The sequence below is a fragment of the Eptesicus fuscus genome, chromosome 8, assembly GCF_027574615.1.
Source record: "Eptesicus fuscus isolate TK198812 chromosome 8, DD_ASM_mEF_20220401, whole genome shotgun sequence".
NCBI classification, from domain to species: domain Eukaryota; kingdom Metazoa; phylum Chordata; class Mammalia; order Chiroptera; family Vespertilionidae; genus Eptesicus; species Eptesicus fuscus.
This window is the reverse complement of record NC_072480.1, coordinates 10,270,001-10,381,313: the sequence shown is the minus strand read 5'-3', so window position 1 is coordinate 10,381,313 and position 111,313 is coordinate 10,270,001. Positions and strand designations below refer to the sequence as shown.

The window sequence follows — 111,313 nt, the reverse complement described above, 5'->3', positions numbered from 1 at the left end:
AGTCTTCAGTTCCTTTTCACTGAAGCTCCTCTGACCCCCAATGCCTCTCAAAACTATCTTTCGACCTTGGACTCCTTCTTGAATCTATGCGCAGCCCCTTTCTCCAGAATGCGGAACCCTTTGTAAGGCTGGGAAAAGAACCCCGGCACTGCTACATTTCCAAGTCTTGGTAGTGTGTCCTTTGGGGCCCAGTGTCACAATCTCCATGTTCACCTGAGCTGGATGTTTTCAGGTGTGACTCTTGTATGAGTTGTCTGTACCCTTCTGTCGTAGTTCAGCTTTGATTTCTGTTGACTATGCAGTGGGTTGGATTGACCATGAGGACTGGCTGTAATTACAGGGGATGAGCTGTTGGGGTGGGAGGATCCCACAGAGTGGATTTGCTGTAGTGGGCCTCTAGTGCCGGCTGTGTCCACCCCTTAGGTGTGTTGTTTGTAGACCTAATTTGGTGGTTATCTGGTGTGATCTAAAGCTGGTTACTGGGTATGCTGGTCCTGGAGCCTCTTGGGAGGGGCACCAGTGCACATCCAGGTCAACCCTTGCCTGTGCTTGGCCTGGGGCCACCAGGTAGGAGCTACAAAGATCTGCTATTGGTAGTTGCCTGTGCTGGGCTTGGATGTGCTTTGGGAGAAGATACTCTGCAAGCCAAGGCTGGCTACCACTAGTGTCAGGATGTGGGTTGATTAGCAAGAGGTTGAGGGCATGCCAAGATCAGCTGCTGGTTTGTTTGGGGTTTGTAGGCCTTTCAGAGATTTTCCGGAAGTTCATAGCATGGGCTGAGGCCATCAGCTTGTGAGTAACAGTTGCTGAAAGAGGTTCTGGCCTATGTGTGAGTTGTATAGTGCCAGTTCTCAGATATCCACAGGGTGGAGCAAGTTTAATAGAAACTCAGATTTGGTGCCTGCCTGTGCCTGTAGGCTGGGTTTGGGTAGGGCTTAACAAAGGACTTATTGTACTAGCCTGTTGGCTCTGTGGGGGTAAGGCTCAACAAAAACACAGTGGTGCCTGCCAGCACTTTAGAGCTGCCCCTCCAGCCCTCACCCTAAAGCCAGACATTTCAGTTTATAGTTGTATGTCTCTAGTGCTTTTCGTGTTGCCGCCCCAAAACGGAGCTCAGAGAAAGTAAGTATAGGCCTTTTAAAGGAAATGCCTGGGACTCCAGCAGCCCTTCATCTCACCCAGATAGAAACCCCTCTGATTTCCATGGTCAGATGTTGTGAGGACTCCTCTTCCAGGCACTGGTACTCCAGCCTCGGGAGACTGGTATGGATCTGAGACCCCTTGCTCCTCATGGGGGACCTCAACAGCCAAGATATCCCTCTCAATTCTTAACTGTCACACATAGGTGTGGGACCAGCCTGTTTCACATCTCCACCCTTCTTACCTGTCTGTATGCAGCTTCTTCTTTATATCCTTAGTCATAGGAGTTTTGTTCAGCTAGTCTTCAGCTGACTCTCAAGGGTGGTTGTTCTATAATTTAGTTGTAATTTTGATGTAGTTGGTGGGAAGAGGCAAGCACCATTTTTCTCATCATACTTTTAGTATCTTCAATATTGTTAAAAGGTTTCTATGTTTGGAGAATGTGTTCAGTAGTAGCTCTATTATCCCACTATCCTCCAGCTATGCCCCAGTCTTTCTAGCCTTCTGATCAACCATTGTCACTACAGTTATTTGTCATTCTCCTTGGGAACTCCAGTCCACTGACATCCTTCCCCTTTTTCCAATCCGTCAAACTTCTCCTTTTGGATTTCATGCTCCTTTATTTCAACAAAATTCTTATCAATTATCCTAAACTTCCCTTGACACACTGGCACTTCCTTATCACAATTTGGCTAAACCCCATCCCTGAATGAAACCAATTGTATACTTTTCCCCTGAACCTCCAAGCCTGTAAAAGAAAAATCATACAATAGACAGATTGTTGTCAGTATATAGTCACCATCACCAGCCAGATATAACTTCTTAACACAATAATCCTGCTACATTTCTCAGTTCACTTGCTTTCTGCACTCTGTAATGAAAACTTCAAACCCTCTCAGTCTCTTCAAATCTCTGGTTCTCTTACCTTTGGCCTTATTTCCAAAAGACAACTTTGATTCCTCTCCCTCAAAGTAAATACAGTCTTTCATACAGGACCTCATTTAATTGTCTAGTACAAAATCTACCACCTACCAACTGCTGCATCAACTCTCAATTTTCCTCTTGTAGTTCCAGAAGACGTCCTCTTTCTCTTACCCAACGCCAGTTTCTCTACCTGTCCCCTCCAGAACTGTGCTTTATTTCATCCTCTTGTCTCTCGTGTATATTATTCAACTTCTCCCACTTATTTTGTTTTAATCCTTCCCATCATTTATAAACCATGTTTAGTTCTCTTCCATCTACACCTATAAAATAAACAAACAAAACCAGAAAACAAAAGGGATAAGCCGTCTAGGTCATGGTCTTTTTAAACTGCTCTCAGTGAACTGTGCTATTCATCTGTAGAGCACATATTTTAATTTCAGTATTTATTCATTAATAAAGGTATTTTACTCACGTATGTTCCCCCAACAGTGTGTAAGTCACATGAGTGGTGATGCTGTGTGTATTTTTGCTTGCCATGGTATCTCCAAGTGCCTACCTAGCTCCACAGCTCCTAGATCAGAGTTGACATGAAATAATAGTTACTTTTGCCGAAACCGGTTTGGCTCAGTGGATAGAGCGTCGGCCTGCGGACTCAAGGGTCCCAGGTTCGATTCCGGTCGGGGGCATGTGCCTTGGTTGCGGGCACATCCCCAGTGGGGGGTGTGCAGGAGGCAGCTGATGGATGTTTCTCTCTCATCGATGTTTCTGGCTCTCTATTCCTCTCTCTTCCTCTCTGTAAAAAATCAATAAAATATATATATAAAAAAATCTTTAAAAAAGTACTAATAAATAATAGTTATTTTTGTTGAATTCTTTCACTTATTCAACTCTTCATTTCCTGCCGGCTGCCAGGCACTGAATTAATCACCAATGATCAAGAATATGTAGTCCTTACTTTTGAAACTCAAGTTCAGTAAGGAAAAGAAATTAAACATCCCAGTGATTTCAATACAATATGGTATGTGCTATGAAAAGACTACACATCACAGCAACTTCTGCCTCAGCCAGCATGGGAGTGGGGCGTGATGAGAGGCAGGAAGAAGCAGTGGGAAAGGATCCCAAGAAGAGTCTCCCATTGTACTGAGTCCAAAAAGCCAACTAGGAAACTGTTGCCCAGTGAGTGATGGGTAAGAGAGAGAATAGCGTGTTCACTGGCCTGGTGCCAGAACCTTAAATTGCAATAGACCTTTTAAACCTTGTATTGATATCAGCACTTAGGATCAAAAGCAAGTACTTCAGTGAGTCTCCAGAGCATGTAAGGATGTGGAGCGAGCTGAAAGGTGAAGAGGTTTTGTATGCTTAGGAACCACTGAAGCCTTTATACTTGGAAACACTACTGTGCCCCTGAAGCTACAGTAATGCTGCATTTACGTTGGTAAACTGGTCACACTGTGAAGATGGACTGAACGGTGGCTTAAAGAGTCTGGAGACAACCTTTGGGTTCCCCTTTCACTTTAATGTTTCCTTTGCAACTTTGGAGAAATACCAAGTAAGTGAGGGAGGAAGGGTCAGACCGAGGGCCTACCTAAGGTGACTGCACTTCTTGTTACTGCCCGGATAGTCTTAGAAACACTAACAGTCTTTGTGCAATTTCTACCCCAGCTTATCTATTTAAGACATGATGTTCCTCTTTCTCTATTTTCTAAAGAAACAGTGTTCTAAGGAAAAACAAGGCATGTCCAGAACAGGAATGAGATGGCCTATTTAAGCATAGAGTCTACCTGATCCTTAACAAGTCTAGTTGATTCTAACTGGCAACATTAGAGTAGCTTCTCTCCAGGCCAGACAGTTAAATGTTCAGCTTGTAGTCTTTAAAATTTTATTCAAATCTCATATAAGAGATAATGATATTTCAGGTTAACAGGTTAAAAGACCTACATTCAGTTCACCTGCTAATCCAGACTCCAAAATATATCCCTGCACTGGCCTGGGTTCTTGGATTATTTATGTATTAATATGCCACACCTTTATTTTTTGTTTTTGTTTTATAAACTGAATTGATCTTTGAGTTGAGGGCTGTAAGAAATAGTTCTACGTTTTGGTTGGGAAATGTGGAGAAACCAATAAAGGAGATGCCAGAGAAATGGGAGAAAAACCAGGGGAGTGTATTGTTCCGGAAAACAAGTGCAAAAGGTGTTTCAAATACTGTCAATAGGTCCAGTACAAAGAGTACCGAGAAGTGACACTTTGATTTAGAAATGTGGAGGTCAAGGTGATCTTGCTAAGTGCACTTTCAATGAAATGTATAGGGGTTGGAAGGATCACCTTTGTGGGCATTAAGATCCTAGAGAATTATCACTGGATTAGGATTGGGGAGAGGAACAGTGAACCAGGAGCTAAAATCTTGAAGAAATGAGGGCATATTAAATCAGGGCCAAACTAAGCTGTTGTAACAGTGAAGTAGCTTGAAGAACAGACGGGTTTCTTTCTTTCTCAAATAACATGCCAACGTAAAATGTCTGTGTCGGTGGGGTAGCTCCAATGCCTGGGTCATTTATGTATTCAAGTTGCTTACAGCAGTTGCTCTGTCAGCTCCTAGGACATCGTCATGGCCTCTGTAGAACAGCATCAATTAAACAGCCTGTTGAGATGCCCTCTGCTTACCATTTACCATCTTCATGTGACAGGTGTTATATACTCCGTTCCCTCTGGAAAATATCTCTCAAATTTTCAGTTCCTTTCATGGGCCAGTGTCTGCAGTTCCTTATCCTATCCACTATATGAAGGTTCCTGTTAAATTCAGCATGGTGAGGGTTGTAGGTGGGATCAACAGAGGCTAGGCTACAGACATATTAATGGGGGTGGGGGAAGAGAAGCAGATATCTATCTCATGGAAGGGCAAAGATGAAATGGGGTATTGTGGGGCAAATTCTGCACTTGAGTCAGAAAGTCTGGTTTTGAATGTTAACTCCATTACTTCCTAGCTAGGATGATAAGCACATCATTTCAATTTAAAGGATGTTACCTTAAGTGTGTGAAAATACCAGCTTTATCTACCACCTCAAGAGGGCATTATGAGGATCAAATGAGGTCATGCATAAGGAATTACATTGTAGGTTACTACATAAAACCCAATTCTTTATTTTTAGTCATTATCACTTGTCTTGACTACGTTTCTTTCTTTCTGCAAAGTTCAGTCTAGTGGTTCTCAAATTTGGTCAAAAGGCCCCTGGGAGTCACAAGACCCTTTCAGAGGATCTGTGATGCCAAGACAATTTTCATAATACAAAGACTTTTCTTTTAAACCTTGTGTTGATACCAGCACTTAGGATCAAAAGCAATGGTGGGTAAACTGCTAGAACTTAGCAAGAATCAAGGCTGTGGCACCAAACCATAAGGATAATCATTGAATTATTCACCAACACACACACACACACACACACACACACAAGCTCAAGCCAACTTTATTTAAGAACTGGAGGCCCAGTGCACGAAATTCATGCACGGGGGAGGGGGGGCGTGGTGCAAGGAGGGTGTCCCTCAGCCTGGCCTGCACCCTCTCCAATCTGGGACCACTTGGGGGATGTCCGACTGACCAGAAGTCAGACATTCCTCTCACAATCCGAGATTGCTGGTTCCTAACCGCTCACCTGCCTGCCTGTCTGCTAGATTGCCTCTAACTGCTTCTACCTGCCAGCCTGATCGCCTCCTAACCTCTCTCCTGACAGCCTGATTGATGCCTAACTGCTTCCCTGCTGGCCCGATCACCCCCAACTGCCCTCCCCTGCCAGCCATCTTGTGGTGACCATCTTGTGATAACGTGGGGGCAGCCATCTTGTGGTGGCCATCTTGTGACAATGTGGGGGTGGCCATATTGTGGTGGCCATCTTTTGACGATGTCACGCAACACCATCTAGGCTTTTATTATATAGGATGTTCTTGATGAATCAGTATAAATTATTAATTTCATAAAACTCAACCCACAAGTACCTCTTTTTAATATTCTGTGTGATGAAATGGGATGTGTTCATAAAGTACTTTGTACTGCAGTTGAAGGAGGTTGGTTGTCTTGAGGAAAACAATTTGATTGCGTTGTGAGCTGAACTAGCTGCTTTTTTTTTTCATGAGTCACCAGTTTTTTACTTCCAATGACTAATAGACAAGTTATGGTTTTCTGACTTGGATATTTGATAGACATTGTCCCAAAAAATGAACAAAGCAAGCTTGTCTTATCAAGGTAAACAATTTACACTATTTATTGCTAAAATGATACAAGTTAAGCTTTTAATTGGAAGTAAGAATTATGGAAAACTTATCTGCCACCCTGAACTGGACAGCTTCCCAGTACTCAAAAGTTTTCCTGATGAAATAAGTGGTGATATTAAGAAATGTCATTGTAAAAGTGTTTTATAATAATTATGTCAACATTTAAATTGCTACATAACTCAGAGAACCAGTAACTTTTTCTTTCAAATGAACAACACATGCCAGTACAAAATTATTCCTGGGTAAAGACTCATTCAACATTCACAGTAGACCAATGGATTTCAAAGTAACAGGATGAAAAGTTCATTGATATGGTTTCAGATTCAACATTGCGGCACATCTTTTTTAGAAAATATATTTTTATTGATTTCAGAGAGGAAGGGAGAGGGAGAGAGAGATAGAAACATCAATAATGAGATTCATCCATCAGCTGTCTCCTGCACAACCCCTACTGAGGATTGAGCCCCCAACCTGGGCATGCACCCTGACCAGGAATCGAACCATTACCTCCTGGTTCATAGGTTGATGCTCAACCACTAGCCACACTGGCCGGACTGCAGCAAATCTTTAAGAAACTACCACCTGTTGAGTTTTGGTACAGTATCAAAGACAAATATCTATAAATGGTGGCCTGGTGCTCAGATTTGTGCACATTGAAAGGAAATTAATTAAAAGAAATATTCCACCCATGGCCAAAGGTGGAAATCGCGGGGCCTCATGAGGAATCAGGCTCATTCCTCTCTGGTTCCGGGGTGCATCACCCAAGAACCACTGCTGCCAAGTCACTGCAGCTCGGCAGTTCCTGCATTGAGCGTCTGCCCCCTGGTGGTCAGTGCACATCATACCTATTGGCCGGTCAGATGGTCAGATGGTCAGATGGTTGCTTAGCCTTTTATATATATAGACTAGAGGCCGATGCACAAAGATTCGTGCAAGAATGGGCCCTCCTTCCCCTGGCTGCCAGCACCACCTTCGCTCCAGCCCAGAGCTGCCTTTCTGCCTTTGCTCTGGCCTGGAGCCGCCTTTCCGCCTTCCCACGCTGCCCAGGCGTCCCGCCTCAACCCCGGCCGCTCAGCGCCTGCATATGCATATTAACCCGCCATCTTTGTTGGGTTAATTTGCATGCTCACTCCTGACTGGCTGGTGGGCATCGCGAAGGTATGGTCAATTTGCCTCTTACTCTTTTATTAGTGTAGATTATCTGAAAGGGCTAATAAAACACTCCCCTCTTTCCTAACTATGTATCCGCACATATTTTCCTCAACAAAAACACATATTCCAACAGATTCAATGTGGAAACAGATATGACAATCTTGCTGTCTTCTATTAAGCCAGACATTAAACAGATTTGCAAAAATGTAAAACAATGCCACTCATCTCACTAATGTTTTTTTGTTTTGTTTTTATGAAAAAGTATATTTACACTAACATGTAATATGTTATTGTTATGTTTTTACTCATTTTCATAAAAACATAAAAAGTATATTTATGTTATCATGTAATATGTTATTATTACTTTTATATGTTTTTATTGATTTTAGAGGGAGAGAGAAAGAGAGAAACATTGATCAGTTGCCTCCTGTACGTGCCCTGCCTGGGGACTGAACCTGCAACCTGGGCATGTGCCCTGACCGGGAATCAAACTAGAGACCTTTCACTGCACAGGATGATGCTCAACCAACCACACCAGCCAGGGCATATTATATTATTTTTAAAATAAGTAGTTAAATCTAAATTTTCTCAGGTTAAATGAAAATTAAGATGGTATATTGATAGATATAACCACATAAACCAAAGCTTTTGGGGGTCCTCAACAACTTTAAGGGTGTAAAAACATCCTGAGATAAAAAAAGTTTGAGAATTGCTGGTGTAGCCTGTTTTGTATAAGTAACCTAGATTCTTTTAAGGATTGTAACCTTATCTCATTTGGAACTCTTAGTGCTTACCAGGACCTGGGCAAAGGAGTTACAGCTCACACCAGCTGACAGTTACTATTCTTAGAAGATAGAGTGGATATTGAAGGATACATCACTTTTGTATCTTTCTCTTAGGGTGCTATGGGCCAAAGAGTACAACAGCCAGTCACCATGGCCCATAAGCCAAAGGGAAGCCATTCTCCACATTAACAAGATAGATTACAAGTCATAAACCCAGCTGGAACTGTCCTATGGAACTATTTTAGATGAGCCTTTCTAAACAAAGGAAGAATTTAAAGGCTTACTTAGAGCTAGAATTTAGGATAGTTTTGACATCCATATTACAGTGACGGTTAAATAAACCTCATTTGGTCCTTTTGTGATTGTTGTTTGGGTTGTTTGCCTTTTTATTTCCTTTTGGTGAACCTATCCTATATAATAATAGAGGAATATGAAAATTGTCCGGGATGCCATAACATCATGACCGCTCAGCAGGAGGCATGCACAGCAGGAGCGGGTGGGCAGGGACTGCCATCACCAGGAGGGCCCCCACGTGGCCCAGCCCGGAGGCCGCCTGGCCCAGGGGTGGCCCCCCCCGATGGAGGCAGCCCCTGCACAGCCTGGCCTGGAGGCTGCCTAACCCGGAGGCCACCCAACCGGGGGGCGGCCCCCGGTGGAGATGGCCCCCAGCAGAGGCGTGCACAGGCCTGCCCAGCACTAATGTGACACTGCCTCCGTGCGTCCCCGCCCAGCGCTGACGTGACGCTGCCTGTGTGCGTCCCTGATCAGGGACATGACGCTGCCTGCCTGGGTCCCTGACCTGGTACGTGGCGCTGCCTGCATGCGTGTCCCCGCCCAGCGCTGACGTGACGCTGCCTGCCTGCATCCCTGACCTGAGACGTCACACTGACTGCCTGTGTCCCCAGCCTGGGATGTGACCCCTGCCCAGTTTATTAATAAATTTATATATTATTTTCATACACATTTTACTAATTTCCTTTCATCTCTGACACTTCTATTATAGAGAAAGGGCAAATAGCAATATTAAAATATTTCCTCTAATTCTGTTTTAATGTGCATGAATTTCGTGCACCAGGCCACTAGTAATATGTATAATTAATATTTATAACAAAAAGCACCTTTATAGTTTATTATTGAAAATTTTGTAAGATTTCGCCCTGGCCAGTGTCGCTCAATTGGTTGGACATCATCCTGTGCACCAAAAGGTTGCTGTTTTGATTCCCAGTCAGGGCATATGTCCAGGTTGCAGGCTCGATTCCCAGCAGGAGGCATGCAGGAGGCAGCCGATTGACATGTCACTATCACATTGATGTTTCTCCCTCTTCCTTCCTTTCTCTCTAAAAATAACAACAAGGGTTAGATTTCTACACATTAGTCTATAATAATTAAATCAAATTTAAAGTTTGAATGGATTTATTTTAATTGTTCAGGAAACAAAATTATTTCATTTATCAAGTAAGCTACAACCTCTGGAAAAAATAAAGAAAAGAAACACAGAAGAAGCCCAATTAATTCAGGCATATGTTATCCCCTAGATCTGTTATAGATATGATACTTCTCTTTTATTTGATGCATACATTTTATATATAACTAGAGGCCTGGTGCATGAAATTCATGCACAGGGGCTCCCCTCAGCCCAGCTTGCACCCTCTCCAATCCGGGACTCCTTGGGGGATGTCCGACTGCTGGTTTAGGCCCAATCCTGGGGATCGGGCCTAAACCAGCAGTCGGACATCCCTCTCACAATCCTGGACTGCTGACTCCTAATTGCTCACCTGCCTGCCTGCCTGGTCACCACTAACTGTCCCCCCCGCCAGCCTGATTGCGCCTCACTGCCTCTGCGAGCAGGCCTGATCACCTCTAACTGCCCCCCTGCTGGCCTGGTCACCCCTAACTGCCCCCTGCTGCCAGCCAGATCGCCCCCAATTGCCCCCTCCCTGCTGACATGGTCGCTCCTAACTCCCCCCTCCCGCTGGCCTGGATACCCCTTACTGCCCCCACTGCTGGCCTGGTCACCCCCAACTTCCCCCCTCTGCTGGCCTAGTCGCCCCTCGCTGCCCCCCTGCCAGCCTAATCACCCCCAACTGCCCTCCCTGCGAGCCTGGTCGGTTGCCCCCAACTGCACCTCCCCGCTGGCCTGGTTGCCCCTCACTGCCCCCCTGCCAGCCTAATCGCCCCCAATTGCCACCCCTGCCAGCCTGGTCATCCCCAACTGCACCTCTTCCGCCAGCCTGGTCACCTCTTCCTGCCCCCCCTGCCAGCCTGGTTGCCCCCAACTGCCACCCCTGCTGGCCTGGTTGCCCCCAACTGCTCCCCCTGCCGGTCTGGTTGCCCCTCATGGCCCCCCTCCTCCCCCACCGACCTAGTTGCCCCACGCAGCCTGCTGTTCAGTCATTTGGTCATCCCTCACTAACCCCCCTGCTGGCCTGGTTGCCCCATGCAGTCTGCTTGTTGAGTTGTTTGGTCGTCCCTCACTAACCCCCCTGCCAGCCAGGTCATAGGCAGCCATCTTGTGAGGGTGTGGGGGTTAATTTGCATATTACCTCTTTATTATATAGGATTCCTGAGCAATATTTAAGATGGCTGTAAACTATTTCTTTTTTTAAAAAAATGTTTTATTAATATTTTTAGAGAGAGAGGGAGAGATAGAAACATCGATAAGAGAGCGGTTGGCTGCCTCTTGCAGGCCCCTACCAGAGATTGAGCCCACAACCTGGGCATATGCCAGACCAGGAATTGAACCGGTGACCTCTCAGTTCCTGGGTTGACGTGACGTTCAACCGCTGAGCCACATAAGCTGGGGTGCAAACCCTTTCTTGAAAATTTTCACAATACTTGAATCAAACACACTTTGGTTATAATGCATACACCCAAGGTTTTGTAATGCCATGATGAAATATTCTGATATTTATCAAAATAAACTTTATAAAATTCTTGCTCAGTTAACAAAAAGACAAGAAATAAAAACCAAAAGTTTTCTTTACCAATTAGTTTTAAGGTAAAATTTTTAAACCAAAATTTTATACATTCAAATCAACAATCTGGAAATTATCTATGTGCCTGGATAACTTGCTGACTAGTTTTAGATTAATTTCATTAATTAATTCATTAAATTATTTAGTGAACATTTACTGAATGTCCAAAATATGTAATTGACTGTTAAAGGTCTTGGTGATGACAAAGGCAAAAATGTTTGCACTTTTTGTTTTATATTCTAAGCATAATCATGTAATTCCTAAGTAGCTTATTTATTTGGAAACTTAGTACCTAGCAAATAAGAATAATGACAACGAGAGGTATGTTCCAGGCACTGTTCTAAATGCTACATATTTATGGACTCATTTGATCCTCACAACACTCTAAAGTAAAGTTATTTATCAATTACCCTCAGTTTGCCAATGAAGCACAGAGAAATTAAGTAATTTGCCTAATGTCACATGGATTTCATGTGGTAGAGTTGAGATTGCTGCCGAAGTTGTCTGGCTTTGTAGCCCATGTATTTACCACTATATTGCACTGTTTGCTTTGGTGGGCATTGAATAGAATGAATGGATGAATGAATGAATGAATGAATGAATATCTAGTTTAGCTCTGGTGCATAGCCACAGACTGTATACTTAAAACTGGCTGGCAATCTTTCAAATGTATACCTCAAGTAATAAGGGCCTCAAGGTGTCATAGAGACTAGCATCACCACCAGAGATATGCTCTATTTTCATTAGGCAATGTCATGTTTGCATAGGAAAGAGAACTCATTTTCTGTAAGCAACTACTTCACTTAGATATGCCATTCTCCCCAAACATTGTCTCCTAGAAAGGGGACATTTTTCTCTCTGCCAGATCACGGGATAGGCTAGTCAGGAAAGAAATGGTCAGTTGTAACATGTAATATTCTGGTGTAGCTTTTCTGAATTTGTTACAGAAACAAATGAGAGGAGTTTGGAAAACCTTGGATTTGAGGAAACAATTGTAGTTTATCCTGTGCTGATTGTTGAGGGAATAGGAAATAATTTATGGGGGTTTATAGATTGACAGCACTTTAGCATGGAAAGAGACCCCAGATTAGAATTACAGATTAAAATCTGAACAGAAATTGACCCATGCCATTATGGTCAATTACTATTTGACAAAGGAGGCAAGAGCATATACTAGTAATGGAATAAAGACAGTCACTTCAACAAAAGATGTTGGGAAAATTGGACAGCCACATGCAAAAAAATGAAACTAGACCACCAATTAACACCATACATAAGAACAAACTCAAAATGGATGAAAGACTTAAATGTAAGTAGTGAAGCCATAAAAATCTTAGCCGAAAACATAAGCAGAAAAATCTCAGACATCTCTCATAGCAATATGTTTGCCACTACATCTCCTAGAGCAAGAGAAATAAAAGAAAAATAAACAAATGGGAATACACCAAACTAAAAAGCTTCTGCACAGCAAAAGAAACCATCATCAAAATGAAAAAGAAACCCACTGTAGGAGGAAGATATTTACCAATGATACTTCTCAGAAAGGGTTCATTTCCAAAATATATAAAGAACTTATACAATTTAACAAAAGGAAGACAAACAATCCAATTAAAAAATGGTCAAAGGATCTGAATAGACAGTTCTCCAAAAAGGACACACTAATGACCAATAGACATAGGAAAAAAATGTTCAATGTTACTTATCATCAGAGAGATGCAAATTAAAACTACAGTGAGGTATCACCTCACACCAGACAGATGGCTACCATCAAAAAGTCAACAAATAACAAGTGCTAGTGAGAATATGGAGAAAAGGGAACCTTACTACATGGCTGGTGGGAATGCAGACTTGTGCAGCTACTATGGAAAACAGTGTGGTTTCCTCAAAAAATTAAAAATAGCCCTGGCCTGTTTGGCTCAGTAGATAGAGCATCGGCCTGTGGACTGAAGGTTCTGGGGTTCGATTCCGGCCAAGGGCACATGCCCAGGTTGCAGGGGGTGTGCAGGAGGCAGCCAGTCAATGATTCTCTCTCATCATTGATGTTTCTACCTCTCTCTCTCCCGCTTCCTTCCTTTCTGAAATCTTGGAACTGCCATTTGACCCAGTGATCCCACTTCTAGGAATATATACTAAGAATATCAAAACACCAATCAGAAAGACTATATGATCCCCTATGCTCATAGCAGCGTTATTTACAATAGCTAAAATTTGGAAACAGCCAAGTGCCCATCAGTAGATGAGTGAATAAAAAAAGCTGTGAAACATTTACACTATGAAATACTATGCAGCTGTAAAAAAGAAGGACCACTTATCCTTTAAGACAGCATGGAGGGACCTGGAAAATACTATGCTAAGCAGAAAAAGACAAATATCACACGATCTTACTTATTTGTGGAATCTAAGGAACAAAGTAAACTGACCAACAAAAAAGGTTCAGAGGCATAGATAGAAGCATGGAAGAGACTGAGCGATCTCATAGAGAAGGGGGACCGGGAAGGGGAAGAGGTTAACCAAAGAACTTGTATACTTACATGCATAGCCCACGGACACAGACAGTGTGGTGAAGGCCTGGAGTGGAGTAGGGGCTGGGTGGAGGGGACATTTGTAATACTGTCAACAATAAAAAAATATATTTTAAAAAGAATCTGAAGCATAAAGTGGTTATTTGACTGCTCGATGGTTATATTGCTAGATAATAGAAAAAAATGTGTTAGCGTTGCCAGCCCTCCCATCCCCTGAATCTTAAAAAAATTACTATTTCCTCTTTAGACTCCTGGTATAATTTAACAGAAGACAAAGATCAACATGGAAGGAGATCTCCTGGAAGATTTCATTTTCCTATAGTCAAAGAACATGAAAAAGAGCCATTCTGGATAGCTGAGCTGGTTTCAAATGTATGTATTTGTGGCAAACACATTCAGCTCACAAGGAAACCCTTCTCCTAACACATCACTGTATACTGTTCTAGTTTCAGCCGCCTCCTAATGCCATGCCCTCATTGTATCAGGGTAGGGGGTGGAGGAAAGACCTTAACCCTTCTTGCTGTGACTTTTAGCCTTTAGTGTGTGTGTGTGTGTGTGTGTGTGTGTGTGTGTGTGTGTGTGTGTGTGAATTTTTGCCATTGTATTCTCTTCATTACTAATTCACATATCTGGTTTTACCAATCATCTTGCTTCTTGGGTTTCTCTACTACGTTCCATGTAAATCCCCAAATTAACTTGCTCTTAACATTGCCTAGGACAGCAATTTCAACCAGTGTGCCACTGTACATTGATGTGCTGCAAGAATTTTTAAAACTTGCAAGACCCATTAAGTCAGGGGCATTGACCCCTTTTTCCTTAGATTGTCAAGTTTTTTAAAAAAATGATAACAGCCAACACAACAATCATCATTTGGTGTGAATGAGTCAAAATTATACCTTTGTTGGGGGTCAGATTGGCAAAAACTTTACTTTTTGATGTGCCACAGAATTTTAGTAATTAGTTTGTGGGCCATGAGATGAAAAAGGCTGAAAATTGGTGGCTTAGGAGAAGGACAAAGAGTGAGGAAGACAATGAGAGTGGAGTTATTTATAACAGGCAGCTCTGTTTAATAACTAAACATGATTTTGTGACTAATTTGTACTTTTTAATTCCTTCACCTTTTTCAACCAGCCTCCTTCTCTCTAGCAACCATCAATTTGATTTCTATATCTATGAGACTGTTTCTATTTTGTTTGTTCATTTATTTTACCCTTTAGATTCCGTATTTAAGTGCGATCATATGGTATTTGTCTTCCTCTGACTTATTTCACTTAGTATAATATCCTCTAGGTTCATTCAGCTGTCATAAGTGGTAAGATTTTATTTTTATGGCTGAGTAATATTCCATTAGATATCTGTACCACTACTGGTCTAGTGATGGGCATGTGGGTTGCTTCCATATCTTGGCTATTGTAAACAATGCTCCAATAAACATAGAGATGCATATATCCTTTCAAATTACTGTTTTGGGTTATTTCCCCACTATTTTGAATTGGTTTTATTTAATTTTACAAGAGCCTGGTTGGAGTTTAGTATGTAATTATAAGTCTAGTAACAATTCTACAAAAATGAACATACAATGCCAGAATTTCTTCAAAGCAACTAATACTTTTGCATGAAACATGCATTAACTGCCACATGTTGGCCAAAATCAGTCTCTACAAGAAGAGATAGCCCAACACAGTCAATAAGAAAACTAGTTGTGAACAAAAGGTTTTAAAAAGAGAGATTTTCTGGTTAACATAAAAGAAGGAAGAGTACCTTTCACCAAACTAGCCCTTGAGCACTGGATGATTTGTATTATTGTGTTGCACAGGATTGCGTCACCTCTGAGACCTGATCCTGACCTATCATAAGAAGTAAGTAACTTTCTGGTAGTTAAATAAAACATTTGAGAGGTTATAAACTTTCAAGACACAAAGGTCCACTACTTGTGTAACCTTGTAAATGGGGTGCAGACATCTTGACTTGGAAGGGTTTCCAAGCTGGAGATTGTAAACATCCTCTAAGATACCCTGAGCTTTCCAACTTAGCCTGTTTACCATTTTTCTACATGGCCAGTCCAGGCCACACAAGCATCTCCTGTGACCATAAGACCTTCCAGCTCCATACATCACTCTTCAGGAGGATCTATAATTAGGTGTGATGCAGAAAAACACTGGATGGACCGTTTCTTTGAGGCCTTGACTTCCTGTAGTTCTCATTCATCTCATCCAGGAATCAGTGGACACTTGTCTAAGTGGTGGCCTGTATGAGAAAGCTCCATACTCCACTCTGGCTGCAATAATATTGCATACCATCCACTTTTCTCTTTTTTTTTTACTGAAATTCTTCAAAAAACTGCAGGATATTCTTTCTCTTTACAACCATGCCTTCATCAGCAAATCTCTTTAGATAGTCCTTAAGTTTAGTCTTAAGTCATTATAGTGACAAATAAGTTCCACTTGTTGAATTCTCTTAATGCTATTAAGGGTACCCATTAAAGGATTTGCCTTGTCAGCTGCCTGGTCAACCTTGCCCTTGTTTTCATAAGCGAGAACTGTTATCATATTCAGGAATAGGACATCTAGATCTCCATACATTTTCATACATCTTTGCAGGAACATAACTTGCTATGCCGGTTCAGAGGCCAATAGGTGGCAGTGTCTCTCTTTATAAATCACAGGTATTTTTGCACATTTAACCTAATTTTATTCATGCTTGCCTTGGGATGGGGAATAAAATAATTCAGTAAAAATATATAGCAAAAATAAAATATGTCTTATCATATACAACTTTTAAAGTACAATAATGGAAAAAGTCCCCAAAGACAGAAACCAAGATGGCAGCATAGGTAAACACCTGAACTTGCTGCCTTGCACAACCACTTCAAAACTACAACCAAAAGACAAAATGGACATCATCCAGAACCACAGGAAGGCTGAGTGGAAATTCTACAACTAGAAGGAAAGAGAAAAGCACACTGAGACTCAGAGGAGGTGCGGAAGTAAAGTGTGGAGGTACGGAGGCACTCGTACGCGGAAAGGGCTGGCAACTGAGTACGGGGCTGTCTTTTTCAATCGGGAGGGAGATACAAGCTCCCGACTGCTCTGAACTTCAGTTCCAGGTGAGACTCTGGGGACCCAGACTCATACGGGGCGGGGGGAAACTGGACTGTCTGGCAGCAGGTGGAACTCGAGGGTGGCTTTCTCTCAGAGGTGCTTGCAGCGATTACTGCGGGACACTGAGACCCCAGGGCCTCTTTGGGCAAGGCTGATGGGAAGCCATTGCTGTTTGCTCTACGCTATTGATTCCCTGAGACCCCGCCACACCCAATTTACAACCCCACCCCACCTGTGCACAGAGGCTTTTGCATATGATTGGCCTGACCCTTTGAAATCTAAAATTACCCAACAAACTGCAGCTGGGTCAGAGAGCCCCAGAACTTCCAAAAGAAGGCTTAAGGCTCCACAGCAGCTTGCATTGCTTCACAGCTGGGCCTCATCTGGGCACCTTCAAACCCCAAACAAAGAAGAGGAATCTGCAGATCTCTCCGTAGATCCTGCTGGGTGGCCTCAGGCAGAGGCCAAATTAGCACCTCCTTAGAGATCCAAGAGCCAGTGTACTCAGTGGTCAGAGTGGGACCATCCAGATTACAACTCCTCAGATTCATAAGGGACATACTCCGGGGGCAGACTCAGTGAGCACCAAAGCCCCACTGAAGCAAGTCTTGCCCCATAAGGGTGTCTCCAGCACAGAAGTTCTCCCATCGTAGACACAACTGATCCTCACAGCCAACTGGCCTGGAGGTCAATTCCTCCCAGGGATACCAACAACCATCAAGGATTAATCACAACAAGACTGTGCACACAGCCCACAAAGGGGTGCACCAAGAGTGTCCACCTTAGGTAATTGGGGAGGCTGAGCCACTGGGCCCTATAGGATACCTAGCACACAAAGCCACTCTATCAACACAGGGAAGCAGCCAAAATGTGGAGACAAAGAAACAGGTCACAAAGGACAGAAATGGAGGAAAGCAAACTACCAGATACAGAGTTCAAAACCACGGTTATAAGGTTATTCAAGAATCTTCTAGAAACCACCGATAAATTTAGTGAGACCCTCAAGGATAGGAAAAAGGACCCACTAGAAATTAAGCATACACTGACTGAAATAAAGAAGTATATACAGAGATCCAACAGCAGATTAGAGCCATGGTCGGCAAACTGAGGCTTGCGAGATACATGCGGCTCTTTGGCCCCTTGAGTGTGGCTCTTCCACAAAATACCATGGCCTGGGCAAGTCTATTTTGAAGAAGTGGTGTTAGAAGAAGTTTAAGTTTAAAAAATTTGGCTCTCAAAAGAAATTTCAATCGTTGTACTGTTGATATTTGGCTCTGTTGACTAATGAGTTTGCCAACCACTGGACTAGAGGGTCGCAAGAATCAAGTCAAAGATTTGAAATATAAAGAAGCAAATAACACCCAACTGGAAAAGCAAAAAAAAAAAAAAAAAAAAAAAAAATCCAAAAATATGAAGTTAGTGTAAGGAGCCTCTGGGACAATTTCAAGCATACCAACATGTGAATTATGGGGGTGCCAGGAGAAGAAAAGAGCAAGATATTGAAAACATATTTGAAGAAATAGTGACTGAAAACTTCCCCCACCTGGTGAAAGAAATAGACTTACAAGTCCAGGAGGCGCAGAGAACCCCAAACAAAAGGAATCCAAAGAGGACCACACCAAGACACATCATAATTAAAATGCCAAGAGCAAAAGATAAAGAGAGATTATTAAAAGCAGCAAGAGAAAAACAGTTAGTTACCTACAAGGGAGCACCCATACGATTGTCAGCTGATTTCTCAACAGAAACTGTGCACAATGGCTTTGGCAAGTGCACGGCACAGGGACCATCCTCCAGGAACCACCAGTTTCCACTCTCCTCTCTCTGCTTTCTCTAGGGGCATCAGAATGTGGAGGATAGAGAAACTTTAATGATTTGAAAGAAAAAAAAAGTAGTGTTCTCCTCAGGAAATGTCTTTTCCCATTTTCCCTGCATACAACGTCTCTTAGTAGAAGGCAGAGATAGGCAAAGTGGGAGACTAAAGATCAAGGGCAGGAATGCCACTGTACTGGACGAACAATAACTCAATTCTTCAATGAAGTATCAAGAGGTACAGCGATCTGAACAGTCAAGAAGCACTGTGGGAAAAGTGCCCCTCCCCCTTGCTTAGGCCACTGAAGGAACGGGCCCCATGGACCAGCAGACTCTCTTTCTCATTCTTGCTCTTGTCCATATTTCTGCTGCTCTTGTGCCTGTTTTTAAGCCAGTATCACAGGGACATAGCTGTGGAGATGTGATGTGAATCTGAAGCAAAGTTAACCCAGTTAGACTCCTAATGGGATATAGTCTTGCATTTTTAGTACATGGACTTATTCAGTGTTTATCCATGTGCCTTTAAGTAATCGGCCTTAGAATCAGATAGTTGGCTGTACTGGTAACTCAACTACTGTGTTTACTGTCAATTTAAACGAGCTGGCTTGAGAATAAGTACACCGTATTCATATTTGATTGGATATGTGCTCCTAATAGAAACTGTCAGGTCCCAGCCCCAGCTTTTTGGACACATTATCCAGATTTTATTTGGCTATGATGGGCGGTAGAAGGGTGGAGCAAGAGATATATGAACTACCTATGTTTGCTTCCCCTCACCCTGTTTCTAACTGTGTGGAATATCTATTAGGGATGAATGGGGCCTTGCGGTTAGTCCCCCATGAGTGCAAGTAGAACAAAAAAGTCCTGCTTTTAAGAATAGAGATTTTTGTCCTGGCTGGTTAGCTCAGTTGGTTAGAGCATCATCCGGATACACTAAGGTTGCAGGCTTGGTCCCCAGTCAGGACACATACAAGAATCAACCAATGAATGCATGAATAAGTGGAACAACAACTTGATCTCTCTCTCCCTCTCTCTCCCCCGCTCTCTCTCTCATCAATAAATAGGGGAAAGAATTTAAAAGGAAAAAGAGGGAGAAAAAGAGTTAGAACTTTATTAAAAAAAGAAAAGAACAGATTTTTGTGGCTGCAAAAACAAAACAAAAAACCCTTTCTATTCCCTAAGTCGATAAGCTGCTTGTATTAGATTCATTTTTTCTTTTTACAGTGTTGTTCTGTGAATCCTGTCACTGCATCAGAAGTGAGTCCCAGAGCCTGGCTTAATGCTTGTCAGCAACGCCCACCTCTTCCTAGATTAAGATCTTGCCCACTGACACATTTTGAAGCCCCATGTCCAGGGCAGAATAGTCATTTGTCCAGAGGTCAGTTCCTTGGTGGGGCACACGTCATATCAGGGTTTTCAACGCACAATGTGTGCGCCTGATTAATCTGCAGAACTCTAAGAAATACAGACGTCCTGACTCCCCTCCTCAGACAGAGTCTGGTAAAGGAACGTTTTAGAGAAGCTACCCAGTAACTCCGGTGTGCGCTCTGCAGTGACAGCTGGTAGCGACCCTCTTTCCTTCAAGCCCAGGAATCGCTGTTTGTGCGAGTTTTCCCCCTCACCCGAGGATATGTTTTTATTGATGTGAGAAAGAGAGGGAAGGAGAGAGAGGAGAGACATCGATCTGAGAAACATCCATCCGTGGCCCCTAGTTCCCGCCTAAGGAGGAAGAGCCCGCCACCTAGGTCTGTGCCCACCGGAATGGAAACCTCAGCCTTTTGGGCGTGGAGGACGACGCCGGGACCAACTGCGAATCGCTCTGTTAGATTCACCATTGTATCCCAAGGGCTCAACTGAGTGTTTGCCTCAAAGCTGAGATTCAGCACTTATTCTTGAATGCAGCTCACCTTACATATGAGACAAATGAGGCTCAGAGGAGTGAAGACCACACAGGTGGAGGCGCTGGTGGTCCTTCCATGACACTTCACTAGGAAATACACAGCTGCTTTCAGGCCGCAAGTCGGATCTGGAGGCTGCGGTGCCCGGTTCCAAGGACCAAAGTGTGCTTTCCACCCGCCTGGTGCCGCTCCGGCCCAGCCAGAGCGGTTCCCGCTTTTGCCCTCTGCAGGCCGGGCGGCCCCCGGCCGGTCCACGCCGGGCCCCGCCCCGAGGGTGGGCCGCGGGCGGAGACGCGTCCCGAGCGGCTGCGTCGCCGGCGACCTCGCCTAGCTGCGCCTGCGCAGGCGCCGAGGGGTCGGGGCTGGACGCAGAAATGGCGGCCTCCATCTTCTCCAGCCGGCTGTTGGCCGCCGCCACCCTTAGGAGCCACCCGCCCCGGACGGCGCTGCGGGCCGCCGCCCAGGTACCGAGCCCAGCCTGCTCTTGCTGTGAGGGTCGGTAGGAGAAAGGGCGAGGCGTGCAGGGACCCGAGGCCGGACTCGGGGTCACTTCTCCGTCAGTGACATTGGTTGACACGGGGCGCCCGCCGGGGAGTGCCGGCGGCCGGGGCGACGAGCTGGCTCTGGTTGGCGTCGCCTTGCCCCGGCCCTCAGCCGGCGAGGAGCCCGGCGACCCGGCGGCAGCCGCTGCCCCGGTTTCCGAGGGGGCTGCCGCCGTGTCTACCGCCGCCTCGACTCGCGCGGGGGCCCACGGCGGTCGGGCCCACCCCGGGGAGGGGGCATGCCCTTCAGACGAACTTTGTGTTCCTTGGGAGCCGCCGTGGTGGATGACGGTGCCAGGGCCGGCGGTGCTAGCTGACTGGGCTTTCCTGGGCCGAGGCAGCGAAGTTTCTTCCCTCCCCCTCTCCGTAGTCGTGTTCCTTTCTGCTTGTTAATGGTGGTGATAAGATGGTGTGTACGGGGTTTCTAATTGGGGAAGTAATCTTTTGGATCACTTCAGTTTTGAATAGATTATCGCATAATGGCCTCGGGTTTTTGTTTTTCTTTTTGAGTGTTTACCGTGGGCCAGGCCGTCTAACTAGGCTTTTCAGCCACACAATAAGGGAGTCAGCTACATGTGCATCATTGATGAAGAAAGTGTTGCCCAGAGAACAAGTAATTTGGGTAGGTAAGGTCAGAGCTTAGGTTGAATTCCAGAACCGAATGGCTCCAGAGCTTGTGTGCTTGAATCTGCTCTACAATGTTTTCCAGAACATAAGAATTGTCCACCATTTGTCCACCATCCAGAGCTGAGGGGTCAGTGCTGACATGTACACATAAGGAACTGATGGACATTGAAATTGGGTCTCAAAAGAACTTTTGGTCCAGAAAGAAACTCACTACAGACTGATTCATTTGCCTGTCAGCATAACTATTATTGCTCGTCTCACATTCAGTTCTTATAAGTAAATCTCTAGTGACACATGATCTCGCTCATCTAGGGGAAATGATGAACAACATAGACTGAGGAACAAGAACAGAACCAGAAACAAGGAGGCATCGATCGGACTATCGGGCCTCAGAGGGAGGATAGGGGAGGGTGGGGGGAGTGGGGAGAGATCAACCGAAGGACTTGTGTGCATGCATATGAGCCTGTCTAACGGTTAAGTTCAACAGGGGGGTGGGGGCATCCGTGGGGAGGGGTGTGGGATGGGAATGGGGGGATGAGGACAAATATGTGACACCTTAATCAATAAAGAAATTAAAAAAAAAAAAGAAGAAGAAAAGGAGGAAAGGTCATTTGAACTTTTTCCACTTCTCTTTTGGAAGCCATGAGGTCTCTGTTGGCATGTTAGTATGTTCACTGTGTCTATATAAGTGTTATATTTTCTACCTCTGATGGTTTGCTAATTTGTAAAAAAATAAAATAAAAAACAGCTCTAATTGGCCTTAAAAGAAAAAAAAAAGAATTGTCCGATTCTTTTCAAGGATAAAACTTGTGGAAGGGCATAATTGGCTTTGTAAGCCAGTTATGTTATGAAGTAACTCAGACGCTCCATACATTAATTGATTTTAACTATTATTTTTTCTTTTAAAAGCTAATCACACTTTCAACTTACAGATAGTGAATCCCATGAGTTTGCTTCCTAATAAAAGTGTTGTTTTTTTGGTCTTGAACTTCCTTATGAGTCGTAAAGGGTGCTGTCTAGTTTTTAGAATGTTTTCATCCTAATCATAATCTTCAGCCTTTTGGAAATTCCTTTGTAAGCCTTTATGTCTCCATATGGAGATGCCTAATGTATTGTCTTAATAACATCTCTTCTACTCTCACATTAAGTAATGTAGCTTTAGAGTTTGGAAGGACCTCAGAGAGCTGCCACAACCATCACTCCCAGCAGCTGGGGCAGTGAATGCTTTCGTGCCGAAGGGAGGATCTGGACAATACACCACAATATCCAATATAGGCTTTGACTCTTAAAAACAAAACAAAACACATTTTTTTTTATTGATTTCAGAGAGGAAGGGAGAGAGAGAGAGAAACATCAATGATGAGAGAGAATCATGGATCAACTGCCTCCTGCACACCCCACACTGGGGATCAAGCCTGCAACCTGGGCATGTGCCCTGACCAGGAATCGAACTGTGGCCTCCTGGTTCATAGGTCGATGCTCAACCACTGAGCCATGCTGGCCGGGAGGCTTTGACTCTGGATTGTATGAAAGAGTAATGGTACCAAGTCATGCAATTAATCACATATCTAGTGCCAGGCAATTTGTTAGGTGCTGGAGGAATCCTACCTAACGAAAAGGTAATATGCAAATTACCATCGACACACCCACAAACCACGCCCACAAGCCAATCAGAGCGAGTATGCAAATTAACCCAACCAAGATGGCTATAGCTGCAGAAGCAAGGTTTCCCAGATAACAGAGCAAGCCAAGCTTTCCTTCCGAGAGCTGTTGCAGGCCTAAGCCTCCACTCAAGCTACAAAGTTTGAATTATAGAAGGTAAACAAATTCAAACAGAAATGGCGGCAGAACCAAACAGAAATGGTGGCAGAACGGAGCTTGAGAGAGTAAGCCAGGGTTGCCGGCGGCAACAGGGGAAGCAAAGCTTTCCGCACACCCTGTCCGGGGCCCAGCCTCCTCTTAAGGCTACAAAGTTTCAATTATAGAAGGTGAATTAACTGCCACAGAAATGGCTGCCGGCCGTGGAGGGAGCAGCAGGCTTGGCTCCGCTCCAGGCTACAAAGTTTCAATTGTAGAAGAAAAATAAAATTCCAAATACCAGGGCCTCCGCTTGGGTTGCCAGGGGGCGTGGCTGGCCTGCAAACCACCACAGGCCCCTCACTCAGGCCGCCTCACGCCCCAAGGGAACCCCCACCCTGATCTGGGACACCCTTCAGGGCAAACCAGCTGGCCCCCACTCCTGCACCAGGCCTCTATCCTGTCTAATAAAAGAGGAATATGCAGATTGACCATCACTCAAACACACATTATGTCTGCCCCCATGTGGTCAAAGATCCTGCCCCCATGTGGACACAAGATGGCCAGCAGGAGAGGGCAGTTGGGAGGCACCCGGCCTGCAAGGGAGGGCAGTTGAGAGGGACCAGGCCTGCAAGGGAGGGCAGTTGAGAGGGACCAGGCTTGCAAGGGAGGGCAGTTGGAGGTGATCAACCCTGCAGGAGAGGGCAGTTAGGGGTGACCAGGCTGGCAGAGGAGGGAAGTTGGGGGCAAACAGGCTGGCAGGGGAGCAGTTAAGCATCAACCAGGCTGGCAGCAGAGTGGTTAGGGGGTGATCAGGCTGGCAGGCAGAAGCGGTTAGGGTCAATCAGGAAGGCAGGCAGGCAAGCAGTTGGGAGCCAGCAGTCCTGGATTGTGAGTCGGACATCCCTCCAGGGGTCCCAGATTGGAGAGGGTACAGGCTGGGCTAAGGGACGACCCCCCTCCGTGCACGAATTTCGTGCACCGGGCTTCTAGTGGTGGAGAGAAGAAAGTTGGGAAGGATTTTTGATTTGTTGGGCAAATAAGATTGGTTTTACATCTGCTGAATTTGGCCTTGAGGCAGAAATGCTTTGAATATTATTAGAGATATGGTAGTAAAGTTCAAATGAAAGATAAGGACTAGAGATGATGAGGAAATAGTTAAAACCACTAGGGTAACATTTGACATTTAGCTGGCAGATTAGCTTTTAATTTTAAATTGTAAATTAGGTACTGTGAATGTTATATTTTATTTAGTGTAATAGGTTTATTAGCGGCTATGAAGAACCAAGTACTATATAGAGACAAATAATTTTGAGAAGGTGTTTTTAATAAGAATAACTGCCAATTTAGTATATATAATTATATCCCCAATTTCTTTAGGTTCTGGGAAGTTCTGGATTGTTTAACAACCATGGATTCCAAGTACAACAACAACAACAAAGGAATCTCTCACTACATGAATACATGAGTATGGAATTGTTGCAAGAAGCTGGAGTCGCCATTCCCAAAGGACACGTGGCTAAGTCACCAGATGAAGCTTATGCAATTGCCAAAAAATTAGGTACTAAACTTAAAAAATTCATGCTACCTTGACATGGCAGCTCTGATAAGATATGAACTGTACTTTTGATTTAATAACTTCTAGTTTTTATTTTATTAGTAAAATAAGCAATAAATTTTATTTACTTAAAAGAGAAAGCAAAACTTTATGATTGTTGATATTCTAAAATTATTATGAACTCCCATAGTGCTAGTGACTTAAGAATCACTTATGTTGGCATTAGGAAGCTGAAGTGCTACTTTTAGTTGGAATATAATGTATTGAGAAGAAAATTATACTACTCCATAGTTTAAAAGTATTGTGGCTGTGGTGATTCTTCAGGGAATTGGTGAAGTATAATCTTAGCTGTTTATGTGAGAGTAAAGAGAGGTCCAATATCCTCCCTCCCCTTTTTGACATTAAAAAAGAAGGAAGCTCAAGGGGAAAAAAGAAAGTCAAGCCCTAGAATGTAAACTCTATGAGGGCTTCTTTGTCTAATTTTGTTTACTGATATCTCCCAAACTCAGAAGAGTAAGAGTATCTGACACTTAGGTAATCAGTAAATATTGTTTGTTAAATGAATTAAGCAATTACCTATGTTTATTAGTAGGCCCTTTTATTGATAATAGAAATCTTAATAGCTTATATTATTTGAATTTAATCTCTGAATTAAAAAATAAGTTTTGATTAGAAAATATGCTTCAGTTTACATTTTTTATAATTTAATATGAGAACTTAAGTAATATACTAGCTATATAATGCATTTTCTTTTTAGAAGTATTTAAAATTCCACCAATATCTTAGTGGGTTAACACAATTGATTGCTCTTGTATGTACCTTTGATTAATATGGCTTTAAATGTGCTTTGGTGAAGACTTTGTTTTTATTAATGTTTTAAGATGTGGAACATTAAAAAAATTTTTTTAAAGTTAAAGTTTTATCTAGGTTTGTACTTATTTGTTTCTGGAATGGGTTTTGTTTTTTTCAAAAGTGAGGGCATATACAAGTTTATAATGTATATTATAAACTTTTTTTAATGTGATTTCTTTGACTTGAAAAACATCATTTTTCATTTACAGTATTTTTTTTGTTAATGTGAAAAAAATTCTTTATATTCATATTACAAGCAAACTTCTTTTTATTTAGCAAAAGCCTTGTAAAAGTTCATACTGATTTTGGTGAAATTTTTATTAATTAATGGTGACCTGCAGTTTGAACTTACACATGGTAAGTGATGTACCTCATTTTTACCTTTGAAACAATCTATACTAATAAAAGGGTAATATGCTAATTAGACCGGAGTCTTCCGGATGTCCTTCCAGACAAAGCCACAGCGGCTGCTGTGAGGGCCGGGCCGAGGCTCAGGCAGCCGCTGTGGCTGCGAGGGCTGAGGCTCAGGCAGCTGTGGTGGCTGGCAGTGGCAGCAGCAACAGTGTGATGGGGGCATTGCCTTCCCCAGATCGGCCCAGTCGCCTCCCACAGAGGGAGGACAGACAGTAGGACATCCCCTGAGGGCTCCTGGACTGTGAGAAGGGGGCAGGCCGGGCTGAGGGACCTCCCCTCCCCCGCAGTGCACGAATTTTCGTGCACTGGGCCTCTAGTGTATATATGAGTCTCTTAAGGGTCAAGGCTTAAAAAAAACTAATGATTGTACTTCATATATCTATAGTATTTCTTTTTTTTTTGAAATCATTTTATTTATTTCTTTTTTTGTTTAAATTTTTTTATTGATTAAGGTATCACATATTTGTCCTCATTCCCCCATTCCCATCCCACTCCCCTCCCCATGCTTGCCCCCACCCCCCTGTTGTCCTTAACCACTGGTTAGGCTCATATGCATGCACACAAGTCCTTTGGTTGGTCTCTCCCCTTTATCCCCACCCTCTCCTCCCCTCCCTCTGAGGCCCGACAGTCTGATCCATGCCTCCTTGTTTCTGGGTCTGTTCTTGTTCATCAGTCTATGTTGTTTATCATTTCCCCTAGATGAGTGAGATCATGTGCTATTAGAAGTACACTTATAAGAACCAAAAATGAGACAAGCAATAATGGTTATGCTGAAAGGCAAATGAATCAGTCTGTAGTGAGTTTCTTTCTGGGCCAACAGTTCTTTTGAGACCCAATTTCAATGTCAAACAGTTCCTTATGTGTACATGTCAGCAATGATATTTCAGTTCTGGATGGTGGACAAATGGTGGTAATGCAGGTCCGACCCTCTCTGGTTTGGTCCTGGGCAACCTGCAGTGATGCACAGCTGCTAACTGCTAGTATGGGAAGGCCACGTCAGCGTCTTCCATCTCTGGACTGCTTCTCTTCTGTCTTCATGGCTGGAGTAGTCCTGTCGATTCCTCTCTGTTGCCGGAATCCACGTGGTCTCAGAGTTGTTTTTTGAAAATATACAAACATATTCTCGACCAAAAGTTAATAAAGGGATATTTTCTATAAAATTGACTTGAGATCCTTTTTCATTTTTTGCCCAAATGATTTTCCTCTGGCTTGTTTTGACACCATGTGTGTTTTTCATGGGTGTCTTGCTTTTAGCCTTACAATTAATTTTCTAAAGTACAAATTTTCTAGATGTAATTTACTTACAGGATATTTTTCCTTACATGATATTCTTCTACTATTCCCCCCTTTTTTTATTTAAATATTAGGAGGCTTTTGGAAATTTTATAATGTAGTCTTGATAGCTTTTAAATTTTAAATTTTTTTTTTTTGCACTATAATATTACTGCTTTAGGTTCATTACATGTTACGCAATTTTATCATGAGATGAACTACCAATAAAAATTTACTTAACACTTTAGGAACTGCTTTTTGTCCAGTACAATTAATTTTTCTAGAATATTCGCTTGTTTCAATTAGCCAATTTAAATTAGCCTGAAAACTTGACTACTTTTTTACTGTCAAATTTATTACTCTAACAAAAATCTTATTTTACCCTGTAAATATTAGTGGAAAGGATTATTTGCCTTCTTGAGTAGGCCCTGAGCATTCCTGGTGGTAGGCTGGATTTAGATATCAAAAACCCACTTCCCCACACCATGGGTACAAGACAACTCAAACAATTCTTGTTGGAGTGAGAGGGCAGCTGCTGTTGGCCAAGTCTCTGTCTGTTACCAGAGTCCCGTTTTGAGCTGGGCATGGGAAGTTAAGCAGCCATGGGGGCAGGAGACTTCCTTCAGAAGGGTTGAGTGTCCAGGCCCCTGCAAAATTGGGAGGGTGAGGTTCTGTGCCCCACCTCTGTTGACCCCCAAGTTCTCTCCTGATGGCCCCTCTGCGACTGTGCCTGTCTTAGGTTGTTCCTTCCCTGAGGAATCTTACCCACCTCTGGCTAACCAGCCATCCTCCGGGGCCAAGCAGGGTGATGTGAGGTTCAGTTCTGTCTCCTTGGTAGCTTATGCCCCCCGTGGCCTCCACTCCCAGCACCTGCCTTGGGATCCCCTCGCCTGCTGGCGGGGCCCCAGCACTGATCACATATCTTGGGGAACTCAGGTTTCTTCTCCAGGGAGGGTCCAGATCGCCCCACTGGGCAAGAGACAGATCCATGGTACCAGCCATCACGAGGCTTCAACCTCGACATGAACAGAAAGCTCAGGCAACAGTTGTGAGCAATTGGATTGTAAGAAGAGTGTCCCTCTTGGCCAATATCTATAGTATTTCTTGCAAAGGTTACTTTTTAATAACTATTTTGAGATTCAATATTATGTATGACCTAAATGTTAATTTTTAAAGAAGACCTAGCTAAGAAAGAAGGAAAACCTGGAAATGTAATTGAAAAAGGATAAGTTTTTCTAATTCTATCCTGTTTCCCTAAGGATGAATTTCCAATCATTTGACTTTCTTTTTCTATTTTTGTTAGTCTAATTTCTTGAGTGATTTTGTTGTTGTTGTTTCTTTGTTTGTTTTACCAATGTTTACCTTCATAATGCTGAATGTTTTCCATACCAATATTATTAGAGCCTGATTTATATACAGTGAAGTCAGTAAAAGTTATTTCTTTTTCTATTTCCAAATTATTATAATTGGTTTTCTGTAGTTTTCCATATACTTTCTCATTTAGTCTAATTTCACTATTTTGTTGAAATAATTTGTAGAAACTTTCACAAAATGAATAGGATTTATTTAAATGCCAATCTTTTTATTTCTTTATTCTTTGTAAACATCTTTAATGATTCTTAGCTATGGAAAAAAGAATAGTTATATTTAAGATATAATAAAACTATGATTATTTCTTGCAAGTTCTCTGGGACTAGGATTTGCAAGTAGTAAGGAGTAGGTAAGCTGCTCTGATTTTGATCCCCCCTTGCTACAAAAAGCATCTTGTTCATCTAGAGAGTGCTTTTTGTTGTTAATTTTCACCCAAGGATATGTTTTCCATTGATTTTTCAGGAAGAGTAGAAAGGAAGGAGAGAGGGAGGGAGAAAGAGAGTGAGAAAAACAATTGTTGTGAGAGACGTATCAATTGGTGGCTTCCCGCATGGGCCCCAACTGGGCCCAGAGATCGGTGTGTGGGTCGACACTCTAACCAATGAGCCATGCCAACTAGGGCTAGAAAGTGAGTTCTTCTTAAAGAACACTACAAATGAAGATTATAGTGGGATTAGTAACTAATAAGGACTTTTAAATGTAGAAGAACAGAAACTACTTTTTTGTAATCCTCACCTGAGGATGTTTTTATTGATTTGAGAGAGAGAGGAAAGGAAGAGAGAGTGAGAGAGAGAAACATCGATCAGTTGCCTCCCGTATGCACCCTGATGGGGTCGAACCTGAAACCTAGGTGAATCGAATTGAACCCACCACCTTTCTGTGTATGGGGTGACACTCCAACCAACTGAGCCACACTGGCCAGGGCTAAGGATAGAGATTTTTAAGAGCATACAATAGGACTTTGCCTTCTTTTTTCTTGTTTTTAAAATAATTTTTAATTTTTCAATTACAGTTGACATACAATAGTATATTAGTTTCAGCTTTATAGCATAGTAATTGTGCATTTTTATAACTTACAAAGTGATCTTCCTGTTAAGTTTAGCACCCATCTGACGCTATACTTAGTTGTTACAAAATTGACTATATTCCCTGTACATTCCCATGACTTGTTTTTATAACTGGCAATATGCACATCTTAATGCCTTCCCCCTTTTCACCCATACTACACCCCCCTCCCATATGGCAACTGTCAAAATGTCCTCTATGAGTTCATTTCTATTTTGTTTTTAGTTTCCATATGTAAATGAAATTATATAGCATTTGTCTCTGACTTATTTCACTTAGTATAATACCATCTAGGTCGATCCGCATTGAAAATGGCAAAATGTCATTAGTTTTTTATGGCTGAGTAATACTTCATTGTGTATATGTACCACATCTTCTTTGCCTATTTATCTATTGATGGACATTGAGATTGCTTCCATACCTTGCCTATTATAAATAACTAGAGGTCCGGTGCATGAAATCGTGCATGGGTGGGATCCCTACACCTGGTCAGTGATCAGGGCTGATTGGGGCCATCTTGCCCAGTCCCGATTGGGGCCGGGCTGATTGGAGCCTGCTGGCCAGGGGGAGGGACTGCGGGAGGTTGGCCAGCCCTGATCAGGGTGAATCAGGGCCGGCCAGCCGGGGGGAGGGACTGGCTGAGGGGAAGGTTGGCTGGCCAGGGGGAGAGACCATGGGAGGTTGGCCAGCTGGCCGGGGGGAGGGACCAGGGAGGTTGGCCGGCTTCAGGGGGTTGGCTGTGGGAGCGCACTGACCACCAGCGAGCAGCTCCTGCATTGAGCGTCTGCCCTCTGGTGGTCAATGTGTGTCATAGTGACTGGTTGACCGGTCGTTCGGTCATAACAGTTGCTTAGGCTTTTATATATATACTAGAGGCCCAATGCATGAAATTCGTACATGGGGGGGGGGGGAGGTCCCTGAGCCCAGCCTGCACCCTCTCCAATCCAGGACCCCTTGGGGGATGTCTGACTGCCTCTCACAATCCGGGACCAGTGGCTCCTAACCGCTTGCCTGCCTAATCACCCCTAACCCCTCTGCTTGCCTGCCTGATCGCCCCTAACCACCTTTGCCTGCCTGCCTGATCACCCCAACCACCTATGTCTGCCTGCCTGATTGCCCCTAACTGCTCCCCTACTGGCCTGATCGTCCCTAATTCCTCCCCTGCTGGCCTGATCGCCCCTAACTGCCTCTGCCTTGCCCTGCACCCGGGACCCAGGATTCCCTCCTATGGTTGGTCGCAGTCACCTGGGACCCGGGCTTCCCTCCCTCTGGCCAGCCTCAGGCACCCAGGACCTGGGCCAGCTTTGCCCGGGCTGGCTGCAGCCACAGGGGACCGCAGGGCGGGCGGCTTGTCCGTCTTCTGGGCCACAGGCATAGCCGTTGGCACCCGGGACCACGGGGCGGGCGGCTTGACCCTCTCCCGGGCCGCAGGCTGGCTGGTCCCCATTCCTCTCTTGCGAGCTCCTTTGTGCCTGGCTGCTCCACATTCCTCTCTCGTGTGCTCATTTGTACCTGGCTGGTCCCCATTCCTCTCTCCCCAGTGTTGAGTGTCTGAGCAGTTCCAGCTCAAGGGTGTGAGGGTGTGATGACCATTTGCATATTAGCTCTTTATTATATAGGACTAGAGGCCCAGTGCACGAATTCGTGCACGGGTGGGGTCTGGCCAGCCCGGCCCTAATCGGGGCGGATCAGGGCCCAGCCAGTTGGGAGGAGATGGCGGGAGGTTGGCTGGCCGCCGCTCCCCCATCGATCAGGGCCCAATCAGGGCTGGGCTGCCCGGGGAGGAGGGTCCACGGGTGATTGGCCATGGGGAGAGGCTGTGGGCAGTGGGCCGGCTGGCTCCACCCGTGATTGGTGTGTGTGGGGGCGGTCGGGGGCAGAGCTGGCTGGGGGTAGGAGGTCACAGGCCAATCGGGGTGGTGGGGGCTGATTGGGGGTGGGGCCAGCCAGGGGGAGGGGTCGCAGGTGGTTGGCTGGCCAGCCCTGCTCCTGATTGGAGTGGGGGGGCCGAGTGGGGGCAGAGCTGGCTGGTGGGAGGGGCCGTGGGCCTATTAGGGTGGTGGGGGCCCATTGGGGGCAGGCTAGGTGGAGGGGCCACAGGTGGTTGGCTGGCTGGCCTTTCCCCCTGTTGGAGTAAGGGGGCGATTGGGAGTGGGACCGGCCAGGGGGAGGAGCTGTGGGCCAGTCGTGGTGGTGGGGGCCATTTGGGGGCAGGGCCTGTTGGGGGGTGGGGCTGCAGGAAGTTGGCTGGCCGGCCCCGTCCCCTGTTGGGGTAGGCAGGGTGATTGGGGGCAGGGCTGGCTGGAGGGAGTGGCCGCGGGAGGTTGGTCCCCGGCCCCACCCACAATTGAGCTGGTTCGCTGACCGCAGTGGGCATCATAGTGACTGGTCATTCTGGTTGTTACAGTGTTCTGGTTGCTGGCTTTTTATATATATAGATAGATGCTGCAGTGAACATAGGGATGTATATATCTTTTTTTTTTTTAAATATATTTTTTTATTGATTTGAGAGAGGAAGGGAGAGGGAGATAGAAACATCAATGATGAGAGAGAATCATCGATTGGCTGCCCCCTACTGGGGCTTGAGCCCACAACCCGGGCATGTGCCCTTGACTGGAATTGAACCTGGGACCCTTCAGTCCCTAGGCTGATGCTCTATCCACTGAGCCAAACCAGGTAGGATTATATATCTTTTTGAATCAGTGTTTTTGGTTTCTTTGGATACATATCCAGAAGTGGAATTGCTGAGTCCTTCTTTGTCTCTTGCTGTAGCCTGTTTTGTAGTCTTAATTTTTTCTGATATAAATATTGCTATTCCAGCTTTTATTCCATTTTCATTTGCATGAAATACCTTTTTCCATCTTTTTACTTCTAGTCAGTGTGCTTTTCTTAAATTTGAAGTGGGTCTCTTATAGGCAGAATGTGCATGGGTCTTGTTTTCTTATCCATTCAGACACCCCATGTCTTTTGATTAGAGCATTTAACCCATTTACATTTAAAGTAATTGTTAATAGACATGTAGAAATTGCCATTTTAATATTCATATTTTGTCATCTTTTTTTTTTCTTCTTAAAGAAGTTCCTTTAACATTTCTTGTACTAAAGGTTTAGTGGTGGTAAACTCCTTTAGCTTTTTCTTGTCTGGGAAGCTCTTTATTTGTCCTTTCATTCTAAATGATAGATTTGCTGGGTAGAGTAATCTTGGTTGCAGGTCCTTACTTCATCACTTTGAATATTTCATGCCAATCCCTTCTGGCCTGCAAATTTTCTGATGAGAAATCAGTTGACAGTCTTATGGGAACTCCCTTGTAGATAATAACTAAGTTATTTTCTCTTGCTGTTTTTGAGATTCACTCTTAGTATTTAACCTTTGGCATTTAAATTATGTTGTGTCTTGGTGTGGACCTCTTTAGGTTCATCTTGTTTGGGACTCTGCTTCCTGGGCTTGTATGTCTATTGACTTTGCCAGGTTAGGGAAGTTTTCTTTTTTTTTTTTTTTTAAGTTTTCTGTCATTATTACTTTAAATACATTTTCAACATTTAGCTCTCTCCTCCTTCTGATATGCCTATGACATGAATGTTGTTACACTTAATGTTGTCCCAGAGGCACCTTAAACTAGTGGTCGCCAACCTTTTGGACTTCACGACCACCAGTGGTCCACGGACCACTGGTTGGTGACCGCTGCTCCCAGGGTTTCCTTAACCCAGCAGTTGCCAACCTTTCGGACCTCACGGACCACCAGTTGGCGACTGCTGCCTTAAACTATTCTTATCTTTTTTGGATTTTCTTTTTCCTATTCTGATTGGGTGTTTTCTGTAACCTTGTCTTCCAAATCACTGATTTGATTCTGTGCTTCATATAATCTGTTGATTCTCTCTAATATATTCTTCATTTCAATTATTGTATTCTTAATTTCTGACTGGCTCTTTTTTTTATGTTCATCTCCATTTTTACGTTTTCTGTCTCCTTGTTAAAGTTCTCATTGGGTTCATCTGTTCTTCTCCTAAGGTCATTGAGCATCCTTATGACCACTGATTTGAACTCTGCATCTGGTAGATTGCTTGTTTTGGTTTTGTTTAGTTCTTTTTCTGGAATTTTGTTCTATTCTTTCATTTGTCTCCTCATTTTAACTCCTTCCCTGTGTTTGTTTCTATGTATTAGGTAGATCTGCATGTCTCCTCATTTGGGCAGGTTGGCCTTATGTAGTAGGTGTCCTATGTGGCCCAGTGGCGCCATATCCCTGGTCACCTGGGCTGGGTGCTCTGGGGTGTCCCTTATGTGGGTTTTTGGGCCCTCTTGTTGTTGAGCCTTGATTGCTATTGTCATGTCAGTGGATTGGATTGACCCTCAGGCTAACTTGCTGTGAGGACTGGCCATGAGTATAATGGACAAGCTGTTGTTTGGGACTTTGGTGTCTACTGAGTCCACCCTTTTGGAGTGTTGTTTGTAGAGCCAATTGGGAGGAGGGTGGTGCTCTGGACACTTGAGTTTGCTCTGGGGCCTCTTGGAAGGGGCTCTGATGCAATCTAAGGTTAGCCACTGCCTGTGCCTGGCTCAGGGCCACCTGGTCTGAGCTACAAAATGATCTGTAGATAATTGCCTTGTACTTGAAGGTGCCTGGAAGAGGTTAAGCTGCCAACTGAGGCCAGCTGCCATTAGTGCTGGTCTTTGGGCTGCTTAGCAAGAGGTATGGGGCATGCCATGGCCAGTTGCTGCTTGTTTGGAGTTGGGAACATTTGAGAGGTTTTGGGAAAGTTTGCTGCAGAATGGAAACAGACCATTTGTATGGAAAAGTTGCTGGAAGTTACTTGGTTGGGCCTGCAAGTTGGGTTGGATGGAGTCTCTTGAGAATCAGCAGGGTAGAGCGAGTGGTGTTAGCCAGTTTAGTGTAGACTCAGATTTGGTGCCTGTCTGTGCCTGCAGGCTAGGTGGATGAAGGACTTACCTAGGAACAATGGTGTCTGTCAGCGTTTCTGTCTGGGAGAAAGCTGTTAATCCAATCCTCACCTTGAAGCCAGACAATTCATTTCTTACCTGGATGTCCCTGGCACTTTTTGAGCTGCTGCCCCATTGCTGGAGTTCAGTATGAGCGAGTCTGTCAGCAAATAATCCTTGTGCCTGGGACTTCAGCAGCCCTCTGTGGAGCCCTGGGCTGGGGAGCCTTGTGGGGGGCATGGGAACTCCTCAACGGGGATGTGGGTGGTGAGGAGACTATGCAGCCAAGATATCCCTCCTGATTTTTAACTACCACACCATGGATGTCGGGCCTTCCTGATCTATCTTTTTGCCCTTCCTACCAGTCTCCATGTGGCTTCTTCTGTACTTCTTCCCCCTTCCCTTCCCTTCCCTTCCCTTCCCTTCCCTTCCCTTCCCTTCCCTTCCCTTCCCTTCCCTTCCCTTCCCTTCATTATTTATTTATTTGATTGATTGATTTTAGAGAGAGAGAGAGAAACATGGATTTTGTTGTTCCACTCACTTATGTATTTACTGGAGGCCCAGTGCACGAATTCGTGCATGGGTGGGGTCCCTCTGGGTGGCCTGCAGGGATCAAACCGAAACCCGCAGTCCAACGCTGCCTGCAGGCTTGCGCCCAATCAGTCCCGATCAGGAGAGGCTCGCGCTGCCACAGCAGCACTCATTAGCCATGAGCCCTGCGTCTGGTGCCCTCCCAAGGGGAGTGGCCTGTGGGATCTGGCTGAAACCGGCTCTCTGACATCCCCCAAGGGGTCCCGGATTGCAAGAGGGCACAGGCCAGGCTGAAGGACCACACTGGTGCATGATCGGGCCGGGGAGGGACCGCGGGAGGGCTCCAGGGCATGTCCAGCCCATCTCGCTCAGTCCCGATTGGCCAGACCCCAGCAGCAAGTTAACCTACCGGTCGGAGCATCTACTCCCTGGTGGTCAATGCACATCATAGTGAGCTGCTGAGCAGCCTTAGCATGTCATTAGCATATTACACTTTGATTGGTTGTTCGGTTGGTCTGCCGTTCTGTCTATTCTCATATTATCCTTTTATTATATAGGATTGGTTGCTTCTTGATGTGTCCTGACAGACTGGAGATCAAACCCACAACATTGGTGTATGGAGACAATGCTCTAACCAACTGATCTACCTGATCAGGGTCTGCATATCATTAGTTATAGGACTTCTGTTCAGCTAAGAGTTAGGCATTCTCATACATGGAATGCCTATTTTTTTTACATTGTGGATAAATGACTTTACTGCATTTAATAATACCACTTAATACGTATGCTTAAATAACAAAATATTCCGTCTTGCATGCTTCCCCATGCTTTTTATCTAATAGAAGTGTTTTTTTTCTAGGTTCAAAAGATGTTGTGATAAAGGCACAGGTTTTAGCTGGTGGTAGAGGAAAAGGAACATTTGAAAGTGGTCTCAAAGGAGGAGTGAAGATCGTTTTCTCGTAAGTCATGTTTTTTGAAGAAAAACCATTAATGAAAAAATCATTGTAAAAAATTCTCCTATTTATTGAATTGATGAAATACTGAGATTTCAGTATTAGATGAGATGAGATTTTGTCTATCATATGCTTTTGTTTTACTCATTTGGAGGAAAAAAGAATTTGAGTTGTTTTTCTTATTTCAGTCCAGAAGAAGCAAAAGCTGTTTCCTCACAAATGATTGGGAAAAAGTTGTTTACCAAGCAAACAGGAGAAAAGGGCAGAATTTGCAATCAAGTGTTGGTTTGTGAGCGAAGATATCCCAGGAGAGAATATTACTTTGCAATAACAATGGAAAGGTCATTTCAAGTGAGTAACTGTAGTCATGATATATTTAGGATTTTAATACATTCAGTTTCAGAAGTTGATTATTCTGTTTATATGTGTCAAAGCACAATACTTATTTAATGTCATTTTTTTTTTAAATAGCATGATTAATGCTATAAAGTTTCATGTATATTATCATGGCAAAAGAAGTTATAGGCAAAACCCTTCTGAAATAAAATCCACAGGATTTTAAAATTGTTAACTTGCTAAGAGCAACTTAAATCATCTCTAGATTTTATAGACTGAGAAAATAATTTCTAGCAGAGTAAAATATTCTAACCAAAGAGAAAAGTCTCTGAACCCAGTAAAAGTATGTGTATCCCTGGCTTCATCTTTTTCTTTTTCATCCTGTTGGTATTTTTTATAGTTTGGGGTTTCTTTCACTAGATAATTTGGTACTTGGCAAGTTGGAAGTTAACATTCAATAACAAACGATATTCTAAGCGATATGATTCTAAGGAGCATAACCCTAGTTATGCTTCCCTCTCTTAATGGAACCTAAAATGTTAGTTGTGAACTTAAGTCATCAGGTGAAGAGAAAGCTTTTCATAGACCTGCTGTTTAGAGAGAACATTGGTAATCATTTTGTACTGTAAATATTTGGCTTTTTGCATGCATTGGTTAAGTTTTATGAGCTGAGTCTGTGTAACTAGCTTGTCTTCTGGAATAAGCTAGATATGTATTTGGAAGCCCTGGTAAGGATTTGTTGTAATCAGAATTTTAAGTCATGAAAATATTTTTCTTATATAAAACAGCTTTTTAAAAATAGTTATTTTCTATATTGTGATTTTTGTTCCTATAGTTAATTAAATATTAATGCTTCAATGATATTTTCAAGTATTTTTGTAACTTTTAAGTTTTATAAGAAAGTATTTCTTAAGGTAACATTAGATGGTAGTAAAAACTACTCAGGTTTCGGTATAATAAAAGGCTAATATGCAAGTGGAACAACAGGTCGCTATGACACGCAGTGACCTCCAGGGGTCAGATGCTCAATGCAGGAGCTGCCCCCTGGTGGTCAGTGCACTCAGGCAGAAGCCCTGAGCTGGCTCACAGTTGGCGAGTGCAGGGGCAATGGTGGGAGCCTCTCCTGCCTCTGCAGCACCACTAAGCCATCAATCAGACATCCCCCGAGGGCTCCCGGACTGCAAGAGTGCGCAGGCCAGGCTGAGGGCCCTCCCCCCGAGTGAATGAATTTCGTGCACCGGGCCTCTAATCCTACATAATAAAAAGGTAATATGTAAATTACCATCACTCCGCTACGCTCACGATTGGGCCAGCAGGAGACACAGGGGGCGGGACTTGGGGTGGCTGGGGTGGTGATTGGGCCGGCAGGACGCTGAGCTCGCGTTGCCAGCAGCGGCGCAAGCTCAGCGTCTGCGCCATGGCTGTGCTGCAGCACAATCAGGCCTGGGCGTTTGGAGGTTTGGAGGCGGCGCAGCTCCGGGGGAGGAGTCTGGCGGCAGTTGGGCCGCAGGAACGCGCGGCAGTGTCTGCAGAGGACGCGGGTTTCCACGAAGGCAGAGGAGGGTGTTGGATTTTGTCAAATGCTTTTTCTGCATCAATTGATATGACTACGTGGTTTTTATCTCTCAATTTGTTTACGTGAAGTATCACATTTATTGATTTGCGGATATTGTACCATCCTTTCATCCCTGGGATACATCCTACTTAGTCATGGTGTATGATCTTTCTGATGTACTGCTGGATCCGATTTGCTAGAATTTTGTTGAGGATTTTGGCATCTATGTTCATGAGGGATATTGGCCTGTAATTCTCTTTTATTGTGTTGTCTTTATCTGATTTTGGTATTAGGGTGATGCTGGCTTCATAGAAGGAGCTTGGAAGTGTTCCTTCCTCTTGAATTTTTTTAAATAGTCTGAGGAGGATAGATTTTAGTTCTTCCTTGAATGTTTGGTAAAACTCCCCTTTGAAGTTGTCTGGCCCTGGGCTTTTGTTTGCTGAAAGCTTTTTAATGACTGCTTCAATTTCTTTCATAGTTATTGGCCTATTGACATGTTTAGATTCTTCCTGATAGAGTTTTGGAAGATTGTATTTTTCTAGGAATATGTCCATTTCCTCCAGGTTGTCCAGTTTGTTGGAATAGAGTTATTCATAGTATTTTTTAACAATCCTTTGTATTTCGGTGGGGTTTGTTGTTATTTCACCTCTTTCATTTCTGATTTTGTTTATTTGGGTCCTCTCTCTTTGCTTCTTGGTGAGCGTGGCTAGAGATTCATCAATCTTGTTTAGCCTTTCAAAGAACCAGCTCTTGGTTTTGTTGATCTTTTGTATTGTTTTTTGGTCTCTATGTCGTTTATCTCCGCTCTGATCTTTATTATTTTCTTCCTTCTGCTTACACTGGGCTTTTCTTGTTGATCTCTTTCTAACTCTTTGAGTTGTAGGCTTAGGTAGTTTTGTAGCATTGTTTCTTGTTTTTTGCAGTAGGCTTGTAGAGCTATGAACTTTCCTCTCAAGACTGCTTTCGCTGTGTCCCATAGGTTTTGGATTGTTGGGTTTTCATTGTCATTTGTTGCCATGATGTTTTTTATTTCTTCTTTGATCTCTCTGGTATCCCAGTCATTGTTTAATAGTATGCTATTTAGTCTCCATGTGTTTGATTTTTTTGGATTGTTTTCATTGTAGTTGATTTCCAGTTTTCTGCCATTGTGATCTGAGAAGATGTTTGATATGATTTCTGTCTTCTTGAATTTGGGGAGACTTTGCTGTGTCCCAATATATGGTCTGTCTTTGAAAATGACCCATGTGCACTTGAGAAGAATGTATATTCTGTGGCTTTGGGGTGAAATGTTCTGAAGATGTCAATTAATTCCATTTGGTCTAGAGAGTCATTTAGAATTGATGTTTCTTTGCTGATTTTTTGTTTAGAGGATTTGTCCAATGATGATAGTGGGGTATTAAAGTCTCCTATTATGAGTGTATTGCTGTCAATCTCTCCCTTGATATTCTCCAGGAGTTTTTTTATGTATTGGGTGCATATATGTTTACCAGAGTTATTTCTTCTTGTTTGATTGCTCTGGTCCCTTTAGTATTATGAAGTGGCCTTCTTTATCTCTTTTTATATCCTTCACTTTGAGATCTATTTTGTCAGATATAAGTATTGCTACCCCAGCTTTTTTTCCCCTTTTCCATTCACCCTTTTTCCATCCTTTCACCCCCAGTCTGTGTGCATTTTATTTTCTGAGGTGGATTTCCTGTAGACAGCAGATATATGGGTCATGTTTTCTTATCCAATCAGTTACCCTATGTCTTTTGATTGGGGCATTTAATCCATTTACATTTAAAGTTATTATTGATAGGTACTTGTTTGTCGCCATTTTTGTTCTTTACCCCTGTGTTCCTTCTTTGCTTCCTATTTCTTCTTTTTACAGCAGACCCTTTAGCATTTCTTGCATTGCTGGTTTGGTGGTGATAAACTCCCTTAGTCCTTTTTTTCTGTGAAGCTCCTGATTTCACCTTCAATTTTGATTGATAGCCTTGCTGGGTACAGTATTTTTGGATTCAGACCCTTCCTTTGCATGACTTTGTATATTTCATTCCATTCCCTTCTGGCCTGATGTGTTTCTGTTGAGAAAGCACTCGCTAGTCTGATGGGGCATCCTTTGTAGGTAACTTTCTGTCTCTGGCTGCTTTTTAGATTGTTACTTTGTTGTTGGCGTTTGCCAATTTGATTATAATGTGGCTTGGTGTCGGTCTTTGGGGTTCATTTTGTTTGAGACTCTGTGAGCTTCTTGGATTTGTGTGGGTTTTCCCCCCCTATATCAGGGAAGTTTTCTGTCATTATTTCTTCAAACAGGTTTTCTAATCCTTGCTCAGTTTCCTCTCCTTCTGTCACCCCTATTATGCTGATGTTATTTTGTTTCGTGTTGTCCCAAAGTTCCTTTAGCCTCTCCTCCTGCTTTTTAATTTTTTTTCTAGAAGCTTCTCTACTTGGGTATTTTTTCCTACCTTGTCTTCTAGCTCACTGATGAGGTCCTCTGCTTCTAGTCTACTGTTGATGCTTTCTGTTGAGTTCTTTATATCAGCGATGTCATTTTTCTTTTCTTCTAGGTTCTTCTTCATTTCCTCTTGGTTTTTACTCATATTGTCGAATTTGTCTTCCATTCTTTTCAGCGACCTTATGACCATTTCTCTGAATTCTTTCTCTGACAGGTTGCTTGCCTCCATTTCGTTTACTTCCTTTTCTGGTGATGCCTGCTTTTCTTTCATATGCAGGCTGTTTTTTTGTCTCCCCATGATCTTTCTTCTCCAGGTGTCTGGTTATGTAGTTCTCTCTTTCCTGCATTGATTTAAAGGCACAAATTACAATACAACAAGGCACAACGCACAAGGCACTGAACATAAATGTATTCACGATATTAATAACCCCAAATAAAGGTGATCACCAGAGAAAGGCAAATTAGAGGATAAGAAAGAAAGAAGAGAAAAAAAAAGGAGTGCAAAAATGAAATTGGGAAAAGGGAGAAAAAAAGGTAAGAGAGAAAAGAAAGAAGAGGGGAAAAAACTATATGGGGCGAAAACTCCAATAGAACAGCCACTAATCCCAACAAATGCCAGCAACAAATACCTAGAGATGAATGCAAACTACAAACAACAACTGATATCAAGCGAGGCGAGGGAAAACAGAAGCAAAAAACAAAACAAAAAGAAAAAGCAAAACAATCTCATAAACAAGCATAAAAAAACCAATATAATTAACAATCTAGCAAACAAAAACAAAAGGACAGAGGGGGGACAAATTTTGGATAGTGAAGAAAGAGAAGAGAGAGGTGTGTATGGGCTTGGAGCAGGGGATTGGAAATTAGATATATAAGTAGGGTGAAATTTTAACCCGGGTAAAAAGAAGGAATAGGGAAAATATAAAGCAGGAATAGGGTAAGAGAAACAGGACAACAAAAGGGGAAAAGTGCCGAAACCGGTTTGGCTCAGTGGATAGAGCGTTGGCCTGCGGACTGAAGGGTCCCAGGTTCGATTCCGGTCAAGGGCATGTACCGCGGTTGCGGGCACATCCCCAGTAGGGGGTGTGCAAGAGGCAGCTGATCGATGTTTCTCTCTCATCGATGTTTCTAACTCTCTATCCCTCTCCCTTCCTCTCTGTAAAAAATCAATAAAATATATTTTAAAAAAAAATCAATAAAACATTTAAAAAAAAAAAGGGGAAAAGTGATGGAGAGAGTGTTGGCATAAAGGTAAAGTTGAGATACAGTAAAATGGTGCTAAAGGAAAGATGAAAATAAAATGTGGAACACTAATCACAAAGTAAAATAAAGATAAAATAAAATGACACTTTTTAAAAAGAGGTAAAATAGTAGTTGTAATAATACTGATTGAAAATAAAAATGTAATAATTAAAAAGGTAAAATCAAGTGAGCAAAAAAGAAAAAAAATTTAGTTTCTTAAATAAAAGATGAAAAAAAAAAAGTGCCATAGTGAAGGTCATTCACTTCCTCTGCTGTTCTGTTTGGCTCGCCTGTTTCCTAGTCAGGACAGTATTGAAGTTCCCTGCGTTCCACTGCTCCTCAGTGTTGTAGGCCACAGTCCTGATTTTCAAGCAGGCAGTACGTTTTTATTTCTTATACTCCTTTATTTGTGTTTACACAAGAGTAAATTTGTGATTCAACCCCTGGGTGGCATTGTTTCTGGATTGACCTCCGGGTCTTAGGTCCTCTCTAGCTAGTGTTTAGATTTTGTTTTCCTTGTGGCACTTAATACCGGTTTGGGGGAAAGGGCCGCCCCGAGCTGGTTCTCTGATCGCCACTCCCCCCTCTGATCCCCAAGTTCCACAAAAACAACTTTCCCCTACAGTCTCCTAGAGTGTCCCCAATTGGGTGATCCTGTGCACTGGGCTCAGCAATCAGAAGCAAGGATCCAAACAGAAAAAGAGAGAGAGAGAAGAACCAGAGGAAGCACGTGAACCTTGGTGCTGCGCGCAAATCTGTGCAGTCTCCTATCCCCTTGCATCCAAGCAGCCGGCACACCCTCCAGATCTCTAGGCTGTCCTTCTGCGCCCAGTTCAGCAATGGGTTGCTTTTTAGAGTTCCCTTCTGTTAGCTGCTGTGCCAGACTATAGCTGGTTGAAACTAATGTGTGACCAAAATATATTAGATGATTAACACTAATACAGGCCATAAGGAAATATTAACGGTCTCAGCCAGGTTTTCCCATGATGCACAACCTGTCCAAAAGCACATCCCCTCTCTGTTCATTCCTATTCTGGTCAGAAACACAGAACAAACTTTGGTCACTACAAAAAATAAAAGAATAATATGTTCATTGTAAACAAAATTTGGGTGGAGGGGGCGTAGCTGGTGTGGCTCAGTTTGTTAAGCACCAGGAGTTTGAAGTTCAATTCTCAGGTCAGAGCACATGCCCAGGTTGCAGGTTGCAGGCTTAATCCCCAGTAGGGGACATGCAGGAGGCAGTGATCAATGTTTTTCTCCCCCTCTCCCTTCTTCTCTCTGTCTCCCTTCTCTCTGATATTAATAAAAAACATTTTTAAAAAATTGTTGGGGGAGAAACCAAGATGGCGGCATAGGTGAAACACCTAACCTGCAGCCGGGCACAACAATTTCAAAGGCACAACTAGAGGTCAGAACGGACATCGTCCAGAACCACAGGAGAGCTGGCGGACTGAAATGCCCACAGATGGGGGGAAGGAGAAGGCCACGGGGACAATTGGGGGAGCCGTAAAAGCCTGAGGTATGGAGAAACTGGCGGAGACACGAGCACGCGCGCCTGCGGGGAGGATGGAGCCAGAGAGGAAGGGGCGGCTGACGGCCTGGCCGGCGTTCACTGGCAGGAAGGAGATAAAGGCTCCGGAGTGCGCTAAGCGCTGGCTCCGACTGCACTGAGCGCCAGTTCCGGGCGAAACCCTGGGAAGCCAGGCGCAGGCTGGGGGAATGAATCTGGGCTGTGGGGCGCAGGCACAGAGGAGCGGGGGAAGGCAGAGCACCAGAGGCGCGCACGGGAAGGGGCGCAAAGGACGGACTGTTGCCTGCACCACTGAACTGCCCTAGCGGGAAGGAGACATAAGCTCAGGACCGTGCTGAACCCCAGTTCCGACTGCACTGAACCCCAGTTCCGGGCGAATCCCTGGGAAGCCAGGCGCACGCTGGGGGAATGAATTTGGGCTGTGGTGGCGGAGGCACAGAGAAGCGGCGGCTCCAGACGTGCGCACTGGAAGGTGCGCAGAGGACGAACTTTTGCCTGCGCCACTGGGTGGCCCTGCTGGGAAGGAGACAGGGACGCCAGACTGCACTGAGACCCAGTTCCAACTGCACTGAAGCCCAGTTCCAGGCGAGAATCTGGGAGTCCAGATTCATTAGGGGAGGGACTGGACTGTTTGGCAGTGGGCGAAACTCCAGGGCGCGTTTCTCTCAGAGGTGTTTGCAAGGAATACAGAGGGACACAGACACAGGAGCCTCATAGGGCGGGGCTGACAGGAAGCCAAGGTTGTAGGCTCCACCCTGTAGCTCCGCCCCAGCCAAGCTGAGCAGAAGCTTTTTCCTGCTGAGTGCCTCAGGTAGTGGCTGACCCACACTGCATTGGAGACCCAGAAACGAGGGCATCTAGTGGTTGGTGGGAGATGACACCAGATTTCAATCACTTGCATAAGGGAGGCATTCTAGAGGCAGACTCAGTGAGCGCCAAGGCATTGCTGCATCAAGAACCGGCCCACAAACATGTCTCCTGCACAGCAACTCTTCCTATATGGACAAAGAGGGTCCTCACGGCCAATTGGCCTGGAGGACAATTCCTCCCAGTGACACCAACAACAATCAAGACTTAACTGTACAAAGGAGGACCAAGATGGAGACATAGGGCGGCAGCCTGATCGTTGCCTACCACAACAATATTGAGACTACGACGGGAGAGCAGAGCAGACACCAACCAGAAAGACCGGGGGGCTGGCTGAGCAGATGCTCTACAACTAGAATAAAAGAGAGGGGTACGCAGGATGATGCTGATGCCGGTGACCCAAAGTCCACACTTTAAGAACTATGGCTCAGGCGACACAATGGTGGCCAGGAACGTGCTCGGCGCAGTTCCCCCGGCGGTCTCCGGCTGAGGGGACGGCTCCACTCGCTGCCGAGCACGGACAGACGAGCCCCTGGGAGACATGGGGTGGGAGACTCCGTGCTTGCTGACCTCCGAGTCCTTCAAGAATCTCAATGCCCCGAAGTGGCCAGGTGCGCACGCTCAGCGACTGGCCACCGTTGCAGACCCAAGGGCCGACGCAGCGACACCGGACCAGCCCAACGCCGGGTACCGGGCACACCGGAGCCTTGCCGAGCCCGCCGCCCAACGAGTTCTGTGGCAGCCGCCCTGGAGCTCTGAGAAAATGACCGAAGGAATTGCTGAGAGGGAATTGACCAACAGGAATTGGGATCAAGAAGACAAAACCCCGCTGAGACCCGAGTCCAGGCGAGCCTGCGAGCCTCTGGGCTCAGATGTGGTCACACGCCTCTGGGTCTAGGTGAGGCCTCACGCCCCTGGGTTTGGGTGAGGCCACGCGCCCCTGGGTCCAGGTGAAGCTGGATTCCGGGTTCGGGTGAGGCCATGTGCCCCTGGGTCCGGGCGAATCTGAACCCTGGGTCCGGGTGAGGCCGTGGGCCCCTGGATCCGGGTAAGGCTGGGTCCCGAGTACGGGTGAGGCCGTGAGCCCCTGGATCCGGGTGAGACCACGCGACCAGGGGTCTGAGAGAGGTAACGCGCCCCTGGGTCCGGGTGGCTTCGTGCACCTAGGTCCAGGTGAGGCCACGTGCCCCTGGGTCTGAGAGAGGCCACGCACCCCTAGGTCCGGGCGAGACCATGTGTCCCTGGATCCGGGTGGGGCCTCGTGCACCTAGGTCCGGGTGGGGCCGCGTGCCCCTGGGTCTGGGGGAGGCCAGGCGTCCCTGGGTCCGGGTGAGACCGTGTGTCCCTGGATCCGGGTGAGGCCGCGTGCACCTAGGCCCGGGTGAGCCCAAGTGGCCCTGGGTCTGGGAGAGGCCAAGCGTCCCTGGGTCCGGGTGAGACCATGTGTCCCAGGATCCGGGTGAGGCCTCGTGCACCTAGGCCCGGGTGAGCCCAAGTGGCCCTGGGTCTGGGAGAGGCCAAGCGTCCCTCGGTCCGGGTGAGACCATGTGTCCCTGGATCCGGGTGAGGCCTCGTGCACCTAGGCCCGGGTGAGCCCAAGTGGCCCTGGGTCTGGGAGAGGCCAAGCGTCCCTGGGTCCGGGTGAGAGCATGTGTCCCTGGATCCGGATGAGGCCTCGTGCACCTAGGCCCGGGTGAGCCCAAGTGGCCCTGGGTCTGGGAGAGGCCAAGCGTCCCTGGGTCCGGGTGAGACCATGTGTCCCAGGATCCGGGTGAGGCCTCGTGCACCTAGTCCCGGGTGAGCCCAAGTGGCCCTGGGTCTGGGAGAGGCCAAGCGTCCCTCGGTCCGGGTGAGACCATGTGTCCCTGGATCCGGGTGAGGCCTCGTGCACCTAGGCCCGGGTGAGCCCAAGTGGCCCTGGGTCTGGGAGAGGCCAAGCGTCCCTGGGTCCGGGTGAGAGCATGTGTCCCTGGATCCGGATGAGGCCTCGTGCACCTAGGCCCGGGTGAGCCCAAGTGGCCCTGGGTCTGGGAGAGGCCAAGCGTCCCTGGGTCCGGGTGCGACCATGTGTCCCTGGATCCGGGTGAGGCCTCGTGCACCTAGGCCCGGGTGAGCCCAAGTGGCCCTGGGTCTGGGAGAGGCCAAGCGTCCCTGGGTCCGGGTGAGACCATGTGTCCCTGGATCCGGGTGAGGCCGCGTGCACCTATGCCCGGGTGAGCCCAAGTGGCCCTGGGTCTGGGAGAGGCCAAGCGTCCCTGGGTCCGGGTGCGACCATGTGTCCCTGGATCCGGGTATGGCCTCGTGCACCTAGGCCCGGGTGAGCCCAAGTGGCCCTGGGTCTGGGAGAGGCCAAGCGTCCCTGGGTCCGGGTGAGACCATGTGTCCCTGGATCCGGGTGAGGCGGCGTGCACCTAGGCCCGGGTGAGCCCAAGTGGCCCTGGGTCTGGGAGAGGCCAAGCGTCCCTGGGTCCGGGTGCGACCATGTGTCCCTGGATCCGGATGAGGCCTTGTGCACCTAGGCCCGGGTGAGCCCAAGTGGCCCTGGGTCTGGGAGAGGCCAAGCGTCCCTGGGTCCGGGTGCGACCATGTGTCCCTGGATCCGGATGAGGCCTTGTGCACCTAGGCCCGGGTGAGCCCAAGTGGCCCTGGGTCTGGGAGAGGCCAAGCGTCCCTGGGTCCGGGTGCGACCATGTGTCCCTGGATCCGGGTGAGGCCGCGTGCACCTAGGCCCGGGTGAGCCCAAGTGGCCCTGGGTCTGGGAGAGGCCAAGCGTCCCTGGGTCCGGGTGAGAGCATGTGTCCCTGGATCCGGATGAGGCCTCGTGCACCTAGGCCCGGGTGAGCCCAAGTGGCCCTGGGTCTGGGAGAGGCCAAGCGTCCCTGGGTCCGGGTGCGACCATGTGTCCCTGGATCCGGATGAGGCCTCGTGCACCTAGGCCCGGGTGAGGCCACATGCCCCTGGGTCTGGGAGAGGCCAAGCGTCCCTGGGTACGGGTGAAGCCAGATCCTGGGTCCGGGTGAGGCCGTGCGCCCCTGGATCCATCCGGGTGAGGCTGGGTCCCAGGCCCGGGTGTGACCACGCGCCCCTTGGGTAAGGGTGAGGCCACGTGCCCCTTAGTCTGGGTGACGCCGTGCCCCTGGGTTCGGCCGAGACCAAACCAGAGGGAGTCGGACCTCCATTACCACCATTTGTCCACCATCCAGAGCTGAGGGGTCAGTGCTGACATGTACACATAAGGAACTACTGGACATCGAAATTGGGTCTCAAAAGAACTGTTGGTCCAGGGGGAAGCTCGCTACAGATTGATTCATTTGCCTGTCAGCATAACTATTATTGCTCGTCTCACATTCAGTTCTTATTAGTATATATCTAGTGACATATGATCTCGCTCATCTAGGGGAAATGATGAACAACATAGACTGAGGAACAAGAACAGAACCAGAAGCAAGGAGGCATCGATCGGACTATCGGGCCTCAGAGGGAGGATAGGGGAGGGTAGGGGGAGGGTGGGGGGAGGGGGAGAGTTCAACCAAAGGACCTGTATGCATGCATATAAGCCTATCCAACGGTTAAGTTCAACAGGGGATTGGGGCATGCGTGGGGAGAGGGGTGGGATGGGAATGGGGGGATGAGGACAAATATGTGACACCTTAATCAATAAAGAAATTTAAAAAAAAAAAAAAAAATTGTTGGGGGTGGGAATAGTAACATATGAAGTAACAAAAGTATTATCACTTATTGTTTTTATTTACCTTGTTTTTTTCTATTTATATGAATAATGAGTAGGTACACATTTAAACACAATGTTAAATTAAAAAATACACCTGAGAATAACCATTAGTAATATCCTTTAACCATTTCCTTGTTTTTGCATAATATTATTTCTAGTTTTGTGCGTAAATTAGCAAATCTATTAGATAGTTTTGCCTCAAGGTTTTTTATTCTTGATTGATTTTAGAGGACTTAAAATTTGATTAATATTTATATCTTATCTTCTTATATTGTTAACTAGAGGCCCGGTGCATGAAATTTGTGCGGGGGTGGGGGAGCGTCCCTCAGCCCGACCTGTACCTTCTCAAATACGGAAGCCCTCGGGGGATGTCCAACTGCCAGTTTATTAACAAACAAAAAGAAGGAGCTTCGGGTCCGGACCCTGCAGGGATGTGTGGGATATCCCTCTTGCAATCCAGGACCTCTGGTTCCTAACTGCTCACCTGCCTGCCTGCCTGATCCCCCTAACTGCCCTCCCCTGCCGGCCTGGTCACCCCTATTAACTTTTTTTTTTAATCTTATCCCCTTCACACACAATTGTATTTGACTTCCTTATTTGCTTTTTCCTCACACACAATTTTTCTCTCTCCTTTATGTAACACTTTTTCCTACTGACTCATCATTTATAAACTTTTCTTTCCTCCTTATTTCCTACTTCTGTTCCATCATCCTTCCTATCTTTCTCCTCCCCTCCCTCCCTCCCCACATTCCTTCTTTCCTTTATCTTTACCCTCCTCTCTCCTCCCCTTTTCCTTCCTTCCCACCTTAATTTTTTCTTCACTTCCTCCCCCAGACCTGCTTTGCTCCCTGCCCCATTTCTTCCTTCTTCCCATTCTCCTTTTAAGCTCTACTGGCTCCCCTTTAAAACTTTTCTTCCCTCCCTCTTTTTCTCTCATCCTACCTTTCCCATACACTCTTCTTTACTTACTTACACTGTTTTAATATCTATCTATCTACCTGCTTAATTATTCACTATCATTTATCTATTTTCTTTTCTGACTCCTACTTTTAAAATCTGTCCCCAGTACACAACTATACTTGATTTTCATTATAGCTCCTACAGTTCACTCATACATCCTCTTTCCTTCTTTAACTCTGCTCTCTACTGACTCCTTTATAAAGTTCTTCCCTCCCTCCTTCCCTTCTTCCCCATCTTCCCCCCTCCTCCCTCACTCTTTTACTCTTTTTATAGGCTAATTAAAAATTCTATGCTTCTCGTCCTTTTTTGTTTTTTTTAAAATATATTTTATTGATTTTTTACAGAGAGGAAGGGAGAGGGATAGAGAGCCAGAAACATCGATGAGAGAGAAACATCAATCAGCTGCCTCCTGCACACCCCCTACTGGGGATGTGCCCACAACCAAGGTACATGCCATTGACCGGAATCGAACCTGGGACCTTTCAGTCCGTAGGCCAATGCTCTATCCACTGAGCCAAACCGGTTAGGGCTGCTTCTCGTCCTTAGTACTGACTGCTTTCCTCTCTGGGACCTGTAGCCGCCTCTGTTTGGGCACTCAGGCCCCTCTCGCACCAGCTTTGAGGGGCCAAGCGACGACGCAGCTGTGTCTTGCCTATTGTGGCCCGCACGTGTGCATTCATGCGCGCTCGAGGCTTTTCTCCGTTGAGTGCTGAAGGGGCTGGGCAGGGAGGACGCGGAAGCCTTTTCCACCCCCCAGCATGCCCACTCCCACACCTCCAGTGGCTCTCCGTCTGCTCCCCTCCAGAATTCGCAGGTGACGGGTGTGCGTACTTGCCCAGCTTGTCCTGGAGGTGGGGAGGTGGGGAGGTGGGGAGGCATTCCGCCCAGGATGTGAGCCCCCGTCCAGGTCTGACCGGGCAGATGAATGAATGGATGGCTGGAGAAAGCTGCAGCGGCTTCCCTGTGGTGTGAGGGTTGTCTGTGCACTCTCTGTTGTCACACCCGGGCCCTTCCTTCGTGGTGCTGGGTCCACACCCTCTCAATTTGTATGCGCGACCCTCCCGGGGATCACTGCCGATGCGCGCAACCCCCAGTTGGTGTCTGCTGACTCTGCCCCAAGATCCGGCCTTCTGCCCCTCAGTTCCTGCGGGGGAGGGGGGTTGGTAGCATACCCGGGCAGAGTGCTCTCGGGCGGGGCGCAGTGTCCCATGGGTATTTGTCGGGCATGGGCACCCCAGAGAGAAAGAGGATTCCGGTGCTGAGGACAGGGAAGCAAGCCTCATGCAAGTCCCGCTGCTGTGCGCACAGCCTCCTGCTGGTCTGTCAATATGCAAATTGGTCGTTACTGTGACACTATAACACAATTTGCATGTTACCTCTTTATTATATAGACTAGAGGCCCGGTGCACGAAATCCGTGCATGGGGTGGGGGTCCCTCAGCCCAGCCTGCACCCTCTCCAGTAGGATCGGGCCTAAACGGGCAGTCGGACATCCCTCTCACAATCCAGGACTGCTGGCTCCCAACTGCTCACCTGCCTGCCTTCCTGATTGCCCCTAACCACTTTTGCCTGTCAGCCTGATCACCCCCTAACCACTGCCCTGCCAGCCTGATTGATGTCTAACTGCTCCCCTGCCAGCCTGTTTGCCCCCAACTTCCCTCCTCTGCCGACCTTGTCACCCCTAACTGCCCTCCCCTGCAGGCTTGATTGCCCCCAACTGCCCTCCCTTGCAGGCCTGGTCCCTCCCAAATGCCCTCCCCTGCTGGCCATCTTGTGTCTACATGGGGGCAGCTATCTTGATCTTGTGTGTTGGAGTGATGGTCAATCTGCATATTACTCTTTTATTAGATAGGATAGAGGCCTGGTGTATGGGTGGGGGCCGGCTGGTTTGCCCTGAAGGGTGTCCTGGATCAGGGTGGGGGTTCCCTTGGGGCGTGGGGCAGCCTGGGCGAGGGGCCTGTGGTGGTTTGCTGGCTGGCCATGCCCCCCGGCGACCCAAGCGGAGGCCCTGGTATCTGGGATATATTTATCTTATACAATTGAAACTTTGTAGCCTGGAGCAGAGCCAAGCCTTCTGCTCGCTCCGTGGCTGCCGCCATTTCTATTTGGATTTGTTTACCTTCTATAATTGAAACTTTGTAGCCTTAAGTGGAAGCCTGGGCCAGCCAGGGCAGGTTGAAAGCTTGGCTTCCTCGGTCACCAGGGGCAACCCTAGCCTGCTCTCTCCACCTCCATGGCTGCCACCATTTTTCTTGGGATTTATCATCTATAATTGAGACTTTGTATTCTTGAGCAGAGGCCTGGGCCCGCCAGGGTGTGTGGAAAGCTTGGCTTCCTCTATTGCTGGGGAAACCCAAGCCTCCCTCCTGCTCTCTGTGGCGGCAGCCATCTTGGTTGGGGTTAATTTCCATACTCGCACTGATTGTCTGGTGGGCGTGGCTGGTGGGCATGGCTCATGGGTGTAGCAGAGTGATGGTTAATTTGCATATTACTCTTTTATTAGGGAGGATGATAGTAGCCTGAGATATTTTTTAAGGTAGGTAGCTTTCTGTTTTACTGACTTATAAGCCTGGAGCTTATAAAATCTGGAACTTGAGTTTATTAGACTTGTTCATTATGATTTTTCAGAAAATGCATAGGTTCTATTTCACATATGCATGTTTATATTAACTTGTTATAAATTTTGTATATATTTTTAATCTTTTTCCCTCATAGAGAATTATTTTCTTTCTCTTCCTTTTTACTTCTTTTCCATAATTTCAGTTGAACATTTATTATAAGGGGCATTGTGCAGGAGATACTAGGATAAATTCTCACAGAAATTTAAAAATAGGAATGGGGCCCTAGCCAGTTTGGCTCAGTGGATAGAGTGTCTGCCTGTGGACTGAAGGATCCCAGGTTCGATTCCGACCGAGGACACATGCCTGGGTTGTGGGCTCAATTGCCAGTAGGGGTGTGCAGGAAGCAGCCAATCAATGATTCTCTCTCATCATTGATGTTTCCATCTCTCTATCCCTCTCCCTTCCTCTCTAAAATCAATAAAAATATATTTAAAATAAATAAATAGATAAATAAAATAAAAATAGGAATGGGGAGTGATAGATGCATAAGTCTCATAGTGTGCACATAGAGGTTTTAAAGTTTTATTGACTGGTCCAAATAAAATCTAGATGTTTTAGCTGTTTACTCCTCTCCTAGGGTCCTGTATTAATAGGAAGTTCTCAAGGTGGTGTCAACATTGAAGATGTTGCTGCAGAGACTCCTGAAGCCATAGTTAAAGAACCTATTGATATTGTAGAAGGCATCAAAAAGGAACAAGCTGTCCGGGTATGTTGCATTTCAAAACATTTCTAGCTTTTGGTTAGGTAATTATAATACTTGAAGAAAGAGAATCAACTTTGTACAAGAGAAATTATTTACAAAAATTTTTTTTAATGTTTTAAATGTCAAGGCATGTTAATATCTTGTTTGAAATGGAAACTTTAAGAAGTATCTACCATATTTTTCTTTATATCCTCTATAAATATTTCAATATGTATCTTTAAAAGATCATTGCCATAACTAGTAAAACTAACAGTAATTCCTTAATATCATTACTTATCCTGTCATTCAAATTCCCTAATTATCTCTTTTTTTTTTCTTTTCTTTTGAATGGGGATCCATATAAGGTCCTTCATTGGTATTGGTTAATGTTTCATAGGTTCTCATCTAATTTATCGGTTTCTTTTCCCTCACTCTGCCATCTTTTTTCTTTCTTTTGTTGAGTAAACTAGTCTGGATATCACATCCCTATGGTGGCCTTTAACTGTTCCTCTCTCCTTTTTTTCCCCCTGAAAATTGTAATGATAGAGATACTATCTTATGTAAACAAAATAGATCAGTGGTTTTACTTTTATGGACGCTTTTAAGAATCTGATGAAAGTTATAGACTTTCTCTGTGTACATACATACATGATAATTCTGTTACAATTTCACTGGTTTTCTGTACTGTTTTTGTGTACTGCTTCCACCTGCCTTATGATTTTGGATAAAAACTTTTAACCATTTATTAATAGCTGCTATTTCAGTGATTAATGTTTGATTTCATATGATTTGTGCTTATTAAAATAGCTTTTTTATTTACAATAATTTAATGTTGATTGGATATATGTGGCATTCCTGTAATAAAGAGACAAATTGCTTTCAGCTTGCACAGAAGATGGGATTTCCACCTAATGTTGTGGATTCTGCAGCAGAAAACATGGTCAAGCTTTACAACCTTTTTCTGAAATATGATGCAACCATGGTAGAAATAAATCCTATGGTAGAGGATTCAGATGGAGCTGGTAAAGTATCTTGTTTTATCAAACATTGATTACATATTTATCCACCTAGTGTGTGCTTTACTAAGGAAGTTGAACTCATAAGGAAGTGAACTCATTCCTGTATAGAACTTATTTTATAATATTTATTTATTTATTTATTCTCACCCAAGGTTATTTTTTTATTGATTTCTAGAGAGTGGAAGGGAGAGAAGAGGGAAAGAGAGGGAGAGAGAGAAACATTGATGTGAAAGAGACACATCAATTGGTTGCCTTCCACATGAACCCTTACCGAGGCTGGTGAATCTGCAACCGGGGTACACACCCTTGACTGGGAATTGAACACATGACCCTTCAATCTGTGGACCGAGGCCCTAACCAATGAGCTAAACAGGCCAGGGCAGTTTTATAATAAATAGAATCAATGTAAACAAATACTAAAGAGGCCTATTTAAAGCAAACACCTTAAATATATATTTAGGTACACACAGAGGGCTTAAAACTGCATTGTCCAGTATGGTGGCCACCAGTATATTTGGGAATAAAATTAATTAAAATGATATAAAAATTAAAATATTTCTCAGTCACACTATTCACATTTCAAGTGCTCAGTAGCCACATTGGTTACCATAATAGCACACATATAGAACATTTTTATCATTGCACAGAGTTCTTTGGGCAGTGCTGTCTGCAGTATACAGTGTGGTAGTAAACAAGTAGTAGTAACTCTGGGGAATTAACCATTTAATCTTCACAAATTTTAGACTTTGAGACATCATAGACCTTTATTTTTAGCCACTAGAGAAGCAAGATTAGCTTGTCACTTTGACGCTTTTCTTTTACGTGTGTTTAAAAGGTAAATCAGATTCTGAATTATCATGCCTTCCATGTATAGTTGTGTTGTGTTTTGTTTTGTTTTGTTTTTCAGTTACCTTTCCATCTTTATTATCAACCACAATAATTTGTTGGTTACATTTAACATCTAATAAAATCATATATACTTGTTTTTTTAAATTATGTTGCTTTATTCTAGTCTAAATTTTTGTCGATATTTTATATTGAGTGCTTCTGTTGCTATGATTTATTTGATTTTGTTTTAGGTCTCTTTGGACATTTCCAGTCTTAAGCATTTGTAGGTTATCTTTCATCTTTATACTTCTAATTAGCTTTATTCTTTATGACAGAAATCAAGTTTTTTGGTTAGTCATTTATATGGTTGTATAAAGAAGAATGAGTAAATTCTTTTATGATAGTAGAGGTGGTTTATAAAACTAAAAGTAATTAAATTTTTAAGGTGAAGGCTGAAGCACATTTTTAAAATGACACGTTTAATGAAGGAGAATTACCTGTATAAAACAGATATTTCTTGAATTATTTATTTTCTTCATTATATTAATTAATGACATTGAAAGCAAGACTCTTGAATTTTTTCTAATTGTGAAATTCTACAGCCATATTCTGTTGCTAAGGGAATGTCTTTGTTCTCTTAATTTAGTAACTTTTTTCTTTGTATTCAATTTTTCTTTTCTTTGTATACATTTTTATATGTTTCTAAGCAATTTTTTCCCCCTAAAGACCCTGAATTTGTGTTATAGAAAATTTTCGAAGTGCTAAGAAATATAGGTTAGAAAAAAGAACTCATTACCCAGCACCCTTTTAATATTTTACATAGCCCTAGCTGGTTTGGCTCAGTGGATAGAGCATCGGCCTGGGGACTGAAGGGTCCCAGGTTCGATTCCAGTCAAGGGCACATGCTCGGGTTTTGGGCTCAATCCCCAGTGGGGAGCGTGCAGGAGGCAGCAAATCAATGATTCTCTTTCATCATTGATATTTCTCTCTCTCCCTTTCCCTTCCTCTCTGAAATCAATAAAAATATATTTTAAAAAATATTTTACATAGATTATTACAATCATTTTTGTAACTGGAATCATAGACTATTCAAATTATATCTTTCCCTTTTTAAACTTAAAAGTATATAATAGATATTTTTCATGTAAAATATTTTTCAAAGATAGAGTTTTTAAGGGCCTGTATTGTATTTATATATACATCTTTAATAGAAATTATTATCTTTCATGTAGATTCTTAGAATTAGACATTTTGGGTTGAAGCGTATAATATTTTTAACATGTTTTGATTATTGGGTCAGAATAACATTTTGAAATCTATTTTGCCAGATTGTTGTTCTAACATACCATGTCCATTTCATTGCCTGCCTGTGCCAGAAGTGAGTGTTCCATTAGGTTTAATCTCTGTCAAACTGATAATCAGGAAATTGTATTTTATAATATTTTCAGTTTTTTATTCCTAATGATGTTAAGAATTTTTAATTTTGGGGGGCATGTTTTCCTCAGTAGACAGAATTTTCTTTTGATGTCCTTTGCTACCTGTTTCCTATAGCTACTATAACAAATTGCTACAGACTAGGTGGCATAAAATAGCATTCTCTCACAGTTTTGGAGGCCAGAAGTCCAAAATCAATATTACATCAATTCAAGGTGTCAGCAGTTCTGCTCCTTCCAGAGCCTCCAGGGAAAAGTCCAGTCCTTGCCTTTTCTTGATGGCATTGCTTGATTTGTGGCCACCTCATTCCAGTCTCTGCCTCTATGGTCACATTGGCTCCTTCTCTTTGTGTGTATCTAATTTCCCTCTGCCTCTCTCAACAAAACACTTGTGATGTAATTTATGGTCCACCCAGGTAACCCAGCACAATCTCCTGCTTTCATGATCCTTATTTTAATACATCTGTAAACATTTTACCACAATAAGGCAGTGATTTTCAAACTTTTTCATCTCATGGCACACATAAACTAATTACTAAAATTCTGCAGTACACCAAATATATATATATATATTTTTTGCTGATCTGACAAAAAATAAAAAATGGTATAATTTTGATTCATTCACACCAGACAGCTGTTTTTGTGTTTGCTGTTGTCATTATTTTACTTGACAATCTAAGGGAAAAGAGGCTGGCCAGTCCCTCTGACTAAATACTCAGGTATACATGTTTTAAAAATTCTTGCTGCACACTAGTGTGCTCTTGGAGCACATTGGTTGAAAATCGCTGATATAGCCCTAGCTGGTTTGGCTGAGTGGATAGAGCATCGACCTGCAGACTGAAGGGTCCCGGGTTTGATTCCGGTCAAGGGCATGCCCGGCTTGTGGGCTCGATCCCCTGTAGGGAGCATGCAGGAGGCAGCTGATCAATGATTCTCTCTCACCATTGATGTTTCTATCTCTACCTCCCTCTCCCTTCCTCTCTGAAATCAATAAAAATATACTTTTTTAAAAAAAAATAAAGAAAATTGCTGATATAGGATAACATTCACAGGTTCTATATATTGGGATGTATTATCTTTGGGTGGCCAATATTCAGCCTACTAAAGTACCCAAAGGAAACATGGATAAATTTTCTTATTAATTTGATGAGGTTTTTGATTATTTTTAAAAAATGTATTTACATGGGTCAAAAAACAGAACAATAGACCAATATATTTCTACCAGTCTCACATTCATTTATCCTGAAATTTTGTTTTCTCTCCATCCTTATCTAGTCCTATTTCTCTCGCCTCATTTTTTGTTTCTTGTGTGTTTTCCCCACTGTTTTGTGGTTTTGTTTTGTTTTTTGCAAATAAAAACAAATATGAAAATAGGTCTTAACTCACTCTTTACAGAAAAGATTGCGTACTATATATACATTGCATATTTTTCGATTTTCAGTCTTTGCTTAATCAAGATTTTATTTTAGCTTTAATTCTTTTTTCCAAATTGTCAGTTTTTCTAAATACATTAAATGTCCTTCCTTACTGATTTTTGATACCCCTACTTATCATATTCACGTCTGATTTCATAGATCTGTTTGTCTTTATTTCAATAATTGTTCGTTTTAAGAATGAATGTCTTCCCTTATATGCTTATTTTAAAATGCCTTTTTTTAGAGAGGCGGCTCTTATTTGTTTTTTTAGACTTGTATTACTGAATTCTTTGTGGGTCCAAGATCTTTTAAGAATGCAGTGAGGGCCGAAATCGGTTTGGCTCAGTGGATAGAGCGTCAGCCTGCGGACTGAAAGGTCCCAGGTTCGATTCCGGTCAAGGGCATGTACCTTGGTTTGGGGCACATCCCCAGTAGGGGGTGTGCAGGAGGCAGCTGATCAATGTTTCTCTCTCATCGATGTTTCTGACTCTCTATCTCTCTCCCTTCCTCTCTGTAAGAAATCAATAAAAATATATTTTTTAAAAAAAATGCAGTGAAGGACAGATAGCACAGCCTGCCTGGAGGCACCTGGAAGAGTCTGTGGGTTGCTTTGGCGCTCCTACAGCCTATTTGTCTAGCTAAAGTTTTGATCAGTTTTCTTACACTTTTCTCTTTAAAAATTTTTTAATACATTTTTATTAATTTCAGAGAGGAGGAGAGAGGGAGAGAGAGATAGAAACATCATGATGAGAGAGAATCATTGATTGGTTGCCTCCTGCATACCCCCCACGGGATCGAGCCCAAAATCTGGGCAAATGTCCTTGACTGGAATCGAACCCGGGACCCTTCAGTCCGCAGGCCGATGCTCTATCCACTATTCCAAGCCGGCTGGGGCTTCTTATACTTTTCAAAGATCAACTTTTGAGGGGCTTCCAGTCAAGATGGCAGAAGAGAAAAACACTGTGCTCGTCATCTCCCACAACCACATGAAAATTACAACTAAACTACAGAACAACCGTCATTGAGAACTGCCTGAAGGCTCACTGAACAGAAGTCCTATAACTAAGGATTCACAAAAGAAGTCATATCAACTGGTGGGAGGGAAAGAAATTTAATGGGCTGGTTCCATACTCGTTCGTGGCAGATATAGCTTGGGAGGGATATCTCAGTTGTCGAGGTCTCCCCTGAGGCACAAGGGGCTCCCCTTTTGGGAAGAGAAGTCCCCATAACTTCTGTCTGTGAAAACCAGTGGAGGTTGTAGCTCCCTTGTCCCATGCATTCCTCTTAAGGTAACCATGCTTGGATGCAATCCTTCTGGACTCCAGTGCTAGGGAGGCAGCTGGAAAGGCACCAGAGACTTTCAGGAGAAACTGAATTGACTGGTTTCAGGGTGAGGGCTGGAGGAGCAGTTTTCTCCAGACAGAAATGCTATCAGAAGCCATTTTTCCTATTTTGAGCCTCCCGCAACCCAACCTACATGCTCAGACAGGCATCATATCTGAGTTTCCATCAACCTTGCTAACACAATATACTCCACCCTAGTGATTCTCTGAGACCCCTCCTCACTAGCTTGCTGGCCCACCCAAACCACTTCAAGTACCTTTTCCCTTCAAAACACCTTGTCTAGTCTCATGTTGTGGACTTTCCTAAAATCTCTCAAAGGTTTACAGATCCCAAACCAGCATCTGGCCTCAGTATGCCCCTATACCTCTTGCTAAGCAGCCCCAGCCCAGCACTAGTGGCAGCTGGCCTCAGTTCACAGCTTAGCCTCTCCCAGGCACCTCTTAAGCCCAGGACAAGTGGCAACCATCTGCAAATCACTTTGTAGCTCATACCAAATGGCCCAGAGTGGGGCCACAGGCAGCAGTTGAACTTGGCCTGCACCAGAGCCACGCGGTCCCAGAACCAACATACATGATTGCCAGCTTCAGATCACACCAGAGCACTACCCACCTCCTCCACAAATGACACAACCGAAGGGCAGACTCAGCTGGTACCAGAGCTCCTTAGGGTCAGCCCCTGCAAAACAGCACCTTCATCATAATCTCTGCCAATCCTCACAGCCAGTCAATATGAGGGTCAAGCCTCTCATTGACATTTGAACAGCAATCAAGGCTCAACTACAACAGGAAGACACATACGACCCACACAAGGGACATACCTAAAGCACCTGGTTCAGATGACCACTGGGCCCTAAGGGACACCTGCTACGTAAGGCCATTGTACCAAGACTGGAAGACATAGCAGCTCTACCTAATAGAAACAAACACAGAGAAACCAAGATGGCGGCATAAGGTAAACACCTAACTGTTGCCTACCACAACAATTTTGAAACTACAACTGGAAAACAGAGCGCACACCGTCCAGAACCACCGGAAAGCTGACAGAGTGAAAAACCTACAACTAGAGAAAAAAAGAGAGGGGGACGCTGAGCCTCAGGAGCTGTGGAGGTGCGGAGATCCGTGAGCGCGGAAAGGGCGGGCGGCTGAATACGCGGCAGGCTTGCTCGCAGCGCGCGCGGAGAGGGAGGGCAGCTGACGCTGCGTGGCTAGCTTTCTCGTTTGGGAGAAAAGCAGGGCCGCCCGACTGCACTGAGGTCCAGCTGCGGTCGGGGAGAAACTGGGCTGTTTGGCAGCGGGCAAGGCTCGAAAGCTGCCTTCTCTCAGAGGCGCACAGCCATTAATTCGGGAACGGAGAAACCGGCCCTCTTAGGGAGGCGCGCAGCCATTAATTCGGGCACGGAGAAACCGGCCCTCTTAGGGCGGAGCAGACGGGAAACCAAAGCTTGTCTGCGCCACCCTGAGACTCCGCCCCATCCAAGCTGAGCACAGAAGCTCTCCCAGCGGAGACACTGCCGATCCTCACAGCCAGCTGGCTTGGAGATCAACTCCCGCCAGTGATACCAACAATCCCAACCACTCTGAACTCGTTTCTGGAGACACGTGGGGGACCCAGACACCTACGGGAGGGACTCTCGGCCGGTCGGAGAGTGAGAGTGACTTTTCTGTCGTGAGCACCAAAGCCCTACTGTGTCTCCAGCACAGCAATTCTTCCGTTATATAGACAGCAGGCCCTCACAGCCAATTGGACCGGAGGTCAATTCCTCCCAGTGTACCAACAGCAATCAGGGCTTTTAACTACACCAAGACTTTCCACTCAGCCCACAAAGGGGAGTACCAAGAGTGACCACCTAGGGTGATTGGGGAAGCTGAGCTACCGGCCCCTATAGGTCACCGACCACACAAAGCCACTCCATCAACACAGGGAGGCAGCCAAAATGTGGAGACATCGGAGTATGTCACAAGTAGGAGAGATAGATGAAAGCAAACTAATGGACGACACAGTGTTCAGAACCATCGTTATAAGGTTACTCAAGAATCTTCTAAAAACCGCTGAGGAACTTGAAGAGACCTTCAAGGACCTAAATGAGAATACTAAAAAAATGGAAAAGGACCAGTCAGAAATTATGCATACACTGTCTGAAATAAAGAATATACAGAGTAGACCACCACACCCGAAGAGTCAAACCAAAGATCTGGAATATGAGGCAGAAAAAAACACCCAACCAGAGAGGCGGAAAGAAAGAAGAATCCAAAAGTGTGAGGATAGCATAAGGAGCCTCCAGGATGGCTTTAAGCGTACCAATATCCGAATTTTTGGGGTGCCAGAAGAGAGAGAGCAAGATACTGAAAACCTATTTGATGAAATAATGACAGAAAACTTCCCCCACCTGGTGAAAGAAATGGACTTACAAGTTCAGGAAGTGCACAGAACTCCAAACAAGAGGAATCCAAAGAGGACCACACCAAGACACATCATAATTAAAATGCCAAGGGCAAAAGACAAAGAGAATCTTACAAGCAGCAAGAGAAAAAACAGTTAATTACCTACAAGGGAGCACCCATACGACTGTCAGCTGATTTCTCAACAGAAACTATGCAGGCCAGACGGGAATGGCAAGAAATATTCAAAGTGATGAATAGCAAGAACCTACAACCAAGACTACTCTACCCAGCAAAGTTATCATTCAGAATTGAAGGGCAGATAAAGAGCTTCACAGATAAGAAAAAGCTAAAGGAGTTCATCACCACCAAACCAGTATTATATGAAATGCTGAAAGGTATTCTTTAAAAAGAGGAAAAAGAAGAAAAAAGTAAAGATAAAAATTATGAACAACAAACATCTATCAACAAGTGATTCTAAAAATCAAGTGAATTAAAAATCTGAGGAACAGAATAAACTGGTGAGCATAATAGAATTAGAGGCATAGAATGGGAGTGGATGGATAATTCTCAGGGGGAAAGGGGTGTCTGTGTGGGGGGTATGGGAAGAGACTGGACAAAAATCATACACCTATGGATAAGGACAACGGGGGGAGGGAACCGGGTGATGGGGAGATATGGGGGGGAAAAAGGAGAAACAGTTGTAATAATCCGAACAATAAAGATTTATTAAAAAATAAAAAAAGAAAATAAAAAAAGAAAAAAAAAAGAAACAAACACAGGGAGGCAGCCAAAATGAGGAGACAGAAATGTCCCAAATGGAAGAACAGAAAAAAATTCCAGAAAAAGAACTAAACAAAATGGAGACAATCTGCCAGATGCAGAGTTCTAAGCTCTGTTATAATGATACTCAGTGATCTCAGTGAGAACTTCAGCAAAGAGATAGGAAACATAAAAATGGAAATAGAAAAGATGAAAAATAACTAGGCAGAAATGAAGAATACAATAACTAAAATGAAGAATATACTAGAGGGAATCAACTGTAGATTACATGAAGCAATAGATTGAATGGACAATTTGGTAGCAGAAACACCCAATCAAAATAGCAAAAAGAAAAAAGAATTTTTAAAAATAAGGCTAGTTTAAGGGACCTCTGGGACAACAACAAGCATAACAATATTCATAGGGGTACAGAAGGAGAAGAGAGAGCACAAAGGATTGAAAGCCTATTTGTAGAAATAATGATGAAAAAATCCCCCTAACCTGGTGAAGTCAATAGATATATAAGTCCAGGAAGTGCAGAGAGTCCCACACAAGGTAAGTCCAAAGAGGTCCACACCAAGAGTCAGCATAATTAAAATGACAAAGGTTAAAGACAAAGAGCACTCCTAATAAGACAGTCAGCTGATTTCTTATTAGAAACTAGGCAGGCCAGAAGGGATTGGCATGATATACTCAAAAGTGATGAATAGCAAGGACCTAAAACCAAGATTGCTCTACCCAGCAAAGCTGCTATCTAGAATCGAAGGTCAGATAAAGAGTTTCACAGACAAGAAACAGCTGAAGGAGTTCATTATCCCAAACCAGTAGTACAAGAAATGTTTTAAAGGCATTTCTTTAAGAAAAAGAAGGGGGGTGGGGGGGAAGGTTAAAAATGTGAATATTAAAATGGCAATAACTGCCTATCAGCAAATGGATTAAATGTTCTAATTTTTAAAAAAAGCATAGGGTGGCCAAATGGATGATAAAACAAGACACTTACATACTGCTTGTAAATACTTTCAGTCAAAAGACAGTCACAGACTGAAAATAAAGGAATAGAAAGATATTTTGTAAAAATGGAAACAAAAAATCTGGGGTAACAATACTTATACCAGACAAAATAGACTTTAAAAACAAAGGCTACAAGAGACAAAGAAGGACCCAGCAATTCCACTTCTGGGTATTTATCTGAAGAAACTTAAAACACTAGTTCGAAAAGACATATGCATCTGTATGTTCATTGCAGCATTATTTACAATAGCTAAGGTATGTTAGCAACCAAAGTATCTATCAGTGGATGAATGGATAAAGAAATGGTGCATATATACAATGCAATATGATGCAGCCTTCAAAAAGAATGAAATCGTGTCACCTGAAGCAAAGTGGATGGACCTAGAAGGTCTTCTCCTGAGTGAAGTCTGACATTAAAAGACAAATGCCATATGATTCACTTACATGTAGAATCTAAAAAAACAAAACAAAGCATAGACAAACACATAGATACAGAGAACATTTTGATGGTTGCCAGATGAGAGGGGTACTGGAGGGATGGATGAAAAAGGGGAAGGGGGGTTAAGAAGTACAAATTGGTAGTTAAGAAATAGTCATGAGTATGTAAAGTAGAGCTTGGGGAATATAGTCAGTAATATTTTAATAACTGTGTATGGGTCAGATGGGCATTAGATTTATTAGAATGATCACTTTATAAGTTATATGTCTAATCACTGTTATATACCTGAAACTAATATAATATTGCATGTCAGCGGTAATTGAAAAATGTTATTAAAAATACGAATGCAGTGAGAATTGAATGAAAACAAGTTCTTTCATCCAAGGAAAGTGTGCTAGTGTTCCCATGGGAGCATGTGTACAGGTACTATTTTTCTTTTCTTTTTTTTTCCACTATGTTTTTATTTATTTTAGAGAGAGGGAGAGAGAGAAACATTTGATAGGAGAGAGAAACATTGGCTGCCTCCTGCACACCTCCTACTGGGGATCAATCCTGCACCTCAGGCATGTGCCCTGACCAGGAATCGAATCAGCAACCTCTTGGTGCATGGGATGACGTTCACCTAATTGAGCCATCCGGCCAGGGCCACAGGTACTATTTTTCATTTAGTCTAGAGCTTCACAAACTCCTTGAAACCTTTGGTTCTGATTTGGGTACTTGGATGTCATATTACTAAGTCCTATTGCTAGACAACCTATAGAATCCTTTTGTTAGATTTCAAAAAAAATTATGCTAGAATCCTATTGGGATTGTAAAATTGGGGGAGGGAGGGTGGTTAATATCTTAGTAATAGTTTTTCCAACTAGAAATACAGTTTTTTCCATTTATAGAAGTCTTAATTTATAAGATTTACAAGATTGTGTTTTTTTTTTCAGATTCCACATATAAGTGAATCCATATGGTATTCGCCTTTCTCTGCTTGACTTATTTAACTTACCATAATATCCTTTAGATTTATCCATGTGGTTGCAAATGGCAAGGTTTCATTCTTTTTATTGCTGCATCATAGTCCAGTGTGTGTGTGTGTGTGTGTGTGTGTGTGTGTGTGTATCTTTATCCATCTATCGATGGACACCTAGGTTGCTTCCATATCTTGGCTATTATAAATAACTAGAGGCCTGGTGCACGAGATTCGTGCACTCGGGGGATGGGGGAGCCCCCTCGGCCCGGCCTGTGCCCTCTCGCAGTCCAGGAGCCCTCGGGGGATGTCCGGCAGTCAGACATCCTCAGCGTTGCCGTGGAGGTGGGAGAGGCTCCCATCACTGCTGTGCTCACCAGCTGTGAGCCCGGCATGTGGTTGAGCAGTGCTCCCCTGGTGGGAGCACACTGACCACCAGGAGGCAGCTCCTGCATTGAGCGTATGCCCCCTGGTGGTCAGTGCGCATCATAGCGACCAGTCCTTCTGCCATTCAGTTGATTTGCATAGTAGCCTTTTATTATATAGGATGCTGCAATGAACATAGGAATGCCTATCTGTTTTTGAATGTGTTCTTATTTTATTTGGATAAATACCCAAAAGTGGAATTGCTAGAATGTATGCTGTATCTATTTTTAGTTTTTTGAGGAATCTTCATACTATTTTTCATAGCAGCTGCAACTTCCAGCCCCACCAACTATGTACAAGGGTTTTCTTTTCTCCATCTTTTCACCAATACATGCTATTTGTGTACTTTTTTGTAATAGCCATTGTCATAGACTGGTGTGAGGTGATATCTGATTATGGTTTTGACTTGCATATCCATGATGATTAGTGATGTTGAGCATCTTATTTGTCTGTTGGCCATCCATATCTCTTCTTTGGAGAAATGTCTTTTCATGTCTTCTGTTCGTTTTTTGATTGGGTTATTTCTTTTGTTATTGAGTTGTATGATTTTTAAAAATAAATTTTGGCCCTAGCCAGTTTAACTCAGTGGATAGAGCAGCCTACAGACTGAAGGATCCCAGGTTTGTTTCCAGTCAAGGACAAATGCCAGGTTGTGGGCTCGATCCCTGATATGGGTGTGCAGAAGGCAGCTGATCAATGATTCTCTCATCATTGATGTTTCTATTTCTCTCTCCCTCTCCCTTCCTCTCTGAAATCAATAAAAATATTTATATATATTTTGAATATCAACCCTGCAGGGATGGGGAATCTTTTTTTTGCCAAGGGCCATTTGGATATTTATAACATCATTCAAGGGCCATAGAAAATTACCAACTTAAAAATTAGCATGCTCTATGTGTCAAACATTTAATTAACTCACCCTTTATGCCATAGCAGGGTCAGACCAATTGATAAGGCCCGTGAGTCTGATGCTCTCCACCCCTGCCTTCTTGGTTAATATCATTTGCACATATATTTTCCCAGTTAGTAGGCTGCCTTTTTGTTTTATTGAAGGTTTTTTTCACTGTGCAGAGCTTTTTAGTTTGATGTAGTATCATTTGTTTATTTGTGCTTTTGTTTCTGTTGTTTGAGGGGACATGTCCAGAAAGATATTACTCAGACTGATGTCAGATAGTTTACTTTCTATATTTTCTTCTAAGATTTTTTTTGTTTTCAGGCCTTTCTTATTAGTCTTTAACTCATTTTGAGTTTATTTTTGTATATGGTATAAAAGAGTGGTCCAGTTTTGTTATTTTGCAGTTATCTGTCCAATTCTACCAACACCACTTGTTAAAAACACTGTTGATATTCCATTATATGTTTTGCCTCCTTTGTCATAGATTATTTAACCATATAAGTGAGGATCTATTTCTGAGTTCTCTGTTCTGTTCCATTGATCTATTTGTCTGTTTTTGTGCCAGTAATATACAGTTAGATTAATACAGCTTTGTAGTATAGTTTGAGATCAGTGAGTGTGATACCTCCAACTTTGTTCTTATTTCTCAAGATTGCTGTGGCTATTCTGGGTCTTTTGTGGTTCCATATAAATTTTAGGATTATTTGTTCCTATTCTAAGAAGAATGACATTGGTATTTTGATTGGAATTGCCTTGAATTTGTAAATTGCTTTGAGCTTTATGATCATTTTAACAATATTAATCCTTTCTATCCATGAGCACAGCCCTCTCAGTTTCTTCCCTCAGTGTTTTATAGATTTTAGAGAAGAGGTCTTTCACCTCCTTGGTTAAATTTATTCCTAGGTATTTCTTTTTTAAAATATATATTTTTTTATTGATTTCAGAGAAGAAGGGAGAGGGGGAGAGATATTGAAAATTCAATGATGGGAGAGAATCGTTGGTTAGCTGTCTCCTGCACACCCCACACTGGAGATTGAGCCCACAACCCGGGCGTATGCCCCTGACCAGAATCGAACCTGGGACCCTTTTGTCCAAAGGCCGATGCTCTATCCGCTGAATCAAACTGGCTAGAGCTTTTCTTACTTTTTATTTGTGGTATACAGAGACTACTTGCTGATTTTATTCACTTGTAGATTTTAATTCTATTGTGTTTATTTTCCTTAGTCTTTTAAAAAATGTCTCTGTTGCATTTCAGGTTGTCTCTCATGTTTCAGTTTATTCTCATATTTCAGTTTATTTTTATTTTGAATTTTTCCCCTCTATTTAACAAAAACATCCGATCTAATAAAAGGGTAATATGCAAAATGACCCTAACAGCAGAACTGGTTGCTATGACATGCACTGACCACCAGGGGGCAGACGCTCAATGCAGGAGCTGCCCCCTGGTGGTCAGTGCACTCCCATAGGAGGAGCTCCGCTCAGCCACAAGCCAGGATAACAGCTGAGAGTGCAGCGGCGGTGGCAGGAGCCTCTCCCGCCTCCTCCGCAGCACTAAGGATGTCTGACTGCGGTTTAGGCCTTCTCCCTGTGCAGGGAGCGGGCCTAAGCCGGCAGTCGGACATCCCCTGAGCGGTCCCGGACTGCGAGAGGGCGCAGGCCAGACTGAGGGACACCCCCCGTCCCAAGTGCATGAATTTTCGTGCAGCAGGCCTCTAGTAACAAATAATGTTTGTTAGGCAGTGTTGTAAGCACTTTACAGATATGAACCCTTTTATTTCATTTGATGTTTATAACAGTTCAGTGAGGTAGATACTACTTCTATCCTTATTTTATAGGTCAGGAAAATATGTTACCAAGGGATTAAGTGGTTGCCTAGGGACTCATGGCTAGTGGTGAAGATTTGATCTCACTAACACTCCTTAGTGTTTTCTTGACCCATTGAACTTAGCCATCAGTCCTATGACCTATCAAGGGTAGGTAGACATGGAGCTTTTGAGGGATGAGAGTTTAGCTGTCTGGGTAGTCTTGCTCTGACTTTGAGGCTGCCATCCTGTTCCCAACTATGGGCCTTTTGGATTTTCTGGGGACATCTTGATGTAGTTTGGATTTTTGTCCTCAGAAGTTTCTGAAATGGGTCAAAATAATATATATATATATAAAGAGGTAATATGCAAATTAGGCCAGGATGTCATAACGGGTCATGACCAGACAGGAGGAGGTTGCGCGTGCAGGTGAGGCCCGGAGCGGAGACGGAGACAGAGACAGGGCCAGAGCGGACACGGACAGGCCCCCTGGAGCCGGAGTGGACACGGACAGAGACGAGGGGGCCGGCCTGCAGCCTCTGTGGCCAAGCGCAGGCCCGGAGAGGAGAGGGCGAGCCCACCCGCAGCCTCCGTGGCTGATCGTAGGCCCAGAGAGGAAAGGGTGGCCTGCCTGCGGCCGAGCACAGGCCCAGAGTAAAACGTTGACAGCAAGTCCTTTCAGTATAATTGGGGCATTAGAGGCCCACAGAATGATCATTTCCTTTTCTAAGAAACACATAACTCTGACACACTATTTACAATTAAATAAGTTTCATATACCTTGACATTTTACAGCCCTGGAAAGTTACATATAATGATCAGCAAAGTGAGAAGATGAAAAGAATTTTTATGCTTTTAAAGATGTAACTAGAGAGAGAAACCAAATGGCGGCATAAGGTAAACACCTAATTATTGCCTACCACAACAATTTTGAAACTACAACTGGAAAACAGAGCGCACACCGTACAGAACCACCGGAAAGCTGGCAGAGTGGAAAACCTACAACTAGAGAAAAAAAGAGAGGGGGACGCTGAGCCTCAGGAGCTGTGGAGGTGCGGAGATCCATGAGCGCAGAAAGGGCGGGCGGCTGAATACGCGGCAGGCTTGCTCGCAGCGCGCCGAGAGGGAGGGCAGCAGACGCTGCATGGCTAGCTTTCTCGTTTGGGAAAAAAACAAAACCTCCCGACTGCACTGAAATCCAGCTGCGGTCGGGGAGAAGCTGGTCTGTTTGGCAGCGGGCAAGGCTCGAAAGCTGCCTTCTCTCAGAGGCGCACAGCCATTAATTTGGGCACGGAGAAACCAGCCCTCTTAGGGCGGCGCGGACGGAAACCAAGTTTGTCTGCGCCATTCTGAGACTCTGCCCCATCCAAGCTGAGCACAGCCCTCCCAGTGACTGGATTTCTCGTTCGGGAGAAAAACAAAACCTCCGGTCTGCACTGAAATCCAGCCCCAGCTGGGGAGAAACTGGTCTGTTAGACAGCGGGAGAGGCTCGAAAGCTGCCTTCTCTCAGAGGCGCGCAGCCATTAATTCGGGCATGGAGAAACCGCCCCTCTTAGGGCGGAGCAGACGGGAAACCAAAGCTTGTCTGTGCCACCCTGAGACTCCGCCCCATCCAAGCTGAGCACAGAAGCTCTCCCAGCCGAGACACTGCTGATCCTCACAGCCAGCTGGCTTGGAGATCAACTCCCGCCAGTGATACCAACAATCCCAACCACTCTGAACTCCAGTTTCTGGGGACACGCGGGGGACCCAGACGCCTACGGGACTCTCGGCCATCAGTCGGAGAGTGAGAGTGACTTTTCTGTCGGTGTGGACAACACCAGATTTCAACCACTCTCATAAGGGACACATTCAAGAGGCAGACTCAGTGAGCACCAAATCCCTACTGTGTCTCCAGCACAGCAATTCTTCCGTTATAGACACATCAGGCCCTCACAACCAATTGGACCGGAGGTCAATTCCTCCCAGTGTACCAACAGCAATCAGGGCTTTTAACTACACCAAGACTTTCCACTCAGCCCACAAAGGGGAGTACCAAGAGCGACCACCTAGGGTGATTGGGGAAGCTGAGCTACCGGCCCTTATAGGTCACCGACCACACAAAGCCACTCCATCAACACAGGGAGGCAGCCAAAATGTGGAGACATCAAAGTATGTCACAGTAGGAGAGATAGATGAAAGCAAACTAATGGACGACACAGTGTTCAGAACCATAGTTATAAGGTTACTCAAGAATCTTCTAAAAACCGCTGAGGAACTTGAAGAGACCTTCAAGGACCTAAATGAGAATACCAGAAAAATGGAAAAGGACCAGTCAGAAATTATGCATACACTGTCTGAAATAAAGAATATACAGAGTAGACCACCGCACCCGAAGAGTCAAACCAAAGATCTGGAATATGAGGAAGCAAAAAACACCCAACCAGAGAGGCGGAAAGAAAGAAGAATCCAAAAGTGTGAGGATAGCATAAGGAGCCTCCAGGATGGCTTTAAGTGTACCAATATCCGAATTTTGGGGGAGCCAGAAGAGAGAGAGCAAGATACTGAAAACCCATTTGAAGAAATAATGACAGAAAACTTCCCCCACCTGGTGAAAGAAATAGACTTACAAGTTCAGGAAGCGCACAGAACCCCAAACAAGAGGAATCCAAAGAGGACCACACCAAGACACATCATAATTAAAATGCCAAGGGCAAAAGACAAAGAGAGAATCTTACAAGCAGCAAGAGAAAAACAGTTAGTTACCTACAAGGGAGCACCCATACGACTGTCAGCTGATTTCTCAACAGAAACTATGCAGGCCAGACGGGAATGGCAAGAAATATTCCAAGTGATGAATAGCAAGAACCTACAACCAAGACTACTCTACCCAGCAAAGTTATCATTCAGAATTGAAGGTCAGATGAAGAGCTTCACAAATAAGAAAAAGCTAAAGGAGTTCATCACCACCAAACCAATATTATATTAAATGCTGAAAGGTATTCTTTAAAAAGAGGAAAAAGAAGAAAAACATAAAGATAAAAATTATGAACAACAAATACATATCTATCAACAAGTGATTCTAAAAATCAAGTGAATTAAAAATCTGAGGAACAGAATAAACTGGTGAGCATAATAGAATCAGAGGCATAGAATGGGAGTGGACTGATAATTCTCAGGGGGAAAGGGGTGTCTGTGTGGGGGGTATGGGAAGAGACTGGACAAAAATCATACACCTATGGATAAGGACAGCGGGGGGGAGGGAACCGGGTGATGGGGGGAAAAAAGGAGAAACAATTGTAATAATCTGAACAATAAAGATTTATAAAAAATATAAAATAAAGAAACAGCTAAAAAAAAATAAAGATGTAACTAATTTCTGTCTAGAAAACAAACCAATTCAAAAAGTGATGGTTTTATTATCCTATAGGACATTAGCCAGATTGTATCTAATTTAGCAGTTTTACTTCAGGCTTTCATCTTTGGCAATCTCCTTTGAACGGCATTATCATCCTGCCAGTCCCTTCACTGAGTTAAACAGAACTTTTGCATCTGCTATTATGTATTTGAATAAGAATTATGTATTTAACACATGCAAAATTTTGTTTTGACACAATAAACACAGAAAAGCACAAACTTGAATCGTTGGTGTGGCTTAGGCTACTTTTCCAAATATTGTTAATAAAATTCATGTAGGGATCTTCACAGAGCCAAGAATTCTCTCTTTCAGGCCTACATATTCAGCATCTCCAAGGAGGAGGCCTGTTATTCTGTGTTTTGTTTTGTTTTTTAATACTCACCAGAGGATATTCTTTCACTGCTTTTTAGAGAGAGTGGACCAGAGGGAGAGGGAGAGAGCCCACTCACGGCTGAGGTCAGGCCCTTGTCAGCAGTTCCTCCTCTGCATGTGAGCTGCAGAGGAAACACCTTTTCTGACTGCTCATTGGCTAAGCTCCCCATATACCACTCGCAGTGTTCTTGGTAACTTGCCTTAATAACAATCCAAGAAGGTGATCTAGGATTTTTTCCACCTCACTCCTGGAGGAAAAAACAAAGGTCCGCTGCTGGAGGGGCTAAGAGATGTCATATCCTGCCCTAGCCGGTTTGGCTCAGTGGATAGAGCCTCGGCCTGCCGACCGCAGGGTCCGGGTTCAATTCTGATCAAGGGCATGTACCTAGGTTACAGGCTCCTCCCTGGCCGGGGCCCAGGTCAGGGCTCATGCAGGAGGCAACCAATTGAAGTGTCCCTCTCACATTGATGTTTCTCTCTGTCTTTCTCTCTCTTCCACGCTCTCTAAAAATAATGGAAAAATATCCTCAGGTGAGGATAAAAAAAAAAAGAAATGTAATATCCTATGAAAGAGACATCTTGAAAATGCCTAAAGAAAGTTGTCATTTTTTTTGTGTGGTGAAGGGTCTGGAGTCCATGTTGATGAAAACACCTTGGCGGCTGCGGCGGCTGGCAGTGGCAGCAGCAGCGGGGTGATGGGGGCGGCGCCTTCCCCTGATCAGCCAGGTTGCCTCCCAGACTATGAGAGGGGGCAGGGTGGGCTGAGGGAGACCCCCCCCTCCCAGTGCACAAATTTCGTGCACCGGCTCTCTAGTTGTTTTCTGAAAATATACAAACATATTCTCGACCAAAAGTTAATGTAGGAATATTTTCTATAAATTTGACTAGGGATCCTTTTTCATGTTTTGCCCAGACGATTTTCCTTTGGCTTGTTTGTGTCAATACCACAGCTTTTTTATTCACCCATCTGCTGATGGGCACTTGGGCTGTTTCCAGATATTAGCTATTGTAAATTGTGCTGCTATGCACATTCTTTCTGATTGGTGTTTTGGGTTTCTTAGGATATATTCCTAGAAGTGGGATCACTGGGTCAAATAGCAGTTCCATTTTTATTTTTTTGAGGCAACTCCATACTGTTTTCCACAGTGGCTCCACCAGTCTGCATTCCCACCAGCAGTGTACTAGGTTTCCCTTTTCTCCACATCCTCGCCAGCACTTGTCATTTGTTGATTTGTTGTTGGCAACCATTCTGACAGTTGTGAGTTGAAACTTCATTGTCATTTTAATTTGCATCTCTCGGATGAGCATTTTTTCATATGCCTCTTGGCCATCTGTATGTCCACTTTGGAGAAATGTCTATTTAGGTCCTTTGCACATTTTTTTTAATTTTTTTTTTTAATGTTTTTTCTTCTGTCATTCTTTTTTTTTGAAATTTCTTTATTGATTAAGATGTTACATATGTGTCCTTATTCCCCCATTACCCCCCCTCCTCGCCACTCATGCCCTCACTGCCCCCTGTTGTCGGTGTCCATTGGTTAGGCTTATATGCATGTATACAAGTCCTTTGGTTGATCTCTCCCCCTTACCCTCACCCTCCCCTACCTTCCCTCTGAGGTTTGATGGTCTGATTTATGTTTCTCTGTCTCTGGATCTGTTTTTGTTCATCAGTTTATGTTGTTCATATATTCCATAAATGAGTGAGATCATGTGATATTTATCTTTCTCTGATTGGCTTATTTCACTTAGTATAATGCTCTCCAGTTCCATCCATGCTGTTGCAAATGGTAAGAACTCCTTTTTTAATGCAGTGTAGTATTCCATTGTGTAGATGTACCACAGGTTTTTAATCCACTCATCTGCTGATGGGCACTTAGGCTGTTTCCAAATCTTAGCTATGGTGAATTGTGCTGCTATGAACATAGGGGTGCATATATCCTTTCTGATTGGTGTTTCTAGTTTCTTGGGATATATTCCTAGAAGTGGGATCACTGGGTCAAATGGGAGTTCCATTTTAGTTTTTTGAGGAAACTCCATACTGTTCTCCACTTTGCCCATTTTTTAAATTGAATTATTTGTCTTTCTTTTGTGAAGTTGTATGAGTTCCTTATGTATTTTGGAAATTAACCCCTTATGAGAAGGATCATTGGCAAATATGTTCTCCCATACAGTGGGCTCACTTTTAATTTTGTTGATGGTTTCTTTTGCTGTGCAGAAGCTTTTTATTTTGATGTAGTCCCATTTGTTTATATTTTCCTTAATTTCCTTTGTATGGGCCTCACTTTTAAAGGGGTATGCAAAATTAATAATACATACAAATGTATCATATCATTAACACCTCAGTTATCAAATTTGAAAATAAACCAAAAGCACCGGCCATTCCCATCATCAGGAATAATGATACCAACATAATTATGTTCCCAGAACCTTTTACTTAGTTTTATCAAAGGTCATGGAAGAAACTGAGTGGAAGCTGAGTGAAAGAGAGTAGACTATATTGAGTCTCACCAGGATGCCATTTTGTCCTAATTGTATTACCTGTGAACTTAAAATCAATGCATTTGTGATTGTGGGGTTGGGGGTTGGGACATGACTAATTTATCAATCTGAAGTCTCTTTCAAATTTTTCCCCTTTTGAGAACCATGATTTTGACACGAGTATGAATTGAGTATGGACCCTGTTTACTGATATTGCACTCACTCTTGCAAGCATTGTCCGTGGTTCTTTCTACTGACTGTTATGCGGTTCAGGCCTAAGAATTCTGTTTCCTAAGGATTTTACCCCAAGTATATTTGCATTGGAGAATCATCTTCAACTAGCTCCTGAGTGAATCTTCTGGAGTCTGTACCCCAAAGTACTAGTAAAGATTAATGCCTTTGCTATATGTTTCTCATTTATTTTTTGAACAACACATTAAGTTTTTTAACATAATGGATATATATATTTAGAAAATGCATTTAGAAAAGCATTTTTTTCAAATACCAATTAAAAAGTAAAATACTGAGCCACAAATGAAAAAGTTTCAACAAATATTTAAGAATTAATAACATAGTTAATTGTCTTTACACACAAAGCAATAAAACTAGAAATGTCATGTTTTTTTTATTTAAAAAAATACTTTAATTCATAAGTTAATGAATAGATCATAATGAAACCTGCAACATGGGTATGTGCCCTGACCAGGAATCAAACCCGTGACCCTTTGGTGCATGGGACAATGCTCCAGCCTGAGCCACACTGACCAGGGCTCAGTTTGTCCCCTTTCAAACTGCACCACCTTCCCATGGAGGCCTGGGCATGTGGCATTGCAGCAGGTGCAGCCCATAACTCTTGGTCTGTTTCTCCTGCTCAGGTGCCCTCACCTGGCCCCGCAGTGTTTGAATTCCACCACATGGTCAACGGGCTCCAGGAGGTTCAGCGGCAAGCCCAAGAGGGGACATTTTTCACTGTTTTTTAAAAACCTTCATTTGTGTGTCCATGTGTGTATGTATAGATATGTGTATGTATACATTTAATTTTATCCCACACATAGATTTGTGTAACCACCAGCACAGTCAAGATACAGACCTGTTTCATTACCACTTCTCATGTAGTTCTTTTTATTCACATCCTTCACACAATTCTTCCCTACCCTTTCCTGTGCCCTGGAAACCACTAGTCTGTTTTCATCATTTTGTTATTTTGAAAATCCTATCTAATAAAAGAGAAACATGCAAATTGACTGTACCTACGCTATGCCCACAAGCCACGCCCACCACCCAATCAGGAGTGAGTATGCAAACTAACCCAACAAATATGGCGGCAGCCACATAGCTGGAGCAAGCAGGAAACTTGGGTTGCCCCCAGCGATGGAGGAAGCCAAGCTCCCCATCAGCCCTGGCCAGCCCTGGCCTCCGCTCAAGGCTACAAAGTTTCAATTATAGAAGATAAATAAATCCCAACAAAAATGGCAGCAGCCATGGAGCTGGAGAGAGCAGAAGGCTTGGGTTGCCCCTGGCGATGGAGGAAGCCAAGCTTCCTGCCGTCCTGGCCTGCCCTGGCCTCTGCTCAAGGCTACAAAGTTTCAATTATAGAAAATAAATAAATCCCAGATACCAGGGCCTCCTCTTGGGTCGTCAGGGGGTGTGGCTGGCCTGCAAACCACCACAGGCCCCTTGCCCAGGCCGCCCCATGCCCCAAGGGAACCCCCACCCTGATCTGGGACACCCTTCAGGGCAAACCAGCCGGCCCCCACCTGTGCACCAGGCCTCTATCGTATCTAATAAAAGAGTAATGTGCAAATTGTCACTCCAACACAAGATGGCTGCCCCAATGTGGTCAAAGATGGCTGCCCCCATGTGGACACAAGATGGCCATCACAAAGATGGCCAACAGGGGAGGGCAGTTGGGAGGGACCAGGCCTGCAAGGGAAGGCAGTTGGGAGTGATCAAGCCTTCAGGGGAGGACAGTTAGGGGCAATCAGGCTGGCAGGGGAGCAGTTAGGCATCAGTTAGGCTGGCAGGGGAGTGGTTAGGGGGTGATCAGGCTGGCAGGCAGAAGCGGTTAGGGGCAATCAGGAAGGCAGGCAGGTGAGCATTTGGGAAGCAGCAGTCCTGGATTGTGAGAGGGATGTCCGACTGCCCGTTTAGGCCTGATTCTACCGGGATTGGGCCTAAATGGGCAGTCGGACATCCCTTGAGGGGTCCCAGATTGGAGAGGGTGCAGGCTGGGCTGAGGGACACACACCCCCGTGCATGAATTTCGTGTACTGGGCCTCTAGTGTTATATAAATGGAATTATACTATATTCAGTATTTTGAGAACCACCTTTTTATTAGACAAACTGTCTTTGAGGTCTGCCCATGTTGTTGCATATACCAGTAGTTCATCCATTTTATTGCTGAGTTGTATTCCATTGTTTGGATGTACCAGATTTCATTCAAACACTCATCCTTTGAAGGTCTTTTGGGTGTTTTCAATATTTTGCTCTTACTAATAAAGCTACTATGAACATTAATGTATCAGTTTTACATGACCATAAGTTTTCCCTTTGAACGCTTTTTAAAAATATTTTTATTGATTTCAGAGAGAAAGGGAGAAGGAGAGATAGAAACATCAATGATGAGAGGGAATCATCGATAGGCTGCCTCCTGCACACGCCTCACTGGGGACCAAGCCTGCAACCCGGGCATGTGCCCTTGACCAGAACCAAACCCAGGACCCTTCAGTCCACAGGCTGATGCTCCATCCACTGAGCCAAACCGGCCAGTTCTGAACACTTCTAATATATCAAACAAGTGTTCTTTGAGCCCTTCTTTACTTTTTGTGCAACAGGATATTCCAGGATTATTATCTTTTACTTTCCTACAATTCTGCAGTTAGCTTTTGCACCAATGGACCCTGGTTCCTTTCATGGAAAATGGAATTTGGAAAACAAGATATGCATTCTATCTGTGCTTGTTGCTGCTAATGTGTTATTTTTCCTAAGCCTTTCCAGTGCACAGAGCCTAGAAAAAAAGAGAGAGAGAGAGCTCAGGTGGTGTTGCTCAGTGGTTGAGTGTCAACCTATGTACCAGGAGGTCACCGTTTGATTCCCTGTCAGGGCACATGTCCGGGTTGCAGGCTTAATTCCCAGTAAGGGGGCATGCAGGCGGCAGCTGATCAATGATTTTCTCTCATCATTGTTATTTCTCTCTCTCCCTCTCCCTTTCTCTCTGAAATCAATAAAAATATTTTTTTTTAGAAAAGGAGAGAACATGATAAAGAGTGTGTGTGTATACATACATAAAAATACACCTATATTTTTATCTATGCCTATCTGTCTTTTAACCCTTTGCACTCGCTTGCTTTTTTCTCGAGCTGCTACCGATGCTAACCGTGTCGAGTCACACTCGACATCCGAGTGCAAAAGGTTAAAATATCTGAATTTATACTGGTACCTCTAATTTCACTCCAGTACCACTAAATTCATTCTAGTTCTTTCCCTTTCCATATTTGAAATTCTTTTAGCCAACATTGCTCATGTAGACATATATTTATGGTATTATTTTCCTTTCTGTAGACCATGGTTTCTTAATGTTGTCATTATTGACATTTGGGGCCAGATCATTGGAAGGGTAAGGGAGGGAGAAAGCTTTCCTGTGCATTGTAGACTCAGATTCCAATTAGTGACCATTAGTTGTGACAACCCAAAATGCCCCTAGATATTGCCACATGTCCCCAGTGGGACAAACTGCCTTGTGGAGACCACTGCTGTAGATTCTAATTCCACATATTTTATTCCTTGAGCCTGAAGAATTCCCTTTAGCATTTTCTCTTGATGTGGTCTGCTAGTTATGAATTTTGCCTCCATTTGTCTGAAAATATCTTAATTTTATATTTTAAAATATATTTTCACTGGGTATAGAAATCTGGCTTGATTTTATATATATATATATATATATTAGGGGCCCAGTGCACGATATTCGTGTACTGGGGGTGGGGGTGTCTCCTCAGCCCAGCCTGTCCCCTCTCACATACTGGGAGCCCTCAGGGGATGTCCTACTGACGGCTTAGGCCCGCTCCTTATGGAGCTGGCCTAAGCCGCAGTCTGGCCTCCCTTTGTGAGAGACAACCGGGCTGATCAGGGAAAGGCACCAGCCCCATCACCCCACTGCTGGAGCTACTGCCAGTCACCGATGACATTTCTTTCTTTCTTTTTTTTTTTATCCTCACCTGAGTATATGTTTCCATTGACTTTCAGAGAATGTGGAAGAGAAAGGGAAAGACAGAGAGAGACATCAAAGTGAGAGGAATACTTAGATTGCTTGCCTCCTGCATGAGCCCTGACCTGGGCCCTGGCCAGGGAGGAGCCTGCAACTTAGGTACATGCCCTTGATCAGACTCTAACCTGGACTCTGCGGTTGGCAAACCTAGGCATTATCCACTGAGCCAAACCATGTAGGGCAGGTTATGACATTTCTTAGCCCCTCCAGCAGCGGACCTTCGTTTTTTTCCCCAGGAGTGTGGTGGAAAAGCCCTAGATCACCTTTTTGGATTCTTCTACCCAAGTTACTAAGAATATTACCAGTGGCATACAGGAAGCTTAGCCAATGAACGGTCAGAAAAGGTATTTCCTCTGTAGTTCACACCTATCTCCTGTGATCTCCGGCTCCGCCCCTGCCAAGGCCTAAAGCCTCCAGCCCTTGGCAGGGGACCCCCAGCTGGCTCGATCGCCAGGCTCTGCCCCTGGCCAAGACCTCAAGCCTCTGTTTGAGGCTCGGGCCCTGGGCAGGGTCCCCCAGCTGGCTCCACTCGCCATGCTCCGCCCACAGCCAAGGCCTCAAGCCTCTGTGTGAGGCTCGGGCCCTGGGCAGGGACCCCCAGCTGGTTCCGATCGCCCGCAGGGACCCCCAGCTGGTGCAATCGCCTGGCTCCACCCACACCCAATGCCGCAGGGCTCTGGGCAGGGACCCCCAGCTGGCTCTGATTGCCCACAGGGGACCCCAGCTGGCTCTATCGCCTGGCTCCACCCCCAGCCAAGGCTGCAAGCCTCTGCCTGAGGCATGGGCCCTGGTCAGGGACCCCCAGCTGGCTCCAATCACCGCAGAGGTTCCCAGCTGGTTCCAATGCCCCAGCTCTGCCCCCAGCCAATGCCGCAAGCCTCTGTTTGAGGCTCGGGCCCTGAGCAGGGACCCCCAGCTGGCTCCGATCACCTGCAGAGGACCCCAGCTGGCTCCGATCGCCTGTGGGGGACCCCAGCTGGCTCCCATCTTCCCCTCTGATCTTCAGCTCCAATTGCCCAGTTCCAACCATGGCTGCTCTCGGAGGCTGCAGCCATCTTGGTTGGGTGTATTTGCATATTCGCTTTCTGATTGGCTGGTGGGCGTGGCTTGTGAGTGTAGCAGAGTGATGATTTGCATATTACTGTTTTATTAGATAGGATATATATATATATTATTCATATATATATATATAATCTCTTCAAATATTTTTTTCTGCTACATTCTCCTCCCCATCTCCTTCTAATTTCACATATTGTTAGATGACTTTATATTGTCCAATAGGTCACTGAAGTGGATTTTTAAATCATTTTCAGATTGGATGACTTCAGGATCTGACCTATCTCCAATTTGTTGTTAAGCCCACCCATAAATTTTTCATTTCAGATATTGTGGTATTTAAAAACAAATACCTTTTTATATTTTCTAATTGATTCCTTTTTAGTTTTATTTTCTGCTGAGATTACTTATCTGGTGCTTTATTATAATCATAGTTTCCTTTAAATCCTTAAACATTTTTAAAATGTTTCATAGCCCTCTGATAATTCCAAATCTGTCATCTTGGATTGGGTACTCTTGATTGCTTTTTCTCTCTACTCTTAGTCACAAATGTAATATTTTTCATGGTATATTGGATATTTTTGGAGTTATGGTATAGAGATTTTGAATTCTGTTATCTTCCTCTGAAAGAATTTTGATTTTTTATATTAGTAGTTAACTTAGCTGGACTCCAAATTGTCTCTTGTGTTGGGCAGCAGCTAAAACTGCTCAGTTTTTTCAGCTTCTGTTGTTCAGGAACTGCAAAGAGGATGTTATCATTAGTTGGATTGGAGCAAAGAATGGAGTAGAATACTGAAAGATGAAGTTTGAGAGGTGACCTTCATATGAGCCTTTGTGTAGAGCACTGGGGGTTTAAAGCCTGATTAGAGTGGATTAAAGAAAGGAAGGCAGAAGAAAAATTTGATACAATGAATTTAATCACAGCTGTTGGGAGATAATAAAATTTTGGGCTTTGTGGGGCACATACGGTCACAGATGCTGCTGCTTTTCTTCTTGTTCTTTTTCCTTTGTTCTTTCCCTTTATTCTTCCCAACCTATTAAAAATGTAAAACCTATTAGTAGTTCACAGGACATAAAAATATAGGCACAGGCTGAATCTGGCTCTTGGCCAGTTTCCTGATCCCTGGTTTAAATAGACAACTCTCTTCATGAGTTTTGCTGTATAGAAAGAGAAGAGTAAGGGGGATATAATGGTTAAAATACTTTTTATTAAGTTGGAGGAAAGAACAGCATTTTTTGCAAGTCAGTTTGATTTAGCCAATTGAAAAGGGGAGGATTTATAATGTAGGAAAAACAGAATTGCTGGAACAATGTCATTGGGTGAGAGGGAATGGAATCGAGGGCCGAAGTGAAGGGTTTAGCTAGGAGCATCAATAATTTTTAAAATATTTAAATGTTTTTCAGGAATTTCCCCTCCCCCCTTCTTTATCTGTTGCCTAGGAGAGATTTAGAACCAGTAACAGGTAGCACTTCAGTTTCAATTCCCAAATTCTCTTTTTCAAGAAACAGTTTGAATTAATTGTGAACATAAATTGAAATACTTTCAATAAAGTAACAAAATGTGTTTTTTCCCTAAAATGAAGAATGTTGATTATTGGATAGTTTGTTGCATCTATCTTGAAATTAAGATCATTTTCTTTTCTTTATTTTTTTTTTTCTTCAAAGTGCTGTGTATGGATGCGAAGATCAATTTTGATTCTAATTCAGCTTATCGCCAGAAGAAAATCTTTGATCTCCAGGACTGGACTCAGGAAGATGAAAGGGACAAAGATGCAGCTAAGGCAGATATCAACTACATTGGCCTAGATGGGAATATAGGCTGTCTAGGTACCATGTGTTTTTACGTTAGAGTTGGATTGGCTAAGCTTAATTTATTTTCTTTGTGTTTGTTGCTTACACAAATCATTTTCCTCTCTTGATAGTAAACGGTGCTGGTTTGGCTATGGCCACAATGGATATAATAAAACTTCATGGAGGGACTCCAGCCAACTTTCTTGATGTTGGTGGTGGTGCCACAGTCCATCAAGTAACAGAAGCATTTAAGCTTATCACTTCAGATAAAAAGGTAAGGGCAGGGCTTATGTTTTAGAATCTGAATGGTGTGAAGTAACTTGATTAATTAGCAGATGTGATTGTTACACTAGTTGAGCATTAAAATTTTAAAGTCTTCCATTGTTTGAAAACAATGCAATAACAGTTAACTACAGAAAAAGATAAAGTTTCCCATTGTGATTTAGAAAACAAGATGAAGAAATGTTAGATTATGTTAGATAATATTTTAAATGGTAGTGATTTGATATGGGAGCACATGACTATGGAAAATATTATGAAGATGTTAGTTGACCACAGAAGCCCAAAAATCTGATAAGTCTGTAAAGTTAAAAAGATGAAAATAAAAAATAATCTTTAATTTTATCCAGAGATAACTTTTGTTGCTATTGATTTGATCTGTTTTCTTTAAGACTTTTTAATGATTTCACATGCACACACTCACACATACTGCTTATTAAGATACTAGAGGCCCGATGCACAAAAATTTGTGCAAGAGTAGGCCTTCCTTCCCCCAGCTGCCGGCACCAGCTTCCCTCTGGCACCCGGGACCTGGGCTGCTTCCCTCATCTGGCTGCTGGCAGGCACCCGGGACCCGGGCTGCTTCCCCCCTCCGGCCGCCCACAGGTACCCAGGACCCGGGCTGGCTTCCCTCCGGCCCTGGCTTTGTCAGGAAGGAGGTCCGGAATGACATCCGGTCTAATTAGCATATTACCCTTTTATTATTATAGATAACTTACATAGTTCAGCCATTCATGTATATGTCTTTTAATGTACATATTTTGAGTCTTTTATTTTTGCTGACATATTATGAGTACTTTTTGCATTTACTAAGGTACTCTCTAAAACAGCTATTTTAATGTTTGCATATCTGCCATATGCAGATAAGGTAGACTTATGAATTTATAAGTGATTATTATCAGTATACAAGGGATGTGAAGCATCATTATCCAAAAGACATACATATTATCAGTCACCAGATACTTTTTAAGCAGTATAGCTACTATGTGGCCAATGTGGGTTTTAAGGCTTATGGAAAAATAAGATAATGGCCTCCCTGGAACTAGTCTTACTGAATTAAGACAGAATTCCTCATTGATAGGGATCATATCTTACTTATTGTTGCCTCTGGCAGTGGTTGGCATAATGCACAGTACATGTATAGATCATTAATAAATACTTATTATTGATGATGTTGACAATGTACATTTTTGTTGTTAGACTCTAGAATTGTTTGAAAAATTATTTTACTGCTCTTTCACTTTGAGCTTATAGACTTATTTGCCATCTTCAGTTTTATAAAAAGAATTAAACTAAAATGAGACACAAACTGCTTCTCCTTGTTGAATAGTATTTTTTAAAAAGTAAACAAATTTTATTGGAAATATATTTGTATAGCTTCTTTTGGCATAAACTCTAAAAGTGGAGTATTATGTAATTATCTAACTGTTGAGTCCTTTTGAAGGCCAACTGGAGTTTTTGTTATATTTTCAAGCGTGGCTTTTAGGGCCTAGGTACAGGAATGGATAAATGCACATGAATAATCCCAGTGTTAGGGGCTGACATAAAGAGCATCGGAGTTGGAAACAGGCCCGTAGCCCAGGGAGACGATGTGGATAGCACTGAAGTAGCTGTATACATCTTATGTCTCTGTGGACACTGTGCTTGGATTTGGGAATACACGGTCCTTCCCTCAAGACATTTATAGTCTGATGGGTGATACTGAATGCGGTGTTGTGGGAGAATACAAGACAATAACTGAGAGAATCACAATGGCGTTCACTGAATGGGTGATACCTTGAGCTATCTCAAGAATTGAATAAGTTATTTAAAGGCATGGAGTTTAGAGACAGCCACTATGTTCATGGAATAAGATGCTTATGTATAAGAATAGCATTTTGGGGGGCGAATGATAAGAGATAATGTTGAGTCAATATTGGGAAAACCCCTGTACCTATAGTTAAGGAGTTTGGAATTTAACCCCTCTACTCCAGCATCCAGCATGTGTGTGTGTGTGTGTGTGTGTGTGTGTGTGTGTGTGTGTGTGTGTACTAGAGGCCCACCCAGTGCACGAAATTCGGAATTTGTGCACTGGGGGGGCGGGGAGGGGGTGTCTCTCAGCCCAATCTGCACCCTCTCCAATCTGGGACCCCTTGGGGGATGTCCGACTGCCTATTTAGGCCCGATCCCACAACAGGCAGTCGGACATCCCTTTCACTATCTGGGACTGCTGGCCCCCAACTGCTATCCTGCCTGCCTTCCTGATTGCCCCTAACTGCTTCTGCCTGCCAGCCTGATCACCCCCTAACCACTCCCCTGCCAGCCTGATTGACACCTAACTGTTCCCCTGCCAGCCCAGTTGTCCCCAACTGATCTCCCCTGACAGCCCGGTCACCCCCAAATGCCCTCCCCTGCATATTCCCTCTTTATTAGATAGGGTTTTTTCTTTAACATATTGGACAGTGTACCTGCTGTGGTGTTGACAAACCAGTAAAAATGTAAACCCAAATTAAAAGTGTCATAAAATAAACTCCTTAAACAGGAATTTCATGAGACCTTGGAAAGGCGGTATCATGTGGTTGTTTCTTCCTTTCTTCCTTCTCTTTCTTTTTCTTGATGTTTCATCTTTTGTCCTTTCTTTCTTTTCTCCTTTTATTCCTTTTCTGTCCTCTCTTTCTCTTAACTTTTCCATTGGTAGAATCGTCAGTACTTGAATCTGTCTCGCTCCCAGAGACGAAGAACAGGGAAACACACAGTCATCTGAAGATAAAGATGATCTATGTTGGGATTGGTGGTGTTTCTGGTTTTTCTCTTTTCCCGGTTTGTTTGTCATTTCTGCCGGCCCCAGCATCTTCAGGACTTGTGCATGAGCACTTCTTATTCATGTCCACAAAACCTCCCTGCCTTGGTGAAAACTGTAGGGGAAAAGGCCTTCCTGGGTGGGCTCAAGCCCTGTCCGAGGTGCTGAGGAACCAGGGTGGGGAGCACTCTGCACCGCCGCTGCAGAGCCAACCTCCGGACCTCGGGGTGCTCTCCAGTAATGTAACTGCAATGTCCAGGTTTGCCTTCAGAAATTAGTTGTAAGTTACTTCTGATGTGAAACCGTACCTCAGACATTTCCTTTGCAGTTTGTAAAGATTTTAAACAAAACCCATTTACCTCCCTAACCTGGTCAGAAGTTTCTACCCAATGGGAACAGTTTGCTGGGCAGCATTGCCCAGATACCACCCTCCCTGCATCTCCAATCACTTGGCTGGGGGCAAGGGAAGTTCCAAGGCTATAGGTGTGTGGGGGGGAGATCACTCCATTGGGGGCACAGGCCCTTTGCAGGCTGACACCCCAGGCTGCTGCTGGGAGGGGATCGCTCTGGGGGGCGCGGCTGCCTCCCAGGCCTACACCCCCCAGCTGCGGCTAGGAGCTGATCGCTTGGCGGGGGCACGGCGCAGGCACTTCCCAGGCCCACGGTCCTGGCCGCGCCTGAGAGCGGATCGCACAGGGGGCGGGGGGGGGGGGGGCGGCGGGAACGGGTGCCTCCCAGCTGACAGGCCGACTGCCCGGGCCACGGCTGAGAGCGGATCACACAGGGGGCGGGGGGGGGGGGAAACGGGCATCTCCCAGCTGACAGGCCGACTGCCCGGGCCACAGCTGGGAGCGGATCTTGCCAGAGGGTGGGGGGGGCACAGCCGCCTCCCGGGCCGCACGCTGCCGGCTCTCATCGGCAGCCCTCCCTGGGACTCCGGCGGGCCTGAGAGGACTGGGTGCCACCATCTTGTATCTATGGGCGCCGCCATTTTGTCGTGGAGTGAAGGTTATTTTGCATATTACTCTTTTATTAGGTAAGATGTATATTTGTTCTTTATCTTTTTATTTTCTAAAAAAGGGTAACTGCTAGTAGCGTGTGAAATGTGGAGTACAGAGGCACTGGTAGGATAGATCAATCTGGTTGTTATCCTCATTGTTAAAAATGCAAAGAGATCCTGGCAGTGGTGGTGTCAGTAAGAATAAAGCAGATATTCAGAGGCATTTCTAAGATATAATCATTAAATTTATTTCTCTTCTTTTTTGGGTAGCTGGGGGGTGGCATGGAGAGAGCTTAGTTAGATTAACCAACCAGAGGTTGGTGGACTTTTGGCTGGAGAGAATCATCGGGTGGTGGTGATGCCCTTTGTGCCATCAGAGACAAAATGGAGAAATATGTATTTCTGAATGTGTTAATTTTGCACTGTGGGGACTATATCTAGTTGATGGTTATAAAGATATAGTTCCTCTAATGGTTAGATATATATTTGAAAGTCCTCAGTATATTGAGAAAAGTTGAAGTGTTAGGAGTTGGTGAGATGACTCAAAGGAGTGAGATGAGGAAACCAAGAATGGAACCTAGCTCTTCACCTACCCCTCTCCTCCATGTGGAAGGATTGAATAAAGCAGGAGAGATAAAATCTCTATATATAATACCCTAATATGCAAATAGACCGAACGGCGGAACAGCCGGTCGCTATGATGTGTGCTGACCACTGGGGGCGCGTGTGGAACATGGCAGGTGCCGGCTGCAGCGGGATGGTGGAGCAGGTCAGTGGGGCACCAGACCACGGCGGGGTGCTGGTCGCTGTCATCGGGGCGAGCCTCTGGTGGTTACTGAAAATTCTTTGTTCCCATGAGCCACGGTCCCGCCTGGAGCTCGCACCTGATGCTGGCACTGGCCCTGCTCGCACCCGCTGCTGGCACCCGGTGCCAGCCCCGATCGCTCGGCGCCATCAGCGGGTGCGAGTGGCAGCTGCCGGCCCCGATCACCCCTGAGGGCTTCTCCACCTCCCCCTGCTCCTGAGGGGCAATCGGGGCAGCAGTTGCCAATCGCATCCACTGCTAGCGCTGGCCCACTCACACCCGCTGCTGACGCTGGCCCCAATCGCTCCGCACTGTCAGCAGGTGCGAGTGGGGCTGGCGCTGTCAGCACATGGGAGTGGGGCAACGGGAGCAGGGCTGCCGGCAGAGAGGGGACCTGGGGCCACAGTGGCAGGGGCTGGGCGGGAGTGTGGAGGATGGGCCAAAACCTGCCCCTGTGCCCACCGCAGCCTCGCGGCCCACAATTCCTTTCAAGGTGCATGAATTCGTGCACTGGGCCCCTAGTAGAATAATAAGAGAGAGAGAACAAACTGACAGATAGTTGCAGATCAGGTGAGAGTGGTGACATAAAAGGCCTGGATGAAGAGTTTTGAGAATTAAGTGGATGGGCAACAGTGTCAGATGTTGTAGGAGCAATCAAGTACAGTAAGTACTAAACAAAATGATTAGGAACCTTAGTAAGAATAGTAGAGGAGAGGGGACCAGCTTCCCGTCAGGCTGTAATGGATTGAGTTGAGATACTTTTTCAGGGCCTTTTTTATGAAGGCACAGAAGGACATAGTGCTAGCAGCTGAATGGAGGTAGGGTTGAAGAGAGCTGTGTGGTATATGTTTGCTTGCTTGGGAGACTAAGAAGATGAGCTGTATCTAGCTGCATGGAGATGTGTATTGGAGAAAGGAGGCTCATGAGGAGAGTGAAAGGTGTGAGGCAGATTATTAAGGAAAGAATTGCTGGTGAATCATTATTACACTGCTCTTTGATTTATGCTAGTGTTACAGGATGGTTTTTTGTTTGTTTTTGCTGTTTTGCTTTCCTTTAAAGTTGGAATGGATAAGTTAATAGGATAGAAACGTCCAAGAATGCATTAATTGAATTGGGGTGGCGGAGGAAGACTTGGTATGAGAGACTTGGGCATGCACATGGCATTATCATTGAATTGCTCAGCCATAGGTTCCAGGCTCTCTAGCAGGGGCGGGGAACGTCTGGCCCTGGGACCGTATAAGGCTTGCGAAATTGTTTGGTCTGGCCCTGCCAAGGCATAAGCGGTGAGTTAATTAAATGTTTGACCAAATATAGCAGGCTAATTTTTAAGTTAATAATTTAGTATGGCCCTCGAATGATGTTATAAATATCCAAATGGCCCTTGGCAGAAAAAAGGTTCCCCACCCCTGCTATAGTGAAGAAAGTCATGTTGGTAGAGAGCTGATACATCCAGTGATTAAAAAGGGGTTGAGGGACCAGAGGCTTTAAGAGGAAAAGATTGGGTTTGATAGAGTTAGTGATAAAAGGAATTAGAAGTGAAAGAGGAGGCTGAACAGAAAATGGGATTTACATATTCGATATTGTAGAGATTCTCTTTCTGGTCAAGGGTTTGTCCTTGGTAATAATTAGTTGAAATGGACTGGAGGTGACAGTAACTTTAAGGCTGGGGTGTTAGATGATGCCCTGTGGTGCATATTGTAGCTATCTAGAATGGGGGGGAGGAAGAGAGCTAAGAAGGTGCCAGAGTCCACTATAAATTCTAGTCCATTATAATTTCTAGAAATAATAGTGGTAAATATGAGGAATGTGTAGCATAGCTCAGTGTGTCTCAACCTTTTTCATGTCATCGCATTCACAGAACGTATTTCAATGGGGCCTAGAAGGTAGATGGAGAAGGTTGCTTGTGGTCAGAGGCCACTAGCCCAGAGGTGACAGCTGTCCTAGAACCTTCCTAGCTTCCTTAGGGTTGAGGGGAACAATATCTTGGTGTCTATAAGTTATTTATATTGCACTCGCTGAGAAACTCTGGTGTAGGTAAATGAACTACATCAGAGCAAAGTTCATTAAAAAATGAAAAGTAGCCTGGCCAGTGTGGCTCAGTGGTTGAGCATAATCCTATGAACCAGGAGGTCATGGTTCAATTCCCCGCCAGGTTACGGGCTGGCTCTCCAGTGTCAGGTGTGCAGGAGGCAGCCAAGCCAATCAATGATTCTCTCTCATCATTGATGGTTCTCTCTCTCTCTCTCTCTCTCTCTCTCTCTCTCTCTCTCTTCCTCCCTCCCTCTCTGAAATGAATACAAATATTTTTTTAAAAATGAAAAGTGGAAAAAAAATGTTTGTAAATGATAGAAGAACAATGATTCAGATTATCAGTGTGATGATGAAAAAATACTGACCCAAACAGACCTTGAGGTTTGGATGTGATGCATAGCTAGTAGTGGGCATACAGAAATTCAGTGATTTTTGAGGGCCTGGTTTGTGTGAAGAGTTTGTTGAATTGGTGGGGATAAGTGAAGAAGAGATGATAGTCAAAGAACATAAGTTGGAGCTCTTGTATGTGACGTTGTCTTACAACATGATCTGGGATATCATGTTGGTAAATGGCTATGTTTAATAGGAAGCAAGTAAAGGAATCAGGTCTTATTCATATGAGACAGAAGAGAAGAGAATATGAGCCAGGTGTTGGAATTACCCGAAGAGGGGAAAACATAAGTTCTGGTGTGTGGTGGACTGCACAGACTTCAGTGATGGCTGTTTTGTCTGAAAATGGTTCCATGGAATTAAATTGCATCATAAGGTATAAATACTAATATTTTCTTAGGAAGGAAGGAAGGACACATTCTCATTTCTTTAAAATTTTAATGGACCAAAAACATTCTGTTCACAGGTATTGGCTATTTTGGTCAACATTTTTGGAGGAATCATGAGGTGTGATGTTATTGCACAGGGTATAGTCATGGCAGTAAAGGATTTGGAAATTAAAATACCTATTGTGGTACGGTTACAAGGTAAGTGTAACAGATATCTTGCAATTGTTTTATGAACCCTAATTGCTTAAAAGTTCATGATTCTGCTGTAGGCGGTGGGAATGGCACCAGGTGACAGACCGGTCAGGTCGGACCAGATCTGAGTACAGCAACCTCCGTACTTGAGTTCTGGCTGGGGAAGAATTCAGAGCCAAGACTCAAGCTAGAAGAGAACATCCTATCTAATAAAAGAGTCATATGCAAATTGACCATCACTCCAACACAAGATGGCTGCCCCCATGTGGACACAAGATGGCCACCACAAGATGGCCAGCAGGGGAAGGCAGTTGGGAGGGACCAGGCCTACAAGGGAGGGCAGTTGGGGGCGATCAAGCCTGCAGGGGAGGGCAGTTAGGGGTGACCAGGCTGGCAGAGGAGGGAAGTTGGGGGTGACCACGTTTGCAGGGAAGGGCAGTTGGGGAGGACCCAGGCCTGCAGGGGAGGGCAGTTGAGAGGGACCAGGCATGCAGGGAAGGGCAGTTAGGGGTGACCAGGCCTTCAGGGGAGGGCAGTTAGTGGTGACCAGGCTGGCAGGGGAGTGCAGTTAGGGGCAATCAGGCTGGCAGGGGAGCAGTTAGGCATCAATCAGGCTGGCAGGGGAGTGGTTAGGGGGTGATCAGGCTGGCAGGCAGAAGCAGTTAGGGGCAATCAGGAAGGTAGGCAGGCGAGCAGTTGGGAGCCAGCAGTCCTGGATTGTGAGAGGGATGTCCGACTGCCCGTTTAGGCCCGATCCTATTGGGATCCCTATTGGGATCGGGCCTAAACGGGCAGTCGGACATCCCTTGTGGGGTCCCAGATTGGAGAGGGTGCAGGCTGGGCTGAGGGACAACCCCCCCCCCCCGCCGTGCACGAATTTTGTGCACCAGGCCTATAGTCCTACCTAATAATAGACAAATATGCAAATTGACCATACCTTTGCTATGCCCGCGATTGGCCAGGAGGCGAGGGGGAGCGGGACTCGGGGTGGCCGTGGTGGCCAATTGGGCCGGTGGGACACTGAGCTGGCGGCGCAAGCTCAGCGTCTGCGCCATGGCTGTGCTGCGGCACAGAAGGGGCCTCTGGGGCAGCGAGCTCACCCCCCACCGCGGACCATCAAAAGCGGGGGAGCTGGGTGCCTGTCCACTCAGGCACCAGGCCTTTGAGAAGCCTCCGCCGTGCTGGAAGCTTCTGAAAGGCCTGGTGCACCAGCAGACAGGCACTCTGCTCCCCCGTGATCGAAAGCGAAAGCGTGTAGGGGACCCTACACGTGCATGATTAAATCTAGTTTATTTATAAAATCACAGAGATAGAAGTAATACTTGTAGAAGAAATGAGCTGAGGAAATGAGTTATAGAGGTAAGTAAAGGAAGGGCCCTTGGAGCTTGGAAGTGGGGAAGCAAATGGGAAGGTGCTTGGGTGAGGGAGAAGGGAAAAGTGCAGGCGTGCTCCTGGGAGGGAGAGTGCCCTTGGTCCTCTGTCCTAAGGGTTTTAAGGGTGGCGATTCTAGGGGAGGTCCCAGGGGAAGAGCTCAGTGAATATTTAGCACTTTTCCAGGTGTGTTCTTTCAGGGTTGGGGTCGACACTGATTGATTGGTTGGTGGCAGGGCAGGGTCCTGAGATCAGCTTGTCTGGTTTTGCTGCTTTTCTGGGCTTGGAGCTGAAATACAACTGAGGCCTGGGTATTATCTAGGGAGGAAAGGTCAGTGTGTCCAAACTGCATGACCATTGATATGCTAAGGGAGGAAAGGTCCCTCTGGGGGTGAGGTCCCACCCTACAATTATCCTTTACACCTGCGGCTTTCCTTCCTGGTGACCTTCTGTACCTGGCCCATCTTCCTTGCTCTGCTCATGTCTGTCTAACTGCCACCACAATTCCAAGGAGTTTAGTTATTTTAAAATACAGTTTTCAAATAGCTGTATCTTTTATATATATATATATATTTCATTGATTTTTCACAGAGAGGAAGAGAGAGGGACAGAGAGTCAGAAACATTGATGAGAGAGAAACATCGATCAGCTGCCTCCTGCACACCCCCCACTGGGGATGTGCCCGCAACCAAGGCACATGCCCTTGACCGGAATCGAACCTGGGACCCTTGAGTCCGCAGGCCAACGCTCTATCCACTGAGCCAAACCGGTTTTGGTATAGCTGTATCTTTTAAATGAAAGTGTTAATATAAGAAACATTCAAACCTGTGAAGAATTTTTGTGAGTTTATTTGAGCCAAACTGTCAAATGCTGGGAAGCAGAATCTCAATGGATTGCGTTAATGCTCAGGAGAATAGCAGTTTTGCACCTTATTTTATACATTACAATAAAGGAGGTGATTGCTGTACGTGGGTTATTGTGAAATCCATTGCTGATAGATTAGGGAGGCAGGAGAAAGCAAAGTAGGAAAACCTCTAGGCCTGGATAAAGAGTGAAATGATAGACACACACTTCTTTTACTTAGATGAGTGCAGGATAGTTAACAGTCAAAATTAACATGATAATGATAATGAAGGTATTTGTGGTCTCAACTCTGCACTTGGAGGGCTCTGAAAAAGGGAAATTACTTTGTTTTTGCAAAGGCATAGTATCCTAGATGCCAAAAGACAAATGGACAGGCTTAGTTAATGTGAAGATTAACTTTTGTTAAGGAAAAATACTGCCTTAGGACATGACTACACACCATAAACTGCTTTTAGTTTTAAGAAGTTTTAATTTTAGACCATGCTTTGTAGTTACTTTAGGTCTCTGAGTTTGCAAGGCCATCACGCAGGCCTCCACTGAGCTAGTCACGTTAGCATGTGGCCCTTTTTTGTCCACAAAAGTATTATGTAATAGGAAATTTTTAAAACATGGTATTAAGAACTTTCTAACATTGGGGCAAAATTGCTCACAGTTTTGGTTTATATGATCTGATACATTATTTGTTGTGCTTTGTCGTGAATTCTGAATTGCCATTGATGAGGTATGGCATGGTACTTCATGAGGTAACTAGGTTTTTATAGTATTTTCTTGGTTTAGAGCATGTATTATATTAAATAATGAACTATTCTTATGAAATTACTTGTGTATGATTTTGTGTCAATATTTAAAACATCTTTATATTTGCATATCTCACTTTCAGGTACACGAGTGGATGATGCTAAGGCACTGATAACTGACAGTGGACTTAAAATTCTTGCTTGTGATGACTTGGATGAAGCTGCTAAAATGGTAAACAGGCTATGTTAATCTAAGAACAAATTTGCAAAATGTATAAAGGATGTATCAATGTTCCCTATTGGGGTTATCGGCTGGTTCCTAAGTTCTTCTCGTTGACAAAGAAAAGATTTTAAGGTCAACAATGATGAAAGTAAAGCAAAGTGGGGTTTATTGAAGATACACTCCAAGCGAGGAGTGGGCCATCCATTCGAGAGAGATAATGGCCCGGAACTCCTGGGTGTAAATGAGGGATTTTCTGGGTGGAGACTCATTTGCATTCAGGGATGATTGACAGAAACGGGGTATATAACTATATTTCTTCTGCACATGCCCTTACCCATAATGCATACAGAAAAGCCCCTAGGGGTGTCAAAAACCACAATGCAAATTTTATTATAATTAGTCCAGGGCCCTAGTAAGGTTGCATTGGCATTGAAGTCATATTGTTTCCTCTGAGCTTGCCCCAAGAACTGGCTGGGTCTGAACCTGCCCACTGGTGTACCGCTGGCTGGGTTCGCCCATAGAGAGGAGGTCTGAAGGCAGTGTTGGCCCATCCCTGTTCAGAACCCCAGGGCAGGCCTCACCCCAGCCGCTCATGTCTAACTTCCTATCTAACGTAAACATTTAGATTCTAAAATGAACCAGCTAATAGCACTAAAAATGTGTTTCAGATAAATAGTAGTATTTGCTTTCTATCACTTAGTAATAGAAAATAAAGTACTATCTCTTAGACCCAAACTCCTATCCCAATATTGTAAATTGAGATTGTGTATTTAAAAAAACACACACTTATTTAGACGTGGTTTTCATTTATTTAGATGTGATTATACCTATCACCCATCTTAATTATCATCAATCTTATTTCATTTGTATTGTTACCTACTTCCTTCCTTGCCCATGATTATTTTGAAGCAAATCCCAGACATTGTATCATTTTATGCATGTCATCATCTATCTATCTATATATATACATAAAAGCCTAAGCGACCGAATGACTGGTCGACTGGTTGCTATGATGCCCACTGACAACCAGGGGACAGATGCTCAACGCACAGGATCAGGCTCCCTCCTGTCTGGATTGGGCCTGCAGGAATCGGGCCAAAACTGGCTATCTGACATGCCCCGAGGGGTCCCGGATTGCGAGAGGGTGCAGGCCAGGCCGAGGGACCCCACCAGTGCACGAACCATGCACTGGGCCTCTAGTGTATCTATAATAGATAAAAGTAGTGATTCTATTGATAATGATATAAAGAAATTATTTGTTTCAGGTGGGATAGTGATATTATATTTCTGTTTTATAAAGAATCTAGTCAGTGTTGACATTTTTGGGATTCTCTGAAATATATTTTGTCTAGGTTCTTTGTTAGTATTAGGATCACAGTAATTCTATGCATTGCAGTTGGTTAATATGTTACTAAGTTTCTGTTAACCTATAGGTTCATCTTTGTTTATTTTCCTGGAGTTTACTTTTGAAAAGACAAGTTGATGGTTTTACAGTGTTTCCTGTAGTCAGAATATTAATTATTCTAATCCCTGGGGTGTCCTCTACACCTGTATTTCCTGTAAACTGGTAGTTTTGGTCTGTAGGCTTGATCATGTATGTATTTGATTTGGGGGAGCAGGGAGCAAGAATATTTTATAATTGATGTTGTGCAATTCTATAAGGAAGTATATAGTTAATGTCAGATTATTTCTCTTTTTGTGATATTGACAGTCATAGCTTAGGTGTAAAATTTCATAAATGCAAAGTGGTGATAATCTAATTCTGTCATTTATTAAATGGAATACTTAAAAAAGTAAAAATCCTTTTTATCAACTACTTATTATTATAAAGTAAATTTTGCATAGGAAAAGCAGGGCAGTGACTTGATTTTTTTGTTTTTATTGATGAATTTTCAAAATAATGGGTTTGTTCCCATTAATGTCCTACAGAAGTGACGTAGGCTTTTTGTTTCTTTTTTTGTTGGTTTTTAGGTTTGTGTTGTGTGTGTATGCACATATGCACATATTATTTTGCACTCAGTGGATTTAAACCTGTTTGATGTGGTTCAATCCATTTCAGTAATTGTTACTGATGCTCTATGATCCCATCTGTAGTCAATGGGAACCTCTTCAAGTTGACTCCTGAGTCTTTCTCACATGCCCTGTGATATGCTTTCTGGTTTGATAAGATGTCCTAGGCTCATCTTTACATTTTTTGCTTAAGATCTGAAATCAGCAAAATGGTTTTTAGAGATCACAAGGGTACTCACAGCTACAGGGTTGTTTCCAGGCTTTTAAAATGGTAAATCTAGGAAAATACGTATTTTTTTAAAGAGATAAATATATGAGTAAATACTGATATTTCCAGTGCAAATCCAATAGTACAGATCTTTTCTTATCTCTCCCATGTCATACTGACATACATATAAATATTTATTTACTTTTTCCCTCAAAACAGACATACAAATTGTACAGTAATAATACCAACAATATGATTACTGAAAGCAATTTAAGATTGGTATGTGCAGTTTTTTCTGTCCTTTGAAGTATTTTTCATAACTTACTGGATTTTAAAGTTCACGTAAAATAGCTCTATTTTATCCCAGCTTGGTATATAATTATAGTATCATTTAATTTTTTTAAGAAATTGCTCTTTTAAAAATACCAATTTTTTTATATTATATAAATATTTACATGGTCCCAAAGTCATAACTATAAAACCAAGTATATTGAGAGAATCTAACTTTTATACCTGTATCTGTTTCTTCCTTCCCCATAGGTAACCAGCTTTTAAAAAAAAAGAATTTTGGTTCATTCTTCAAGCAAATTGTGTGTGTATCTGTATAACACATATGTATGTGTGTATACACACACATATATCTGTCCACTTTCCCTCATTATATGATTATTACATGTATTTTGCCTCATTTATTTTACTTAACATTGTATCTTAGTGCACAGTCCATAGTAGATGTAGAGATGTTCCTAAATGAGAACTTGTGATTCTTTCCCACCTATATTTAAAGACAATTCATGGAAGAGCTGTATGGTTTAATCAGTAATAGGCTTTTGAGAGTTGCTAATATAATATCATTTCATAAGAATAATAAAAGTCTTATGTTTTTCTTTGGGACATACTCTAGAAAAGTATCTATTAGTAAATGAAATTCAACTGCAGTTTAGAGACAGAGGCTGTTATACTCGATCCTAAGTTTAAATTAAGATTTGGGGAAAGGGAATGGTAGGGAGAAAGCCTATTTTGACTTTGAGATGTGGTATAAACTAGTGAAGGGAAAAGTGAAGGATAGTAGGAGTCTGGCTAGGACAATAATTAGATGTGATGTGAGGTGAAGGTTATGGATAGGTTATAACTTGTCTCTGAAAATATGCTTGTTTTCAGTGAGAGCCTGAATTAAGAAAAGCTTTGTGGACATGGAAAGAAAGGAGAAGACTCAGATAGACCATGAAAGATAAAAGTGAACAGTTGGTTTAAGTTGTGACTGCTGTCTTTTATACTGACTAAGATTATGGAAGTCATGACAATAATAATAATAATGTAATGATATTAGCAGCTGCTACCATTTATCAAGTATTTATTGTGCTTGCAATGCTAAGTTTTTTTCTTCAAGTATTATATTATTTAATATGTTTGGTGATATAATCTCATTTTTATAGATGAGGGAACAGAGGCTAGATAAATTAACCTATTCAGGATCATAAGCATTAGAGATGGGATTTGAAACCAAGTGGCTAACTAAAACCTTCTCTTATCCACTTTACAGGAGAGGAGAGAAGCTGAATTCATTGTTTGGTTTTAGACATTAATTGAATTTAGATATTAATTGTATCTGTAATGATATTTTGTATGGTACCAACAGTAAAATACTAACTTCTAGAACCAAACTCCTATCCAATATTGTTAAGATTGTATACTTTAAAAAAAAAAAAAAAGGCAAACTTATTTATATGTGATTTGCATTGTGTAGTACTTAAAGATACTATTTTTGTATTTAAGAAAGATTAGGCAATAAAAAGCAGGTATATACATATATTCAGTACTTTCTAATTTATAGATATTATTGAAAGTATTGAAGTATGGGTTATTAAGAGTTCGACTTGAATGGCAAATGCTTATAAGAGTGTGAAGTGATTGATGTCAGAATAGCTCACATTTCAAATGAAAAAGATTGAATGTCCATCAATTGACCAATAGTTCTTATTTTTATGTTCTAGTGAAAATAGAGACAAAGATGGCTTCTTTGTTTTGTTTTTTCTTTCAGGTTGTAAAGCTCTCTGAAATAGTGAACTTAGCCAAACAGGCCCAGGTGGATGTGAAATTTCAGTTGCCGATCTGATCTGAGAATCCAGCGGATGGCTGAAGGTTTTAATGTGCTATAATCATTAAAATACTGTGTTCTGTGTTATTATTGTTCCTTTTCTCATTCATGTGTGAAGATTATAATTGCCATCTAGGCATAAAAACTTTTAAAGCATTTGGTCTGCATTGAATTCTATTGAGAGTGGGCTGTTTGTATAAAGAATGTGTAATGCAGTTATCTAGTTTCTTTTGTTGCAGCCTCCTTTTTCACTTCTACAGAATGCCATTTGCAGTATGCCAGTTTATTTTTGTTGGATACAACATTCTTCATTAATATGAGTCCTATGAATAAAATAAATCTGAAGATAAAGCTTTATTCTTTAGTGTTAGAAATATATCTAATAACTAGCCTTATTAGTAGAGCAATGTATTAAAAGTGTTTTATATAAGAAGTGTTTATCTTCAACACCAAATTCCTAACTAAATATATCAACCACTATTTATAAACAGAGCTTTCAAACACTCCTCAGAATATTCTTTTAAATATTTCAGTGAAGTAACTTAATTATTTGAACATTATCTTAATTGTTACAAAATACCAATAACTGCAAGTCTTTATGATCCTGTGGTATTGAGAAGAACCTGTAGGTTTTCACCAAATAAAGGCATATATACTAAGGACTTGTCATACTAAATTAACCGTGTCAATTTAAGTTAATAAAAATCTGGATAATGTTAATAAATAATGGATTAATGTTTTCTTTTTTAAGTAAACACAGTAGAAGGAAGGTGTTGTGTTTATTATTGCACCAAACACCTTCAGGAACTGATTTGTAGATCATGTACTGAGGCATGACATTACCTTACATATTATTAAGCTGCCTGTGGATATTTCACTTGAATTCTGTTTATGTGTGCCATCTCGTACCTTCTCCAAAGATAACACTTTGTTCTTTGTGTCTGTGTGTGTGTGTGTATAATCTTTTTTCACTGCATAGAGCAGTGATAACTATGAACCCTTTGCACTCGCTTGCTTTTTTCTTGATTCCTTTATTCTCTGGATTTTATGCTAATTGTGTCGAGTCACACTCAACATCTGAGTGCAAAAGGTTAATAGGGTTAATACTGGGCGATATTAACAGTATATACACCATGGAAGGAAATATCAGTCAAGCAGTAGACTATGAATGCAGTAGTGATGAATTTGAGAACTTCTACTTATTTGGATGGTCATAAAGTGTGATCAGATATCCATACTGTGAGAGGTATCATACATAGCATAGTGATTATTAGCACAGAATTTGAAAGTAGACCATCTGGCTTGAATCTTGGCTCTACTGCTTACTAGCTATATAAGTTTGAGCAAGTTTCTGAATTTCAGTGTACCTCTGTCTCCTTAGCTCCTTTCTCATTCCCTGGAATTATTTAATGGGGGAGAGGGAAAGAAAATTATCAAGAGAACATATAAAATATATAGTCAAACCTTCCACACGAATATCATTATCTGTCCAGGTTGATCATGTATTTATCTACCTACCTATCTTCCCTACCATATTAAAGACTAAATGGAATCACTGAACTGTTTGAAATTGTGATAAAGTTATAATTAAAAGTTTAAGCCTTTAGCTTTTAATTTAAAATTTTCTTTTTAAAAAAAATTCATTCCAAGGAATGCCAGACAATGAATGATTAGTTCAGAAAAGATTGACATTTGTATTAGTCGGGATCTAGTCAGGCATTAAAAACAATGCTTGTTATTTCGGAGAGGATATAATACATGCTGTTGGTGATATTAGTGTTTTAGTTATCTATTCTTGCATAATACAGTCATGGGTCGCTTAATGACAGGATACATTCTGAGAAATGTGTCCTTAGGGCAGTGATGGGCAACCTTTTGAGCTTGGTGTGTCAAACTTCGCCAAAAAACTGAGCATAACTCGGGTAGTGTGTCACTTTGAGGAAAAAAACATTATTTCACAAATGTTTCATCCTCGGCATGCGGCCACCTCAGCGGCCGCGTGTCATCAGAAATGGCTACGCGTGTCAGTGCTGACACGCGTGTCATAGGTTCGCCATCACTGCCTTAGGGGATTTCGTTGTGCCAACATCAGAGTGCACTTACACCCACCTACACCTGCCATGGTACAGCCTATTGCTCCTATGCTACCAACCTGTACAACACATTGGTGTTGAATACAGGGGGCAGTTGTAACACAGTGGCTAATATTTGTGTATCGAAACATAGAAAAGGTACAGGAAAAGTATGGTATAAAGATTAAAAACGTGTACACCTGTATAGGGCACTTACCATGAATGGAGCTTGCAGGACTGGAAGTTGCTCTGGGTGATTGGTGAATGAATGTGAAGGCCTAGGATATCACTGTACACTTAGGTTATGCTCAGTTTGTAAAATAGCATGAGGACTCCTGGACTTAACCATACTCCAAGCATGTCAAACTCACGGCCCACGGGCCACATGCGGCTCACGACAATTATTTTTGCAGCCCAGCCAATATAATGGTATGTAAGAAACATTTTAATTAAAATGTCATAACTTAATTTTTACAATACCTGTTATACATAATCATTAATAATGAACTACAACATTCGCTAATGACTGATTACTATAATCGTATTGCATTCATTTCCCTTACACGCCTTACACACAGGTGCACCATTTCTCTCCACTAGTACTAGCAGCGAATGTTTTAGCAGCCGATTGCCACGTCATTAGTCTTGGACTGACTTGTTTGGTGTGTGCAACAGGAAATATTTCGCTTTCGGAGAACAAGAAAAACAGGTTTATTTGCGTTACGTTTACTAATTTGTGCAATTATTCAGTGTCTGGTAAGTTAATGTTCAAGAAAAAATATTAATTTTTATTAAAATGTTCTATTTTATGTTAACGATTACTCATTGATTTCAACTCTTTGTATTCAGCATGTCTCTATCGAAATAAACCTCCGTTTCTATGGAAATTGAAGCTTTTGTTTTGTTGCGGCCCACATAAACTTAAACCTGGTTTATTTGGCCTGTGTTAGCCTTTGAGTTTGACATGCCTGCCATTCTATCTGTAGGCAGAATAAGGCTCCTTCACGGAGGTCCACACCCCAATCCCTGGAACCTGTGCATGTTGTATTATATGGCAAAGGGACTTTCAGATGTGATTAAAGCTGTGGACCTTAAAATAGGGGAATTATCTTGTATTATCTGCGTAAGCCTGTGTTCGTCTCTGGGCTTCTGTACCAAACACCGTAGACAGCAGAAATTTATCTCTCACAGTTCTGAAGGCTCAGAAATCTGAGGTCAAGGCACCCGCCATTCGGTGTCTGGTGGGAGCCTACTCCCTGGTGCATAGGCAGTGCCTCTTGCTGTCCCCGTGGTAGAGTGGGCGAGGGAGCTACTGGGGTCTTCAGGAAGAGCACGAACCCTAGTCATGACGGTTCCACTCATGACCTACCAGCTCCCAAAAGCCCCACCTTCAAATACTCTCATGTTGGGCATTGGGTTTCAACATAAGAATTGGGGGAGGGGGGGCAGTGTACAAATATTAAGTCCATAGCAAGACCCTGTCTAATCACATAAGCCCTTAAAAGCAGAGAACCGTCTCCAGCTGGAGGCAAGAAAGATGCTGCGGAAAGGGGCAGTTGAGAAATTCCAAGCATGAGAATTCAGTGCACCCTTGTGCTGCTGAGATGTGGGAATACATGTGTTGAGACTAGAGAGAAACCTTTAGCTGAGGGTGGTTCTCAGCTGACAGCCAGCCAGGAAAGGGGAATCTCAGTCCTGCTGACTAAAGGACTGGATTTTGCTAATATTGGAATGCATTAGTAGCCGATTTCTTTCCAGAGCCTCCTGATCATAGCTGGCTAACACCTTGATTTTGGTTTTGTGGGACTCTGAGCAGAGAAACCAGATAAACTTAATGGGACTTCTGATCTCCAGAACTGTGAGATTAGTAAATTTGTGTTGTTTCTAGCTGCTAAATTGGTGGTAATTTGTTAGGGCAGCAATGGGAAACTTAATACACTAACACATCCATACTCTTGTATGTTATAGAAGAGTTACAGAAGCCAACTCTCAAACTCAGGTGAAGGGCCATTTTACAGACTTAGAGATTTTAAAACTTCTGCTCTGTCAGGGACTGATTATTAGGGGGTGGGGAGGGAAGCTGGTTCTTTTATAGCATGCAGTAAAAACAGTTACTAGAAAAATGAAACTAAAACAGGAAATATAAGGCCTAATTCTTTTATTCTTTTAATTTAACAATACAAAATTGCTCTTTCAAATTGCTATAAAAGTTTCTAAGTGCTTTCTCTTAAATACCTACTTATTGTTTTGAAAGTTTGCGAACTGTGGATTGGCATTGGTCCACAGATCACATTTTAAGTAGGACTATGAGTAGCTTCATCACAGTTTGTGAGGATGTAAACACACAAATTGGAAATAGGATGTAAACAAACATCTGGGGTTGAGAGGCTCAGTATTGAGTAGTTTCTAGTTCACATTATGGTACTCACAGCTTTGTACATTTATGAAGCACTTGCCACTAAAACGACCATGTGGTGAAGGCCTGGGGAAGGGCTAGAATGGGTCAATAGGGGGGAAATGGGGAGCATAGGTCATACTTTCAACAATAAAGGTTAAAATTAAATTAAAAAGCCACATGACTGCTGCATGTTCCAGGGTCTAGATAATGATAATACAGAAATTAATCAGTTCAGCAAGTTGGGGGAGGCATTGAAAGGGCAGGGTGGCTTGAGATTCATGTCTGGTTTGTGTGTTGCTAATTGAACACTAACATCATCAGCATGTCTCTGGTAGGTTGGACTGACCACCCATCGAGACCTTGCAGTCACGCAGTTCAGAGTGACAATATCAAAGAATGCTTCCGGGGTGGTGAGCACGTGAAGGTGCTGAGATGGTGTCCAACAGGAGAGAGCATGGAACTTCTGCACCCCCTAGCCTCTGCCCCCTGCACGTGGCTGTTCCTGAGTTGCATCCTTTATCATGAACTTGAAAGAAACTTACAGACTTTTCCTGCTAAGACGTCAATTTGTGTCTTAGAAAAGCAGAACTACTGTGTAAGATTGAAATAACCTAAATCATCCCAAACTAAGGCATACATAACGAAACAACTTCTAGTACTTAAATAGAAAAAGGACATGTACTTGTAGACATTAGAATATCAGGATTTGAAGCAATTAAGAATGTCTCTGCCAAGAAGACAAATAGCTATTATTAACCCTCCACCACCAGAGTGTATAAATACTAAGAAAAATGGGAGATTGACAAATCAACTGCAGTATCTACAAAAAGTTGTCTTGAAGGCTTGATGGAAGCATAGTTTTTCCTGGCCTTTTCCGAGTGACAGTATCAAAATGACGGGATGGTCATTTCATAAGAAGAAAACTAGAGACAAATCTTTTATAGGGAGTAATTATTCCTATGATCACTTCCAAAATCAGATAAGCATCTTTTTACTCTGTTTTTGATATACATGTTTGATAAAACTAGCATCATTTTAAAAAGAAGCCTTTGTTTCAGTGAAAATAATACTTGTAAAAAACAACAGCCCTGGCTGATTTGGTTCTGTGAATAGAGTCTCGGCCTGTGTATTGAAGGGTCCCAGGTTCCATTCCAGTCAAGGGCACGTGCCTGGGTTGTGGGCTTGACTTCCAGTAGGGGGCATGCAGGAGGCAGCTGATCAATGAATCTCATCATTGATGTTTCCCTTCCTCTCTGAAATCAATCCTATATAATAAAAGCCTAATATGCAAATCGACCAAATGGCGGAACAACTGGTCGCTATGACACACACTGACCACCAGGGAGCAGACGCTCCATGGCAGTGCTAAGGAGCAGCGAGCCAAGCGGTAGGGAGCAGTGAGCAGGCAGGTGATAAGGAGAGAGGGCTCCCAGACTGCGGGAAGGATGTCTGACTGCCAGCGACATCCCCCGAGGGGTCCTGGACTGCAAGAGGGTGCAGGCTGGGCTGAGGGACACACCCCCCACCCCAGTGCACGAATTTTGTGCACTGGGCCTCTAGTAAAAATATATTTTAAAACACCATCTATTAAAAAAAAAAACCACCAACCACCCTAATGATACAGAAAGTGCAAATACCAGTAAAAATAAATTGCAATGCCAGAACCTAGAGGTAACTACCATTAACCGTTTGGTAAACATTCTGGCCTTCTGTATATATGAGCATATGTGCACAGACATATGAACATACTTTTATATAAATGGCATATATACTGTTCAATAGTTAGTTTTTCTTCAGTAAGCACGTAGACATCTTTCCATGGTCTACTATCATTTTCAATAGTTGCACACACAAGAGAATGCATGTATCATTACTATACAACCCAGTCTTGCATTGCTGACATTTGGTTTCTACTTTTTTAACATTACAAATAACAGAGGTTAATGCCTTGGTGCATATGTTTAGCATGTGGTTAATTTCTCCTTTAATAAAATACCTGTAACATGCAATAGCTGTCTAAAAGTATACTATACTTAACACTTTCATGGCGATTGTTGAACTGTTTTGCAGAAAGTCTTTACTAGTTACTCTCCCGCTCACAGTGCGTAACAGTTTTTCCATACCTTCGGCAATAGTTAATTGCTAATTCCAGTGGGTAAAAAAACATGTCCTTCCTATTTAAGTTGATTAGGTTTTCATTTATTTACATCCAGTGGAAGTCACACACATGTGCTCCGCCACAGTGAACTAAATGAATTGAGAAATGTGACTTCCATTGGATGTTTTTTGACTACTTTTGTATTGACTGTTTATTCTTATTGATAATTAAGAACTTTTTACATATTTGAGATTAACCACAAGAAGAAAAATCAAATTATATTGTCCAGAGAAGAGGACTGATTTAGTTAATCTGCAGCCCCTAGTTGCCTGTGAAATCTGTTTGAAGATGGAAGTGTAGAGCAGTAAGATGTTTCCCTCAAAAAACTTGAAGCTACGTCTTTGCTAGGCCCTCATTAGCACTTCCGAACATCAGTTTAGAAGAAATATCCTTGACATTATTGTTGCATCTACTGTTACTTTATGTAGATTAAATTGCATCAGTGCTTAAATTGTTCAATCTAAATGGGTCTACCTGATAATAAGTAACTAAAGGATTGCTAAGGTCTTTTCTAGCTGAAAGATTCTATGATTCTAGAATTCTTTCATGTACACAATTGTTTCATGGATCTACTTCCAGCTGAGCACCTCTTTTTAAAAAATATATTTTATTAATTTTTTACAGAGAGAAAGGGAGAAGGATAGAGAGTTAGAAACATTGATGAAATGGAAATGAAAAAAAAGCTGGGGTTGCAATACTTATATCTGACAAATTAGATCTCAAAGTGAAGGACATAACAAGAGATAATGAAGGCCACTTCATAATACTAAAGGGAGAAATCCAACAAGAAGAAATAACTCTGGTAAACATATATGCACCAATACAGGAGCACCAAGATACATTAAAAAACTCCTGGAAGATATCAAAGGAGAGATTGACAGTAATACAATCATAGTAGGAGACTTCAATACCCCACTATCACCATTGGACAAATCCTCTAAACAAAAAATCAGCAAAGAAACATCAATCCTAAATGACTCACTAGAACAGATGGAATTAATCGACATCTTCAGAACATTTCACCCCAAAGCCACAGAATATACATTCTTCTCAAGTGCACATGGGTCATTTTCAAAGATAGACCATATGTTAGGACATAGGCAAAGTCTCTCCAAATTCAAGAAGATAGAAATCATATCAAGTATCTTCTCAGATCACAGTGGCATAAAACTGGAAATCAACTACAATAAAAACAACCCAAAGAAATCAAACACTTGGAGACTAAACAGCATGCTATTAAACCATGACTGGGTTACCAAAGACATCAAGGAAGAAATAAAAAACATCATGGCAACAAACGACAATGAAAACACAACAATCCAAAATCTATGGGACACAGCGAAAGCAGTCCTGAGAGGGAAGTTCATAGCTCTACAAGCCTACTGCAAAAAACAAGAAACAATGGTAATAAATTACCTAACCCAACAACTCAAAGAGTTAGAGAGAGAGCAACAAGATAAGCCCAGTGTAAGCAGAAGGAAAGAAATAATAAAGATCAGAGCGGAGATAAACGACATAGAGGCCAAAGAAACAATACAAAAGATCAACAAAACCAAGAGCTGGTTCTTTGAAAGGATAAACAAGATTGATGGACCTCTAGCCAGGCTCACCAAGAAGCAAAGAGAGAGGACCCAAATAAACAAAATCAGAAATGAAAGAGGTGAAATAACAACAGATCGCGACGAAATACAAAGGATTGTCACAAAATACTACGAACAACTCTATTCCAACAAACTGGACAACCTAGAGAAAATCGACATATTCCTAGAAAAATACAACCTTCCAAAACTCAATCAGGAAGATTCTAAACAGCTCAACATGCCAGTAACTATGGAAGAAATTGAAGCAGTCATCAAAAAGCTTCCGGCAAACAAAAGCCCGGGGCCAGATGGCTTCACAGGAGAGTTTTATCAAACTTTCAAGGAAGAACTAAAACCTATCCTCCTCAGACTATTCCAAAAAATTCAAGAGGAAGGAACACTTCCAGGCTCCTTCTATGAAGCCAGCATCACCCTAATACCAAAACCAGATAAAGACAACTCAATGAAAGAGAATTACAGGCCAATATCCCTCATGAACATTGATGCCAAAATCCTCAACAAAATTCTAGCAAATCGGCTCCAGCAGTACATCAGAAAGATCATACACCATGACCAAGTAGGATTTATTCCAGGAATGCAAGGATGGTACAATATCCGCAAATCAATAAACGTGATACATCACATAAACAAATTGAGAGATAAAAATCACATAGTCATATCAATAGATGCAGAAAAAGCATTTGACAAAATCCAACACCCTTTCTTGATAAAAACTCTCAACAAGGTGGGAATAGAAGGCTCATACCTCAACATAATAAAAGCTATTTATGATAAACCCACAGCAAACATCATACTCAATGGGCAAAAACTAAAACCATTTCCCCTAAGAACAGGAACAAGACAGGGATGCCCACTCTCACCACTCCTATTTGACATAGTACTGGAAGTATTAGCTATCGCAATTAGGCAAGAAGAAGAAATAAGAGGCATCCAAATTGGAAAAGAAGAAGTGAAGCTGTCCTTATTTGCAGATGACATGATATTGTACATAAAAAACCCAAAAGATTCCATCAAAAAACTAATAGACTTAATAAATGAATTCGGCAATGTAGCGGGATACAAAATTAACGCCAAGAAATCTATGGCTTTTCTATACACCAATAATGAACTTACAGAAAGAGAGACTAAAAAAGCAATCCCATTTACCATCGCACCAAAAAAATTAAGATACCTAGGAATAAACTTAACTAAGGAGGTAAAAGACCTATACGCAGAAAACTACAGGACACTGAAAAAAGAGATAGAGGAAGACGTAAACAGATGGAAGAACATACCATGTTCCTGGATTGGTAGAATCAACATCATTAAAATGTCCATACTACCCAAAGCAATCTACAGATTCAATGCACTCCCCCTCAAAATACCAACAGCATATTTCACAGACCTAGAAAGAACTCTCCAAAAATTCATCTGGAATAAAAAAAGACCCCGACTAGCCTCAGCAATCCTCAGAAAGAAGAATAAAGTAGGTGGGATCTCAATACCAGATTTCAAGCTGTATTACAAAGCCACTGTTCTCAAAACAGCCTGGTACTGGCACAAGAACAGACATATTGATCAATGGAACAGAATAGAGAACCCAGATATCGACCCAAACCACTATGCTCAATTAATATTTGACAAAGGAGGCATGAACATACAATGGAGTCAAGACAGTCTCTTCAATAAATGGTGTTGGGAAAACTGGACAGATACATGCAAAAAAATGAAACTAGATCACCAACTTACACCATACACAAAAATAAACTCAAAATGGATACAGGACTTAAACATAAGACGGGAAACCATAAAAATACTAGAGGAATCCACAGGCAACAAAATCTCAGACATATGCCACAAGAACTTCTTCACTGACACTGCCCCTAGGGCAATGGAAGCTAAAGAGAAAATCAACAAATGGGACTACATCAAAATAAAAAGCTTTTTTACAGCAAAAGAAACCATCAACAAAACAACAAGAAAGCCCACTGCATGGGAAAACATATTTGCAAATGCTATCACTGATAAAGGTTTAATCTCCAACATCTACAGGCAGCTTATGCAACTTAATAAGAGGAAGATAAATGATCCAATAAAAAAATGGGCAACAGACCTAAACAGAATATTTTCAAAAGAAGACAGAAGGAAGGCCAAGAGACACATGAAAACATGTTCAAAGTCACTTATTATCCGAGAGATGCAAATCAAAACAACGAGGTACCATCTCACACCTGTCAGAATGGCTATCATCAACAAATCAACAAACAACAAGTGTTGGCGAGGATGCGGAGAAAAAGGAACCCTCGTGCACTGCTGGTGGGAATGCAGACTGGTGCAGCCACTGTGGAGAACAGTATGGAGTTTCCTCAAAAAACTGAAAATTGAACTCCCATTTGACCCAGTAATCCCACTCCTGGGAATATATCCGAAGAAACTAGAAACACCAATCAGAAAGGATATATGCACCACTATGTTCATAGCAGCACAATTTACAATAGCTAAGATTTGGAAACAGCCTAGGTGCCCATCAGCAGATGACTGGATCGGAAAACTGTGGTACATCTACACAATGGAATACTATGCTGCCATAAAAAAGAAGGAATTCTCATCATTTGCAGCAACCTGGATGGAATTGGAGAACATTATGCTAAGTGAAATAAGCCAGTCAATGAAAGAAAAATACCACATGATCTCACTCATTTAGGGATAGTAAAGAACATTATAAAGTGGTGAACAAAAAGATAGATACAGAGACAGTAAAGCATTAAACAGACTTTCAAATTACAGGGGGAAAGTTTGGGAAAGGTGGGGGAGTTATGAAATCAAACGAAGGACTTGTATGCATGCATATAAGCATAAACAATGGACGCAAAACTCTGGGGGGGAGGGCATGTGTGGGTGTGGGGTGGGGGGGTAATAGTAAGATATGTACACATATAATACCTCAATAAAAATATTAAAAAAAAAAAAAGAAACATTGATGAGAGAGAAACACTGATCAGCTGCCTCCTGCACACTCCCTACTGGGTATGTGCCCACAACCAAGGTACATGCTCTTGAAGAATCGAACCTGGGACCCTTGAGTCCGCAGGCCAACACTCTATCCACTGAGCAAATCTCGTCAGGGCTTGAGCACCTCTTAAGTGCCACACAATGTACCAGGGATATCTTAGAATCCTATCTAATAAAAGAGTAATATGCAAATTGACCATCACTCCAACACACAAGATGGCTGCCCCATGTGTTTAAAGATGGCTGCCTCCATGTGGACACAAGATGGCCACCACAAGATGGTCAGCAGGGGAGGGCAGTTGGGAGGGACCAGGCCTGCAGGGGAGGGCAGTTAGGGGTGACCAGGCCTGCAGGGGAGGGCAGTTAGGGGCAAACAGGCTGGCAGGGGAGCAGTTAGGCATCAATCAGGCTGGCAGGGGAGTGGTTAGGGGGTGATCAGGCTGGCAGGCAGAAGCAGCTAGGGGCAATCAGGAAGGCAGACAGGCGAGCAGTTGGGAGCCAGCAGTCCTGGATTGTGCGAGGGATCTCTGACTGCCCGTTTAGGCCCGGTAGGATCGGGCCTAAACGGGCAGTTGAACATCCCTCGAGGGGTCCCAAATTGGAGAGGGTGCAGGCTGGGCTGAGGGACACCCCCCTTTGCATGAATTTTGTGCACCGGGCCTCTAGTATAGTGATAAAGAGAGACATGATCCATCATTGTGTTTATAAGGTGGATGGTGAGACAGACATTAAGCAATTAAATTAAAATAAACATACAAATAAACAAAGAACTGAATTGTAAACCTAAGGAGAAAAGAGATGACAAATAGTTCAATGACTGTCATATATAAATTTCAGTTTAATTGAATTCAGCAAATGGTTTTTGAGCGCCTACCTTGTACCAGCCACTGTGCTAAGTATTTTTTAATAATAAATCTTTATTGTTCAGATTATTACAGGTGTTCCTCTTCCCCCCCTCCATAGCTCCCCTCTACCTGATTCCCCACCACACCACATGCCCTTAACCCCGCCACTGTCTTCATCCATAGGTGTAAGATTTTTGGTCAATCTCTTCCTGCACCCCTCAGACCCCCTTCCCCCTGAGAATTGTCCATCCCCTCCCTTTCTATGTCCCTGATTCTATTTTATTCACCAGTCCATTCTGTTCTTCAGATTTTTTATTAACTTTATTTTTAGATTCACTTGTTGGTAGGTAGGTATTTGATGTCTTTTTGTTGTTCATAATTTTTACCTTTACCTTTTTCTTCTTCTTCCTCTTCTTAAAGAATACCTTTCAGCATTTCATGTAATCCTGGTTTGGTGGTGATGAACTCCTTTAGCTTTTTCTTGTCTATGAACCTCTTCATCTGACCTTCAATTCTGAATGATAGCTTTGCTGGGTAGAGTAATCTTGGTTGTAGGTTCTTGCTGTTCATCACTTTGAATATTTCTTGCCACTCCCTTCTGGCCTGCATAGTTTCTGTTGAGAAATCAGCTAACAGTCGTATGGGTACTCCTTTGTAGGTAACTAACTGTTTTTCTCTTGTTGCTTTCAAGATTCTCTCTTGTCTTTTGCCCTTGGCATTTTAATTATGATGTGTCTTGGTGTGGTCCTCTTTGGATTCCTCTTGTTTGGGGTTCTGTGCGCTTCCTGAATTTGTAAGTCTATTTCTTTCACCAGGTGGGGGAAGTTTTCTGTCATTATTTTTTTAATTAGGTTTCCAGTATCTTGCTCTCTCTCTTCTTCTGGCACCCCAAAAATTCGGATGTTGGTACGCTTAAAGCCATCCCAGAGGCTCCTTACGCTATCCTCACACTTTTGGATTCTTCTTTCTTTCCCCCTCTCTGGTTGGGTGTTTTTTGCTTCCTCATGTTCCAGATCTTTGGTTTGACTCTTGGGGTATGGTGATCTACAGTTGAGTTTTTGTATATTCTTTATTTCAGACAGTGTATGCTTAATTTCTGACTGGTCCTGTTCCATTTTTTTTTTTTTTGGCATTCTCATTAAGGTCCTTGAAGGTCTCACTAAGTTCCTCAGAGGTCTCTTCAAGTTTCTCAGCGGTTTTTAGAAGATTCTTGAGTAACCTTATAAATGTGGTTCTGAACACTGTGTCGTCCAGTAGTTTTCTTTCATCTATCTCTCCTATTCGTGACATGCTTCGGTGTCTCCGCATTTTGGCTGCCTCCCTGTGTTGATGGAGTGGCTTTGTGTGGTCAGTGACCTATAGGGGCCGGTAGCTCAGCTTCCCCAATCACCCTAGATGGTATCTCTTTGTACACCCCTTTGTGGGCTGAGTGCAAAGTCTTGGTGTAGTTAAGCCTTGATTGCTGTTGGTACACTGGGAGGAATTGACCTCCAGGCCAATTGGCTGTGAGGACCCCCTGTGTCTATAATGGAAGAACTGCTGCGCTGGAGACACGCTTATGGTACAGGATTTGTTTCAGTGGGGCTTTGGTGCTCACTGAGTCTGCCTCCCGAATGTGTCACTTATGGATGTGAGGAGTTGAAATCTGGTGTCTCACATTGACCACTAGGTATACTGGCTTCTGGATCTCCAATGGGGTGCAGTTCAGCTACTGTCTGAGGCCACCCTGCAGGAGCTACAGCGAGAACTGCCGTCTTCTTCTCCCTGCTTGGAGCTTGGAGGCTCTGGAGCTGTCTGCACCGGGTTGCAAGTTTACTAGCTTAAACTGCAATAGAGAAGGCCATTCATATGCAAAAGCCGCTGCTAGGAGCTTGGGTGTGTTTGTAGGTTGTGCGGGGTGGAGTCTCAGGGCTTCACTAGGCTAGGGCGTGGCAAACAGCGATGACTGGCAGTGAGCCGCTCCAACCGCGTCCCCGCGTCTTGCGCCCCAGCACAGCCAACAATTGTACCTCCACACAGCTCTGCTAGCAAGCCACCCTCACTCTCCAACCCAATGGCAGACAACCCAGTCTCTCCCCAGAAACTGGATTTCAGAGAGATTGGGAACTTGTCTCTCTTCCTATTGAAGAAAGCAACGCCCGCTGCCAGCTGGGTTCTGCCGCCAGCCCGTATCGCGCATGCACGCGCCCCTGTACCTCAGTTTTTCAGCGTTTGTGCCCTGCTTGCTCCGCTCTCTTTTGGTCTAGTTGTAGAGCTTCCGCTCAGCCAGCTTTCCCGTGGTTCTGGGTGATAGACGTTCTGTCTTTTAGTTGTAGTTTTGGAAATTGTTGTGGACGGCAGCAGCCCAGATGTTTACCTACGCCGCCACCTTGGATCTCACTGTGCTAAGTATTAAAGATACAGAAATGAGTAGAACATCCCTGTCAGATCCACGCCTCTGTCTTCAATTCCCATCTGATTTTGTTGGTTGATTTGGTAGGCTTGGCTATTTTATCTGCTGTTCATCCACACTCCTACTGTAACATTGAGTAGGGCTTTGTGGTACATTTTTGTCTAAGGATATAGAATTGCAATTGTGTGTTTGTGAATTTGACCTGAAGAAAATTTTCAAATGATTATGGACTCTGAAGCTCCCAGCTAAACGGCTGAACTGACACACTCAGAACGGAGAGTTGAACACCTCATTAAAGGGTGGCCTTACAGTCAAAGTGATCACAGGATGCGCTCGTTCCTTTTCCCAACATATCTGGGTGCCATCACTTTCATCAAATATTTTGCAATGCTTTTAGTTTTCTCATCTACAAAAGTGAGGCCATTCAAATGGATACTCTAATGTCTGTTCTAGTTATTGCATTGTAAATCCATTTCTTCTCCCTGCCTCTGTCCTAATAGCCCCTGGACTGTAAGCTAGAGGAGGTCAGGGCATTGTCTCTATTCCCCTGTGTCTCATGGTAACTCCTACTGGGGGCAGGGGGAGTTTCTCCTGTCTCTTTTACCCACCTAACCTCATGGGGAGTAAACAATTCAGCTGAACGTTCATTTCTAAAAAAAAAAAAAAAAAGGAGAAGGCATAAGGAGAGTTACATGAAATTTATTGTGGTAGATTAAGGAGGGGGGATAAAACAAAGAGGGGGAATCTATAGGATTGTATAAAAAAATAAATGAAGAGATGCATATTCTTTTCATATTTGTGGTTGCAGGATATAAAAACTTTTAACATACCTCACTTACAGAGCTATGCAGGTAAACATAACAAGGAGCAACGATGGGGTCATCTCATCCCAGTACTGGGGTGTTTATTTCTGAAGGTCTAGAGATGAGACCATTCTGATTTGAAGTATGTTCTTCTAGAT

The 111,313-nt window shown here is 43.4% G+C and overlaps 1 protein-coding gene across 1 annotated transcript; it reads left to right on the top strand.

Annotated features, from left to right (window-relative positions):
* Positions 1-20,900: 20,900 nt before the first annotated feature.
* Positions 20,901-96,548, top strand: SUCLA2 (succinate-CoA ligase ADP-forming subunit beta). Its single transcript, XM_008152061.3, has 11 exons — positions 20,901-21,039; positions 24,922-25,102; positions 36,399-36,498; positions 36,681-36,843; positions 52,348-52,476; positions 53,336-53,474; positions 80,394-80,555; positions 80,651-80,793; positions 88,270-88,390; positions 91,500-91,588; positions 95,839-96,548. The coding sequence occupies exons 1-11, from the start codon at positions 20,950-20,952 to the stop codon at positions 95,911-95,913; spliced, it is 1,392 nt and encodes a 463-aa protein (XP_008150283.1). The 5' UTR covers positions 20,901-20,949; the 3' UTR covers positions 95,914-96,548.
* The last annotated feature ends 14,765 nt before the right edge of the window (positions 96,549-111,313 follow it).

Coding starts and splice junctions, on each gene's coding strand:
- SUCLA2 (XM_008152061.3), top strand. CDS start 20,950: ATGGCGGCCTCCATCTTCTCCAGCCGGCTGTTGGCCGCCGCCACCCTT. Junction 53,475..80,393: donor AGAGGATTCAGATGGAGCTG/GTAAAGTATCTT, acceptor TTTTCTTCAAAG/TGCTGTGTATGGATGCGAAG. Junction 91,589..95,838: donor TGGATGAAGCTGCTAAAATG/GTAAACAGGCTA, acceptor TTTTTCTTTCAG/GTTGTAAAGCTCTCTGAAAT.